Below are 137,918 nucleotides of genomic sequence, written 5' to 3'. Positions count from 1 at the left end.
TGTTGGTTCACCAGAGAAACATCCTTAAAAGCTTCCCTTGTGCCATGCAGAAAAGATGTTGAGAAAATAATTCTCAATGTGGTGGATTCCCCAGATATAACGCACTTGTCCTGGAGGACATTTTATTAGAAAGAAGGGAGCCTTGTTATAACTGGTAAAATAGCATGTGAGAGTAGGTACGTTTCAGGAACATGATCCCATTTTAAATTGTTTCCTTCTTCCTAGCGGCTTCTCTACATTTGTTGATCATTCAGAGATCAATTTCCTAAAACCGTTTCTTCTTTAGGTAAACACACAGATTCATTACTCAAATGACAACAGGGATACTTAAGTTAACTTAAAGTATTTTATTGGAAAAAAAGGAGTTTCTCAGAAGTGATTTTAGGGAATGAAGAAAAAGGTTTTGGCAAGCACTACTGTGTTATATTAAGAAAACTCCATAGGCAAGTTTACTTGGAAACATTTTTAACCTTTCATTCACATATTCTCCCCAGCAGTTTGTACATTAAAAACTTTAAAGTACCATATGCAGTTTTCATACTACACAATAATTCTAAAAAATTACCAATTTTTGAGATACATAGTCAAACAAATCCTTAAATTAACTAGAGAATTGATAATTCATTTCAAAACCCGTAGATTATTATCCTTCCAGATTCATCCACATATTAAATCAAATTCTATTAAAAAGTCAGAACAAATTAGAGTCTCACTGTATAATTTGAGGAAAGCTTCACAGATGAAAAGCCAATAATTTTTTTCCCCTCCATGGTGTATAATTCAATATATGGTAGGCCCACAGTTAAAAAGAAGGCAACTGTGCATGATCTGGGGGCCAATTTATTGTATGAGATTTAATTTTATCAATTTTTAAAAATCACATATTTGTTTATAATAAAATCAGCTCGAAAAATCATTCCTACTGACATCTTAAGCAGCATCCAAGGAAGTACATCCCACCCAAAGAAGCTGCATCTTCCAGCATGAAAGAGGGAAAAAAGTTTCTTTTAAGAAAACCTATGCCATTTTTTTAAATGTAATCTTTAGTTGTAAAAAAACTGTGGCCAATTAATTAGCGGACAGTCTTAAACTAACCGATTCACTGATTGGACCTTTCACTCTTTTACATAACTCTGCATGTATCAAGTAAAAAGGGAGTTTAAAAAAATGAGAAAAATGAGACAATAAGAAAACAATTCATCAAATGTAACTGATAATTAAAAAGTAAATAAATAAGCAACAGGAAGTACTTGCTAAAATAACATTGCTGACAGGATTTCCCCCCCCACACACACACAAATTATTGCAAACGTGGGAGTTTAAATAAGTAGTGTGCTAGGAAACTACTTCCTTGTGATCTCTCTAATTGCCGAAAGTATTTAGAAATGCTACTTCCGTATTCATCAATATTTATACATCACAATGCTAAACACCATGAGTAAAAAGCAGAATATTAAGGCCTTCTGATGGTAATGGTGGCTGAAATAAATATAAAATTCAAATTTGATCTCACCCACAAACTTATTAAAACAGCAATCCTGTTCAAAAAATAAAACCATTCAAGTTCATGATGGTAAAACTACGGTGACTTTTGCTATCCATTTCCAATCTGGTGTCTTCCAGATATTTGTAAAAGTTTCTTTACTAATGCAAGACATGCAGTGATTGATGAACAGGCACTTATAGCTAAAAAAGTTGGCATTTGTATCCAGAGCAAATGTAAACAATCCAAATCCTCAAAATTTGAGGCTCTTTAGTGGAAAGATTGTTAGCAACACACCTACATTTCAAATGTAATTCTCCATAACAACTACCTCAATTTAACTTAGCTTCAGTGAATAATGGAACTCTAGTGGCAGAGTTGTTATCTAAAGCTTGTTCTTTTTACCACCAATAATGGTTTTCCTTCAGAGTATATAAAAAGGATTCCTGCAATTCCTTTTCCAAATACTTGCAAAATCCAGAGCTGTCTCAAAGTAGGTTTAAGTCCATACCTTCAGGAGAATCTTTTTCCTCTAAAACAGGAAAAGCTGGTTGAGAAACCAAAACATGCATATTTTAAGTTTTAGCCTTACAGCAATCATGTACATTATGCTCAAAAAGTAATGATGAAAATCTTAAGTAGAATTAAACAAAACTCCTTAAATGTGCAAATGAAAAGGAATTTGTAGGATTGTGTGGCACTTCAAGAGCAAAAATTTCATTGGGAATTGCAGGGGGACCTTACACAGCATGTATTGGCTACTTATTAAAGCAGCTGCATCTTCTCCCAGGATCAGACAGTGGCCACACGATCCCAAGTATCACCCTCTTCAAAACCAGATCAGACCCCACAAAATTTACTGGCATTCTAATTCATGGATACAGGTGTTAGTAATAGAATCCTAAAAGCTAGCAGCATTTTTCCTACCTCCCTGTCTCCCTCCCTCTTATACCAAAGAAGGTTTAGGCAGAACCAGACTGAGTTTCTTTCTCGTGTTCTCTTCCTGTTCCAGGATTAAATCACGTTTTGCTGCCACTGCATATCTTCTCCGTGGTCATTGCTGTGGTTCTCTACATCCAGGAAAGAAAAAGAGCTTGGTTTGTCAAGAACAAGCTTACAAATTATGGTTTAATCAACAAATCATCATTTAAAAATCAATGGTTCAGTATAATGGAAGACAGGCGGAGATAGGATTTCCCCCCCACCAGAGATCAGATCCTGTTTGAGTGGGGAAAATCCATAGGTTGAATCTCCCCCCACATCTGGGCCTGATGGGCTGCCCAAGCCTTCAGCTCAAGGGCCTTCGCAAGAAACACGAGGAGAAGAGTAAGCACGTCTCCTTCAGCTGTGTGGGCTCCAAATGGTTCCTCTCTATAGAAGTGCTGGTACAGATTTCCCAGCTTATAGCTCAGGTGTGGTTCTCCAAGCACATCTTTCAAAGCCTTCAATGTGTCGAGGCATCCTGTATTTGCAGGCAGGTCAGTGCCTATTTGCCACAGTTCTTTACGCAGCAAGGGAAAGTCGAAGCGGAGACCATTGTGGGCCACTAAGCAAATGGGCTGAGCTTGCCGGTCTAAAAATCCTTTCAGGGTCTCCATCAAAGAACGGTTGATTTCAGGCTTGCAGTTCTGTTCCAGCTTTTGGTTGCTCAGCCCTGTCATACTCTCTGCGCCCAGAGTAAAGGGTTTCCGGGGATCAATGCAGAGGATGAGCTTGTCTATGATGCGAGGGAGCTGTGGTCCTTTTGTCCGCGGAGAGGGCTGTAGGGAAGATTGGTGAACAGCAAAGAGGCACAGCTCCGCCATGCCTGGTTGGTCTCTGGGCAAGCCGGTGGACTCAATGTCAAGGAAGACAAATGTTTGGTAGTCTTGAGGTTCAGTCATGGCTGGCACAAAGGCAAAGTGTGTTAGAATCACTGTTAGCAACAATTATGTGGTTTTATCAAGCATTGCTTCATCCACCAGGAACCTGTCCGGGTTGTATTCCCAAGTGCCATAAAGTGTCCCTGACTACTATCATCATCATCTGAAAAGACACACCCAATTGTTCATATTAATGAATAATGCTCCACAGTCTGACACATCAAAGAGGAAAGCCATTGTTTCAATTGTACAAGTGAGATTTCCCTTTAGGAGAAAAATCATAGTTTAATGTTACTAATGGTCTTCCTATAAGGTAGGAGAAACTCATACCCGTGTTGCATTTTGACAAAACAGTCCATGTCGCCTAGTATGACCTTAATATTCTTTGCTCTAAAACAAGATGCCCAGAATTTTGTTGTTGGTTAGATTCCCACATTGTCTTTCCTCCAGGGCTCACAGTGATGGACACACAGCACTCCCCTATCAATTTCCCCCCACAACAACAATTCTGTGAAGTAGGTTGGACTGAAGGAGTGCCACTGGCCTCAAATCACCCAGAGAGCTTTCATGCCTGAAGTCAGCCTCAAACTGGGTTCAGCTCCATAACCACAAATCTAGGATGTCAATCACTATATCCACATGAATATCTTCTCTGGACTGGAGCTTGAGGTTGTTTTTAAAATTGCATACATAGCCAGATAAATGATCTTCCTCCTCTACATTTCACAAAGCAACTGATTCTTGCCACTTCATGATAAACCTTTCACCATGCTTTGCATGACACAAGTGTTACGAAGTAGCTTATTCTGCAGTTCTGATAAATGTTTTGAGTAATTTTATTTTCAAGTCTCTGCACTTCAATGGGTAGGACCAAGTTGCCTCTATTAAAAAAAATACAGAAGGAAACTGTACCAAATGGCAGTGTTTTCTAAAGCTGAGGTGAGATTTCGAGAGTTCTGTGGGTGTTTCCCCCCCCAAACTTTACATCATAGTTTTTGTACGTTTTCCATAACAGGAAATCCTAACACTGGTTGTGATTAAAGGGGCTTCTGAGGTCATGCAAAAGAGGTAATAATTTGCAGGCCTGGTTGCAAGTTGTCTTCTCCTGTCTTGAAGATACAGGATGTACCTCAGAGTCTAAATATTCCCCTTTACAGGCATTATAGGATGTGCAGATGCAAAGAAAAAGGTTAGGTTGTGATTTTTATATATTGAATAACAAAAATGCTGGGGTTAAACATAAAAAGTAGAGTGGCTAAAGCTCAGGAAACAAGAAATTTATAAAATCACAGTGCAGAGAAATAAATTCTCTTCCTCTCTCATATCACCACAACTTTATAAATCTAATTTAGAACACATAACAATAGAGCTGGAAGTGATGCTGGAAGTCTTCTAGTCCAGGGCTTTTCAACCAGTGGTACGGGTACCACCTGTGGTACATTGGCACCTGGCAGGTGGTACACGACCATCCTAGACAAGTGGTAGCAGGGGAGGGGAATGAGCTGAACAGGAGGGAGCACCGCACAAGCCTGAGCGAGAGATGGCTGGAGCTGCAGGGCTGTCAGGGCTCAGCAGAAGCGCCAGGATCAGCGCCAGGGTCCACCTGGAGCTTGGCGCTGATCCTGGTGCTTCTGCTGAGCCCAGAAGTGCCAGTCAGCTAGAATGTTGCAGCATCTCCAGGGTCTTGTGATTTACATTCAGATGCTTGGCAATTGATTCATATTTATGATGGTCACAGTGTCATGTGAAGTGACCAAAAACTGCTGCAAACACCCAGCAGACGGGAGGGGGGGAGGAATAAAAACCAAACACCCCCTACCCCACCTCTGCTGCCAATCCTCAACAGAAATGCTCATAACAATGAAAACCTCGGACAGGAGGAAGAAAGCAGCCGGGCGGGCAGGCATCTTGCTCGGCTGTGTCTTGGGGGGCACTTTTTTCAGTGCCATTGTAACTTTGAACAGTCACTAAGTGAACTGTTGTAAGTCGAGGACTACCTGTACTTCAACACTTTTTTCCTTCTTTTTGTTTTTGGTCACCAAGTTTTTGACACCTTGCTAGGCGACTGGTGGTACTCGGATGCTGCCATATCCTAAAAGTGGAACAATGGGTGAAAAGGTTGAAAAGCCCTGTTCTAGTCCAACTCCCTGCTCAAGTAGGAGATCCTATATCATTCTGGGCAAATGGCTGTCCAGTCTGATCTTGGAAACCTCCAGTGATGGAGCACCCACAACTTCCAGAGGTGAGCTGTTCCATTGATTAATTGTTCTCACTGCCAGAAGACTGGTCATTTATTTTGACCAATATAAGTTTCACAATCAATAGCTTACAGTCCGCCATTGTCAATTGTCAATGACTCAAAGGGGAATTATGAGCACTCCTTTGAATAGACGGGCAGATGACAAATAAATCTTGTTCAAATCAAGATAAATCTGGATTCTAAATGGTGAGGCAAACAATAAGTGAGAAGTCCTCAGGTTCATATACTCTTACAAATACTATAGCCAGAACAGCAGCTTGCAGGACTGGTCCAGACAAGCGTTTTCAACCCACAAAGGCTATTTCCATTAATGTGTTACTCTCCCAGTCAGGGTGACCACAGCTTCCATTATCCCACAGCCAATAAACTCAATGCTGTGATTGCCTAGGGATAATGGGGTTGTTTTTTTTCTGGGGGGAAAAAGGTACTAGCTGGGGAAGTAATGTGAATTCCTCCAATGTGACATCTGCCAGCAATGCTCTCCTGGGTTCTTAAATAGGCCAAACAGGGTAAACTTTGTGCAAAAGAATTAATGGACCACAAGTTCGACATCAGGACTCAAAACCAGAAGAGTGTTATCTCAGAGCATTTCGGCTTTCCAGGATCCTTCCTAGCCGATTTGATAGCGGCTGGTTTACAAAAGCAGGACTTTCACAGCACCACCACGTGAGAAATTGTTGAACTCACATCAAAAAAATAAAAATAAATGGCCAGGCAACCTCAGGTGGTCTCAACCAATACAATGAGTTTGTAACACGTTAGACGTGTTAACGGGTAAGAGATATTTGCAACCTCTCTCGCATACATCCTGCACCTACCTAACCACCTGTCTCTTCCCCTCCCCACCCCCTCCAATTTAAATCCCACATCACCCTAGCACTCTATGCATCCCATGGAGTGAGCTGCAGTTCGCCAAAGCGGATGCTTTTTAATACAGCGTGCCAGTTGTAAGAGGCGCCACCCCGATTCCTCCTGATTTTCACCCTCACAGACTGACTGACCCGGCTCTCCTCCTTTAATAACTGGGGAAGGGTGCACGATGGCTTGAGACAGCGCTATTTTTTTTTTATTTTTAATCCCATTTATATCCCACCCTTCTCCGAAGACTCAGGGCGGCTTACAATTTAAGCACAAACCAATGTGCTTAGCAATAGCCTTCATTCTATGTATATGCCTGCTTATTAGGGCTTTCGCTCCCCCCCCAAGCGGCATTATTACAAAGTCAGCTTATTGCCCCCAACAATCTGGGTCCTCATTTTACCTACCTCGGAAGGATGAAAGGCTGAGTCAACCTTGAGCCTGGTGGGACTCGAACCTGCACTGATTGCAGGCAGCTGGTGTTACTTAAGGAGGCATTAGCCCACTGCTCCACTGCCTTATTTTAGTCATTCGTTTTTCCAACCCATGGAAAGGGGCCAAATGAAAAAGGGAAGCGTCTTTTTCTTTTCTCCCGAAGAAGAGAAAACGGCTCCCCGCCTCACAAGCTGGAAACGAGCAGGAGAGAAGCGTCACGCATCTCACTCACCTCGCAGCAATTCCCCAGGCGCAGAAGCTCGCTCCCTCGCTCGCTCTCCAGAGAAACAGAAAGTTGCATGCCCGGGCAAGTCCTGAACAAGGGCATCCGGGCCAGTGGGAGGGGCGAAAGAGAAGCGAAAGGCAGTCCTTCCCCGGTGTCTGATGGGAGATGTAGTCTTTTCTGCTCAGTAGTTAATGGAAGGTAGTTCTTACGGTTCGGGCTTCCTTTCGTTCGCCCAAAGCTTCTGGAGGGACGCGGCGTCTCCTTTCTCCTGGCGTCAAATAGCAAGGGCCCATTGTGAGACTAGAATCGGCTCGTGGAGGATGGAACTGATACTGTAGTGTCGAAGCTCCGCTCGCCATATCTGGCTGAATTCGTAGCCGGTGCCGGCAGAGGAAAGCCACGAGAGGAGAAACGTTTAGGGCCGCCTACCGGATCTGGTCCCTTAAAATTCAGGGAATGATCAAACGCGCGACGTCACGTGACGTCGCGCGACGTATCGCGACTCCCCCCCCCCATTGCCGGCAATGGGGAAGGCGCGGTTTCGTCGTGATGCATCCGGCCCGTGGGCCGGCAGTTCGACCCGCCTTTTAAAGGTTTCTTTGTGTCTTTGCTGCCACCGCGTGGCCGTACAGAGTGTTACGCTCAGGTTATACTTCCAACTTCTGGATGACCTGATGCAGATTGATGGCCCTGAGCTGGGCAAGGAGGGTTTTCTTGTATTCCCGAGTCATCTTGTAACTCTATCAGCGTTTACTTTTCTTTAGAAAGTAATATAAACTTTCTCCATGTTGCCTGGACATTCTGGGAGATACCGTCCCAACATACTGAGTTGGGGGAGATTCATTGAACTGATTAGGTGTCACGTGTGATTAAATCAATGTTTGATAGGCAATTTGCTTATTACTAACCCAGTGCAAGCAGAGAGCAGCTGAAATATTTCAGTCACACCCAAAAACAATGAGGAAACCCTCCCACTAATTTAATTATGCCATAAGCTTTATTTTAGCCCAATATTTTACATATTATACATTTAATTTGCTCTACCCCACCCCCACCCCCCAAAATTATCCTCTTTAAGCTTATCCCTTATAAGGCTTGAGAAAATGCATTATAAACTGGACAGGTCAAAACAAAAACTATCATGCAAATCTAAATACATTTATTAAGAAATTAACCTTGCTGAGGTCAATGAAGCTTATTCCAAAGTAGATTGCAAGATTTGATCTTATTTGCTGGTAGACATGTAAAGGAATATGCTATCAAGCAGAGATGTTGTAGCAATTCCAAAAAGGTCCTTCAGAGTTTGACTGAGTATAATTATATGGGTGCCAGATTTACATACTGATGCACCCCAAACGATTGCACAGCTCTCAGGATCTCCAGCACTATTTGGCAATCTTGCATCAGTGGAGGCCAAATTCTTGTGAATCCCTCCTTAGTTCATGATTTCTCATCAAGTAATTAAGAATGTTATCAATCTAAGAAAAGCTTCCCCAAATGTTTGCATGTTATATTAAACTGGGGGAAACTGTAACGTTGAACACTCCCCAATTTGAGCAAGTAAGAGTGAAGACTTAAGTTTAGGTAATGCTTACTTTAACAGAATTAAACAAAATGTAAACTGATTCAAAAATTTCCTCAATGTTTTTGTAAATACTCTTACCGTTAGTTAGAGTATTTAATTGAACCATTGACTAGGTTGGCTTATTTTATTAAAAACAGAATCATTTTGGATGGTGAAATGGGTCACATGTATACATTTTAATAAATAAAAATAAATAAATCAGCTTTCCTAACTACACCTTGCCCCTCCTCAATGGTGGCAATGGCAAGCCACCATTTAGGATCAGAAGAGGAATGGGAATACTCTCCCCATGTCATCTTGCAGGAGAAAAGTGAGTAAAAGAAGTAACCGGGGTATCCATCTTCATTGGAACACTGATGGGATTGTCAAATGGCTTGAAAAATTGGAAACTTGGCAACGACTTAACTGTTTTTCCCCAGCTGAAGTAAGAATGTTAAATATTAACAGAAAATTGCTAGAATATATCTGGTGGTATTTTTTCCACCCAATTAATGATTTCACAAATAATGTTCAAAGAAGAGGAAGAGGCCAAGAGATTAAAAGCAAAAGCAAAAGGCAAACCGGGACAGAGGACGGTCTGAGCAAGTACCTAGTTCTACTTGACATACCAGTTCAGCGCTTTTGGCAGCATCAGTCATTTTACATTCTTTGCAGGGCTCCCGATCTTGAGTTGCAGTTATGAGGAAGTCTAAAAAGTGTAGGCTCAGCCCCACCCACCCACCTTCTTGAAGCAGTGCCACTTCACGCAAATATATTCGGCAGGCAGAGCCATTTGAGCAAGGAGAGGGTCAATTTGCCCCAATTCTGTTCAGATTTGGAACCAATCCTAATTGCAAATCTTGGTACTTTATAACCCTAACACTGTTTTCAAAGTTACTGTCTCTTGGAAAAATCATCCTGAATAAATCCAACATGGTCATGTCCAACCATAGTAATGTCTGGTGTGCTATGTATCAAGTATCCATAGGTAAGTTTAATTACATTTGTCTGTAATTTCATATTTCCAGAAAATGGACACTGAATCATACTGTTAACATTGGTTTGTGTGTGTAAGATTTCTATCGACACCCATCTTGTGGCATATACAGGTAGTCCTCAACTTACAATCGCAATCTGGAGCAAAATTTCCATTGCTAAGCAAGGTTATTGTTGAGTGAGTTGTGCCTGATTTTACAACCCTTTTTTGCCATGGTTAATCAAATCATTGCAGTTGTTAAGTGAATCAAGTGGTTATTAAATGAATCTGGCTTCCCCCATTGACTTTGCTTGTCAGAAGCCAGACAGGAAGATTGCAAATGGCAATTCACATGACATGCATTTACAATGATGGCAGGACACTGCCAGCATTGTAAGTACATGCCAATTGTCAAGTACCTGAATTTTGTTTACTCGCCTGGGGGGGATATTGTGATGGTTGTAAATGCGAGAACCAGATGTAAAACTTTTTTTTTATCAGTGTGGTAACTTTGAACAGTTGCTAAACAAATGGTTGTAAGGTCTATCTGTAACTCTGGGTGGCTAACAATAATAAAAACACAATTAATAAAACACACACAAAAATAAATGCCTCAATCGTTCCTTTAACTCTGTGTTATTTGGCTGCATCCAGTTATTGTCAGGTCAATTGTGTTATTAATTATTGTCGGTCACACAGTCAACCAGATGTTAAGAGTTGATTTGTCCACCTATTGAGTCCTTCCCAAGGACCTGGGATATTCAGATGTTGTTATTTAATAATATCAAATAATATTAACAGGTGTTCCAAGTAAAGTTGTATTTTGCAATTGACTGTTTGTGATTTTGTCAATGCCAATGGTGTACAACTGGTGCTCCAGATATTTTGGAATTGCACCCAAGACACCTATTATTGCCTATTGAAATGGACATCTAATATTAGAACCATCATTAAAAGAATGTTCTTCCTGTGTCAACTCAGAAAGTTCAGACTGTCCCAGGAGCCGTTGATACAGTTCTACAGAGGAATTTTTTTTTTTGTACTTCTATAACTGTCTGGTTTGGTGCAGCAATCAAACAGGATAGGTACTGACTCCAACGGATAATTAGCACTGGAGAAAAAACAATTGCAATGAGCATGCCTTCCACCGAGGACCTGTATACTGCAAGAGCCAGAAAGACAGCTGAGAAATAGCTACATAGCCCTCACATCCTGACCGAACTGTTTCAACTCCTCCCCTCAGGACTCTCCTCCCCTCAGGACGCTACTGCAGGGCCTTGCATGCCAAAACAACTAGACACAAAGTTTTTTCCCCCCATGCCATCTTCTGCTAAACACCTAATTCCCACAGCACTGACTTATGCCTAAGGATATTTACCCATGTAGTAGGGCTTGTATGACTATTCCTTCTCATCTTTCGGATAACCTTCTCCTATTGGTCTCTTATGATTATGACTCTGTTGTTTGTATGCGCACTGAGAGCTTATGCGCCGGAGACAAATTACTTGTGTGTCCAATCACACTTGGCCAATGAAAGAATATTCCATTAAAAATTGGTGCTGTCCTTGCTTTCTTTTGCCACAGACGTTCTACTTCTGTTATTATGGGTTGGTCGCGCAGTCGGCCAGACACCGGTATTTAGCCTGGATTTGGCATTGAGGATCTGGGATAGGCAGACGTTGATATCTGGCGGTGTTAAATTATTATGACCAGATGGATTCGGCCCCGCCTGTAACGTCTGCCTCCTCCTTTCCTGAGCCTGGGAGGCGGCAAAGGCGCGTCGTTCTTTTTGCGCCGTCAGTGCCAAGAAGTGAAAAAGATCTGAAACGCCAAGGCCGCTCACCAGAGCCAGCCAGAAAAGGAAGCCCGCCCTGAACCCGCCTGGCAGCTCCGGAGGAGGAGGAGGAGGAGGAGGGTGGTGTCCGCGGCTCTGAGATCCAGAGCCTGTCGGGTCCTCCCGCCCCGAAGCCTGAATAGCAGGTAGGAAAGAGCCCCCGCTACCCTCCTTGCCACCACCCTGCCCTCTTCCCCGCGGAGGGGTGGGTTGCCTGCCCCTTTCCCTCGCAGCCCGGCCGTCTGGAGAACTTCTGCCCGGCCCCACCCTTTCTTTCGGTTGCAAAGCCAGCGTCGTCTCTCTCCCACCCACCCCCCCTCCTAGTTTCCTGAAGTTTGGACTAGAGAGGGTGGAGATGGGTGGGCTCCGTCTTCCTCCCCCCCCGCCCCCCCGGGCAACTGCACGTATCGTTGCGGGGAGTAGAGAGAAGCGTCTGAGCCGCGTGTTATGCGAAGAGTTTGGGCCGTATAGGGCAGGGGTAGGCAACCTCGGCTCTTTTATGACTCGTGGACTTCAACTCCCAGAATTCCTGAGTCGCTGACTCAGGAATTCTGGGAGTTGAAGTCCATGAGTCATAAAAGAGCCGAGGTTGCCGACCCCTGCCCTATACCAGGGGTAGGCAACCTCGGCTTTTTTATGACTCGTGGACTTCAACTCCCAGAATTCCTGAGCCAGCATAGCTGGCTCAGGAATTCTGGGAATTGAAGTCCACGAGTCCTAAAAGAGCCGAGGTTGCCGACCCCTGGTATAGGGCATGGCATGGATCCGGGCATGGAAGGCATCGCCCACGCCAAGCTTGCCCTGGCAGCGACTGCACAATTCTCGTTTGGTAGAGAGTGGGGGGTCCCCTACGAAGGGTCCAGGGGACTAGGACCCGTTTGGCCCTTTTAGACGCCTCTCCCGTCCCTCCGAGCCTCCCTCGGCAAGGCAGAGCCGAGCCCGGAGCAGCCCAGGCGTTTGAAAGTTTGGCAGCTGTCAGGCTTCGGTTCCTCCACGGCCGCCCGTCTGGCCCTCGGCATTTGCTTGTCCTGAGAGGATGGTGGGTGTTGGAGGGCGGCCAGACTACTGTTTTCCTTGCAAAGGGACTACAGGTGGTGGCTGATGGGATATATAGGTTTTCGGGGTTCCTTAGCTGACCCCGAAGTATGCTTTGGGCGGGGTTACTTTTTCCTCTGCCGCTGCTAAACTTACTCCAGAGCTCAGTTGCCCGCTGGCTGACTTTCCTTCTTTTCCCGCTGGAATCTGCTTCCTCCAATTCAAGGCAATCTAGACTTCGGTTGAATGCGGACATTTATAGTTGGAAAGATAGCATAATCCAGGCTGCAGCTGAAAATTCAGGCATGCAAGCCGCTGATTGGTAAAGCCCTCACTCCCCCCCCCCCAGCCCTCTTTTATAAATAACTCAAGGCATTGAGCATATCTAATGCTCTTTTCCCCCACAACAGCTACCTTGTGAGACAGTTCGGCTGAGAGAAAGTGGCCCAAAGTCATCCAGAGCTAGGTTTCATACTTAAAGTGGGACTAGAACTCATCCTCTCCTGGTTTCTAGACTGGTGTCTTAACCACTAGACTAGACCAAAGTGACTCTCTTGGTCAACTCTCCCTCCTCCCTATTTAATTGTTCCCCAGATTTAAAAAGGACACAGGATTTCTATTGTTGGTTATTACACACTGAAACTCCTAATTAGTACAATCTTTCCCTGTTATCATTTGCTTGCCTAATTTTTTTTAATGTTACTTAATCTTTAATGTTACCTAATGTTACAGCATGCAACTGTAATAATACGTTTCATTGTTTTGGAATAAATATGTACCAAACTCATATGGGGTGGGGTGGGGGGGGAGGAATTCAAGGGAAAGCCAAGGCACACCCAGGCATCTGAGACAAAACAAATTTGCAAACTGTCTGATACTAATTCAGCCCCCAGCTCTGAATGTTCTTCCATTTAAATAAAAACATTTTATCTTCTTTATAGTGGTAGATCCTGAATCTTGAAGACAGAATTTTAGACAAATCTAATTAAAGTACAATCATAACTTGAAGTTTTGCTTTTCATCTTTTTTTTACGTATGTTGGGTTTTAGGAGAATTTGAATTGGATAAAGGTCCAGAATAACATTGTACAACATGTGGATTCTAATCAGACATAATCCTTTGTAATACATACAGTATCTACAGTTGCAAGAAAAAGTATGTGAACCCTTTGGGATTATGTGGTTTTTTGCATGAATTGGCCATAAAATGCGCTCTAAACATCATGTAAGTCACAACAATAGAAAAACACAGTCTCCTTAAAATAATAGTACACAAACATTAGCTGTTGTCATGTTTTAATTGAAGATAAGATGGAAACATTCACAGTGCAGGATGGAAAAAGTATGTGAACCTTTGGATTTAATAACTGGTTGACTCTCCTTTGGCAGCAATAACCTCAACCAAACGTTTCCTGTAGTTGCAGATCAGACCTGCACAATGATCTGGAGTAATTTTGGACCACTCCTCTGCACAAAACTGTTTCAGTGTAGCAATATTCTTGGGATGTCTGGTGTGAATCGCTCTCTTAAGGTCATGCCACAGCATTTCAATCGGGTTGAGGTCGGGGACTCTGACTGGGCCACTCCAGAACGTGTATTCTGTTCTGTTGAAGCCATTGTTTTGTTGAATTACTTGTATGCTTTGGGTCATTGTCCTGTTGCATCACCCATCCTCTGCGGAGCTCCAGTGGCGGACAGATGGTCGTACGTTTTCCTGCAAAATGTCCTGATAAACTCTGGAATACATTTTCCCATCAATGACAACAATCCGTCCAGGCCCTGAGGCAGCAAAGCAGCCCCAAACCATGATGCTCCCTCCGCCATGTTTTACTTTGGGGATGAGGTTTTGATGTTGCTGTGCTGTGCCATTTTTTCTCCACACATAGTGTTGTGTGTTTTTCCCAGACAACTCAATTTTGGTTTCATTTGTCCACAGTATATTTTGCCAGTAATGCTGTGGAACATCCAGGTGTTCTTTTGCAAACTTCAAACATGGACAGATGAAACCAAAATTGAGTTGTCTGGGAAAAACACACAACACTATGTGTGGAGAAAAAATGGCACAGCACAGCAACATCAAAACCTCATCCCCAAAGTAAAACATGGCGGAGGGAGCATCATGGTTTGGGGCTGCTTTGCTGCCTCAGGGCCTGGACGGATTGTTGTCATTGATGGGAAAATATATTCCAGAGTTTATCAGGACATTTTGCAGGAAAACATACGACCATCTGTCCGCCACTGGAGCTCCGCAGAGGATGGGTGATGCAACAGGACAATGACCCAAAGCATACAAGTAATTCAACAAAACAATGGCTTCAACAGAACAGAATACACGTTCTGGAGTGGCCCAGTCAGAGTCCTGACCTCAACCCGATTGAAATGCTGTGGCATGACCTTAAGAGAGCGATTCACACCAGACATCCCAAGAATATTGCTACACTGAAACAGTTTTGTGCAGAGGAGTGGTCCAAAATTACTCCAGATCGTTGTGCAGGTCTGATCTGCAACTACAGGAAACGTTTGGTTGAGGTTATTGCTGCCAAAGGAGAGTCAACCAGTTATTAAATCCAAAGGTTCACATACTTTTTCCATCCTGCACTGTGAATGTTTCCATCTTATCTTCAATTAAAACATGACAACAGCTAATGTTTGTGTACTATTATTTTAAGGAGACTGTGTTTTTCTATTGTTGTGACTTACATGACGTTTAGAGTGCATTTTATGGCCAATTCATGCAAAAAACCACATAATCCCAAAGGGTTCACATACTTTTTCTTGCAACTGTAGAATGCATGGATTCCATTTGGATTCCTGAACTGATTAACTTATAAAGATGGTGAGGGGAATTTGTTTAAATAGCCTGTTTTGTTGCTGAAAAGAAATCTTTCTGTATTCATACTCAGGCAAATAATCTGTTGAAAAACTTAAGGAGTGGCTTATATATTTTTTTCCCCTGACACCCTCCCCCCATTTCTTTTGTCAAAGTTGTAATCTTGCAAAAATGCAAAAAGCTTGTTGCTTTTTAAAGATTTATCAAGGCCTATATTTTTATGTACTAGATTGAAATTATTAGTTGCCTAAGAATTATCCAAAGTTTGCAGGTATTGAATTTGGGCAGCAAAAATAAATTCAGATAAATAAAATAAATCTGTACACATAAGTACAGAAGGAAATGATGCACAAAAATTCAGACTGGCATTAAATAAAACCTGATTAAAATAAGTACACATGATAAAATATTTGTTGCTGACAGTGATCCTAAGGGTGCATTCATAGTAAGTTATGTGTAATGGGATAATATCGTTATCCTGATTCAGAGGGAGTCACCAAATGGATTTCTTTGATTTTATTTTTTCATCAAGAGGAATAGGAAGAACATAATCCTCTTTTCCCACACTCAGCAAATGTGCTTTGGGAAATTATGTGCCCCTCCTAAAGGCTTTAGCAATGCTATGTTAGTAAACTGCCTAGCACTGAATTAGATCCGCCCACCACTGTCTTGCCTGACTTAATCCAACACTGTAAGGCAGGGGTGTCCAAACTTTTTTCAAAGAGGGCCAGATTGGATGAAGTGAACATGCTGGAGGGCCGAACATTTTTCCGAACATTCTTTGAACAATTGCAATTAAATGCAAATGAATTATTTTATGCCAAGTTAATTGCAAATGGCATACTTTTCATTTTATAACATTAAGATCAACTGTCAGCTGAGTTTTCACAATGTATTTTAAATAAATTTTAAAAAAAACTTACCTGCACTAATGTGAAGGGTGAAACTGAGATCTGTACTGCAGCAAATAGGCTCGGTCTGGTACAAAGGCAGTGGTTTTGATACGCAAAATGTCACGGAGATGTGAGTCACTTAGTCTTGTCCTCACACGGTTCTTATTAAAGTTCATAGTAGAGAATGTCTTCTCACACAAATATGTTGAGCCAAACAAGCTCAGCATTTTCTTTGCAAATGTCCGAATCTCCTGAAACCTGCCCTTATCTAGTTGGCGGTAAAAGTTCACAAGAGAGAGCTGTTGCTGACGACTGCGTAACTCACTGTCACAATGCAGATCAATGAGCTCAAGCTGCAGCTGATCTGGAGCATCATCGGGGTCAACAGAGAATGGAGAGGAGAAAAGGCTGATCTCCTTTTCAATAGCTGCAAAATCTTGAAAGCGCCGTTTAAACTCTCCAGCCAGAGATGCGATGTCTGCTGCATACCTGCTCATTTGCACACTGATATTGTCCTGTGAAAAACTGTTCATTATTTCCTGCAATGCTGGGAAATGTATGGTATTGGGCTGTGTTTGTGACAAATGCCTTTGGAAAAGTTGCAGCTTTGTTCCAAAGGCCTTGATGTGTGAATAAAGCTGGTTCACCACTGCATCTTTTCCCTGAAGACTCGTGTTTAGTACATTCAGATGCTTTGTTATGTCAACTAGAAACCCCAAATCAGCCAGCCAAATAGGATCAGATAGTTCTCGCATCGGTTGTCCCTTTGTTTCCAAGAATTCTTTTATTTCCTTTCTGAGAGAGTAGAAACGCTGCAGCGCAGACCCTCGACTGAGCCATCTTACATCGTTGTGATATAAAACATCTTCATATTCAGCCTGGATGTCCAGTAGAAACTGTTTAAACTGGCGGTGGTACAGAGCTTTAGCGCGAATAAAATTAATAGTCTTTACAACCGGTTTCATAACATGATCATATTTGAGATATTTAGCACAGAGAACTTGTTGATGAATGATACAATGGAGTTTAATAGCTTTGCCTCCTTCTTCAATCACCTTGTTACAGATTAGGGTTGATAAGCCACTTCGTTCACCAGCCATAGCAGGTGCCCCATCAGTAATAATCCCAGTAATTTTGTTCCAGGGCAGTTTCATGTCATCTATTGCGGAACTAACAGCAACAAATAAATCTTTTCCTCTAGTTTGGTCCGTAAGGCTCTGGAGGTCAAGTAGCTCTTCAGTCACATTTATTTCATCGTCCACCCCTCTCAAAAAAATCAGCAACTGAGCTGTGTCAGATAGGTCTGTGCTTTCATCACAGGCTATTGAAAAGAAGTCAAAATCCTGTCCTTTGGACGTCAACTGTCTCTTAATATCTGATGAAATATCTTCAATTCTCCGTGCTATAGTGTTACGAGCCAGGCAAATGTTGGCAAACTCTTGCTTCTTCTCGGGACAGATATTTTCAACCATTTTCAAAACGCACTCTTTAATAAAATCACCCTCAGCAAAAGACTTGCAATTTTTAGCAATTAACATTGCCACGTCATAGCTTGCCTTTGTGGCATTTTCATTTGACTCACGGGCTCTTGTGAGAAATCGCTGTTGTGACATTAAAACTGCTTCAAGTTGCTTCAACTTTTCACTGCGGTCACGCCCTGTTAGTTTGTCATATGTGCTATGTTTTGTCTGGTAGTGTCTTTTGATATTAAATTCTTTATAAACGGCCACAGTCTCTTGACATATCAGACAAACACAGCGATTCCGTATTTCAGTGAAAAAAAATTCCACTTTCCACCTTTCCTGGAAACGGCGGCCCTCACTGTCAACTTTCCTTTTCTTATTTATAGTCGCCATTTTCTGTTTGACCTTGGAAGATGGAAACTGTGTTATTTGCTTTGACAAGGTCAGACTCTCTGGTAACAGCTCACACACTTCCACCACTTCACAAATTCTGCCCCGCCGCTGCCTCACCTTCCCCCCTGCCGAGGAGAGAACCAGCGCCGCACGCCCACCCCTTGCCTGGCCTTGAGGCTGCTGAAGAGTAGAGGGTGCCCAGGTAGATGGTCACAACCAATTGTTTCTGGCTGACAAAAGAACCATTGCACAAAGGGGCTCTGAAAGGCAATTTTCTCGGCTGCCACATACCAAGGGCTTCACCTGCATTCCTGGTTAGCACTTGAGAGGGGACCAACCAGAAACATCCGGGAAGAATTCAAGCCGAGCCCTTTCCATGCAGCGGACAAGAAAATTGCCACTTGGAGCCCACCTGGCAACCGAGCGGTGCTCGCAGTGCAGAGAGAATCCGAGGGCGCGGCAGGCCCTTTTTCCCTGGCCACCGGGGCGTCTCCGGGGGCGGGAAGGCCGTTGAGGTCTGCCTGGCGCAAGCTCAGAGACTCCACCCGCCAGGCCCTTCTCCCGCTTGGCCAGGCCAGGCGCGCACCGTCAGCCTCGCTGCACCGGCACAGACGCCGCACCAAGCCCGGGGCGGGGGGAGGAGCGTGGCGGTTCGGCCAGCCAGGAAAAGGTGCGGGAAGCGGAGGCGGCAAGCGAGCGTGAGCTCAGGGCGAGGCGGCTGGTGAGGGAAGAGCGCCGGTGAGGGAAGAGCACCGAGGGAGCGGCCAGCCGGGCAGCGCTGCTGCCGAGCGGAGCTCGCCCGGGGCGCCCGCTCTGCGCCACTCGTCCTCCACGTTTGGGCGGTGCCGTCAGGATGCGGCCCTCTCACCGCCCTCCCTCGTGTGGCAGGCCCTTTCTCCCTGGCCGGCCCTCTCACCGCCCTCCCTCGTGTGGCAGGCCCTTTCTCCCTGGCCGGCCCTCTCACCGCCCTCCCTCGTGTGGCAGGCCCTTTCTCCCTGGCCGGCCCTCTCACCGCCCTCCCTCGTGTGGCAGGCCCTTTCTCCCTGGCCGGCCCTCTCACCGCCCTCCCTCGTGTGGCAGGCCCTTTCTCCCTGGCCCTCTCACCGCCCTCCCTCGTGTGGCAGGCCCTTTCTCCCTGGCCCTCTCACCGCCCTCCCTCGTGTGGCAGGCCCTTTCTCCCTGGCCCTCTCACCGCCCTCCCTCGTGTGGCAGGCCCTTTCTCCCTGGCCGGCCCTCTCACCGCCCTCCCTCGTGTGGCAGGCCCTTTCTCCCTGGCCCTCTCACCGCCCTCCCTCGTGTGGCAGGCCCTTTCTCCCTGGCCGGCCCTCTCACCGCCCTCCCTCGTGTGGCAGGCCCTTTCTCCCTGGCCCTCTCACCGCCCTCCCTCGTGTGGCAGGCCCTTTCTCCCTGGCCCTCTCACCGCCCTCCCTCGTGTGGCAGGCCCTTTCTCCCTGGCCGGCCCTCTCACCGCCCTCCCTCGTGTGGCAGGCCCTTTCTCCCTGGCCCTCTCACCGCCCTCCCTCGTGTGGCAGGCCCTTTCTCCCTGGCCCTCTCACCGCCCTCCCTCGTGTGGCAGGCCCTTTCTCCCTGGCCGGCCCTCTCACCGCCCTCCCTCGTGTGGCAGGCCCTTTCTCCCTGGCCCTCTCACCGCCCTCCCTCGTGTGGCAGGCCCTTTCTCCCCGGCCCTCTCACCGCCCTCCCTCGTGTGGCAGGCCCTTTCTCCCTGGCCGGCCCTCTCACCGCCCTCCCTCGTGTGGCAGGCCCTTTCTCCCTGGCCAGCGGGGCAGACGCTGCGCCAAGCCCGGGGCGGTTCGGCCAGCCAGGAAAAGGTGGTCCGCCCCAGGCACCTCCTTGCTGCATTTCTTTTTTTTTACCAGGGAGGGAGGAGGGCTTACCTGCGTGGCTCTGCCCGGCTGGTCCTTAGAGTGGGAGGCGCAGCGAGATCGTCCCCCCGCTAGAGAGAGACAGAGCCAGAGAAGCCGGACAAGAGGCGGTGTCGGGTTTCTTCACCCCACCTCCCTGCACTCAATCCGGCCCTCGAACAGCCCTCCCTGCTCTATGTAAATGTGGCCCTCCCACGGCCCTCCTGCGCCGCTCGTCTTCCAGGTTTGGGCGGTGACGCCAGGAGGGCCGTGGGAGGGCCACATTTACATAGAGCAGGGAGGGCTGTTCGCGGGCCGGATTGAACCGCCCCGCGGGCCGCAAATGGCCCGCGGGCCGGACTTTGGACATGCCTGCTGTAAGGGGTTGAAAATACTAGCTCTTGTTGAGGCAACATTGCCTTTATTGTTATTGCTCAGCCCCCCTTGTTATAACAGAGCACATTGTCCGTAGTCTTTTCCTATTCCGGGAGATACAGTCACTTCCAAATATTGACTTTATTTATGTTGGGTTTTGCTTCCCCATCTCATTTCTCCCTTTCATATGTAACTAGTTTAGGAACAGCTTGATTACATTTTATCCCCTTCATAAAAAAAAGAAAAAGCACAGGTGCTTCTACTGAAGTCATACACTGCAGAGAACCTGTAGCAATATTGGTATTGAAGCTACTTTTGCTTTCAAGATAAAGTATTTTAGTGGTTGGTGTGACCATGTGTGAGAGATCTTCATTTAGTTTTAAAAGTAGGTGTTTTCCAATTGTACAGTTAATTGTTATTTAGGGATATTGGCTGCAACTTATTTCTCCCCACCTTCATTCTGCATCTTCTAGGTAGCACCATGGATGAGTATAAAGGCATGACCGACAAGGAACTTATTGCACGATTGAAAAAATACAGTATCCCCCACGGACCACTTGTTGGTATGTGTTGTGACAATGTGTTTACCCAGAGCAGAAAAAATAAGTACAGGTAATCTTCAACCTTAACTGAGCTGGCAATTTTGGCTGTAAGTTGTGACGGTTGTAAAGTGGGTTACTGCATGACCCTGCCTGATTACAGATATGTACTGCAAACAGCCATGAATGTCAGGGGCCCCAAATCCTAGCATCTGGGTCATAGCTCCCTTTTGGGGGGTCCTTCATAACATCAAATGATTGCTGAGCAACCTGTTGTAAGCTGAGAACTGCCTGTAAACATGCCTTGGAATTTGGAAAGTAACAAGCTAGGAGAGGAAGCAAAATAAGCAAAAAAGATGAAGTTTTATAACAAAGGTGATTTCTTTTCTCCAAACTTTATGTGCATTCCACACCTTGCCAAAATGTAATTTTTAATGAACTGGAACTAAAATACTGAATATTAGATGTAAGATTACCTTGAATTAATTTTAATTGTTTTAGTATCATTAAATCAGGTTCATTTTCCTCTAATCACTTATTTTACTCTGGATCCTTTCCCTTTTTGGAGCATAGCCAGGCCCTCCCTTCAGCACAGCAATGAAAGGCAAGGATACTTTTTGGCTCATAAAAATTCTGAATCTGGCTTTTGCAGCAGAAGAGACCAGCATATAAGAGAAGATTCTATTTGCCTTTCTCCAGTTTTCAAAACAGGAAGGTTTTTCACTAATTTACTAATTTCACAGTGAATTGTCTGAAGTGATGGAGCAGATGGGGATAAAATTCTGCCTCTCTGCTCTCACGGGTGAGGGAGGAAGATCCATAAATAACAAATGTGAATAATGTTAGTTGAGTCTTCTGGCTCTTTAAGAAGAAAAGTCAGAAGAGTCTTAAAATGGTTAAAGGGAATGCTGCACCTAACCAGGAATTGCTTTCCTGTGAAATATCCAACCCACATTTATCTTGTGGCTTTGGGTGTGTTTTCACCACAGATTTACGTCCTTGTTGAACGATATGTAGAACAGGTTGTGCAATGAGCTGTCCTTTGGGAGTTGGCAAGACTTTGAAGCAAAATCAATAAAAAATATTTGGGAATACCTAGGAAGTATTAGTAGAAGAGTAGAAAAAACATATGCAGGAGGCTGAAGGGTTGTATATCATTCCCTGCTTAGATATAACCCCAACCTGATTTCCATTCCCCAGGATCTACCCGGAAACTTTATGAAAAGAAAATCTACGAATATGAGACAGAGCGGATTCAATATCCTTTGCATGGAGGATCTGTGTCCCACACAGGTAAGAAGAAACTGACCCAAGTGGAGAAAGGTCTCCTTGCCAGGCACTGACCTCTTTTCTTATCCACACAGAGCCAGCCACCAGCCAAAGCTACGTAAAAGAGACCTTTGTGAGTCCACGAAAGAATGAAGACTTCAGCTATGGACGAGAAGGTGAGTGGAGTGAATTGCTAAGATAGGAGTAAAAGACAGACATGGTCTATGAATCAAAAGACGTTAGAAGGATAAGCAATCCAAGAAACAAGCAAACAGGTGAAAATTAGGGCAATGGCATGTGTGTTCTTGGTGCTCTAAGGAATGGACAATCCAAGTTAAAAAGGGAAAGTCTCCTTTGAGTTGAGATCAACATTTGGGTTGACTATGTTGGCATGTCCATGCTGTCTTCATGACAACAGTAGGGAAATAGTTTTCCATTGCTTTGTTTGGAGTGTGTTTTACAACTTTGCAGTCTACAGTTTACAACCCAGGTATGTTGTAATAATACTAAACAGACCCAACCTTTTTTTAGTTTCCCAGCTTAGACAAGGTGACCCAGGTACTGATTTCCTATTAAGGCTGGATCAAATTTAAATACCTTTTAATTCATTCTGCCCTGCAGCTCTTGGCTCCACAAGAACTTACGTCAAAGAATATGACCCAAGAAAGGAATACTATTCTGAGTACAGAGATGAAGGTAGGTGTGAGAGGAGAGTCTTTGACTGAAGAAAGATGGATTATGGGTTATGGACATGGGATGAGGATATTGAAAAGCTGGGAGTTTTTCATTTGGGAAGAAGATATATTTTACTGGATTTTCTTTAAAACTAGAGAAATGTATATATTCTCTCACCCAAAAATGACATAGTTAATATGCTTTATTCATATTTGGAACTCAACCCCCAAGACAGGGATTTCTATATAAACCTTGCTCGGTTGTGCCTAAAATCTTAAATAGGTTGATGGGATTTTATTTTAAAATCAGACTATGTGCAGTCAATGTTGTATTTGTCCCATAAGGTTGATCTTTGCGCTTCTAGGACATTTTGGCATCAAGGTTAACTGTGTCTTTGTTGGCACTGACACTGCCAAAATTAGTACTCTACATCGTAAACAGGTACTACTCATCGTTATGTTTATATTAAGTGTTGCTTTGGTAATTACGATGAAAGTTATTTTTTTTAAAGTCAGAATTTCTGGAATGTTGTATTATTACAGGAAGGACAGATGGTCCTTGATTAATGACCACTTGTTCAATGACTATTCAAACTTAGGATGGTTCTGAACAAATGATGGTTATGACTGGTCTTTGGACTTATGATCACCATTTGTGACCTTCTTTGCTGGCTTCCTACAAACAAAATCAATGGAGAAGCCAGCAGACGATAGCAAATAGTGGCCGTGTGATGTCCTTGTTTAACAACCTGAAGTGATTCCTTTAACAATAGCAATGAGAAGTTCTGGGATTTCTTTGCTAAGCAGCATGGTCATATGATGTTATGCTTTACAACTGCATTGGTTGGTCCCAATTACTATTGTGAAATTCGTATTACCTATAATTGTGTTGTATTGTATGCAACAGAATGCCAAACGGATCCAAAACTATTTGCAGGTACTGTCTGTCCCTTCTGCAACATGTTCTCAGCTTAAATAGCTTAACTTGCTTTTTACTATAAATACTAATACATATGTGCCAGAAACAGGAAGAGCTTTTGCTTCAAGTAATTTTTTTCCTGTGATTTCCTAGATCCCAGTGCCACCAAGTCATATCTGAGTTATAATTACAATTTGCCCCACCATGAAGAGCATTCGTCATATGTATCGGAAGGTAGGAAGAAAAATGAGAGTGAAAAAATGGGCTTTGAAAATCCACAACCCCTATAAGATTGGAACCATAACATTTGGTCAAACTGATAATTGCAGAGAAATCTGGGAACAAAAAAACACCCATCCAGAGAACACCCAGTCAGAGAAATCTGATCTTCAGCCTTTATTATTGTTTTTGTATTCATACATAACAAAAATCATATGCCATGCCATCAGAGTCTTTGATAGACTTGTCTCTCTCTCTTATGTCAGATATGGATGTCAACACTTCTGAGCCCTCCAGACCTTCCATTCGGAGTTACTCATCTTTATTCAGCCATACAACATTTCCAGGGACAGTGAGCGGCCGCCAGCCAGTAAGTTGTTCCTCACATGCTGTCAAGCCCAAAGACAACACTGAGAAGTCTAGTTGTAGGAGATGACCAGGCTGAGCCTGAGGGAGGGGTCATATGTGTCATACATCACGAGTAGATCTAAGTCCAGCCCACCTTGAATGCCTTTCTTATCTCCCACTCATTTTCCTGGACCGCTAGTCGGTCAGATTCTTGTAGAACCTACCTGGATCTCCTGATTTCCCTGGCACTTGAATCCAATCTGTTACTTAAAAGGTAAAGGTAAAGGTTCCCCCGCACATGCGTGATAGTCGTTTCCGACTCTAGGGGCCGGTGCTCATCTCCGTTTCAAAGCCGAAGAGCCAGCGCTTGTCCGAGGACGTCTCCATGGCCATGTGGCCGGCATGACTAGACGCCAAAGGTGCACGGAACACTGTTACCTTCCCACCGTAGTGGTCCCTATTTTTCTACTTGCATTTTTACGTGCTTTCAAACTGCTAGGTTGGCAGAAGCTGGGATGAGTAACAGGCGCTCACTACACCTAATAGAGAGAACATTGCCAAACTAAAACTTCTACTAGATCTAGCTTGAGAGATTTTAGGGACTGGCTACCTTGACCCACTTTCCCCCACTTCCCCTTCCAGCTTGGGTTGCCTAGTCTTTTAATCCTGCTCTGTCTCTGGAAAAGCTCTGTGCTGGCCAACCTCTTCCCCCACTGTTCTCCATTCCATCACACATACCTAGACAGAACAAGAAAACTAACCAGGTGGGGTTACATCCGAAACAATCAAGGAAAGATCTCTCCTTACAACTCTGTATAGCTAGCCTTTGACTTGCAACTACAGTTGGGACCAGAGTGTCTGTTGCTAAGAAGGCAATTTTCAAGTGAGCTGCATCCAATTTTATGAACTTTTTGCCACAGCTGTTAAGCAAAAGAAGAAATGGGGGAGACATGATAGCAGTGTTCCAGTATTTGAGGGCTGCCACAAAGTAGAGGGGATCATGTTATTCTCCAAAGAACCGGAGGGAAGGACAAGAAACAACGATTGGAAACTGATCAAAGAGAGAAGCAATTTGGAATTAAGCAGAAACTTCCTGACAGTGAGGACAATTAACCAGTGGAACAGCTTTCCTCCAGAAATCATGGGCGCTCCATCACTGTAGATTTTTTAAAAAGAGGCTGGACAGTCACTTGTCTGAGATGGTATAGGTCCTCCTGCTTGAGCAGGGAGCTGTACAAGAAGACCTCCAAGGTTCTGTTCTATTCTATTCTGTTCTATTCTATTCTATTCTATTCTATTCTATTCTATTCTATTCTATTCTATTCTATTCTATTCTATTCTATTCTATTCTATTCTATTCTATTCTATTCTACTGCAGTTAAGTGAATCATGTGATCATGAAGCAAATCCAGTTTCCTTATGATTTTGCTTATCATAAGCCTGCTGGGAAGGTCACAAATGATGATCACATGACTGTTGCTAATACATGCTGGTTGCCAAGCAGCCAAATTTTGATCATGTGACAGGGCTGCAATGGTCATAAGTGAGAGGGCCGGTCATAAGCCACTTTTTTCACTACTGTTGTAATTTCAAAGGGTTGGTCAACAATAGTTATAAGTGAAGTGTACACTCACTACTGTCCATACTTCCTTTCAGATTGCCGAGCCATATCCCTACTCTTCCAGTGAGAAGGATAGGCCAGCTGAGAGGTAAGTAGGGTCAGTGCCGAGGCATCAGTAAGAAAGAATATTCCCAAGAACGCCTAGTGGAATGGGTTGTTAGCTTGCTTTGTGACTAGATGCCTTTCTGTGGTTCCTTCAGTAAATGCATGATTTGATGACCTTGAGGGTAGCCAGGTGATGCTAAGTCCAGATAGAGCTACCTGAAAAAGTTGCCTTAAGAAGTCCTGTGCCCACATGCCCCTATGCACCAAAATAATTTGTAGACCTTGAATTGGAAATGCTGCTCAGCCTTATCTATAATAGGGAGTCCTCTCAGGTTGCCAAATATTTCTGGTTCTAAAGAAAGGTTGATGCTAAAACTCCCATCAGCTGAGACGGATTTCCCCAATTTGGTTCCATCTTGATATGCCAGGGCTGCCATTCGCAGAATAGTTGCCGGCTGTCAGTGTTGGAAGTTGCAGTTCCCGCACATTTTGACAGAACCAGAGCAGTGAAGGTTTTTATGCTAAGGTTAGGCAGTGAAGAAATTTTTTTTAGATTTTTCTTAAAGTTTATTATAACGTACAAATAAAAACAAAAACTGAGAAATGTTATTAAAGAGACAGCGCAGAACATTAAAGAGACAGCGCAGAAAGAGGTAAAAAAGGAAAGAATAGTGAATTCTGTGTTTTTTTCAGTATAGTAGAATACAAAAAAATACACGTCCTCAACGTACGACTGCAATTGAGCCCAAAATTTATGTTGTTAAGTGAGACATTTGTTAAGTGAGTTTTGCCCTATTATATGATTGTTCTTGCCTCAGTTCTTAAGTGAATCACTGCAGTTGATAAGTTAATAACCTGGTGGTTAAGTGATTCTAGCTTCCCCATTGACTTGTCAGAAGGTTGCAAAAGGTGATCACATGACCTTGGAACACAGCAAGTCATAAATATGAACCAGTTGCCAAGCATCTGAATTCTGATCACGTGATCATGGGGATGCTACAAAGATCATAACTGTGAAAAAGTCATGTCACTTTTTTCAATGACATTGTAACTTTGAACAGTCAAGCTATTCTCCAAAGCACCTGAAGGCAGGCCAAGAAGCAACAGGTGGAAACTAACTAAAGAGAGAAGCAACCTAGAACTAAGAAATATCCTGACAGAACAATTAATCAGTGGAACAACCTGCTTCCAGAAGTTGTGAATGCTCCAACACTGGAAGTTTCTAAGAACTAGATTGGACAACCATTTGTTTGAAATGGTATAAGGCAGGGGTAGGCAACCTTTTTCAGTGCCGTTGTAACTTTGAACAGTCACTAAGTGAACTGTTGTAAGTTGAGGACTACCTGTAGTGCCACATTGCCACATTGCCACAGTGGGCAAGGCCAGTCACAGGACACCCGTTTCCCAGAAGGCAAAAGGAGTGAAGCTGCTCTCTGACTCTCCCTTTTAATCATCCAGCATGTTCTCTATCCCTGCTGATCTTTCTCTGAAACCGGGCAGCTGCAACTGGGGACGAAGCAATGGACCACGGCTATCTTGTCTTCCTGTTTGCTAAGAATGCCTGTGGGGTGCCCGAGGGATTCTTGTAAATCAAAAAGACAACGTCACTCTTTCTTCACTTACCGTAATATAATTAAAATAATTAAAAGCTATGTGGAGGCAAGTGGGTACCTAGGTGTGTGTAAGTAGGCAAATTGATCCCCTATGGGAATGCAGTGAATTCCTCCCTCTGAGGTGGGAGCAGAAGGGGCTGAATGCCCTGCTGTAACGGTATGTGGAAATGACCTTGGGAGGCAGGAGGAAAAGCTGCAGCCTAGACAATAGTTTGATAAAATTTGAGCCTAAAGGAGGAGGTATGGTGACAATATCTCAGAAGGGACCCTCCTCCTTTTCAGGAGAGAAAAAGTAAGGAATGGGAGTACTTTCAGGCTTGAAAGATCTGTTAATATAACCTTACAATAAATGTAGAGCTGGTACTCCTGGGTGTGCTTCTTGTCTGCACTGCCTCAAAGGCTGACATCAATCTTCTGAGATGCCCCCTCTGCTCCATCAGGCTCAAATTTCATTTAGCAGACCATTATCTAGGCTGCTTCTCTTCCTTCTGCCTCCCAAGGTCATTTACACATACCAGTCATTATACCTGCCTATAACAATTCTTGTAGATGACAGAATCTTCCAGTAGAAGAAAGAAAGCAAGTACTGTCATTTTTAGCAGCAGACCTAAATATGAGCAGGCCTACATTAAGACCATTGGACTTTTAGAGTTGACTGTGTGTTTATATTATGATAGCTATTTCTTCTTCTGCCAGAAAATTATATTACAGTGAAAAAGAAGACCATCATGTGGACTGTACTAAAGAGAGTCTCCAGGAGCTTATTAAAATTTATGTAGGACATTTCTTCATACCTTAAGAACCAAGTTTTAGCATAGATTGTATCAGGGACATTTAACTGGCCACGGGGCCAAGAAGGATTGGACATGCCTTGAGAACTAGCTAAAGAAAATGCTGGCATCTGCCCTTACATTTCTGTTTTGGGTTTATGTTTGCAGAGACAGCAGTTCCTACCAGAGCGTTTTCCAACGGAAATCATCTGGCTTGTCTTCGCTGCAGGTGCAGCCCCGCCGTGCCATACATCCAGAACGCCAGGCCCAGGCAGCAGAGAAGGCTGTGGGGAGCAGTGCAGAAACCAAGCGATACCTTCCACTCTGGCTCCAACTCCTGTTGTTTGGGCTGCTGGCTGCCTTCCTGGCCTTCATCTACTTCTTACAGGGAGGGGCTGATGATAACCCTTTTGTCAAGTACATTCCTCAGTGAAGCCTTGGCTCTTATTACCTAGGCCTGGTCCCCTTCAGATTGGTCGGGGTGTAATTTCCAGAGGTCACAGCCCATTGGCTGGGATGCTGGGATTTGTAGTTCTAACCCAGCCAGAAGGCACCACAATGGCCAGGAATGGCCTACAATTTTGTGGGGAGGGAGTTTTGTGTGTTGGGGTAGAATGTTTTGTTGACAGTAAGTGCCTTCTTGTCAGTTAAAAAAGAAAGTATATTGGGGGCCAGGGATGGAAAGGTTTCTACCAACTTTCCAGAGATAAAGCTGCTCCCCACACCTCTGGCCATCTCCTTCCTGAAACCAGCTAACATGGGGCATTTTTATCTGATTTTATAGCTTGTCTTTATATGGGTGGCTTCTCATGAGGGGGTGGATGGGCATAGAGGGAAGAAATGTAGCTTATCAATTGCTTTGTTTTAAATATACAAATGTATGTACTATCTAAATAAACCTTCCCATTTTTTAAGGTTGTCTTATTTCATTATTTCACCTCAGTCTAGATAATCACCATTTCTATGTAGACATTGCTCACCCTTCCATAACTCCAAATCTTTTTAAGGTCAAATAGCTGAAAGGTTTCCCCATAGCTTTCATCATTTTGATTTGGCTGGCCGTGTAAATAAAGATGACATTAAGCCAGAAGTCTTTTTTTAGTGTTTATGGGATTTTAAAAAAATTCTTTCATAGACCACTAAAAAGAAAGAAATGGAATTCACACACTTGGCCAACCTTTTTCCTTTCTGTTTTCACACTCTGGAGTGGAGACAAAGTTCACATCCTTCTGAGATTCCCTCCCCAAATCTGGAAGAACAGGAGCAAGGAACTGCATTCCCATGTAATGTTAAGCCAGGTTTTTAAACCAAGGTTGTTGAATAAGCTGCTAACCCCAAAATGAACACTTTACAGCTTGATGTTATGTGTAAACCACCTGATGAAGCATTCTTGGTAGCAGGGGCATGGTTGGAAGGCAGTCATGCATTATTGGCAAGGGAATGTGTGCTGCCACCACGTGGCTGTGTGGAGAAATCACAATGTGGGCAGTCAGACCCTCCTACCCTATGATGTATTTCTTTTTCCCTCCCCTTTCTGGGATGGACTTCCTCCTCCTTTGTCCCTAGAGAGTCCATTCTCTTTTAGTCTGAAGACATGGGGTAACTTGCAGACTCAATATACAGTTCCTGGGAATGCTACCATTTTCTAACCTTAGAGATACCTTGGAAATATCTTGGAAATGCTGTACAAAGGTCATTTGAATGCATCCACCTACTGTATTCAACTATACATGCAATAATGGTATTTCTATATGATAAAAGGTGTCTCTACGAGTTCAAAACTATCTGGAGAGATCTGTTAATGTTAATGATATCTGTTTATACAGACCATAGAATTCTTAAGACATTAATTAAAGTACAACAGCCTCGATCCAGAATAGTTAGAAAATGGTAGTATTCCCAGGAACTGCATATTGAGTCTGCAAGTTACCCCATGTCTTCAGACTAAAAGAGAATGGACTTTCTAGGGACAAAGGAGGAGGAAGTCCATCCCAGAAAGGGGAGGGAAAAGGAAATACATCATAGGGTAGGAGGGTCAGACTGCCCACATTGTGATTTCTCCACACAGCCATGTGGTGGCAGCACAGAATGTTTTGATGGGACTGAGGTAACAGTAGAGGCCTTGAAGGAACTCGGAGGATGTGAAGCCGCAGCCTATAGGGCTACAGGAGGGTGCTTGACTGGGACCTGGGAGGGCTTTCTGTTGGGGTGAGGAAGGCGCGAGAAGGGAACAGATATCAAGGAAGGGGATGCATGCTGGGGAGAGGGATCCTGTTGCTGCTGTGTCCTTCGTAATTTCTCCCGGACTCTTACAAACTCTGGTTGGCTCCCACCAGGATCCCCTGTTGCTTCCTGCTGTTGATGCTGCAGACAAGAAAGAATACTTCTGTCAGATATCCTTGAAGGTTCCACTGCCAGGCATTTCCTGTCACTGCCTACAAGAACTGTAGGGAGACCGTCCCAGTGACTTGACCCCCTTACCTGTTCCCGTCTCTGCTGCCAGCGCAAAAGCTCCTGCTCAAGGGGGGATGGTTTCAAGCCACTTTCTGTCCCATCCCGGCAGCGATTCCGATGCTCTAGAACCTGGAGCAGCTCTGGCTTTGATCGAAGGCTCAGGCCTCTGAGAAGGGAGATTGACACAATACAGGGATTTCACTCATCCTAACCTGCACAGATAAATGGTTGTGACAAGCATCCACCCTCACTGAGCCCATCAACAAGATAATACATGAAGCCAGGACAGCCCATATAAAAACAGACAACAGTTGTTTCCCTTTAACAATAAACATTCTCATTCTGGCTTAGTTTGCCTAATAATGTAACAATTTAGACCAGGAACAGAGAAGAAAAGTGCTATAGCAACCAGAACAAAGAGAAGAAAATTTTGTGTGTGTGTATGTATTGTGTGTGTACTGTATGAACTGTATGCAATTATACACAAGTTTCAATAAAGGATTCCCATATTTCAGCATAATTATCCCAAGTATTGTCTAAGTTGGTGAACAACTCTTTCATAATTCTCAACATATCGGATGTAAAGAATGATTGGGCATAAGGCCATATTTTAAAAAAATACATAGTTATCTCTCACAAAACAATGGTTCACAAAGTTCTCTGGGGGAAAATCTGAAAACCATCGTCCATCTAAGCTGAAGCTGAGCATGCTAAGAAAACAAGAAATATTCCTAGATGTATCAACAAACATTGAAGATATTTGCTTTTGGTTTTATATCAACTCGTGGTTCCAGCCCTTTAAAAAAAACGCAAACTGGATATGTAAATGTTAATTTTATAACAACATTAAATGGATCTGGTACTGAAACAGGTGAAATAACAAACTTTCCCTTCCTACTGTGTATATTCCATTGTTCTTTAAGAGGAGAAACAATAATTATTGTCTAGCTTCCTGAGTCATAAAAGCTTTTTAAACCTGCTATGGATTGTAAGGAAATTTGCTACGAGTTTTGGCATTCTTACAAATTAGGACTGCAAGTACTACATGTACTTTTAATATCTGAGTAAAGACCAAGATTTATTTCTGAATAAACAGAGCAGAGGTCTGAAGTGCCTAAAGGTATTCAAGAACAGGTTGTCTTACATGGGATTCTTTTCCTTCAATCACAGGCCCTCAGAGCTCAGCCTTGTTGCCACTAAGATAGTAAACCTATCAGCATCTTCAGGTATCTAAGCCATTAATTTGCAACATGATGACTCCCTTGAATTGTCCTGTTGATTCCTTAGTGGCATTATGTTGCTTTCATCCAGGATGGTGTCTCAACTACCCTAATCTTGCCTACAGTGGAGTCTCCAAGTTTGATGTTAACTTCAGGATTTTCAGAATTGATAGCTTACTGCTCCATCTACTGTATTGCTCACCACCACTGGTCTACCTCCATTGCCAGCTTCCTTTTGGGTTTGTAAGAGTGTCTGCCTGATACTCTAGTTCAGGGGTCCCCAACCCCCGGTTCGTGGACCAGTACCGATCCGTGGCATGCCAGCAACCGATCCACACAAACAAGCAAATCCCCATCTGTGGGATGCAGGCAGCCCACAAAAACACACACATTCTGGTCCATGGAAAAACCTTTCTCCATGGAATGGTCCCTGGTGTCCAAAAGGTTGGGGGCCTCTGCTCTAGATGATACCACCACCAAGTAGATGAATTAACTTGTAAATAAAAGGACACCCCAAAGGGGCTTTTCCAAAGGCAACTGGATTTTTTCTTCACAAACTGAAGAAGATTCTTGGATGAGAAGCGAAATGTTTTCAGAGAAAAAAAACCAAGAAAGTCCCGTTGCCTTTGGAAAAGCATCCTTGGGACAGCTATGACCTGGTTGGTTCAAAATCTGCATAGAAAACTAAAAGAACAAAAAATATGACACCTCCCCATCATTTTTTCCTTGTAGCATTAACAACCAAGCAAAATTGATGAAAGTCTGTGGTTGCAGAGGGTTCCTGCTGCCTCTGCTAAACAAGTCCGCTGATGGTCATCAAAGGAAAAGAAAAAGATAGCAGAAGAATAGGGGAGGACTGTTATTTATACAAAATGAGGTATATGAGGGTGGGAAGAAAAAATGACCTACCACCATGGCTTTACATTTTAGCTCTTGTTTATCTACTGCTGGTTCAGTGACTGAATAGGGGTGAAGCACAATAACAGAGAATTAATGTGTTATTCTGGCTTAAAAGGGGGGTGGGGGCTATATGAGAATTTGGCTGTGATTCTCTCCCTCCTTTATAGAGTACACCTTAACATAGATACATACAAAGTACTAACACTAAAATTAATAACAATATCCCTCTAAAATCTACTCATAAGCTAAATGGAACTTTTTAGTCCCATATTTATTCTGAATATAATCTATCCATCATGAATTTGGTTAATTTTATATTATGGATAATCTTTAGTTAGAATATGATTATTATAACTAGAACCCTGTATTTAGCTCTGGGAAGTGTGGGGGGGAAGGGGGTGGTTTGGGGGGGGTGGGATTTGGGGATGTATTGTAAAATCTTGTTTTTGTAAAACTCTTTAATAAAAAAACAAAAAAACAAAAAACCGTCCTTTCTGTTTTAGACCTCAAGAAATAGGCCAGCAAATGAGGCTTGAAAAACCTACTGGTGATCAAAGCCCAGTCTGGCTGGGGGCCAGCAAAGGAAAGAAAGGTGACTCCCGCTGTGTCTCATGGGCTGGGAATGTGAGTCAAGTTACAATTCATGTAATCCTATGCATGTCCACTCAGAAGTAAGTCCAGACTCTAAGTCCAGACTCACTCACTCTCTCTCTCTCTCTCTCTCTCTCTCTCTCTCTCTCTCTCTCTCTCTCTCTCTCTCTGTGTGTGTGTGTGTGTGTGTGTGTGTTTGTGTGTGTGTGTTTGTGTGTGTGTGTGTCTTACTCCCAGGGGGGAGACTGTAGGGTTGGCATTGGGAGGATTTTGCTGGTAGAAAGGACATTATTTGGCCTATATGGCCAGCCTGGGTATGAACTGAACTGTTTGGAGAGGGTGAAACTGCATTCATAGATAGAAACAGGCAGATACTATACAACTGAAGGGCCTGCTAGATATATTATTAATGCTATATTAACACAACTGTGTATGCAGATAGATATAGATAGATGATGATGATAGATAGATAGATAGATAGATAGATAGATAGATAGATAGATAGATAGATAGATAGATAGATAGATAGATAGATACACACACACACATACATGATACACAAATGTGGATAAGGAATGACTCCTGTTCATTGCTGCTTTTCTCACACAATCTCATTATTTCTATCAAACTGAAAACACAAGGTAAAATATGTTCACCTGAAACAAAGGATTAATTTGAATACATTTAGGCATCTGTGGTATGTCAGTGACTGTGGCAATCTTATTGCAGAACCTTTTGATGTAATGGTTAAGGTGTTGGATTAGAAACCAGGATATTGAGTTCTGGCCCTCCGTTATGCACAGGTGTTTTGGTTGGATGATTTGGAGCCAGCCAACCCTACTTATTCTACAATTACCTAAGGAAAATGGTTTTTTTGTTACACCTCCAATAAAATATTTGCTCTGCTACCTTATACCAGGTTTTTTAAGACTCTCCCTTGCAGAAAGTACATTATTGTTTTTATTTTAATAGGCTTTGTGGATGCCCTGATATTTTGGTGATGTCATAGGAGAGAGCATTTCATTTTCAAATAATAACTGTATGGTTGCTTGGGGTGGTCATATCAGCTTTCACAACAGCACGCTAGGTCTTTTACTTTGAAAAGTACTTCCCCATGAGATACATATTTGGTACATATTCTCCCCTGCTAAGGAGGAAAAAGAATAATGTGCATCTCTTCCTCAAAATGCAGACTATTGATTCCTAAACAGTTGAAATATTTAGGATTTATATATAAAATGTAGCATTTTAAAGAGTAGCAACTTTGCTTTGGCAAAAGGTGGCAGAATGGATAATGTGAATGATCATGAAAGTATATGGCTATAAAACCGTACATATTTTTTGGGCCTTCAGCGCAGGAGCTTCTTTGATATTTTTGTTTTGACCAACTAACGTGGCTTCCCATCAATACACGGTTAAGAAGTATACAGCAATTTGGCCTATGGATACCTCTACTTGTGGCTTGCAGAGTAACAGCTATATTTTGGAGACTTGAAACAACAGATGAGAATGGCAGGGAAAGTGAGGCAATGGTGATGATGGGGGGGGGGAGCAGTGTCTGTGTCACCTGCACAATGTCATATGAAGTAAAAAGTAAACAGAATTGGAGGAGCAAGAAACAAATGGAATTTTCTCAGCAACAAAATGACAAATCATAAAATAGATTTCTTCCAGCAAGGGTATCAAGCTTTCTCCCAACAATAAACAATAATTTATTTCAGAGAGAAAGTACCCAGACAATCTGCAAAAGTCTTAGGGGATACATCAACAATGGTCCACAGAAGCCAGAGCTTCCGGAGAGAAATGGTTCTGTCCAGCTTTTGGAAAGCTTATGTAGCAATAGCAGCCTGGAGCTGCAAGCCATACTTGCGATGGGTGAACAGCAACTCCCGGTGCAGGTGCTGCTGGTTTCCAGCGGTTTTGCTGGGGTTTCTGACCCGCAAAGTGGTGACAGGCTGGGCCTCAGCACCCCTGGATGTGGTTTCTGAGCGAGCAGCTAGAAGGAAGGGAGAAGCAGAATTGAGTTCACTGGGATGTAGAAGCGAGAGACTACTTCTAGACGCCCCTCCCCAAACACACACCTTAACAAGCACTCACCATAATTAATGGATTCCATGGTGTGGGATGGGGGATGAAAGCCAGGACCTGAGATTTGGCCCAAAGCCAGAGCTGGTCGGAAGTCCTAATGATGGGGAGGAAATGGGGGACAGGGCTCTTGGTGGGAGATGGCAGGTCAACCTTTCCCCATTTGGATGGCTTCATTCTCACTTTTTTTTTCCTATGCACCATCATGCTTCTTTTTAAAATTAGGACCATACCTGGGTCACCGGTTTAGTTTTAGTTCCTTAAATACTTGTATGTCTTCTGATTAACTATAAAAATTGCATTTAAAGCATGTGTATTTCTCAAATCTTAGTGTCAGTATCCCTTGATGCATGGTGCTCTTACATTATATTTTCCATTTTAATTTAATGCTTATCTTTTTGATTTCTATTTCAGAAGTATGTTAGTATATTTATTTAAGCTCTCAGTGAAATTAGGTTCCCTGCTACTGAAGAGTGGAAAAAATATAGTGGCTTAAATACCCAGGAGACATCAACATTATTTAAAAGCTGAGGTATTTATTCATTTCAGTTTCACTTCTGCTAAATGGATTTTTGTAGCGTTAATAATTTTATTTAGATAGGGGTGACGCGGTAAGGAAATAAATGAACACAATCCCACTTAAAATGTTTTCTTAAACTTCCCACAAGACATACTTGAATACTCTTTAAAAAAACATTATGAACTTTTTAGCCACTAAACTTTACTTATATCATTCCATCCTCTTAGTTACTTCCTTGCAACAGCATCCACCTCATCAATCCACAGCCAGTTGCTCTCACCAGACCCTTCCAGACGTGTCCAGTTGCCGGCCGTGTCCTGCTGCCATGTCACACTGCCCGTCTGTTCCACCCGGGATCCAGGCAAATGGATGTTTGGAAGCTCCCTAGCTCCCATCTCCCCCATGAAGAGATTGGGTGGCCCAGATGCTGCCATCCCAACCGGGTGAAACAATTACATGATCTCCAATTGTCTCTCCTGCTGCGTCTTTCTGGTCTGCCACCCCCAGCATGTGCTGGGGGAAGCAGAAAGCCAGCAAGAGTGAAACAAGATCCCACTCTAGGCAACCGAGCAGAAACAGAGCCAGGACTCCTAAAGATGCTCAGTCCAGAAACCTACCTCAGGCCTCATGCTGTAAGGGCAAGCTCACAGCTAAGACTCTTATTATGGCAAGTAGCTAGTTATTGTTGGACACAAATTGACCACTGGGGATCAGTGGGTGGTGTCCACCAATTGTGGAAAGGTCTTTTTCCAAGAGGGGAACTAGCATCTTTTAATTTGATTTAAAATGACCAAATGACTTAATGATAACGTCTTCCTTCCTTTCTACTATTTTCAGTTCATTTCAGAGCTACTGCGCTAAGCACAATGCACAGCTTCATATTGTGAACTCCGTCTTTGATCACCTTTGATTCTGTACTTCACAACAGGTAGTGAAGCTTGCAGTACTGAGTTCTATTCAAGTTTAAGATGGTAGGTTCAGTTTTACTTGGTCCAAGCAGTACAATTTTCCTTATTTTGTTGTAAAAAAATAAAAATCCACAGGAAGCAATGGAAAAAATTACCGGTAATAAGCTATTGACTTTCTGTAATTTGTGGTATATAATGTACCAGGATGGGAGAAAACAGGTGGCTCTGTTGTGAGTTGGATCAGACAAAGAGATATATATGTTTTTGCTAGAAGCATGGGTGCAAGATGCTTTTATTCAAAATCATTGAGACTTTAAAACATAAACCCATTTAAGACTGCAGACATGTGACTGCATAGCAAATAACAAGCACCCTTCTATCATTGCGAATTGGATGAAGGGTCAAATCTACCTACTTGAAAAGCTACTGGTTGACTTACAATGCCTTTACTATCTAGTGGTCACAGGTTTGTACAGAGACGGCTCTGGCAAATGATGTGGCATGCAATGATTTCCTAATCATCTTGCACTGCCTACGAGCAGTCTTGCCATGAAACAAATTACTAACTTCTAGAGATAGATAATCATAAATTACAAACAAAATGCAAAGTGAAGATATCCTAATTCTGAATGAGATTTTAATCTTTTTTTTAAAAAAACACCTTTCTCCCCAGTATATGGCTATTACTTGTAAATTATACATATAGTCAGTAGGTGGCATTACATTCCTAAATGTCTCCATTATAGAGCTGTAGACACTCTGAAAATGTACGTGTGTAAAGAAAGCATTGCATGATTTTAATATGGTATCTAACACCAGAAAAATTGTGAAAGAATGTTTAAAGGTACTTCAAATGAATGTTGGGAATGCAAATATAAAGAAGGAACTTTTTATCACTTTTGGTGGATATGTGACAAAGCAAAGAAATACTGGAGTTGGATTCACACCTTAATACAGAAGATTCTTACTGTATTTTCCGGCGTATAAGACAACTTTTTAACCCATGAAAATCTTCTCAAAAGTTTGGGGGGTCGTCTTATACGCCGGGTAGTCTTATACGCCGGAAAAAAAAACAAATTAGTTGAGCGTCCCCGTTCTTGCAAAGCCAGGCCGCCCCGCGCAACCGAGCTATCTCCGGCGCGGCTCTGGGACACGGCTGGGCGGGAGCATCGGGCGGCTCTCCCCACGCGAAGGCGGCGCTGCCCGTCGGCTCTTGGCCCGAGGGGAGGGCCTCACGCCCGCCGGACTCACCTGTCACCAGCACCGCTCTCCCCCCCGTGGGGATGCGCTTCCGCCAGGCGGTGCTGGCCAAGACGAGCCAGCAGGCAGCCGCCGTGAGCGCGGCGCTGAGGGGCAGCGGCAGGACGGCCCAGCGCCTGCAGGACGGCCAGCAGCCCTACGCGCAGCAGCAGCCGCCAGCTCAGCAACAGGTCCGAGCACAGGAGCCGCACCGCCAGGCTGCCCAGGAAAAGCAGCCAAACCGAGAGGCTGCACAGCTCCATGAGGGGCAGGGCGGGAAGCCGGCTAAGAAGAGGGACCAGGAGCCCGGGCTGAGCGTGCCTCGGCCGACGGTGAGAGGGAAGCGGCACATGAAAAAGAGGCTGTGGGTGGAGCCGCCCCGCCCTGCGCCGAATGGGAGAAGTTCAAGGCCTGGGGGGGAAGCAGGAGGGGCGCCGGCCGTGGCGGGGTGGCGGCTGCCCTCTGGTGCTGCCTGCCGCCCAGGAAACGCTGCGCCTCGGGGGCCGGCAGAAGCGCAGGAGCAGCGGGAGGGCCGGTGGGGCCAGTCGGGCCTTCGCCTCCTCTGCGAAGGACAGGGAGGGCAGGGCATGTAAGTATTTTCCGGCGTAAAAGACAAAAAACCTTGAAAAACTTCTTAAAAGTAGGGGGTTGTCTTATACGCCGGAAAATACGGTAGATGAATATAAAGATAAAACCAGAGATTTTTCTTTCAGGCTTAATGGATAAAGAACTTGAAAAAGAACTGGAATTTTGATCTTATGTTGACAGCAGTAAGAATACTTTATGCACAGAAATGTAAGGATGTTTTCATTCCCACAATGGACGAGTGGCTGCAAAAGTTGATGGAAGTTAGCAGAGGTGGTGAAATTGACTGCTTTGACCAAAGGAAAGAATACAATTAATTTTGTTTCTACTTGGAAACAGCTTTTGGACTTTGTGCTTTTGGTAGAAAAAATGAATCTTTGACTTTAGGTTTTGCTGATTAGATAGGTTTGTTGTTATAGAAATGGCTAGTATATATTATGTAAAAGTAAAAAGTTGAGGTTGTATGTTGACCTTATTCTACTGTGCCAAAAGAAGTCGGAAGTCAATGGTTTTCTTTTTGTTTTCCCTTTTCCCTGACACTTTTTCCTCTTCCCCTCTTCCCCCCTTATTTTCCCCTTGTTTTAATTTTGCTTTGTATTTTTGTATATTTTGATAAACTAATAAAAATATAAAATTTGCAAAAAGAATAGAAAAATACCATGATGGCGAACAAAACTCATAACTTGTTTAGCTCCTGCTCTCATTCCTCGACTTCAGAACACAAATCAGCCATGGATTTCACATTGCTCTTTTATTAACATTAAAATATTCCAGTCATCAGCTAAAAATACCATCCCCTCAATAGCACCTCCTGTCCTTCCCAGGGCCTACAGGACAGGAACCCCCACCCTTCACCCCATTTTCCCACCCTGTTCTCCTCTCCATTACAAGCACAAAAAGACCTCACAGTTGAGGGAATGTAAACTTCAAACGCTACGAAATATATGTGGCTCTACAAGGGACGAGAACTTTGTGTACCAATCAACAAAACCAAGGTCTTCCACCTAGCATACGCTGAGCATATTTGTCTAGGAGAAGCACTCACCCTAAGGGAGAACCAACAAACAGATTTTGGGCCAGTCCAAAGCCCCTTCTCTCTGTGAACGTGGACATTCCAACTCTCTAGCTGGCAACAAGGGCAGACAATGCTTCACGCGTGGGCCTCTTCTTTTATAGCGCTCGCTGGGAGGCCGCTGATGTTTCAGCAAAGAACAATTTAGCCAGACTTGCTAAATCTCAGTGTTAGCCTCAAAAATACGTCTTAAATCCATAAGCAAAAATGAATGCCGAAAAGCATTCACTAAGGCTTAACAGGCCCCTTGCTTTGTAAATCTGACATGTTACCACAGACCACAGTTTTGATTCTAATATGAAGGACCATATAAGATTTAAGCCATCCCATCACTGCCCTAAAGTAGGAGTGCGACCATCTGCAAACTTCTCCCCAGTTGGTCCCTAGCGGATATGTGCCATCTCTTCCAAGAAGGGAGTCTTCATGCAGCCTGTGCAGAGCTGATCCATCCAAAGGGGAGCCTCATGCTGCAAGGGGGTACGTCGTGGGTAAAAGGTGTAGTTGAGGTCATAATTGAGCAAACAGCTGAGGGAGGCCATGTAGACATCCGAAAAACGGCACAGGCGGCGAGAGAAGTATGTGGGGTTGTGGCACGTGCGAAAGATACTGCCAAACTGCGGGTTGAAGAGGTTCTTGGTGAGTGCCCTGTAACAGCAGGCAGGGGGAGAAAGAAAAGAAAGAGGGATCAGAGAATCAGGATTGCTGGATTTCGTTCTCCAAAGATGACTCAGTTGGCAAGGTGGAATATCTGAATAAAATACTACACAGATTAAATCAAACAATTTTCTAAGAATTCTAGGCTTTAATTTAATACAAATATTTAAGATGCATGATTTTACATTGCATTACCTTTATACCTTGAAGCCATAACTGTAAATTAGGTGTTCTCAGGGTTTCTAGGGTGGACATAGCGAATCACAGCATATCCAGTATCAGAAGGTTGGGTTCTGCCACGTTTTCTACGTATTGAGCAACCAACTTTCCTATTTTATTCTGAGCAAATGTGCATGTGTACAAAATTGAAACTGCAGCTGGCATCATTTTTACTTTCTAACAATCTTGCAGTGTAGCCGGTGATTGTTTTCCAAATAAAGATTGCACTTTATCTTGCAATGTGTAGCTTCTTAAAAGAAAATATTAGAGGGCACTAAGGATTATACAGGGACGCGGTGGCTCAGTGGGTTAGGTCGCTGAGCTTGTCGATCAGAAGGTCGGCAGTTTGGCAGGTCGAATCCCGAGTGCCGCGTAGCAGAGTGAGCGCCTGTTACTCGTCCCAGCTTCTGCCAACCTAGCAGTTCGAAAGCACGTAAAAATGCAAGTAGAAGAATAGGGACCACTACGGTGGGAAGGTAACAGCGTTCCGTGCGCCTTTGGCGTCTAGTCATGCCGGCCACATGACCACGGAGACGTCCTCGGACAAGCGCTGGCTCTTCGGCTTTGAAACGGAGATGAGCACCGGCCCCTAGAGTCGGAAACGACTAGCACGCATGTGCGGGGGAACCTTTACCTTTACCTTTACCTAAGGATTATACATTGCCTGCCCTTAGCTCCAAATTGTCTTTTCATTTCTAGAATTGATCTAACATTATTTTATGGTTATAAAGATTACTAAGGTCTGGATATTATGCCTGAATATTCAAAAGACAAAGTTGCTGCTGAATAGGATTGGGGTATGGAGTGACAAAGCATATAAAACATATTAGTCTTCTCCATAGCCAAGTAAGATTAGAATCCAAGAAATGTTTTACCTTACATACTGCACACAGATCATTTCCATTTATCTTCGTCAATTTTGCACTGCTATATTTATATAGTGTATCAGAGAATTCCGTTTCATAGTATTGTATCATTAAACTTACGTATTTTGTGATTAGGAATTTTCTGTATTATAGTTTCTAAGCACAGAGTTCCTTTGCTTTATTATCAGACAATCTGAGCTAACCAACAACCTGAGTTTTAACCAACTCAGTGGTTAAAACAATCCGTAGCCCTACTATAATCTAAAAGAGTTTATGTCATGCCTAGAGCATAAAGACCAAAGGAGAGGGCAATTCTACAGACACAAACCCCACCCTTATTAAATGGGATATGATTCACAACAGCAAGGCCTGTGCTTATAATTCTTTCATGGAATTTTCAGTGTCTATACGTGTCAAGGTGCACCTGTGCAAAAGGAAGCTATTGCTCACACCACACAGCAGCAGAATAATTATTCTCAGCATAAGGCAGGAGCAGAGCTGTTAAAACTGCCAGTCATGCCTGGGGTTTTCTTTAAGTGTATTTAAATTAGCTGTGACATTTCAACTAGCTCCAAGCATCAAAGGACAGTAAGAACAGAACGTAGTTTCTAAACAAATAGCAATTCCCCAGGTTTCCAAACAGCACAAAGGCAATTCACAAATGATGTTATCAATACCATTTAAGAAGCTATACTAATGTAAACCAGGCAGGGAAGATTTCCCAAAACTGAAGGAAGGTCATTGTTTCCGCTGAGTCTTTGTACAGAAGCCTGAACACTATTTTCAAAAAAGGCTCTGTTGCCTACTTTGTCACTTTCTACATCAAAGGTGCTTTTCTTTGACTATTTAATGCATGCTTTACAAGAAAGCTTCTGAATATTTAAGATTTGAGACGAACTTTATGTTTCTCTCCCTGTTCTCCAACCCCATCAACTCATGTTTCTCTTCTGGAGCTCAAGCAGGATTCCACGACTAGCCATTTACAGCTTGGTTTTGTGGTAGAATTTGGCAAGAGGTAAGTCATAAGAAAGGGACGTGGTGGCTCAGTGGGTTAGGATGCTGAGCTTGTTGATCAGAAGGTTGGCAGTTTGGCGGGTCGAATCCCGAGTGCCGCGTAACAGAGTGAGCGCCTGTTACTCGTCCCAGCTTCTGCCAACCTAGCAGTTCGAAAGCACGTAAAAATGCAAGTAGAAAAATAGGGACCACTACCGTGGGAAGGTAACAGCGTTCTGTGCGCCTTTGGCGTCTAGTCATGCCAGCCACATGACGACGGAGACGTCCTCGGACAAGCGCTGGCTCTTCGGCTTTGAAACGGAGATGAGCACCGGCCCCTAGAGTTGGAAACGACTAGCACGCATGTGCGGGGGAATCTTTACCTTAAGTCATAAGAGCCACTTTGGTGCAGTGGTTAAGGCATCAGGCAAGAAACCGGGAGTCTGCACTCTAGTCCTGCCTTAGACATAAAAACCAGCTGGATGGCCTTGGACTAATCATTTTCTCTCAGCCCTAGGAAGACCCCAAAGGCAAACTATTTCTGAAAAATCTTGCCAAGAAAACTGCAGAGACGTGTCTAGGCAGTCTCATTATAATCAGACATGATTGAGAAGGGGGGGGGAGAATCATTAGAACCAAGAAGACAATGTAATTGTGGCCAATAGCTAACTGCAGTTTTTGCAATGGAGAAGGAGAAATCAGCTGCTCCAGATTAACTGGAGATTTATTTGCTCTATTTTTCAAGATATTGCAACTGGTGATTTGGCTTCTAAGGGAGCAATGAGAGAGTCTATTTACATGGCTTTGCCCATCTAGAAAGGGTGAATGAGACTGATAAATAAGTCAGTCAAGTAAAGACAAAACAGAATTCCATGAGGAAATTACAAATGTGCAATAAAGGACATGTTTGGACCTGTGTAACCAGCCTGAAACCAATTTATTAAAACTTTAAATGAAACTTGAAAAGAGGCGTTATCTAATTCACAATTCTGTTTTCCACATTGCTAATCAAATGTGTTTTAGAAAATAAGGTATACCAGAGAGAAGAGCAAAAAAAACTTGCTGCTGACTGGTCTATAACCAAAATAAAGTTTTATTCTTGCTGTTGGAATGGATGCTTAGTTGTGGACGATGAGAGCTATAGCTTAAGCAGAATTGGACAATGTACAAAGGCCAATGCTATAATATAAATCTTTGTTATACTTTACAAAGTAACACTATGTAGAGATAAGTCTACATCCAAGATTATTATTATTATTATTATTATTATTATTATTATTATTATTATTATTATTATTATTATTATTATTATTATTATCCAAGAGAAATTTAAATATAGATTTGATGCTGGGGAGAGAAAGTGGAAAAGATAAAATAAATTCTAAGCTTTGTTCCAACAGCGTAAAGAGAATCAGGGGTTGGATCCTGACTAAACTGAAGTAAAGATAAATAACTTTTTAAAAAACTAGATCAGTTAATTGAGTGGGGGTAAAATTATACCAACTGTAACAAAGCTGAAGTGGGAAATCATGAATCCAGGAGAGGTGAAGAAACCAAAAAGCAGAAATAAACTGTTAAACTAAAAAGGAGCCAGAATTAAACAAAAAGATTAAAACCACCCAAAAAAAAGGCAAAACCACCAATTAAGGTCCCAATTAACTCTGCAGGATTTGGAGGCCTGAGTGCTCATACTTTAATGCTGAAAAGAGCAACAGAGTATTGCATACAATTTCACGTTGTAAGAAAAAGCTTAAAACCTCTGTGTTCAATAGGATGGAGGCAGTTCCTATTTGTTAATGGGCAAGCAGGAAAGTAGCTAATTTGTAAGTCTGAACCAGCATACCGAAGCCCCTGAAAAAGGAGGGAGAAGGAATAAAATACCTGAGTTCCTGGCGCTCCTTCATCCAGTCCTGCAGCACCTGCTGGGATTCGGGATCTTGAAACATCTTTTCAGGAACAAGAACCAAAATGTTAAGACAGCCCTGTAATTACTGTCCCATCATCTCTCAACACACACTAAACTAGCTTCCCCTAGAATCAATTTTACTTTCCCCTGAAGCTCATTAGTCCCTCAGGTCCCATTGATTCTAAGCTAACTGGCCTGAGAGCAACTGACTGTGACGCTGTTTTAAGTATTCCCTGCCCTACGTTACTCAGGGAGCATTTTTCTTCCACACTGGTTCCATCAAGAATTTGGGATCTTCCCCCTTCTGTTCCTAGCAGCCAAGCAGCATCTTGATTTTTAACCTACCTGCATTCGCTCCAGCAATCCAGTTAAGGCTTGTAGCCAAGTGAGTGCTTGGGAGTATTGCTCTGTGTTGACCATTTTTGTCTCCGTTTCTAGCTCAGGAACTATGGCCCCTGTCCGCCAGCCATGCCGCAGCATCAGGTCCTGGGGCAAAGAGACATAATGGAAAAGATTTATAGGATCATGAGAGACATTACACGCCAAACTCAGCCCACTCTTGTCCTAGAGCTCGGAAGAAAAGCTAAAAGACCCAACTTCCACCCAATCCTCTCTTCATGACCCAGAGGATTATGCCCAAAGCTCTCACCGCCAGGTCACTGTAGAGATGGTCGCCAAAATAAAGCACCTTGGATCCACGCCAGCCTGTGAGCCGGAGGAAGTCAAAAAGGTTGCCCTAATATTGTAGTTAGAAATATTGCATTAGAATGATTAGAATTCCATGGATACAGGACCAGCATTTCTAGACAATATTTTATATAACAGTGGAAAAAGGGAGTTCCCCTTCATATCCTGCAGGTACAGAAAAACTAGCCCCACACTGTCTCCGGGACTCAAGAGACTCTGAGCAAATTACCATATAACACTCAATCCCCTTTTTGCCTTTTTTCTCACTTAGTTGTCCCACTTTGGCCAAGTCTCCACCCTCAAACTTAAATTATTAGAGCCAACCAAGAGTTGGCAGCTGTTCTTATTTCTGTCACCAGAAATAAGATGGTAGGTAGGCTGGGTGTGTGGAAAGAGGAACATCAGTAGTAGTTGCAGGAGGTCCAAGACTTCAGGAAGGTGGCACCTTTTTTGGAAGTAGGCCACAACAGATGCCCAGTACTGCCATTCCTGAAACATGTCCTCATGCTCCTTCTCTCATCTCTATACCCACAGGGCAAATCTCAAAGGAGGAAGTAGAGGAGCATATATATATTCAAAGCTGAGTCTGTTTGGGCTAACTGGCTGTTATGCCCTCTCAAGATAGCAACTAGAGAGGAGATTTCTCCTTCATCTCATTAGATCTCTGACTTACTATCCCTCCAAAGTTCTCCAAGAAGCTCAAAGGGGTTGAAAGGGTTGGAGGTGGATAATTAGGGCAACTAAATTTCATTTTTGATGTGTGCCGTTGTGCCCACAGTAAAAAAAAATGACAAGGAAGCTTATTTTATCATCTTATCTTACCTTATCTAGTAATTTAGTAGGTGACATCACCAAATACCAACAGCAGTCTTAATTTTTTTTATGCTGATGGAGTTAACCACGCTCAAGGATCAAGATATTAAAATCATATCACATATAAGTATTATGTTGATTCTTCAAAAACACAGACCGCCTAATGTCAACATTCCTTACCTGTTTATACACTTGTCCTTTTTCCAGCTTATTTATTTTGTCCCATTGCAGATCTCCATTGCTATCCAGACGCCGGAAAGGCCTGGAAGGAAAAATGAATATCATTTGGAGAGGCTGCCGGGAAGGACATTTGCTTTCCGTTATACAAGGGGAGGACAGCACAGTAGTCCTAACATCTGACCCCCAAATCCACAGAACTATTTTTTTCAAATGCATAGGCACGTATTCTCTAATGCTGGCTGAGGAATTCTAGTGGTTGAAGTCCAGTTGCCAAGGTTGAGAAACACTACTCTATAGGAAACATTAACACTGCTCTATGTTACACTTATGTAACACATTTTCTGCAAATTTCTGCTGGGTATCAAAAGATCCTAAAGGCTAAAGTTAGGAATCTTGATTTTATAATGTATTTGTTCAGCAGCCTCTCCCATTCAAGTGCCCTCCAGGAATGTTGGACACTCGTTACATAATGTTTTGACATATCTAGAGGATTTAAGACATGGTATAGCATTTAAAGTATGTCTTGCACAGAGAATTTTAAAAAACACCTATAAATTTACATCAGCAAGATATAAGGAAAGAAAGGAAATCAGGATATGCAGAGTTCTAGTATAATTCATTGCAGCCTCTCTTATACAGTCAGCAATGGTTAGTTCAAATTTTCTACTCCTACTTTTTATCATTGCACAGAAAGTGAAGCTGATGATGATTTAGGGTAGAGAGAGACAAAAAAAAAATCTAAAAATGAAAGAAAAATAAAGGAAGTGCTAGAATAGAGAACTTAAAATATATGCAGGAGAAAAGTCCTCTCCAACAACCAGCAAATGAAATGCTGCAACCAAAGAATTCTGCCAATAGTCAGAGGCAGGATATTTTGCTCTCATAGTCTTAAAGGAACAGCTCCCTCATTTTTAGCCTGAGTAGTCTTCTTTTCACTGTGCTTTCAGGTCTGAGTTTTATCTACTCAGGGCAGTCCCCGCAAAGCCACATATTATCAGCACACAACATTTGCTGATTTGACTACTCTCCACAGAAATTGAGCAACAATGGCAGCACTGAGAAACACACTACCTTTTTTTTGCAATGTTGCAGTTACAGACCATGCCTTTAAAAAAAAAACAACTGGGGAAGTTCTGAAAACTGCAGAGAGCATGATAGTGATACAGTGATATTACTGGCAGAGGCAGGATTGAAATATCAAAACCCTCTCTGCCTTTTTAAAATGCATTAGGGGAGAACTAAATTCCTAGCATGTTTTTTTTTTTAAAAAAATCCTTGTTTATAGCTGCATTTCTGCAGCCAATCTTCGGGGGTTTGAAACACCACAAAACAAGGGGTCAAGGAAGCTAAATATAGCCCCCCACAAATTGCTGACTTGGGTATAATTCATCAGAATGTACGTGCAGCAGTATGCAAATTCCAGTAAACAGAAAGGTATCATATGCCCTCAGGACACGCATTAGCTCATCCCCACACAGAAACCAACACATGCAACGCTCACTTGACACAATCATTGAAGAAATGAGGCTTGTCTGCCTGGACTATGACCACATCAAAGAAGTCTCGCCAATCCTTGCCCACCATGTATCGCATCCCTTTATCACTAGGGGAAACAGGGAGAAAAAGGAAGAGAATTAGGAGAAGGTGGTGATGCTAAAAGTACAGAGCAACTGTGAAACAAGAATCTCTCCAACAATCATATTGGCTGGGGGATTTTGGGAGTTTTAAGTCCATACAGCTTAAACTTCTCAAGGTTCAGAAAAATGCTGATTTAAACTCACTAGAAAAAGAGCTGGCAAAAAAAGCCCTGAGCATATCATCAGTGGTACCTCAAAATGTTGCCCATCTAGATTAAATTTATAAATTAATTAAATAATTAAATTAAAACAGATGCAGAGCAAATGCATTTACACTTGTGGAAAGAGTTGAAGGAAACCTCAGGAGACCCGGCAATACGAGACTGCAGCTATTTTTATTGTTATTTATTATTATTGCTTGTTATTTATTATTATTGCTTGGTCCCTGTGCCATTATGATAATACCTCCTTCCATCTGAAAATAAATCACCAACCACTGTTCAGTGGGCTTTCGCAGCCAAGGATGAGGCAGGGAAAGGCCTCAATTTCAGAAGAATGAATAAAATGCTTGTGGGTTGAACCCACTGTTTTCCCACATAACTGAGGGTGACAGTTATCTGGGGGTTTTATTCTCCCATGCCACATTGCCAATGAGGACCTGTGAGCAGCTAAGAGAAAGAAAAATGAGGAATAGGTTATTTTAAAGAGAATCTGAAGGCATATGTTCAGGATAATGGTTAATTAATGAATCAACCTTATATATTTTCTCCTATGTTGTTGTAGGGATAAAAAGGAACGCCATGTACGCATTCTTGAGCTCTTGAATAAAAGGCAGAATTGATTTTTATTTATCAAATCTGGGTACTGCCCAATCTCACTCTCCGTATTATATACTCTGTATACACTCTTGCTGCGTATTCTGGAGTATACAGCAAAAGGCATAAAAACGTAAAAATAGAAAACATGGATAAAAAGAGCCAGGTAAATGGATATAACAACTTTAAAGCTAATAATTAAATAAGAAAAAGAAAAAGAAACTCATATCCAGACAAAAAAAGTTGGAGTGCAATCCAACTCATCAGCTGAACTAAAGCTAAATGGCTGGGGGGGGGGAAATGTTAAATCTCTGGTAATTTAAGAAAAACAAAAATAATCCCAAATAGCCCAGAAGTATCTTAGAGACCAAGGGACGTGGTGGCTCAGTGGGTTAGGACACTGAGCTTGTTGATCAGAAGGTCGGCAGTTTGGTGGATCAAATCCCGAGTGCCGCGTAGCAGAGTGAGCGCCTGTTACTCGTCCCAGCTTCTGCCCACCTAGCAGTTCAAAAGCATGTAAAAATGCAAGTAGAAAAATAGGGACCACTATGGTGGGAAGGTAACAGCATTCCGTGCACCTTTGGCGTCTAGTCATGCCGGCCACATGACCACGGAGATGTCCTCGGACAAGCGCTGGCTCTTCGGCTTTGAAACGGAGATGAGCGCCAGCCCCTAGAGTCGGAAACGACTAGCACGCATGTGCGGGGGAACCTTTACCTTTACCTTATCTTAGAGACCAAGGCATGCTCAAACTCACACAAAGCTGAAGGGGCTGTTGGTGATGAGGAAGAGTTTCTTGCCATTTTTGGCCAAACGGTGTAGCACAGCGTAGGTCTCATCCCCGTGCAGGATGTATTGTTCTGGAAGAAGGAAGATGGACAGACGCCTTTAAGAATTAGAAGTAATCCTCGACTTATGACCATTGCTCAGCAACCATTTCAAATTACGACAGCATTACAAAAAATGGACTTTTGACCCAGGCTTAATGTTACAGTCATTGCAGCACCCCCACTGTCACGTAATCAAAATTTGGATGTTTGGCAGTTCATGTGCTCTTATAACCACAAGGGTCCTGCTGTTTCCTCCCCCCCCCTCCCCCAGCTGCCTATCTCCCTCCATCTATACGCTTTGGGCCACTTTGCACAGTGGCACTTGGCAGAAGCAGCACCATAGCTGGTGCTCAAGTAGAGGCCTAGTCCCTTCAGCAGTCTCAGCCAGCTGCCATCACTCCTAGGCCTCTACTTCAGCCCCAGCCACTGATGCCACTGAGAAATGCAGACTCAAGGCCACACACTGTGGTCAGCCATGCCAGCAGCATTGTGCAAGTTCCCATTGCCCCTTTGCCCTCCAGCACAGGGGTGGAGCTGGGTCTGAAGTAGAGATCTAAGGGCAGGGGTAGCCGGGTGAGACAGCTGAAGGCTCTGGGCCTCTACTTCAGCACCAGCTCCTGTGCTGCTACTGCTGAGTGTCATTGTGCAGAGCGACAAAAAGCACATAGGTCCGGGGAGAGGGGGAGGGGGAGGTAGGCAGATGGCAGAGTAGCAGCGCCCCTGCAGTCATAAGTGCTGCTGGGCTGGGTGGGCAGTTGAGGCTTCCTGGGGTGCAGCAACTTTATGCCATGCTGCCCAGCCGAGCAGGCACAGCTAAGGTTTCCAGGAGTGGCTGCAGCTTTGTACTGCACGGTAGCACCTCCCCAACTCACACATGGCCTGCACCTAGTTTTCCAGGGCCTCCCCCACCCCCTGAGGCACCCCTGCACTCCTTACCTAGAATTCCCTCTGCTAAACAACTCATGGTTCTCACTTAACAATGGCAGCTGAAAGCGCCAGGATTGCAGTCGCTGATGCAGTCAAATGACAGCTTGCTTTACAATCTCATTTGCTTAGGAACCAAAATTCTGGTCCCAATTGTGATTGTAAGTGAAGGAATACCTGTATGCCATAATGGCAGGCCTGTGAACTCATCACCAGCAGGCTTTTCCTTTGCTTTTCCTATATCACAGTCTTTCTCACCCTTGGCAACTTGAAGCTGTGCAAACTTCAACTCTCAGAATTTCCCAGCCAGCATGGCTGTGGAATTCTGGGAGTTGAAATCCATGTAGTTTAAAATTTCCAAGGCTTAGAAATACTGCTATAGCAGGTAGATACTCACCCAGATCCTGCATAATCCACTTGTACATAAAGCCTTTAATGTGAACATCCCGGATGGCATCCTGTGGAAATGATGGAAGAAGAAAAGAAATGAATTCCAGGAATAAATGTTAACATTGTAGGCCCTGACATTCCTGCCTCTGGGCTGCATTTCCAATGCAACATGTGTAGGGAGACCACATCAGTATTATGCTTTATGCCTCTCCTCTTTTTATTTCTTTGTTATGCTCTAAAGAATAAACCAGAAAACAATACTCAAGGTTTGTGATATGATTTCCTCTTTTAAAAAAAACTTTAAATAGCAGTAATGATTATGTGTTTGTGTGTATGTGGTTTAGATAACCAGTAGATAATTGTGATCTGAGGTTAATGACAGTAACTCTTCCCCATAACTCTGCTTTGTGGATAATGATCACATATATCCTTTTTTTATTCTTTGTTCTCAGTATTTCTATACACGTTCCATTAGCAAAACAACAACAACAACCAGTAACTGGGTAATTGATAAGCAACAATTAAAACCACAAAATAAAACATGAAAATAGATATAACCTTTGCAGACATGTCAAACACAAGGCCCGGGGGCCGGATCCGGCCCGCGAAGTGGTTTCATGCGGCCCGCGAAGCCATCCTGGAAACAGTGAGGGAACGGCCCCCACTGCCTTGGCCCCGGCCCAGAGACCCTCCTTCTGCCAGAGACCCTCAGATCTGTCCCACTCCTGCCCAGGCCCCCATAGGCACCCTCCATGCGAACCATGTAGAGCTGGCCACACCCACCCATTAGGCCATACACACTCTAGCCACGCCCACCCGGTAGGCCACGCCCACCCTGGCCATACCCACCCGGCCCCCTGAGGGCAACCGCAATGCTGATGCGGCCCTCAATGAAATTGAGTTTGACACCCTAAAGCAATTTAAACAACAGAGACATAACAAGACAAACGCAGAGACAAATACAATCTTACAAAGGGACTGAAAGCAAGAGGTTTGGAAAAGAAACCTTCATCTGTCCTTGTGGAACAAAACATTAAGCAACTTGTATTTGTATGTTTTGCACACATGCAAACAGCAGCCTGAGGGAAGGCTGAGAAAGTTCATTTGATCTGAAAAAAACAAACACCCAAGGCTGTTTCTAATCATTTAAAAATGTGTAGGGAAAAAAAGGCATTATAGAGCAGACATGTCAAACACAAGGCCTGGGGGCCGGATCCGGCCCGCAGAGTGGTTTCATGTGGCCCGCGAAGCCATCCTGGAAACAGTGAGGGAACGGCCCCCACTGCCTTGGCCCTGGCCCAGAGACCCTCCTTCTGCCAGAGACCCTCAGATCTGTCCCTCTCCTGCCCAGGCCCCCATAGGCACCCTTGATGCGAACGCTGTAGAGCTGGCCACGCCCCCCCAGTAGGCCATACGCACTGTAGCCACGCCCACCCAGCCCCCTGAGGGCAACCGCAATGCTGATGCGGCCCTCAGTGAAATTGAGTTTGACACCCCTGTTATAGAGTCTAGCCAAATCTGTTTTCTCACATTAGCCTTGCAATGATTAAAAAGTCAGATTTTAATCTTGAAGTTGGAACAAAATTCCTTTATTTGTTGCAAAAAAGGAAAAGGCTGCATCTCTAGAAATGTTTGAAACACAGAAGAACTTATCTGGTTCGGTTGGCTCTCCCTCATTATTGTTTATTTCTTCCTCAATTCCTTTCAAAGTAGATGACATCAACTTTCAGGCTTGTTTGGGGTCGGAGGAGAATAAGCCACAGTGGGGCTACCGACAGACATATACGCGTACCGTAGAACAGGACATCTGCTCCTATTGACCCTGTTCTCTCTCTTTCCTTAAACTGTTCAGCAATGCATGTACCGTAACCTGATCTTGTCTCCCCCCCCTCTCTTTCTCTCTCTCTCTCACACACACACACACACAAAGAGGAGCACAGATTAAATGATAACCTCTCAATGTTAAGTAAACTTCAGAAGTGCTATTCACATTTCTCTGCAGGTGGGACAGAGCTGAAGACAAGGGCGGGAGCAGAAAAGAACAGATGGACATTTATGAGAATGCCAGTTCTGACCTCTTGCCAAAAATCAGGGGGCTGGGCAGGCTCCAGAGAGGCAGAGAGACAGAACAGATGTTTTTTTTCCCCGGTCTCTAACTTAAAAAAAACAAACATGCTGAAAACATAAGCTGAGGGGGCCCTCAGTACGTGCGCCTTCGAACAGTTGGGTTTAGAGATAAGCCTTCCGGGCAGCTTTGCAGGCAGCACGTCCCACTCCTTCTCCAGCTTGGGACAGCCTGTTCCTCTCCGGTGAGGTACGTCACAACCTCCTATAATGAAGGCTCTATTTAAAAACAGAATCGGGAACCAACAGAGCTAATGCAGGTCTTTAGAACTCCAGGCCCTAAAATCTTGTCATCTTGTGTAGGACAAAACCACACAGGACACTATGTCCTGCAAAACCTCCCAAAAGTAATTGCCAGAATCCCCCCCCCCCCACTCAGAACTGGGAAGAAAACACACAGCTGCCAGCCAACAGCACTTCCTCCTCCTCCTCACTTTCAACACAGAAGTTCTCCTAGAGACAAACGAGAGTGAAAAGGGAGAAGCTTGCCAAAGGGGAATGAAGTACATACCGTAACATCTTTGTAGAGATGGATGGGGTCATAATCAATATCATTGCTGATGAAAAAATCATTGGCTACAGCCAGGAGTGTCATTTCTGGCAGAGAGAAGATGTCCATGAATTGCTTAACAGCAGGGCCCTGGAAGGAAAAGAAAATGAAGGCGAGGGATACAAATTAGTAGACTATTAGGCCCTTTCTTTTCAAAATAAGAAGACAAGACCAGAATGTCTTCTGATCTTCATCCATTTAGTGTTAGCTCTGAAGGATCTCTGTAGAAATTAAAGATTACTCAGTTCTAACCTCTGGCTTTTTAGCAAAAACACATACACCATTAACCTTCAAAAAGCAGAATTAAGAAAGTCAACATTTAGATTGATCCAAAACAATCTGGAATTTGGACAAAGATAGATTAGGTGGAGAGAGAAAGAGAGAGATTAGATATAGGCTATTAGAAGGAAAGTGAGTAGCAACTTCCAGGGAAGAAAAGAGAACTGAAAGCAGACAGCTACATTAAAGCAGAGCTGATAATCATGGTGGAATGAAGAATTGCCCTAGGCAATTCCTCCCCCCCCCCAAAAAAAATTTTGAGGACTTGAGATTGCCTACAAATGCTCCGCTGGGACGCGGTGGCTCAGTGGGTTAGGACGCTGAGCTTGTCGATCAGAAGATCGGCAGTTTGGTGGGTTGAATCCCGAGTGCCGCATAACAGAGTGAGTGCCTGTTACTTGTCCCAGCTTCTGCCAACCTAGCAGTTCGAAAGCACGTAAAAATGCAAGTAGAAAAATAGGGACCACTACAGTGGGAAGGTAACAGTGTTCTGTGTGACTTTGGTGTCTAGTCATGCCGGCCACATGACCACGGAGACGTCCTCGGACAAGCGCTGGCTCTTCGGCTTTGAAACGGAGATGAGCACCGGCCCCTAGAGTCGGAAACGACTAGCACGCATGTGCGGGGGAACCTTTACCTTTACAAATGCTCCAGACAATTGCTCTTTGCAAGGAGACCACAAAATAGTGGTCTATGGTGAGTTCAGAGCCTTGGGGGATAAGGAAAAACTATCTACACTCAAACCACAGTCGGCACCTTTTGAAAGGACACTAGATTTGCATACTTGCTTTTCTAATCACTTTTGGTAAATGCCTTTTGCCTATTAGGAATCATTAGATCAACAGGTTTTACAGAAGTGAATTTCCTTCAATCCTTAGCAAAATTAAAGTTTAACCTTTAAGGACTTAAAATTATTTTGGAATGAACAGCAAAAAAGTGATTAAAACTTTGATTTTAGAAAGTTAGAAAAGAACTAAGGGTCCAAATAATTTGAAATAAGATTTTGGAATGAATCATAAAGAATCCTTCCCTTGGGAAAATGCTTGTTTTGAATTTAAAACAATAATAAGACTTTAAAACTGGACACTAGAGGGAATAAAAAAGAATTAAAGATTACACTTAAATTTGACTTACTGATACAGATTGGAGCAAAATACCTTAACAGTGGACATACAGGAGAATATTTTTGAACAATGGAACCTGAAGGTAATTTTAAGTATGTTTGCTTCTATTGATAAGATTGTGTTTGAAAGATTTTATGGAAGAGGAGCAAGTTTTATTAGACAGGATGAGACAAATCTGAAGTAGATTTAAAACAGTCTACAAGAATGATATGGAATAAACGCTATACTGGATATATAAATAAGATGTGTTGTATTTTAAGTTATTAAAATTGTTTATACTTGTGACAAAGAAGAAAGCCATTTCTTTATATATTTCTTTTCTTTTTCTTAACTATATTCTTTCTTCCTTTTCTATTTTCCTTTACTGACTTTTTTTTACTTTGTAGCAGTTTTTAACTTTTTAATTATACTTTTTAATAAAAATATTATAAAAACGAAAGAATATTGACACTAAAATTGCAACAATACTACCAACATTCAGAGAAGAGTAAGTGTGCTGTTGAGATTTGTTGGGATGAGAACTGGTGGTGGGAAAAAAGAAAAGAAGGGGTAATGCACATCCGCTTTGACCCACTTGTTTCATCTTACATTCAATATCTGGAGCAATCAAAAGATTCTAGGTTTGGCTCTACCTAACTATAACAAGAACATGATATAAAGTTTGCTCTAGTAGTTCAAAAGAATATATTTTTCCCATTTCATGTACACCACTAATATCCAGATTAAATAAAATCAGCCCAGCTGTCATCCAATCACACAGCTTGTCTGGGAATGGAAACTCAGCATGGGAGTAACACCTTTAGACAGCTCTGGGAATTCTACCTTTCCATAGAAGCCACTGGCTTGGTGCAAGGGAATATGATGGGTACCATCATACATCTCCAGAACTTCATCATCTGGAACAGGTTTCAAGCCCCTGCACAAAATTTTAAAAAAGAGAACAGAGGTGCTTAGAATTACAACCACAAAGTATTTTTAGCAGTTAGATCAGTGTTTCTCAAACTTGGCATCTTGAAAATGTGTGGACTTTAACTCCCAGAATTCCTGAGCCAGAATTCTGGGAATTGGAAATCCACACATCTTCAAGCTGCCAAGATTGAAAGATACTGAGTTAGATCATAACAATATCTTACTAAGGTATTCTTGTAACAGCACTACAGTAGGCATCAGACTTTTTGCAACTCAGGATAATTCTTGGGTCACACAAAATGAAGTCTCAGCTATAGAAGGACAAGAACTTTCACAGGCATAATAAAATACATTCCAATGTAGACATATAACAGTTAAGTTCAATTCTGACCCAACATGTTGTCATTAAGCCAACCAGTTTGAAAATTAGAAGCCAGAACATTATATGAATACTTCATGCAGAACAAGAAATTCTTCTTTCCCTTGCCTTGTTTGACAATGGTTGGGATCACGTATTTATTACTGCTAAACACTATAAGTGTAAGCCAGGCAAGGAAGAAACACAACATTTCCCAAGGCCAGTTATAAATTTGCAAACCATGAATTGCCAGAAGCTAGGGTAGTGTCTGAACTTGACCAACCCAACCATTTGGAAACCAACATGATGAATACTTACCGATACACAGTACCCAATTGAATGTAGTGAAATGCATCTATCTTCATGAGCAAGCCCTATAGGGGATAGGGAAAAATGAAGTTAGGACCCACATAGAAGCTTTAGGATCCCTAACCCTTGCAAATAAATTTCATACAAGTTTTCAGGCAACTAGCCCACATTCAACAATATTGTCCCTTGGATTCTATACTGTCAGCTACAAAGAAACAAAAAAGGAACATTGCTTTTTTGTCCTAAGCTTACAAGGGACCTTCAACAGATGACTTATATGCCATAGTTATTCAGAAAAGTAGCTACTGGATAATAAAGGCAGTAGCATTTACATGACTTAGGCTGCAATCCTGCAGGATTTGGGTTGGATATTTTGAATATTCTTACATTTGTGCAAAGAGCCCCCAAAGTACTATAGAATTCTAGAACAGGGGTCTCCAACCCCTAGTCCGTGGACCGGTACCAGACTGCAGCATGCCAGCAACTGGTCTGCACAAACAACTAAAGCCCCATCTGCGAGATACAGTCAGCACACAAAACCACACCCCCTCCGGTCTGTGAAAAAACCTCTCCCTACGTAATCGGTCCCTGGTGCCCCAAAGGTTGGGGACCTCTGTTCTAGAATGTAAGATCCCCTGACCTTCTCATTCCAGGAAATAAATCTGCACCAGACTTGGAGCTTCATGGATTTATTCTTTCCCATTGGTTCTCATGGTGACTCCCCACTCCTCCCCCTCTGATAGTCTGCCATTTTGGATCCTCTAATTAAAGGTTTCTGGGGAGTTCATAGAAAAAGCAAACAACCACACACAAACCTCCGACCTTACAGACAAATTTGCTAAACTCCCAGAAACACAAATGACAAACACTCTCTCACCTTTGCAATGTCATAATGTAAGCCCCGTACAGCAAAGTTAGGCCAGTATTCATACTTCAGGATGCCCTTTGGATACTGATGTGATAAAACAAAGAGAAGTATGTCACCATGTGCAATCTTCTAAGGAATTTAAGTTAACTATTTTTTCTTGAACAATCAACAGAGCAAACTGCTTGGAACCATTGGATACAGTTTTATGAGGTACATAATCACGGGCTTTCCAAACCAAACCATAAACAGAGCAATAGGGAATTTGAGAATGTGCATAAAAGAATCAAGCAAGGCAACAAAGAGGCAGCCATTTTGGATCTCTTTTCTCACTGTAAAGGACATGGAAGAAGTACTGTACATTTAAGGAGGAAAAGCACCTTTGAGCATAGCCCAAAATCCCAGCTGATTCAGCTTTCCTTTATCTGAACCTTCTTTTTGACATAAGTATCAGAACATTAGAACACAAATAACCAGTTTACATGTGGACTTGTAAGCAAACAAATATTGCTCTCTCCTATCATGTCTACCTGGGCCCTAATGCATTCAAGCTACCCTCCTTCAAACACTTTCTAACTTTATTTACTAGCGTAAGGAGAATGATAATGACTATTTGCAGTATAAGCTCAATTTGAGAGCTGTTATTCAGTATAATTCTTGGTTCTACTCATAGTAAGAATTTGGTCATTTTCTTAGTATTGAAGATAATTACACATATTTGAGTTCTACTGGGCAAACCTTATTATTTTATTTTTGTTTCTACAAGAAAGTAATTTTTTGAGCAATTATTATGTTAAACTGGCTGCTAGTTGTCTTCTTTGGAAAATGTGGTTTTAAAAACACTATTACTCTTAATCAGCTATAATCTCAGAAATAATAAACTTTTGAGATTTTACAAAAGGAATATAATTTGCCTATAATGGCTAAATGCCAACAAATACAACTACAGGTAGTCCTTGGTTAATAGCCACTTGTTCAGTGACCACTCAAAATTACGACAGCACTGAATGAGTAATGGTTACATCTGGTCCTTAAAGTTCCAGCATTCCCAGCGTCTATGCGGTCATGTGATCACAATCTGGCATTTAGGAAATGGCTTGTACTTATGGATGCTCTTCCCACCCACTCAGCCTCCCCAAATCCCTCTGCACTTGTGTTGCATCTCCCCAAGCACCCCTGCACTCTCCCCAAATTGGCAGCAGCCACCCCAAGACCCGCTGGGCTCATGCCAAACTTTCACACCATGTGCCACCTCCATGTTCCCTCTCCTATCCAGCTACAACCACTTGCTTCCCAGCTAACCCGGTTGCAAGCCATCTGGAACTTGCAAACTTCCTGCCGGCTTCCACACTGGCAGGAATTTCCAAGGAGGCGCTCACTTAATGAACTACAATTTTCACTTAACCATGGCAATGGGCACTGTAGGGATGACCTGTATAATGCTTGCTGTCTTTATTGTTTGGCCTCCAAAACCCTGAATATTCTAGAAGCACTGAGCATACTGAAGAAGGATTTTAATGAGTTTAACATTTATTGCTATTGTCATTCATAGAAAGAAATTTGGAAACTATGCAAGAACGAAGAATTAGAAGTATCCTATACTACCCAATTAGAGTGCCACTTTGAGGCATCAGGCTGGACAACACGAGGCTGTGACTTCTAGTCCTGCCTTATGTACAAGCCTTGATCTTGGACCAGTACCTCTCTCTCAGTCTTAGGAAGAAATCAGGGGAAAGGCATTTCTGAAATCTTGCCAAGAAAACTGCAGGGAATAATCTAGGCAGTTGCCAGGAGTCGAAGCCCACCCACCTACACACACACAAAAGCCCAATTAATGATTTTAAGTTTTATGGAATGTCAGATATGTCTTATGTGATTTAAAAGCTCAGCTGGTTGTCTTCCTTTTATGCTGGAAATTTAATAAAGTGCTCATATTGTGGTTGAATGAAAACTGGACTGTCAGCCTTTCAATTAGTTAATTAAAAATGGATTCTTCCATGTTTACAGTAATTTATTTGTGTGGCATTATGTAATAGCTTTTTTTTTACTTACATTTTTCTTTTTGTTAGCATCATTTTATTCTAGTTAGTTTAGTTTTTCTTTTGCTCTTTAACTTATTTTATTATTATGTAGGTTTTATTATAAAATATGCCACTTATTATTATAATTGCTGTATAGTTAAAAACTTTTTTTAAAAGTTGTTTCCCATTTGTCCAGTTTCTAAGCCAAGGACACCAGAATCCTAACTGCTTTAATATTTTGTCAACAAGAAGAAAAAATCCCTGGTCAGGGGGTACCTTATACTGCTCCACTAGGATGTCCCTAGCAGTGTTGTAGATGCGGGAATGGAGTGCGGGGGAGTACAAAGCTAGGGTGTAGTCATAATCAAAGCCGTAGACCCCGATGGTACTCAGTGAAATCTCATTGTTGGCATAGATGGTTGAAGGATTCAGAAGGTTGCAGACACCAGGTGGGAGCAAATCTAAATCAAGAAAGAGAAGCATGGAGGACAAGCTATCATAACATATGGTTGCTACAAGCCAGTTTGGTTAAGGCTTTGTAGGAAATAAGGAAGATGATCTTGACTAAGTTATACAAGCTCCATTGCCAAAGTGAAAAGGGTAAAACATATCTGAAATCCACAACAGCCAGATAACATTTGGAAGTGATTCAGGCTCCTCCCTAATACATTGAACTGTAAGATGGAGTAAGCAACATAATAAAATCAGACTGGCATGATTATGCTATTATAGCCAATCTCAATTAAAAAGGGGTTTTAGTCTTCCTGTGGAGTTGATTTTCTGGTCCTAGCAAGGCTAACATCAATCTGGCAATCTGGCAACAGAGCTTGCATAGCTCCATCAAGGTTCTCTTCCTTGTTCTCCTCAGATGCTGAATCAGAAAATAGGAGATTGTGAGTTCTAGTCCTCTGTTAGCTGGCAGAGTGACCTTAAACCAGTTGTGCTCTCTCATCCCAACCCTCTTCAGAAGATTGTTATTGTGGGAAACTCTAATTATACAGAAAAAATGTGGGCTACAAATCAGTCCATCAAACAAAACTTTCAGATGGATAATCATCTCCTATCAAGTACTCTCTCTTACAATGTACCAAAAGAGTTCAAAGAGGGAAGGAGGGGGCAGAAAATGAGATGGGTTAAAGGGAATACATGGTACTTTACTTCTCTGTGAAGCAGGAAACTAAGAAAAAGGAATTCAGAGATTCTGAGAGGACTGGTAAAGGGGGCATCTCATTTCTATTACCAAAAAGGGAGACATCAAAGCAATGAGAGAGATCATTTTTTAAATCCACTTTCAACTCAGTCTCAGTCTTGTCAAGTAGGACTTGTTCCTCTTCCATAATATCTTTTAGATGTAATCTATCTATAGAGGCAGACACTTTTTAAATTAACTTCTGGACCCACTGTTTAAACCTATGCTTCAATATATCCAATGTTAAGGTATTTTGCTCCACTCTGTGTTTGTAAGTCAAATGTAAGTATTCTTCTTTAATTACAATCTTTAGTTCCTTCTGTTTCCTTCTAGTACAGGGGTAGGCAACCTTGGCTCTTTTATGATTCATGGACTTCAACTCCCAGAATTCCTCAATCAGCTATGCTGACTCAGGAATTCTGGGAGTTGAAGTCCATGAGTCAGTCATAAAAGAGCTGAGGTTGCCTACCCCTGCTCTAGTGTCTAATTTTTAAAGTATTATCTTATGTTGTTTTTTTTAATTCAAAGCAAAAGCATTTTCCTATGGAAACAATTCTTTATAATTAATTCCAAAATTCCACTTCAAATTTATTTGGATCCTCAATCCATTTCTAACATTCTAAAATCTTTGTCATTGCCCCTTTGCCTTTTATTCCAAAATATGTTTTAAATCCTTAACCTTGTACTAAAATGTATTTCGCTAAGGACTAAATGAAACTCGCCTGGTTCTATAAAACCTGTTGACCCAATGATTCCTAATAGCTGTTAACAATGATTTCCTAATGTAATTAGAAAAGACGTATGTGAACTTAGTGTTCTTTCAAAGGTGCCAGCTGTGGATTGAGGAAGATGGCTACTTCGTCATCTCCTAGAGTTCTAAAGCTGCCAGTTTCTTCTGTTTTGTTACCGAGGAGTAACTGCCTGGAGCACTTGTGGGTGCTCTCAAGTCCTCTCCTTGTCTGGAGAGGAATTGTAAAGAACCAGTCTACTCATTGGCTCTCCCACTGTGACAGTCAGCTTCGCTTTTTGCAGGGCCGTCTTCAGTCTATTTCTTCCTTGGAAGTCATAATTTCTGAAATCCCATCCAAGCATTTGTGCCTCACTCTTCTTCAAAGAAGGTCAGGGAGCTACAGAAAACTGGTTGAATACAGACATTACATTTGCCCAAAGGCATCTGATGAACTTTGTAGCCAAGGCCCAATTTACTTATTTTGTTTTTTTATCTCCTGCCCAAATCAATGCTCAGAATGGGTTACAATATATTAGAAATCATTTTAAAAGCCCACCATAATAATAAAGAAGCCATCCGTACCTGGTGCTTTATCCACCTTCAATTCCTTAATTGCTGTTAAAATTTCTTCTTCTGTAATCAATTGGTTAATCCCCTCTTTTTGTACTTGCGTAAGAACCGGGATGCTAGCATTCTCCAGATATATATCAATGTCTTTTTCATTAATTTTCTCTTTAGCATATAATTTCGAATAGAAATCCACAAAAGCATCCTTAATAAGGTTCTGTTGAAACACAACCCTTCCTTTATACTCAATCTTATCTATATTAGAAGCCCTTTGTTTTTTCCTCAATCTATACAGGGAGTGCAGAATTATTAGGCAAATGAGTATTTTGACCACATCATCCTCTTTATGCATGTTGTCTTACTCCAAGCTGTATAGGCTCGAAAGCCTACTACCAATTAAGCATATTAGGTGATGTGCATCTCTGTAATGAGAAGGGGTGTGGTCTAATGACATCAACACCCTGTATCAGGTGTGCATAATTATTAGGCAACTTCCTTTCCTTTGGCAAAATGGGTCAAAAGAAGGACTTGACAGGCTCAGAAAAGTCAAAAATAGTGAGATATCTTGCAGAGGGATGCAGCACTCTTAAAATTGCAAAGCTTCTGAAGCGTGATCATCGAACAATCAAGCGTTTCATTCAAAATAGTCAACAGGGTCGCAAGAAGCGTGTGGAGAAACCAAGGCGCAAAATAACTGCCCATGAACTGAGAAAAGTCAAGCGTGCAGCTGCCAAGATGCCACTTGCCACCAGTTTGGCCATATTTCAGAGCTGCAACATCACTGGAGTGCCCAAAAGCACAAGGTGTGCAATACTCAGAGACATGGCCAAGGTAAGAAAGGCTGAAAGACGACCACCACTGAACAAGACACACAAGCTGAAACGTCAAGACTGGGCCAAGAAATATCTCAAGACTGATTTTTCTAAGGTTTTATGGACTGATGAAATGAGAGTGAGTCTTGATGGGCCAGATGGATGGGCCCGTGGCTGGATTGGTAAAGGGCAGAGAACTCCAGTCCGACTCAGACGCCAGCAAGGTGGAGGTGGAGTACTGGTTTGGGCTGGTATCATCAAAGATGAGCTTGTGGGGCCTTTTCGGGTTGAGGATGGAGTCAAGCTCAACTCCCAGTCCTACTGCCAGTTTCTGGAAGACACCTTCTTCAAGCAGTGGTACAGGAAGTAGTCTGCATCCTTCAAGAAAAACATGATTTTCATGCAGGACAATGCTCCATCACACGCGTCCAAGTACTCCACAGCGTGGCTGGCAAGAAAGGGTATAAAAGAAGGAAATCTAATGACATGGCCTCCTTGTTCACCTGATCTGAACCCCATTGAGAACCTGTGGTCCATCATCAAATGTGAGATTTACAAGGAGGGAAAACAGTACACCTCTCTGAACAGTGTCTGGGAGGCTGTGGTTGCTGCTGCACGCAATGTTGATGGTGAACAGATCAAAACACTGACAGAATCCATGGATGGCAGGCTTTTGAGTGTCCTTGCAAAGAAAGGTGGCTATATTGGTCACTGATTTGTTTTTGTTATGTTTTTGAATGTCAGAAATGTATATTTGTGAATGTTGAGATGTTATATTGGTTTCACTGGTAAAAATAAATAATTGAAATGGGTATATATTTGGTTTTTGTTAAGTTGCCTAATAATTATGCACAGTAATAGTCACCTGCACACACAGATATCCCCCTAAAATAGCTATAACTAAAAACAAACTAAAAACTACTTCCAAAAATATTCAGCTTTGATATTAATGAGTTTTTTGGGTTCATTGAGAACATGGTTGTTGTTCAATAATACAATTAATCCTCAAAAATACAACTTGCCTAATAATTCTGCACTCCCTGTAAGCTAACCATCTGCCTGGTTTATTAGCGTTGCAAAAAGTATTATGCCTAGCAAACCGCAGATTGGTTGCCACTTGATCAGCCATTAATTTATCAAATTGTCCTCTTAACAGTTTAATAGCCTCCTTAGTCTTCACATCCTCTGAGTTCAAAATCAAAGCCTTTTCTTTTTCCTTTATTTCATTCTCCAGTTCTTTCCTTCTAGTTTCCACGACACGTCTATGTTTATTATTCATATATATCAACACCCCTCTCATATAGGCCTTGCTAGCATCCCAAACCATATCCATAGAGGTACCCTTATTCATATTAATTTCAAAAAAATCCTTCATCCGCTGTTTGCATTCTTCCACATTTCTCTGATTTCTAAACAAATTCTCATTTACGCGCCACGAGCGCCTGTCTCTTTTCTCCTTATCAATCTCTAACCAAACTGGACTGTGATAAGAGATAGTTCTTGCACAAATCTTCACCTTTTTAGTCCTCAAAAAAAATCATTAGTCAACAAAATAAAATCAATCCTCGAAAAAGATTGATGTCTATCAGAATAAAAAGTATAATCCTTCTCCTGCAAATGTCTCTCACGCCAAATATCTCGCAATTCCAGGTCATCCTTCATTTCAAAAAAAGATTTAGGCAATCTAGCGTGACTTGGAATGCGCTTGAAAACTCCAGCCTTGTCCAACTGTACATCCAAAACACCATTCCAGTCCCCCATAAAAATAAAAGATTTATAATCCAACTGGGTAAGCTTTGTGTGAAGTAAACTAAAAAAGTCAGCTTGTTGTTGATTAGGTGCATATAGTCCAACTAAAAGCGTCTTTTTACCTTCTAACAGCAGCTCAATCATAACATATCTTCCATGCTTATCTGCTTCAATTAAGTCTGCTGTTAAGGCACTTTTAACATAAACAACCACTCCATTTTTCTTGTTCATTGCAGAAGCAACAAATTGCGTACCCAACCTCAAATTTGATAAATACTTTTGATCCAAAACTCTAATATGCGTTTCTTGCAAACATATAACATCTATCTTAAATTGTTTTAAATATTGAAAAACCTTCTTCCTCTTCTGTGGTGAATTTAGTCCATTAACGTTCCAGGTTAAGAATTTAGTTGCCATGCATATCCTCCCAAAGCTCTTGGAGCACTGCTTTGATAGGACTATCTTCTTTAGGCCGTGCTCCTCCCACTGCTTGGCTATAAGTACGTTGTGGAAGTTCCGAAGACTTTTGCTGATCTTGTTCTTTTATTTTCTTTGCTCGTTTTAAAGCAGCACGCGTTACCCTTTGCTCTCTAGGATCATCCAAAGAAGTTATAGCTTGATCTCCTCCAGCACCATTTTCCTCTGTTTCATCCTCTTGATGTTCTCCTTCTCCAGGTCCCTTTGCAGCTTCCAGAAGTGTTAATGGGGTTGCTTTTAAAACATTATTGTAGAAATCACGCGCTTGCTTCACAGTAATCAGCCGATACCTTTTACCTTCATACATCACCATCAGCCCATCTGGAATCTCCCATCTGAACCTTATATCTCGTTGCTTGAGCTCTTGCACAAGAAATGTAAAGTCCTTCCTTCTCCTTAAAATCTTTGGAGGGATTTCTTTTAAAACCAAGACTTCTTGATCAGCAATCACAACTTTAGCATCATAGGCAGCTTGTATAACTTCATCTCTAATTTCTCTTTTTGCAAAGTAAACCACCACATCTCTAGGCAACTTTCTCTGTCTGGCAATCCATGAATTCACATGGAACACTTTATCCATAGCTGCTCTTATTTCAGATGCTGGCTGGTTCAATACCACTTCGAGAGCCTCAGAAACCAGCTGCTTTAAATCTTCCTTAATATTCTCTTTTAAACCTCTGATTCTAACAGCAAACTGCATCTGGTAATATTGGGCAAGGCTTAACTCCCTTTCCATTTTGTCTCTTAAATCTTCATTCTCCCGTACTTTTGCTTCTAATATTGCATTCTTTTGAGTCAAATCATCCACTTTTTCATCCAAATCTTCCACACATTCCGCCACTTCATGCACTGAAGACAAAATGTCTACCTTCATCACGCTGAACTTCTGTTCCATCCTCTCTTCCATTCTCTCCTCCAGTTTCTCCAATTTCTCCTCCATCTGTGCAAATTTATCACCGATTGATTGATTAATTGATTCCAAAAGTACCTGGGCATGTTTATCCAGAGCATCTCGTAAGTCCTTCGGTGTCAATACATCAGGAGGGTGCAACGCCTGTAATGATGATTGTTGCACCGGAGAAGATCCACCACTCCGAAGAGTTTTAGGGGGAGGTTTAGCCGCCATCTTTAACTTTCAATTGTGACGCACTTTCACTTAAAGTTTAAAAAGTCCATCAAGCTCGAGAGTATAATAAAATAATCCTCTTCACCTTTTCCTCTTGTACCGCTCTGCCTGCTCCTTTAATCCATAGTCCTTTCTTCAGGCAGGGGTGGTCGCAGACGCCTGGCTCTGCTCCAAGAAGTCCGGAGCAGAGACGCTGGCCAGCTGGGAGCAACCCAGGCTTCGGGGGAGTTCAAGCTCAGGCGGCCCCGGAAAACTCGACCCCTACCTGGGGCCTCACCCCCTCCTCTTCTCCCGAGGAGGGGGCTTCAAATTCGCCCGAACAGCTGATCGACGCTGTTTCGGGCGAAAAAACACTCAGCTGAGCCGCGGGCAGCCCGGGAAGGCTGTCTCCGGCGCCGCGCAGCCACCGGAAGTTGAATTAATGCTAGGCTTAAGGGGTTGAAGGCTTGATGAAATGAAACTGTTCTAAATCCTATGAGGGAAGAATCATGGGATTTAATCTATAATCTTAAATTCTGATTTTAATGTTATTTTTAGTGAAATTGTACACTTCTCAGACCCACCTTCTGAGGGAGATAGGCAGTTAAGAAATAGAAAATATAAATATAAAATAAATGAGGCGTTACAAATCATGCTTTAAAGTTATTGCTGTTTATCAACATCCCATTCCAAACATTTGTAAAGTATACTAAAATCCAATGTATAGGGCAGCAATTCAGCAGTGTCCCAACCCAAAGCTATCTTGCATCACTACCAAGTAGGAGAATGGGAATGCCAACAACATTACACGGTACACTATGTCGTGCTAAACAGAAGTCTATCCCAAACACTTCAGGAATATTCTAATTCAGAGAGTCACCCATCTTCCTTCTAGATATTTTGGTGTGTGTGTGTGTGTGTGTGTGTGTGTGTGTGTGTGTGTATATATATATATATATATATATATATATATATATATATATATATATATATATATATATATATATATGGATCTTTGGTTATTCGGGTTTTTCCCCGCGTAGAACTAAAGGTGTAGGGGCGACGTTTCTCCCAGAAGAAGGAAGCAGAAGCCTCCAGCCTGATGATGACGGATGGGATTCCGTTGAAACGTCGCCCCTACACCTTTAGTTCTACGCGGGGAAAAACCCGAATAACCAAAGATCCACATACGAACACCCGCGAAAACCTCATATATATATATATATATATATATATATATATATATATATATATATATATATATATATATATATATATATATATATATATATATATATATATATATGGATCCTTGGTTTTTCGGGTTTTTCCCCGCGTAGAATTAAAGGTGTAGGCGCAACGTTTCGACGGAATCCCATCCGTCATCATCAGGCTTCTGCTTCCTTCTTCTGGGAGAAGCATGTGGCTGTTTGTTCCTCTTTTTTAAACTGCCAGAGGGGGTGTGTTCTGTGGAGGTGTGCTCTGATTGGGTAGGGGACCAAGTGTGTTCTGATTGGGTGGGAGTGTGTTTTGAATGGTGGGTGTGTTCTGATTGGGTGGGGGTGTGTTCTGAGTGGATGGGCTGGTCTCAGCTGCCAGCTCCAGACCTGAGCTGGTGAGTTGTGCTGCTTTTGTTCGGCTTCGTGTTTGTGGTGGTGCCATGTTTTTATAGTGGGTGTCAGTTTGTTTATTGTGTGGTTTGGAGGGGTTTAAAGTGGCTGATGTTGCAGCTGTTGCAGCTGTAGTTAGGTTTCTGTTTTGTGGTTGTGTGTCTTTATCGTTGTGGGTTCGGATTTGCTTTTTGAATGGTTGTGTGGTGGTGATGTCATGTGATGTTATCATGAGTTTGGGTCTGGTATCATTCTTGGTGGTTGAGCTTCGTCTGTCAATCAAGGCGGGTTTCCAAATGGCTGGTAGACGAGAGGTATCATCTCGTTTATTCATGCTGTGGGGGCGTTTTTCTATCTCAATGGCTTCTCTGATTATTCTGTTGTTAAAATGTTCAATTTTGGCGATAGTTTTGGTTTTTTTAAAATCAATTTCATGTCCCGTGGCTTCAAAGTGTTGGACCAGGGATGAAGTTTGTTCTCCTTTTCTGAGAAGGATCCACATACAGGCACCCGCGAAAACCTCAGAAAACATATATATATATATATATATATATATATATATATATATATATATATATATATATATATATATATATATATGGTTTTCGCGGGTGTTCGTATATATATATATCCCATAATCCTGAAGCAGTAGGCGTGAGCTTAAATGGACTCCAGAAGATGGTAGAGGACAGGAAGGCCTGGAGGAACATTGTCCATAGGGTCGCGATGGGTCGGACACGACTTCGCAACTAACAACAACAACAACAATTCCATATTCCCTGGCCACTGACCATGCTGCCTTGAGTTTATGGAGCTTTAGTCCAAAATAGCACCAAGGAGTCAGATTTCCTATACTTTCTTTACCCTTCCAGTTTTTCGCAGCCTGCATTTTGTTTTTAATTAATATGCTTAATTCTTGTAAGACTGGTTGCTTGTCTTTGGCCCACTTAATGGGTATACGTAATGTGTTTTTCTTATATAAAATGGCAGAGTTCATGGTTCCCCCAAGGGCAGGAATGTCAACTTCAGACAGTTTTAAAAACACTCTGGCCAGCACATAGGCATATGTTATATTTTAACAAACATTTATCTAGAAATTTTGAACCTGCCCATTTATACAATCGTGGCCCTGCCTTTGTGGCCTCAGCCGTCAATTTTAAAAAAATATGCCCTTGCCTGGCTTAAAGTTACCTATCTGTCCCCAAGCACATTTATATCACTTTTCTGACTACGGTATATAGTCATCAGCAGTTATTCTATGACCGTGGTGGTGAACCTATGGCACGCTTGCCACAGGTGGCACACAGAGTCCTCTCTGTGGGCACACACGCCATCACCCCAGTCCTAGGCCTTCAGCAGGGTTTTATAAAACCTTTTTGCTTTAGGTCTCCACCGTCATGTGCAAAAAAAAAAAGGTTCAATCAATTTCAACTTCTCGCAGGACAAAAAAAGATCTCGCAAGGTGGAATTAATTGAACTTTTTAGTCCCACCCAGTCTGCCATTACCACGGCAACCACACCCACCCAATGGGCCACACCCACCCAATGGGCCATGCCCACCCGGCACCTGACGATACATAAGTGGGTTTTGGGTTGCAGTTTGGGCACTCGGTCATTAAAAGGTTCACCATCACTGTTCTATGAGTTCTCTATTGCAAAGAATGTTTATGAAGAAAAGATGCAAAGAGATGTTAATTTTTTTTATAAAATCATGACCAGAAACAAAATTGGATGTTCCTAATTAGCCATCCTACTAAATAGGCTAGCATTTAATATACACCGATACACCTAATAATTTCTCATTCTAATAATTTATTATGAAATTTATCTGTTTGGTACGTTTGATAGCTAGAAATGATCGCTGCTGTAGGTTTTTATCATAATCCTTGAATCTGTTTTTCATATGCAGCTACGTTTTCTGAAACATACAAAATTATATGGCCTCCATATAATTGCAGCAGGTCTTCTCATCACTAAGTAAAACTACCAGATTCCATGCATATGCAGAAATATCACGATAGCACTTTAATAGATCTGAGTTATCTGTAAATCAGTAATATGAAAGTGTGACCTACTAAAATAGTATCAATGCACTCCCCCTTGTAAATAATAATTATTAATAAATTAATAACTATCAATGTTCCACTGAATTTTCAACAAGAAAAAGAGTTAATTGGAAGCAAGATTTTTCTGTTTCTTTTGGAATTAAGGAACAAGTTAAAAATAAACATGCAGATACATGAATATGTGGCCTAACAGGTTTAGAATTGGAATTATCTTTTGTTGGGAGAAGTCTACTACTAACTTGCAATGGCAATAGCCAAAATGCAATATTTGTTGCTTTATTTATTTAAAAATTCACACATAGGCTCATTTCTCCTGGGGTATTGGATATCAGGGCAGGGATAGATTGAGGAAAAAAACAGGTACTTGCTCAATTTTCTTCTCTACTAGCTTTCAGGCATAGTATATTAAAGATTTCTTTACATAATACTGGATTTTGTCTCCTTATTTCTTCTAAACTTTTATTTTTCCTTCCTGCAACATTCTCCTCCCCTCACTTCAGAAGTTGCTTGAAAGTTTTTGCTTCTTCCTACAAGCTAGTCATTGCTACTAGAATCAGAATCCAATTTTAGTCTAATTTATCAAGGCAATTGTTATACTTTTCAAGGATGAGCTACGTGACACCAGACTCCTAACACAGCACAGATTTTGATGCTTCAGTTGTCTTGTGATTGTGCAACTGGAAATCTGAACTGGTTGGCTTTTCATATGCAAGCAGACACATTAGCAACAGAAGCTGCCATTTGTCAATTGGTGAGTCAGCTAATATATATATATATATATATATATATATATATATATATATATATATATATATATATATATATATATATATATATATATATAAATAAACACAAACCAAACAACCCCTAGGATGAGTAAGGTCTTTTTCCTGACAAATAAACAGAAGAAATTGTTGGGTCAGGCAGTGACAACGCAATACTGTACAGACCGTTGATGGCACAGCTTATTGGGAAAGAGCTGGCAATATGTAGGAAGGAAGCAGAAATTGTATACACATGCAATGCGGAGGGCAGCAGGAGGAGGAGGAGGAGGAGAAAAGGAGATTGGGAGAGACGTGGCACGCTTGTTAGCAGCCAGAAAGAAAGAAGTCAGCAAATAAGGAAGAGACTTGGATAATTGTGGATTTCCAAAATAAATATTTTGATCCTAGCTAACACAAAGACGAAACCAGCCAACTTTCTTTCACTGCATATTAATTTGAAAAAAAAAAACAAATCGCTGCTGCTACATGAACACCCAGCATTAATATGAATCCCTCATGGCATGGCTATATCAGAAAAGAACTGAGAAGTGTCAAGCCTTGTAGATAACTCTTACACCTTAGAAACATTAAGATACAGAATCATAAATAACATGTGGCACCAGCTTTGCGTTGGCTGGGTATGATAGCAGCTATCATGTAACAACTTTGGAGTGCACAAATGCATTATTTTTCCTTTTGTTAGTTGCATTAACTATCCAGCACCCTCACAAAGCATAGGCTGACCTACAGCAAGTATAATCTCAGGATCACACATTTCCCAAACACCTTTTTAGTGGCCCTTACTCTCATCCTAAGTCCTTTGGTGCCACTGCGATTTGGCAGTGGCCCCAACTATATTAATGGTGTTTCTCACCAGTCAGGTGGGAAACTCAGAAAAAAGTAGTGCATGCTTTAGCATAGGCTTACTACTTTGTTTATCCCAAAAAGTAGAAAACTACATTTCTGTAAAACAGGTAAGAATGGAACAGATTGCCCTATGCATAATGCAGCCCTACCAGCTGAAATGTTGCACCACTGTAAGGCTTAAGTGTCATCCCCAACACTCCTTGAAAGCTGACCATCTGTATTGTGGATAGAGTGGACTCTTAAACCATTTGGAGCAATTTTCCTTAACCTGGATAGATGTGCTTGGACCATAACTCCAATGATCCCCAACCAACAACTGAAGCACCACTCTACTCTTTACACAAATTTGAATCTCCTTTGCTCTGGAGGAGATTAGATCTACTAACTACACAGAGGGAGAATTCCAAACTGCTGGCCCCACGGGCCCGATGCGTCATGCCAACACTGCGCCCACCCCATTGCCAGCAATGGAAAAAAGTTGTGATACGTCATGACACGTCACGTGATGTTGTGAGTTTGACACCCCTGTTTTAGATCATGGCTGGCTGGAGTATTCTGGGAATTAAGGTCCACAAGTCTTAAAGTTGCCAAGGTTGGATGCTTTGGATAATAGACAACAGATGATAAAGAGATGAAATAACACAGACATGCTTTCAAAACCCAGGTCTAGCAACTCTAACCTTAGAAGAGACTTTTCTCTGACAAAAGTGGGATTTTCTTTTCCAGGCTCATGTTTAAAGAATGTTCAGATAGAGCAGCTTTTAAAACCAAAGATAACATGCTTTCATATACTCTCCCAAATTATTGTGGTTTTGCTTGCAGACTTTAATCTGTTGAAAGAGTGCTAACTTCAGTGGAAAAGTCCACCAAAGCTGCAGTTACTGGGCTTTCTCTACTGCTCACCCATCCTTCAGTTTGCAGAACAATTACATGCACTTTGAAACTCTTACAATGGATGGTATTGGAGTGAGAAAATACTACTTTAAACCTAAACAAATATATTTCTGGTGGGCTTTAGATGAGATCAAGGGAACCTGGAGGCAGCAAGAAAAAATGTTGTTGGCCTTGGTTAGATGCAGTAGGAAAAGCTGTTGCAGCCAGAACAGACACTTCAAGCACCTTAGAAATGAAATGATTCATTCCTTAATATCAAGAGTCTTGTAACACTCTATCAGCTGGAGATATTAGACGCATGAAATGTTATATACAGTCAGCAGAAAAAGCAACGTAAATAAGATTGTGGGAACATATCACAGTAAATTGACCTTCAACACCCCATAGGATTCTCTGTTGTTATTCTCTTCTTCCCACTAAGTCTTCCCAGACACAAAGCAGTACTGTATAAACTTGCTACAAATCACTCCCTCCCACCCCCAGCACGTCCTGCAAACTAGGAGGAGGGAGGGAGAGAGGGGATATTAACCCAGCCCGAATGCCTGGTGGGGGGAAAAAAGCAGACCCCGGAGCAAACCTCGAATTCCAAAAATAGATGGAGGAGGAGGAGGAGGAGAGGAACGACGCGAAAGCCATCAGACTCATTGCAAGGGTGCAAAGGAGAGACCGAAGTTCTCATTAAAAAGGGGCGACCAATTATAGTCGGCGTTCACTTCTCGAACGCAGATTTCAAGGGGAGCGAGGGAAGAAAGCTCTCGATGAAGACCCCTTTCACCCCCTCAAAAAAAAAAAAAAAAGGTCTGTCAGATCGAGAGGGTGGCGACAAAAATCAGGAACGGGGCCAGCAAGGTTCAAAAACAGGGGTCTTCAAACTTGGCCCTTTTATGACTTGTGGACTTCAGCTCCCAGAATTCCTCAGCCAGCAAAGCTGGCTGAGGAATTCTGGGAGCTGAAGTCCACAAGTCATAAAAGGGCCAAGTTTGAAGACTCCTGTTCAAAAACATTTTCGACGTGCAAGCTCGGGCGTGCGCAAAAAGCCCGGCATCCCACTTGGCCCTCAGAGGAGGACGAGAAGCGGCGGAACGCGCGGGTCACGGAGGTCCTCCGGGTGGCGTTTAGGAAGGGGGAAATCTCGAAGTTAACGGCCCTAAACGGGAGCCTGTTCAGAAGGGGGAACAAAAAAACAGAAGGCCGGGAGACCGAAGAGGACAATGAAGCGGTCCCGCCGCGGGGGAGACGGAAAGAGAGTCGAAGGAAAAGCGCCTTTCGGTGGGAGGACCTGCCCGGTTGCCCAAAGCAACTCCCGCAGGGGCTCTTCCCTCGCCCACAAAAGCGGGAAAGGTCTCGCTTCCTATTCGGCGACCCACCTTGCACCAGCCGCTTCATCTCGCCGTAGCGCGCCCAGAGAAAGCTCTTGTTATCCGGCCCCGGAGCTGGAGCGCTCGAAAAAGCTCGGGCGGCCGGCTCTTCCTCTGCCGGGACCCGCCGGCCGTGCGGCTTTCTGCTGCCGTAGGGTGGGCTAGGTTGGGAGGCTTGCGCCGCTGCGGCGGGTCCCTCGGCCCCGAAGCGAGTGCAGTAGGAAGCCGAGGGGGCCGCCAGGCGCACGAACCACCCGGCACGCCAGGCGGCCCCAGCCATGTTGCAAAAGAGCGTCTGGGAAGCCGCCTTCTGCCGGAGAAGAAAAAGGCAGCCGAGGTTAGGTAGGGGGAGGTGGCTCCGCCCCCGAGAGGGAAGGGCCTAGCTCCGGCCCCCCGGCCCGCTCGGGCGCCGGTGGCCGCCGATGGGCTGCCCTCACCTCGCTGCTCTGTCTATTGCAGGGGTAGGCAACCTCGGCTCTTTTATGACTCATGGACTTCAAGTCCCAGAATTCCTGAGCCAGCTTGGCTGGCTCAGGAATTCTGGGACTTGAAGTCCATGAGTCATAAAAGAGCCGAGGTTGCCTACCCCTGGACTCTATTGTAACCTCCTCGGCTTTTCCCTGCTTTCTTGGAAGTCAGCCTTCCCTCGCTCTTTTCCCCCAGCTGGGCTGTTTGAAAACGATTACCAGAGATTCAGTGGAGGCATCTTCTCCTGGAAAAAGAGAAGATTGTGTGGGATCAACGATCTAAGCCGCGCAGGGGTCTTCAAACTCGGCCCTTTTATGCTTTGTGGACTTCAACTCCCAGAATTCCTCAGCCAGCATGCCTGGCTGAGGAATTCTGGGAGTTGAAAGTCCACAAGTCATTAAAAGGGCCGAGTTTGAAGACCCCCTGATTCTAAGGCGTGGGATCTTAAAACATAATAAAGAAAAACGGCGGAAAGGTGAGGATGGTGGTTGTAGCTACCGTGGGGCTTCCCCTTCGTTTGGTTGTTCCCGTTTGGTTAGGATTACAAAACTGGAGGGTTCGTTGGGAGGGCACTTACTTACTGAATAGTAAGTTAAGTACCCAGCCATATTTTAGCCCAGGAATCCGGCCAGCCTGTGTGACCAGTTCATGGCTCACCAATAACATTGGACTAAGTAAAGAATGGTTAATATAATGCAACCAAGGAGATCCTTCCTGCGACTTTTGTTCATTTTTCCTCTTGCATACTGCTGAACTGTCTCCACTGGTGCCATAAAAGTAGCTGGAAAAATGACCCAACAGTTCCTTTAGGTCCCATTGTCAAGGCTCATCTTTTTCTTTCAAAATTAGAGGCTGAGATAATTTTTTAAGTTGTTCTTCTGTATTATGAAAGCTAAGACATGGTCTGTTGAGTAAATTACAATGGTTGGCTTCACACAGCACAAGCTACAAACCAGATTGTGGCTAGCCTAGTTCGTGTAATTTATCAGAACTTTGTGCCTTCAGTATAAAATTGTATTTTATTTATCTAAAAGATTATGCTCCCCTGGCAAAAGATCGAGAAAACAGTGAAATCTAATTGTGCCCTTCATATGGACAGGAGTAGCACATTCTAACCTTTTCTATGACCTCATCTAAAGCCCTTTATCACTACTGCTCTTTGAAATCTTGGAGAAAAGATCTATGAAATTCTAAATTCTAAAGTTTCCTCATCGTGTCACTTCAATGTAGGTATCTGGGAGAAAGACATGAGGTGCCACATCAGTAGAAGAACTGAAAAGTTGACAGAGTCAGCCAGACCTAAGCTGGACATCAATATTTTTTAATCTTATCCTTTCCTCGAACTGTACTCCATCGGATCAGTATGCAGCTTTTGTAAAGAGTTAGCATCATCATTTTACCTCCTGTGATTTTCTAAACCAGACATGTCAAACACAAGGCCCGGGTGCCAGATCTGGCCCGCAAAGTAGTTTCATGCGGCCCGCGAAGCCATCCTGGAAACAGTGAGGGAACGGCCCCCACTGCCTTGGCCCTGGCCCAGAGACTTTCCTTCTACCAGAGACCCTCAGATCTGTCCCATTCCTGCCCAGGCCTCCATAGGCACCCTTGATGCGAACGATGTAGAGCTGGCCATGCCCACCCAGTAGGCCATATGCAGTCTAGCCACGCCCACCCAGTAGGCCACGCCCACCCTGGCCATACCCACCCGGCCCCCGGAGGGCAACTGCAATGCTGATGCGGCCCTCAATGAAATTGAGTTTGACACCCCTGTTCTAAACCGTCTTTTTCAGAATCAGCGTCAGACGGGAGTATTTCAGTTCCATCTCTGCTAAGGCACATGAAAAAGCAGTACTTTTTACTCCCCATCCTTTTATTCCTATTAAGTGATGCTAGTGGAATTTCCCATTTTCAGTTATCAGTAGTTAATGCATATATTTTGCACCTTGACTTTGGAAGGGACACCACCTCAGCCAGCAAAGTACCTTCACTCAGTTCTATCTATTCTACATGCTCTTTTATGCGATGTAAACATTAAAGGTAGGAAGTGCTACTTTTGTATCTTTGTGCACTCCAATGCACCTTTTTTGGAAGCATCACACAGCTCCATTATACAGTCCTTCATTTGTGTCATATTGCTCCACATGTGTCTACTTATTTTCTCTGGCTTACTTTTGCCAATGGAAAGGATATGGCATTGCCACTCTTAATGACAGGGACTAGCTTCTTGCTATTGGCAAGCATTGGCAAGAACATATATACTTACTTATTAAGCTACAGTATTATTAGTTTCCCTTTATGGAGGAAGGGTATAGATCCACACGGTTGTCTACATACCTCCCTTGTTTGCGTGTGGATAGCTCAGGAAAAGCTACTATAGTTTAGTTGGAAGTGGATGTACACATACATGGTTCATAAATTTTTAATACAAATGGTCCCAGATTCTTATCAATGCTATTTTCAAGGGAAAAATGATCAAGTCCAAGGCAGAGTTCAGTCTGACAATTTGTCCCATTGTCCCATTAAGTGAAGTAAAGGATTATCTTTTACCTCCCCTAACTTTGTGTTTAGGTCTTACTGAAACTATCTAGGACCTCATGGATAGTGTTAAACTTTCCACAGCTGGTACAGCTAGTTATGATGACTAAGCCAGAGGTTTTTGAACTTTGTGATATCATGACTCCCCAGAATAAAAATACATATCATCCCCTATGAATGAGGAAGAAGAGAAACATATCAACAACTAACGCAGGTAAAGTTTTGGGGGTTTTGCACTGGCCAATCCTTTATACAAACTATTAGTTCTTCATATGCAAAGCCGGAGTCCTGTCAGAACACGATCTGGTGTTTTTTTTGAGCAAGCCAATTGTATTTGTCTGTCCTGCCTAGTGCCATCTTATTTTCTTCCCCGGGTGCATCCTTTCCTTCCCCTACCAGCAGATCAGCAGCTGAGCACCCCGGACTACCTTGATTCATAGCACTCCCCCTTTGGGCATCAACATAGAATACAGTCAAAAATACCCTTGCTCAGCTCCTTTCTATATCTACTGTCATGATCACCCTCTAAATGTAATTTCTTTAGCTGTTTTTATGTCTTTTTAGCTTTGTGTGCAGCCCAGAGTCTAGTGGAGTTGGGCAGTCACTAAATTTAACTAAGTAACACTTGTGGCCTTTAGTACTGGGTATGGTAGGCTCAAGATCTTAGATCTGCAGGACCCGCCCCACTATGGCAACAAAGCAATCAGCCTGATAATGAATGGATAAACCAGCTTACCTAGCCAGAGAAGGAGTATAGGCTCCAGTTTTTCCTGCGCATGGTGAAAAAACTTGGCAACCCACTCCCAGATTTGCTCAAAAATTCCCAGGATATCACGAAGCAGTTCGAAAAATTCTGCACTAAGCAGTATTTGACACAAGTAGCCTTGGTTTTCTGTCTCTCTGAATCAAGCATAACTTTCCCCTGCCTGCTGACAATGTCTTTTGAATGATATAGAGGACAGTGAAAGGTCTTCTTTACAGTAACCGAAACATAGATAACAATGCAAATTAATATTTACATCTTAAGTTTTAAAAATACATATTTTTATTATTGCATTTTGAGGGATGAGGGCATACTATTCTACAGGGACTTTCTTTCTATTGAGAAACCCCAAAGAACCTTTATATATTAACATTCGTGTGTGTTTTTTTTTAATTCAAAGGCGTGATAATTTTTTTTTATTAACCCCTTCTTTTTATCAAATTCCCACAGATGTCATTCAATTAAGAGGGGAAGGAGATTTTCACACAATATAACTTAACAATAAAACCAATGTTTGTTATCGAGTGTGTAGTCAAGAAGGGATCTTTAAATAAGTATATTGTACTACCCAATTTTCACCAGAGGGGGGAACCGACCAACCATACGGTCTTCAGAATACTGTTGTCTGGCAATATTATAAACAAAACCCGAAATATCTTTCTCTGCCTTTCTTTCTCCCAGTGCCTGGCACAATATCCTTGAAATAGCTTTCAAAACCACTTGCATCCCATGCCAAAGGAGGAAGGGGTAATTATATGCATCTACTTCCTAGCACAGAGAAAGCTGCCCAAGAAACTGGAGATTGCCCATTCTATATTACTTTCTCAACTGAACAATATTAAGAAATTTTCTGACATCCAAGGTATTGCAAAAAAGAAATGACTATTTCTGGTTCATTATGATCCGAAAAAACTACGAGAAAATATTTCAGCAAATATAGACACCCCCCCCATTCATTTCAGTAAGACCCTTCCCCTTTAAGTATATTATGTCAGTAAAAAATGGGAGGGAGAGAAAACTTATTATGAAACTATCATAGATGGGCAGGTGTTTTTGGAACAATGCAAATGTATCAAGAATAGAATTAACAAATGATGAAAAGACACAAAAATACGATTCTGCAAAAGGCTTCAGACTATCTTGGGATAGAATTACAGGACAATTGTACAGGATAACCTTTTTTGGCATGTTAAGCAATATGTCTATTTCGAACTACAAAGTGTTTTTAATATTTCTTATGTTTTGCAAAGTTTTAAACTACAGTTTTATTTCCTGGATTGTAGTTAAAGAGAGATTATAAACCAGGGAAATCATTCATTTAAGAGAAACCAGGCGTTTGCCTAGCTCCAAGCTGCAAAATTGCTTCCCGGTATATCTTTTATCTGACAATACATCTCATTGCTACATATGCATTGATCCATCAGTTGTGCACCTGTTTCAAACTACCTGTAAAACCTGTGGCAAACAGATAAGCAGAATAAATGGTGAGTCAATGAGGGGGAAAAATGGAAATATGGAGTAGTGAAAAAGGCAATACCTGCATAATTTCTTTCAGTCAATTAACACTGTGTGTAGCCTTATTCAAGGTTAACATAACCGTTATTGGAAGAGAGCTTTAAAAAGATATTACAGGTAGTTTACAAAACAGTTCCAGAGAAATATTTAGAGAGAAAGTATATCTTTGGGAATTCTTAAGGCAGGGAGGAGGAGGAGGAGGCACAATAATAATAATAAAGAAGCATGTTCTGGCTAGAGGCTCTCTCCTTATCCAGCTTCCTTCTTGAGTGGCTGCAAATTGCAGGTACCGAGTGTTTTTGGTTACTCAAGAGAATTGGAGTCCTGTAGTCACAGAGCATCCCGAATAACCAAGAAATCCTGTACCGAATCCCGTTAATCTCATCTCTGAAAGGAGGAGGAGGAAAGAAATTGGGGAGAAGAAAAAACGATCAGGAAGATCCATACAATCTCATCAATTTTCTACAACATTATGCTGATTATGGCATGGATTTAATTACCATATTGTTTGACATTAACACTTGGAACAGAAAGTATTAATTGGCCAACATTATTACCCCATATTAAGGAGGTTAGATGTGGAGGTTTGCTTAAGGCCATGTGACCAATTCTTAAAACATGTAGTTACAGATAGCAATTTTTGGCTTTAAAAAACGTTTTTATCTGTAACATTCCAGTCCTCTAACCTGTGACAGCAATACAAATTTGGCTCTTGTGTATATTTTCATGAATTCTATGACATAAGAAATGCTCAGCTAATCAACATCCCAGTGATAACAGAAAAAATGTGCTGATAGTGAATTATATTGTGAAATTACAGGTATCACCTAAAATCTTAATTAGACTGCATGTTCATCCTCCAAGAGGCCCACTGATAAATCAAGTGCCTGGGAACTTCATTCAGTAATGAATGAGACTTGTTCTGAACGTATGATAGCAGCATTTGCTCCTGATTTAGCAGTTTTACTGACGTTTGCTTATGGTTACAGTGGCCAAGGACAATCCTATTATTTCAGAATGCTGTCCTACTTGTGGGTTGTTTTGAATTTTATAAAAAATATTGTATAGTTTAAAATTTTTAATTTGCAGAGTTTTATTATTTTAATTAACCTTCTGGGTTTTTTTTAAAAATCTGCAAGCCGCCTGGAGTTGCCTTATTGGGGTGATAGCTGGCATATAAATTTAATACATACTAAACAATATTTTTTTAATTAATTATAAGAAACCTTCCTGTGGGAAAATGTGATTAGAGGGGGAGGGGGGGAGGAAAGAGGAATTTTGAAGGTAAGACTCTAGACGGAAGCAGAAAGAACATTAGAATTATTGAATAAGAGACACATTAATATAGAATGGAACAAAATACAACTGGGAAAGACTTCAAATATGATGTGGCAACAACTCATACAGACGTTTCTCTCAAGATTGTCTGCTACTTTAAAAATGGAACTTAAAGAGGCCATAGGAGAGGAATAAATCTCACTGGACGAAACTGAGACTGAAGCTGATTCAAATGTGGATGTAAAAATAACAGGCTACCAGAATGACATGGAACAAGATGTTACACTGGATTTACAAATGAAGCCAACAAATATCTTATTAATTGAAAGGGATATATAAATAACAAACTGAAAGGGTGACTTGATGACTGTTTATTTTGGATTTACAAATGAGACCTTTTAAAAGTTTTGAAGATTTTGAGAAGAGACAAAGAGAAAATGAAAAGAAATCAAAGGCTGGGATATTATTTAAAGCAGGGGTGTTGAACTCAATTTCATTGAGGGCCGCATCAGCATTGCGGTTGCCCTCAGGGGGCTGGGTGGGTATGGCCTGGGTGGGTGTGGCCTACTGGGTGGGCGTGGCTAGAGTGTGTATGGCCTACTGGGTGGGCGTGGCCAGCTCTACATCGTTCGCATCAAGGGTGCCTATGGAGGCCTGGGCAGGAGTGGGACAGATCTGGGGGTCTCTGGCAGAAGGAGGGTCTCTGGGCCAGGGCCAAGGCAGTTGGGGCCGTTCCCTCACTGTTTCCAGGATGGCTTCGCGGGCCACATGAAACCACTTCGCGGGCCGGATCTGGCCACCGGGCCTTGTGTTTGACACGTCTGATTTAAAGGATTCAAAAATCAAGATTGTTAAAGGAAAGAGTATAAAGTTGGGTTATTTGATCAAAGTTGAAACATGTATCCTGTTGTTTCTGATAATTCTTAACGGACTTTTGCTGACCAGGATCAATTTATGAGGCTTTAATAATTTGTTTATTGATAAGAGATAAGAACTCCTTTGCTATAGTAACAGAATGTTACTGAAATTGTACCTGTCTAGAAGGTAATTTTTCTTTACAATTTTTTCCTTTACTATGTATCTTTTTTCTTTTCCTTTTTTTGCAATTATTTTTTCTTTTTTTATATTTTTCTGTGTGCATTAGTTTTTAATCTTTGCATTTGTAACTAAAAATAATTTTGCTGCCTTTAAAAAAAAATAAACATGACTACTTGACTGCCCCAGATCCTTATAAATCCTCACTGTGTGCCTTTTATTTCTTGAAATCATCATCTTTGGCTTGTGAGAAGTATTTTGCTAAAAAATAAGTAGCAATTCAGAAATGCTCCAGCATGCAGACAAGAGTTTGTGAGTGGCTTCATCTATAATCAAAATTTGCAACTGCTCGTCCCAGGGTCATAATTTTTATTATTTGCCCATAGCTCCTATTTCTTCAAAATAACGAGACCACTACAGTCCATTGATGTTTATGCATTTAAATAAAGAACAGAAACTGTGCTTGAAAGCAGATTTGCAAATTGGGATTTGGTACGAACACAATGCAGGCTCAGTTCAACTCTACCCAAACATTGCCTACAACTGGTGCCAAAGAAAGGAGTTCCACATACTATGTTCAAGAACAAAAAGTAGAGATGAGTATGTAGCTCTGTGGAACACTCTCCATTACAGCTAGGTGAACAGTGTGTTACATCTATAGCAAATTTAAGAACTGGGCGATTTTTATTCCTCCATCATCTCTCAGTGGTTCCTTTTATTCTTACCGCACTAACCTTGGCTGCTCTGAGTACCCTCCTATTGCCCCGCAACTCTTCCACTGGGTTTTCAAGAGCCTCCAGTCGATGTGTGAGTGCCAGCTTCTGCTGGATTGCCATGCGCAACAAGGAGTTTAGAGTCTTCTTTTCATCCTCTGCAGCTTCCAGTTGCCTTTGCATCTCATCTAGCTGGCTCACATACTGATCACACCTGGGGGCAAAAAATGGAGGCAACAGGTTCAGGCATATGTCGAAAAACAATTCCACAAACTGCTTTGCAAGGCTAATATCCAATGGCCCTTTAAGTGCCAGAAACAGTATGGAATCTCACTTGAAACACATCTCAGATTGTCTTATATCAGGGGAGAAAAGATGTAGAATAAAGGAATATTTAGAAATTTTATGTTTGAGTTTCAAGACACCAGAGAGATAGAACAATTTTCAGGATAAGGCTGCTAGAAAGTTGGCCACTCCTCGTAACAGATTATGTAGAATAAAAGGTTTTACAATGTTTTCATGTCTGATGACTGCTCTACTTTTGTTTCTTTCCGCTACAGCATTTTGCTTTTGGTAGTCTTGTACACTATACCAAGCATAGCCAGAAAAAACTTGGGTAAAACACACTAGAGCAGAAAAGGAATGCACATTGATATTAAATATGTGGCAAAAATAAATAAATATTCCGCTGAAGCCAATTGGGCAAGTCCCCATTAATTTGAAACCTTTGGCAGAATGTCCCACTCAAATATACTTGTCACTACTTCCATCCCTCTTAAAAATAGTTCTTAATACAGAAGATGGGTGGTTAAAATGCTACTCTCACTGTAGTATTAAAGTATTTGGAAAAAAATAAAAAGTTGAAATGAAGAAAAATGAAATTTCCAAAATATTCCTGAAATTAACTTTATATATAATTCATCACTGGTTTTGGACACTCACTGCTACATTTCTGTTTCTAAACTTTTTCCTTAATCCTCTGTTGTATTCAGTATCAAAAGGCTCTTTTCATAGCAGTTTAACATCAAAATTCAGTGGCAAATTTTGCTGAGTTTTCATAGTCAATGAAGAATGAAATCCACCAAAGCCAACTGGCTGTTCCATGTAGCTCCCAGTCACCCTATCCTTGCACTAAGATAGATAAAATAACCTTGTCATTTTTTACTGTGAACACACTGACCCACATTAAAAATGAAATTCTGTTGCCTGCTCTCAAAAGTATACATCTACCGATACATAAACACACACCTACACCCATACTATCTATCTATCTATCTATCTATCTATCTATCTATCTATCTATCTATCTATCTATCTATCTATCTATCTATCTCTATCTATATCTATCTATCTATCTATCTATCTATCTATATATCTATCTATCTCTATCTATCTATCTATCTATCTATCTATCTATCTATCTATCTATCTATCTATCCACACACACACACTATATTACGGAACAGTGGTAGTGATGGAAGAACTAACCCAATCCTATTTGACTCTTTACTCCAAAACAGGCACATTTCCTGCCTCACTAAGCAGTCACTGCTTCTAACCTGCTAGCAAACATGGCACGTAGGGAAGAGAAAGTAGCAGCATCCTCCTTCAAGGCCTTGAGCTCATGACGCAACTTGATCATGGTCTCCGACACCAGCACCTTTTCACCTTCGTACTGTCCTTTGAGATTTGACAGGGCTGCCTCTGCTGTCTGCAAAGAAAGGTCGCAGACATTCACAATACACAAATATCCTTCATTTGCCTCCTTTATAGAAAATCCAGAAGCTGAATGCTTCCCCAAATCTTCTAGATCACCCTGAAAATGTCACTCCAACCATGGGTGTATCATTGCTGAAGTTTTCCTGGGAAGCTCAGTCTGTTAATAACTCGAGGGGCAACTGCGCGGCTACATTAACAGACTGGACCACATCTGCACAAAACCTTTTCCCAGAAAACAACTGATTGCCCATTTCTATAGTTATACACTTGGAAACATTCATTCTGGCTTTTGTTGACTTTAAAGTTGGGCAGGAAAAGACGTGTCTGTACTGCAGACACAACCTACTATATTTGAAAGCAGGATGACATCAGTAAAATGTAACAGAAGGGCTCAGCAAGCACAGGAGGTTAAGAGGAGATATTGGGAGATGCAGCAGAGCTTCCAGACAAAAAAGGAGGGATACAATTATCATGACTACCATCCAAATTATATTGGCACAACTGATAGGAGCTAAGGAATGCATTTTCTTAAGATCTGGACAGACTGACATGCTTCAGTACAAATTATGGCATCAATATTTGAAGGCCCAGAACCACAACTCGCACCCAATGTGCTATAGCTATGGACATAGCTTTATTGTGACTACTTTCCTGAAGAAACCCACTTAACTCCTTTCATTTTGGTTTTCTGATGACTTCCATTTGACTTCCATTTTTTAGCCTTTCAGAGGAGTTACATTGTTCTTTTGTTTAAATTTGTTTCATAGAATATCAGGGAAGGTCTGTATCAAACCCTTTTTAAATTCATAATATAATGAGATAAGGATGTAGTTTTTCTGTTTTTATTTATTAAATTTCTAAATCATCACAATACAAAAACAAACATGAAACAATGAACAATATTAAACTGGAGCAACACAACACACAAGAATTCACAAGATGACAACATATCCATGGCTTGACACATTAGATGTTCACACCTTGAACCTCGTGTTTGTTTCTAACCAGATGGCATGGAATCTGGAGAGTTGATTCCCATCTACCCTACTGCTATGGTCTGATCATGCCCTGATCTAGATCTCCATGTAGCAGGGGGCTTATTAGATGACTTATCACAGTTGCCCAATGGATCCAATTGCTTCCAGAGGATTTTCCCAGCTCCCTGGAAGGCAGTTTGGTGTGTTTCTGGGAACAAGAGGCAAGCTAGAAGTGATGCCTGGAGCACTGGCAAATAAAGATGAAAAGTAAATCTGACTGAGCATGGGTACAAGCTCATGTTTGGGCCTACACTGGAGGCTAAGCTTTCTCACTGTTCTCATATTCCAATTGTAGCCTACCATCTGCCTGCCTTGCTTAAGGTTATACATCTCCTTTTAGAGAAATCAATATGTTCTCCTGCTTGGCCACTGTGACCAATTTATATAGTGTTTTGTTGAAAAAACAACACTTGTATTCACCAAACCCTTGATTCCTCATGAGCAATCTTCATTGGTGAACAATAATCTGACTTGCTGAATCTGGGATAATTTTTGGCCTGCAAAATCTGAAAAATGGACAGGGAACTATCTAGATAGTACATTGCCACTTGTAGCTTGGATCCTCACAGATCCTGGTTTTTGATAGGAATAGGCAGAAGTGCGACTACCTAGGCCCAGGAGACTGTCAATTTCTTGTTACAGGAAAGGGAGATGCCCAGTCTTGAAAATTGCTGTAGTGCACCCTTTTCTGAAAAGGCCAGTCTTGGATCGAATGGTCTTAGATAACTTTTGGGCAACCCTCAAAAGGGGAAGGTTGCTTAGATAGTGGTAGTGGACCAGTTATTTAGCACCCAAGAAACATCCGATTATCTGGAACCTTTTCAGTTACCATTCAAGCCCAGGTATAGGATTGAAACCATATTGGTTGCTCTGCTGGATTCCTTGTATTGGGACCGGATGACGGGAGCACATCTCTCAGCCCTTCTGGACCTCTCAGCAGTTTTCAATAGGTCCCCAACCTTTTGGGCACCAGGAATCAGTTCTGTGGAGAAAGGTTTTTCCAAGGGCTGGAGAGTGCATAGTTTTGTGTGCTGACTACATCCCATGGATGGCGCTTTGCTTGTTTGTGCAGACTGGTTGCTGGCATGCCGTGGCCCGCTACCGGTCCACAGACTGGGGGTTGGGGACCCCTTTCATAGACTATGGAACTTACTAAACTACTTGCAGAGGTTCTAGGAGCTATTTTTTATAATGGTTTTGCTCTTTCCAGAATAGGTGAATTACAGGTAGTCCTTGATTTATGACTACAATTGAGCCCAGAACTTTCTCTGCTAAACAATGCAGTTAAGTGAATCGTGGCCAATTTTATCATCTTTTTTTACTACAGTTGCTAAGCAGATGCACACAGCCATTAAGAAAATTTGGCTTCCCCCATTGAATTTGCTTGTTGGAAGCTCTTGGGAAGATTGCAAATGGGGATCACATGATTCTGGGACCTGGAACTGTTAATAATATGTATAGGTTGCCAAGCACACAAATTTTGACCATGGTGATGGTGCAATGGTCGTTAAGTGTGAGAACCAATTGTCACTTTTTTCAATGCAGTCTTATCTTTGAGTGGTCATTAGTCAGATGGTCATAAACTGCGGACTACCTGTATGTTTAGTGATGAGGGATGAAGGAATGACCTAGAGCAAGGGTCAACAAACTACGGCTCATAAGCCAAATCCAATCTGCTGCCTGTTTTTATATGGCCTGCAAGCTAAGAACAGATGGATGGATAGCAGATCACCAGGCCTGAACCTTAGCTGAGCTCCCAGTGCGAGATGTGGGTCCCAGCCAATGTGATTCAACAGCCTCCTTGGTAGATCAAGGCTGTCCAATGGGTAGCAGTCTTTCGTCTGCAGAACTGCCAGCTGTACTTACAGAGGTGGAAAAGGAGTGGGATTTTGCCCTGTACAGAAAAAGTCGCTGATCCCTGGCTTACAGCCTAAATTTGTCATATAAAGCTGGATATCTTCAGTGCCATACCTGTCTGTCAGATGACTTCCCCCAGTGGTTTCATATAGATGTTAAAGAGCATGGGAGTGGATGCTCTCAAACATGACTCTCAGGACCACTTTCCATTCTGTTAGCCCACGGCAGATCTGTACTCCAAGTAGGACTTCCTGCACTTACCTGCTTGTTGGCCTTAAGCACTGTGCGCAGTGTAGCAACCTGTTCACGCTTTGTGCTCAACATGGACTTCAGTTTCAGCACCTCTTCTACCAGAACTTCTTTATCACGTTCCAGTTCAGCTCTGTGCCCCATTGGGTGCTGCTGATGGGCAAAGGACAGTGCCACCTGCAGATGCCCCAGCTGTTCTCTCAAGATCTCTGTCAGATTAGTGACATACAGAGGCTCCAAACCACATGGGGAGCCAGGGCTACTGGCTGGTGATCTGTCTGCACTGCTAGTTGTCTCTATTTCTGTGAACATATGTTTTCTGGAGGACTGCCTCCTGCGCACACTTTGGACACCACGGCCCTCCCTGTAATAGTCCAATACCACACGGTGTGGGGTTATGTTGTGGCAGGCGCAGATGTGATGGTAGAGAGCTGCCATCTCTTCAGAAAAAATAAGGATCTCCTCCTGAGTCTCAGCCAGCCGTGCCTGACACTCTCTGGCAATCCGTCGAGCAATTCTCAACTCAGCTTCTAGATGGGCAGCTGCCTCTCTCTCTTGCCGGATTACCAGTTGGGCCCTTTCCAGCTCCTCACAGTAGCATTCCCTATTATTGGGTGACAGGCTATCCCCACTGTTATTAGCACTAGGCTTAGCCTCTGGGGCTGGAAGCTGATCTACTTGACGGCTGTTGCACAACTGCTGTTGGGCCAAGATCTCCTTAGTCCTGGTCAGCTGTTTCTTGAGATCTTGCAGATCTGAAGCTAGTGAAGCTTTTTCTTTCTCTGCCTATGGGAAAAAAAGACAAGATAGGACAGAATTTCCTATGGTAAGATGTTAATTGGGTTTACATATTACACTAGGTATTAAAGATAATTACACTATGTACTAAAGATAATTTATTCACTAAGAAACACTGGCTAAATTCATCAAAGCAAACCATGAACCATGGTTTAACAAAGTAACGTAATTGGTTTCATGCAACACATTAAGGTAGTATAAAACAAACCACATCTTGCTTTAATGCAATATATGACTGCGGAGAATTAGGGAGAGGCAATCTATCCATATTCTGAATCCCAGATTAGCTTAAGTTTGCTCAGAAAGATTTTTTTGTTTGGAATATCACTGCACCCTTTCAAAAGCTAAGCCCCAATACTTAAAATAAGATTAATCTCAATTCCCACAGCAGGTTGTAACAGGGACAGGGAAAGACTCTGAACTTCAGGTTTACTTTGTTGGATTTTTTTTTTACAAATGTGATAAATAAATTAGAACACATAGACTACCAAACACTGCCTTGATTTCACTAAAACCAAGGCTGTTTTCTTCAATCTTTATCTATTATCTATCTTTAGGCTGTGGCCCATCTTGAGATGGAAAGGAGAGGCTCTCCCATCTCCTTAACAGTCCTGCCAAATTTCCATCTGGGTTTCTCCGAGCCAGTGTTTAACTCAGATAGAAAAGCGCTGAGCTTTAGACCTTGATATGCCACCAAGGATTAGCTTTCATAGTGAGCTGGAAATGAGCTCCCTGACACAGTGTTCTTTGCTAAACTAGGTATACTATTAAATGGGGAGAAAGTGGGGAGAAACATACTCAACAGAGGAGGAAGTGGAAAACCAGCTTTCAAGAACCTGTTTCACAAGCAGAAACTTTGGAACAGGGTAGTTAAGCAGCCCAATCAGGCAAACATGAACTAAACAAAGTAGGGAGCTGCAATGAGTTCTACAGTTGACAGGGATGCTCCTCAACCTGAAAAATGGCATCACATAGTCCAAGAAAAGGTAACTATCATCTGAAGAGCTCACAACCAGAATCACTTCTTGCACTGAGTGCCAATTCGTAGTACCAAAGAGTAATTTTCACCTTTAAATCCCTGATTAAAACATTTTAAATGTCTCCAGCCTTGTATTGGCTCTTCTGACCTACAATCTCCCCACAGGAGTTCAGTGACATGTTAAGCTTTGATGAGTTAGAATTAAATCACAGGACTTATTGTTTTAGTCTCATTGCAACCCATTAATTGCACATTAGCTTCTGCATTCTTTGCTAGCACAGGTAGTCCTCAACTTACACCACAGTTGGAAGCACGATTGCTGTTGTAAGTCAGTGCAGTCATAAAATGTCACATGACTGTGCCGACTTACAATGGCAATCCAGGCACTTCCAATTGTGGATCATTAAGTGAGTACCCGCCCCAATCCAAGGCATTCCAGGCTAGGTCCTCCCCCACCCAGCCTCAGTAAAGGTAAGGGACTGCCTCTAATTCCTTCCACCTGCCTATCTCCCCCACCCCCATCTCTGCTCTTTGGCTGGCAGGCATCCTGCCTTGTGGGGTTGCTTGCCACGCTCCATGAAACTCCCGTTGCCCTAGTCTGTCCCAGCTCACTCCAGCTACCATTCATCCATTTCCCGAGATAGCACAGCCTTTGGAATGCTGCCCTGTCCTTCCAGAGACAGCAGAGTGTTTTGAAGGCTCAGGGAGCCACATGTAGAGAAGGGTTCACTGGAGAAGCTGGGTCTAAAAAAAAAGAGAGAGAACAAAGGCAGCAAATGGTTTTGCTTCGGCAGCTCGGTGCAAAAGCAAAAGGCCAGTTCAGGGAACTGGGAGAGAAGGCAGCTGAGCAAACAAATGCTTGCTGGTGCTTCGTGGGTGCCGACGCTTTATGGACACCGTGGCTTGGTGATGCACTCCTGAGGCCGTCTGAGGAGCCATGTATGGGAAGCGTTCACAACAGAGAAGCAGGAGCACCGAGGGTAGCGTGGCAACTGTAGATTCAAAATGGAGATAGCAAAGGCAGCAAGGTGCTCCTGCTTCAGCGGCCGGTCACAAAAGGCGAAAAGATTGTTGTGGGGAACTGGGAGAGAAGGCAGCTCTAGGTGAATGAATGCCTGCTTGTGTGGGCTGCAGCAGCCGAGGCTTCACAAGACACGGCAAGCAGCCACAATGCTGTGGGGTTCTGCAGTTGCTTGCCACCCTTTCAAGGCAGGGTGCAAGGTAGCCAGAAGGGCATAGATGGGAGATGTAGTCATAAGTGCAGATGGGCTGCCAAGCATCTAAATTTTGACCACGTGACTGTACGGGGTGCTGCAGTGGCCATAATATCAGGCACAAGTAGTAAGTTCATGTATTCCGCACTATCATAACTTTGAAAAAAGTGGTCGTAAGTTGAGGATTACCTATAATTCTAAGTGATACTATCAGGTACTGGAGTTAATCTTCAGGGCTGCAGCCAGGGAGATCAAAAAACCAAAAAGTTCATTTGCAGAGGCAATAGTCCTGCAGGAAAAATGTGTTTCCCAACATCTCAACCCTTCATTAAAGGACACATAATCAGATAGCAGTTATGTATGTTCCCAGAAACTCCATGCCTATACAAGAGCGTTTTATTTTATTGGGATGGGCTTTGTGATATCAGGGTGTTTTGAGAATCATATCAAAATGAAAAATTCTGCCATTCTGCCAGGTCTCAGAACAGTTTGGCTAGAATTTTCTCCATATTATCCCAGTTCATTCTACACATACACTGACCATTCACCTTTGTTTTTCTATTCATTTGAAGTGGTATATCCGAATGAACACTGCTGGTCATCAGTAACTCCTTGGCAACTGAAACAAATCTGCTCAATTCTCTGTTCAATAAGAACGCAATCAGTGTTGCAAACCATTACTCTTGTCAAACCCAAATTCCTGTTCCCCAGCCCTAACCAAAAGCTCTGATTTCCTTACCTGTTGGAGCTGCTGCTGTAGCTTGTGAATCTCTGCCAAGTTAAGTTCACTGAAGAGGTCTGCAACAAGACCAGGTGCAGGCTGGAAGCTGTGAGGTGTGGATGTCAGCCCCTCTACGTTGCTACCACTGGCAAAACCACTGTCTTGCTCCTCACACACTGTGGTGTGGCTGTGGCTGAGCTCCTCCAGGTTGGCCTGCAAGCTGTTCAGAGAATCATGACGGCCCCCAACATAGATGGCTAGCTCCCGCCGCAGTTCCTGCTTCTGCTCACGCTCAGCCTGGACAGTCTCAAGGGCCTCCTGAAGCTGCTGTTCGGCCAAATCCCGAAGACGGCCCAGTTCTTGTAGCTGGGAACCAGCCAACATGAGCTCTTCCTCATGGCACCTTAAGGCACGCTTGACACTCTCAAATTCCACCTTAGGATGAAACAGGAACTTAGTACTGGCAATGCAAATGTATTCCACTCCACACTTTGAAGTCTATATCTCTTTTCATTCAACTGTAGCTCAAAATTATATCAATTAGATTAGGTCACACTTGATAGTAAGATGGGTGGCATATAAATTTAATAAATAAATATAGGCATCATGTATGCCTTTTTTTCCTGTGCCAATAACACTGTTCTTAAAATCTACTACTAAGGCCTTTTTCCATTTAAAAATGTCAAACATCCGATTGCAGCATATGTAATTTGCTTCCTCAAGGAATTCACTGCCTGACTATTAGCAGAACAAAGTATTTCAACTCAGTGACCTTATAATAGTCAAAGTTTAACTTGGTATGTGGATGAGGAAGATAAGGTTACACTAACAAATCTTTAATAAATATGCATTAGTGGATCTATTTGGGTCTTGAAAATATTTATACTATGATCTACAAAAGGAAAAAAAGTCTATTTTTTAAAAACAATCATAATTGTTTTAAATTATCTTCAATTGTCTAGAAGGTTGATAAACTTTGTAGGGATTTCTGTTTTGTTGGAAAACTCCACATAGAGAAAGATTAGTGACACAAGTGAATAAGAGACGGAAGCAGGTCAACATTAACTGAAGAAAAGATCAGAAAACAAGAATGAACTAGTCTGCTCAAGCTGTTTTCAATGAGGGGGACGTTAAGAATTTCAAAATACTTTCTGAAAATTTTAATTTTTTTAATGCTCTGAACAATTTTAACCCCTTTTCATATACCGGTACATAGAAATTTTCAGGCGTTTTGACCCTTTACACTTAAGAAGCATTCTCCAGAATTTCTGTTCAGAGTCTGCCTTTCATATCCAACTACACCAGCAGCTCCGAAGCCAATATGGGGAGCAGTTCCCAAAATTCCCCGGCCAGCAAGGACATTACTGAGAATTGTGGAAGCTGAAGTATATATACCTGGAACTTGCCAGTTAGAACATATTGTGTTAGACAAAAAGAAATTTATCACATTTGTATAGCTGTCCATCTCACATGAAAGTGACTCTGGGCTATGTATGGTGCTTAATTAAAAAACAAACACATAAAAATAATCAGTTAAAAATAACTAAAGGAAACAAACAAAACAGGAAATTATATTAGCCACAGTAGGGGAGCCATTGCAAAATCTCTCTGATCCCCCTCGGGCCCCAGGCCTGATAACATAGCCAGGATTTTGGAGACTTGCAGAATGTTGAGAGGGATGGACCTAACCTCACTTCTCCTAGAAGGAGAAGATTCCACCAGGCAGGTGTTGCAATAGAGAGAATAAATCTTCCCAAACCACTAATACTCTTAAAGAAAAGGGAAGATTATCCCCCACCCCATTCACCAATATACAATTATCCACTAAGTGTATAGGGATTACAACTCCTAAAATTTCTAAGCCCCATGGCATTTAGATATTGTAGTTCCCACACACCTAGAGAGCAGAGGCTGGAGAAGGTTGATTTACACCTTCTCCGTGTCTTGTACACTGTTTAAGTAAATAACTAGCCGAGGCACTTCTGACTTATGGAGGCCCAGGCAACAACAGGTAAATTATGCAGTGAGGATGAAAGCTAGGAGAGCAAGAAGTGACAAGTTCTTGAGTTCAATAGGCCCTTGCTTCTGCACAAGGAGCCACTATTTATTTCTACTCAGCTCTTTCCCTGTATTAATTTTCCAAATCCCATCCTGTATGCAAACAGACGCTTTCCACTCTCTCTCTCCAATTAGATGCTAGCTCAGGACAAGGATCATATTGTTAATGAAATTGCATAACTAGCACACAGTTGTAGACAACTGAAGTAGTGTCCTTAGACTACAGGAGTTAAGCACTGAATAACCTGTTTCATATTAAATCAACAGTAGATCAAGTCCTAAATAGATATCATGGCGGGCACGTGCATACATACAGATGAGGCTAATGCCAGGTGCCCACATTGTGGATACCCTTATACCTGATTTCCCCGGAGGATGGAGACCTGTTTCTGCAAGGAGATATTTTCTTCTTCAAGCTCTCCACAATCCTGCAACTGGTGAAGCTCCCGTGACTTAGCTTGTTTCATCTCCTCACGCAATTGATTTTTTTCAGACTCCAGAGTCTGGAACTCCTGGAAAGGAATTATGAGAAGGGTATGTAAAGCTATTTATTTCCTAAAACAAAAACAGAACTAAGCTTAGAAGCAATTTAGGCTGCCCATTATGTTTTAACAAACTATTAAGTTCTGAAGGTTACCCTTGGAATTTGCGATCCAGCATTCTAAAGTGGACCTAATTATACATAGTCCACCACTGGGAAGCCTTGTTCTTTAGATGAGAAGCATGCAAAAGAAAGGGGTAAAAGCAGCAAATACAGTAGCACACTTGATTGGTCTCTGAAAAGGGGCAAAAAAATGTAATTTCCTAAGGAAGGGAATGCAACAGAAAGCGTATATGTTAATATGATAGGAAAAGTCAACACCCCACCCTTCACAGAATAGTTATTGCTGCATTAACTCTCAAGAAAGAATATAGTAGTCACATGAATATTAATTTCTTTACAGAAAGTCAAATGCTTATCGCCAACTTGTGGCTACACAGATCTTTTGAATGTTTCAGAAATATGGCAATGGATACAGAACTCCAGTTCCAAGACTGAAAAAGAGCCAGAAATAAGTCTGCTGCATTGCACTTCTGAGACACCAGAAGTACCTCCAGAATCAGTTTAGTTTAGTTTAGTTTTATTAAATTTTTATACCGCCCTTCTCCCGAAGGACTCAGGGCGGTGAACAGGGCATATAATAAAAATACAAAAATACAAAAGTTAAAACAGAATTAAATTAATGCCCAAAATAAAACAATAAAATATACAAATATTTAAAACCCTAAATTAACTCCCCATCAGGCCAGGCCAGCTTGTTCGAATAAGTGGGTCTTTAACCAGCGCCGGAAGGAGCGGAGATCCGGTGCCATCCGGAGCTCAACCGGCAGTTGATTCCACAGAGCCGGGGCGCCCACAGAGAAGGCCCTCCCCCTGGGGGCCACCAGCCGGCATTCTCTGACCGGAGGCACCCTGAGGAGGCCCTCTCTGTGGGAACGCACAGGGCAGAGGGGGGTTGACGCCGGCAGCAGGTGGTCCCCGAGGTATTCCGGACCCATGCCATGTAAGGACTTAAAAATCATCACCCACCAGTACTCTGAGTCAAGCAGATGGAAACCACAGTACAATTTTATGGATAAAATATATTTCAGACACTTGGGATGTCAGACTAAAGTAACATGGCCTCCTCCCAGAGGTGTTTTCGGTAAGAAGATTGTTACTACATTTTTTTCTGTTCTTCAAAGGATCTCTCAAGTGAAAGTTTAAATGCTTGGATTATTTCCCACACACTGTTTCCCAGCTTTAAGTCTGAAAAGGAGTGGGGAGAGATGGTTTCATGACTTTTCCCTAAATAAGCAGGACATTACACTAGTATGTTTATAAATCCTGGAAACCCAAGTGTAGCAATTAAGGTCCGGTTTAAACATGAAAAGTAAACTCTCCAAGTCTTATGGCAGCAGAAATTCTAAAGCAAGTGAACAGTAGCTGGTCAAATTTCAAGACAAATAAAAACTGAACCAGCCGTGCAGCAACAAAATCCTCTCAGCTATAATACTTTCAAACTTGTGTTACAATCTCTTTCTTCCTGGCTAAGAGTACCAGAACATAGTCATTTGCTTAATATGAATATAATTACTTTATATACTTTACTTTATTCTGAGGCTTCTAAGCATCTCTCTCCTAAATCAAGAGTTGCCCAAATTACCTTCCTTAAGTCTCGCAGAGCTACGCTGAGCCGCTCATTTTCCACCCCTGTATTGTCAAGCTGGGATTTCAGGAATTTCACATCACTTTGAAGCTCCTCAATGGTTTGAGTCAGATGGGCCTCTTTGGAAGCTGATTCCCTGAGTAGAGACTCTTCCCGGTTCTCCCCATCAACGGCTGCTCGTTTATGACTGCTATGAGATTCTGCCAAAGCCTAAGGCAAAGAAGATGGAAGACATTCTAAGAAACAGCATCCTCACTGCCCAAGCTAGGTCATCCTAAAGGGTCAAAGGCAGAGCGGGGAAACTGTTCACGTACCTCCTTCATGTGGGCCAGTTCTACACGTAGGACCTCTAGTTGACCTTCTAGATCTCCACAGCGCTGCTTGAGCTCCTCATTCTCCTCCAGCACAGCCAGCCCATATTGGGCTGCCTGGACATTCTCTTGGATTGCCTCCTGCAGCTCAGCTGCTAGTCGATCCACCTCGGCTTGCAGCTTTGTAGGATCCTGGGCCATGAGTGTTTCTGGCATGCTACACCTAATGATAAATAAAAATGTGGTAGGAAATTGGGAATAATGAATACGTTAGATAGAATTAAGGATAGGGCTATCCACTGGTCAGCACAACCATTTCCCTTTAATTTCAAGAATAGGATTCCTATACAGCCAAAACCACTGTGTGTTTATAGTTCTAATTTAGTGATCCTTAGAGTTAAGTGACCAGCTTTCCATGTAAGACTAATTCACTTATTATATAGCCCAAGGTGGGCAACTTGCAGTCCAATGATGATAACCATTATTGTCAGGATTTGTGAACACCAAGAGTGCAGTAGTTGGGGGGGAAATCCAAAGTCCAAAAATAGTCCTATTTAGTCTTTCAGCCATTCTTATCCAATGAATGATGCAGGCCTCCCATTTCGAAGTACTTAAACATTTCAATAAATCTTAAGTGGATCTCTGGCTACCAATCTCAATACAGTCCTACAAAACATGAATATGTATCTGAATAAACTAAATTTTGTCTAACAAAGGGTAGAAGGCCTAACATACTACATACTGAGGGGTACATGACATGGACTTTGTAATTTGTTAACTAACTTAGTTACTTTATATTTTACTTCATATTTTGTAGTTTGAGTTTTTTTTCTTTCTTTTAAAATAATCTACAGGCACATTATAGACTGGAATGCAGGAATAGCTTTTAACATTCCTAAACTGAAAAGATAAAACAGGCTGGAGACTATCTACAGATAAGAAAAAGTTTCTTAGTACAAATTGAGGTTTGGTTTATCTCTTTTGTGAACTCCAATCTTTTTCCTTATAATTTACGTCCCTTCTGATGTCAGACCTTATTTTAATGAACGAATGTGATATTATGGGATGCAAATATGTAACATGTTTGACTACATGTAACTGACTTCCTATGCAAAGGGGAGGTTACTTTTATCCTGTCCAATCAACTTTCCTCTTCCATTTTCTTTCTTGTGTTAACTATAAAAAGGAACGTAACATGGGGTTCAAAGTTCTCTCCTTTTTCATACAGAAATCCCACTTTATCAGGGTACCCTAATAAATTGCTTTTAAATAATCTTCGGTCTCGGTTGCTTATTGGAAAGGTAAACTGAGGCAGAACCTAGGGCCAGATTTGGCTATCAATATTGAGCACATCAAGATAAAGGAATGGCAGATCAGACCAGCATGAGTTAGACATTTTTAAATTATGCAAGCTGGTCCTTGCTTTATTTATTTATTTATTTATTTTATTCAATTTATATACTGCCCTTTTCCCGAAGGACTCAGGGCGGTTTTCAGTGCAAATTAAAAAAAATACAATATACAGATTAAAATACAATTAAATTAATAGTCCCAACACTTTAAAATTGAATTTAAAACCTTAAAAACCCCTCAGTCCAGGCCGGCCAGCTCAAATAGCCAGGTTTTTAGGTCTCGGCGAAACGAACGAAGGTTGGGGCGATCCGGAGTTCCACCGGCAGCTGATTCCATAGGGCAGGTGCGCCCACCGAGAATGATCTCCCCCTGGGAATCACCCGCCGGCACTCCTTGACTGGCGGGACCCTGAGGAGGCCTTCCCTGTGGTAGCGCACAGGACGATGGGAAGTTGACGCTGGCAGCAGGTGCTCCCTAAGATAATCCGGACCCATGCCATTTAGGGCTTTATAGGTCATCACCAGCACCTTGAATCTCACCCGGAAGGAAACTGGAAGCCAATGCAGCTCGCGGAGAAGAGGCGTTACATGGGAGTATCGGGAGACCCCCATCACAACTCGCGCGGCCGCATTCTGCACCAGCTGAAGCCTCTGAGTGGTCCTCAAGGGCAGCCCCACGTAGAGAGCATTGCAGTAGTCTATCCGGGAGGTCACAAGCGCATGAGTGACTGTACGTAGGGCATCTCGGTCCAGATAGGGCCGCAACTGGTGCACCAGGCAAACCTGGGCAAAAGCCCCCCTGGCTACGGCTCCTATATGATCTTCCAAACTGAGCCGTGAGTCCAGGAGGACGCCCAAGTTGCGAGCCCTATCTACGGGGGGTAACACCTCACCCCCCATAGTTAATGATGTAATAGACTGATTAAACCGAGATGCCGGTATGCACAGCCACTCAGTCTTGGAGGGATTAAGTCGAAGCCTGCTTCTCCCCATCCAGACCCGGACCGCCTCCAGGCAACGGGACATCACGTCGAGGGAATCACTGGGTTGGTTCGGGGTGGAAAGAAAAAGCTGGGTATCATCAGCATACTGATGATACCCCACCCCAAAACCACGAATGAGATCACCCAGCGGCTTCATATAGATGTTGAACAAGAGGGGAGAGAGGACCGACCCCTGAGGAACTCCACAAACAAGAGGCCTCGGGGTGGACCTCTGCCCTCCTGCCAACACTGACTGCGAATGACCCAGGAGGGAGGAGGAGAACCACTGTAAAACAGTGCCACCCACTTCCAAACCCCTGAGGCACCGCAGTAAGATACCATGGTCGATGGTATCAAAAGCCACTGAGAGGTCTAATAGGACTAGGACAGAGGAACAACCCCTGTCCCAAGCCCGCCAGAGATCATTCACCAGCGCGACCAATGTCGTCTCCGTGCTGTACCCGGGCCTAAAGCCCGATTGGTACGGGTCCAAATAATCAGCTTCCTCCAGGAACAGAGGGAGCTGATGCGCCACCACGCTCTCTACAACCTTTGCAAGAAAGTGAAGGTTGGAGACCGGACGATAGTTGTCCAGGACAGGCTTCTTGCGGAGGGGCCTCAAGCCTCAAGCTTTGGGGATCTGGATGTAGCGCAGCAGGATTCAATGGATGAGACTGGCCCCATCTTTGATGTCCTTCCAGCTTCCAAAAGTCCCTTAAAACCTGGCTATGTCAATAGGCTTGGGGGGTCTTACAAGAATGCAGATTTAATGAGGTGGCTATATTATGTGTAACAACTACAGTAATGCTCTCTCTACTCTTCTGCTTTTTATAATAAAGTTTTATTTGTAGTGTGTTTTTGAAATTACTGTCTTTAATGTATTTATTGTATGCCACCAAGAGGACGTTTCTATGAGATGGGTGGCATATATGATAAATAAAATATTTTTAAAATAATGCAGCAATAGCTGGTAGGCCAAGTTGTGCTTGTGGCTACACCTACATTTGAGATAAACACAATGTGCACTTTAACTTATCTAAGTACTACCTGTTCCTCCATGACTTTCAAATGTTAAGAATTAATGGCAAAAAAGGAGCCAGATTAAAGGACAGACAATTAAGATTGCTCTTAAACAATATGCAATGCAAGTTAACATGTATCCTACATTACTTCTGGAAAAATAAGATATTGCATTCTCATTGAAAATGTTTCCCTGGGCACTCCTACTCCATGGAACATCTGAAAGACACTGCAGCTACACAACACTAACTGTAGTGTAATGCATGTCATTTGAACTTTCAGGGATGTTAAGGGCCAATTAAAGTTTTATAAAACTGTATCTTAGAAATCTAATTTGTGGAACACATTGTGATCCAATTAGTGTAGCTTCAAGTTTTATGAAGCAATGAGAAGGAAAGAATCATGAAATAAAGAAGCAATTAAAGACATGGCACCAGCATCTACAGTCTGTCGCTATGTATGGAAAATGGAAAATGCAAACTTTTGACTTTATGTTTTTGAACAGAATGAATAAATACCACTGTCAGCAAATCAACTCATCTGAAAATGTAGATTTTTTTTGGTAGGTAATTTTAAGACAGTATGTTGTCTCAGCTGACTACTCACAAATTCTTAACTGCCTAAAGTCAAATACTCCATGAATGTTATTTTGGATTACAGATTTTTTCCCCTTATATTAAGAAAGAAAACTTTTTCTACTAGCCCTGCAGCAGTCAGCACAAACCTAGCAGCACACAAAGCTTCTCCTTCTCTTCCTCAGCAAAGTTAAAACTGCAGGCACAAAAGCAGAAATAGATAAAAATGCAGTTATTTCTTTAACGTGCTTGTGAGATTTAAAATCTATAAAAGTCATTGCTTTAATGGATATATTTCACATTAAGACTACATAGCCAAGTTCAAATGTTTTCTAGGTAACTTTGTTTGGATCACACACACTCAAGCTAACTTCCCTCACAAGGCTGCCGCAAGGGTTAAAAGAGAAAACATATTTCCTGAAAGAGAAAAAAAATGTCTTTTTCACTGATTTACTTTTTCTAATCTGCACAAGTTTGTTTACTGCTTTCATATTGCTTTTTTGTTTCATTTTCAGGGTTGGAGCACCCACAACTTTTGCAGACAAGTTGTTCCACTGATTAATTGTTCTGTCAAGAAATTTCTCCTTAGTTCTAGGTTGGTTCTCTCCTTGATTAGTTTCCATCCATTGCTTCTTGTCCTGCTTTTGGGTGCTTTGGAGAATAGGTTGACTCCTATTGTGGCAGGCCCTGAGATACTGGAACACTATCATGTCACCCTGAGGCCTTCTTTTAATTAAATTAGACATGCGCAATTCCTGCAACCATCCTTCACGTTTTAGCCTCCAGTTCCCAAATCATCTTTGTTGCTCTTCTCTGCACTCTTTCTAGACTCTCAACATGTTTTTTATATCATGGCAATCAAAACTGGAGGCACTATTTCAAGTGTGGTCTTACCAAGGTATTATAAAGCATTTCTACTTCACATGATCTTGATTCTGTCCCTCTGTTAATGCAGCCAAGGATTGTATTGGCTTTTTTGGCAGCTGCTGCACACTGCTGGCTCATATTTTATTTGTGTGATTGTCCATTAGGACTCCAAGATTCCTCTTGCAGTTATTGCTATTGAGCCAAGTTTCACCCAATCTGTACCAGTACATTTGGCTTTTCTTGCCTAAATGTAAAAACGTTATTTTTTTCACCACTGAATTTCATTTTGTTCGATAGGGTTTATTTTATTATATTTATTAATTTATTTATTTTATTATATTTATATACCGCCCTTTCCCGAAGGACTCAGGGCGGTTTACAGGGTGGTTAAAACAAAAAATACAAAAGTTAAAAACAGATTAAAAAAAATTATATCCGTCCCTGAACAAATAAAACCCCAGTTAAAATTAAAATTAAAATTCTCAGCCTGGGCCAGAGAGCTCGAAGAGCCAGGTCTTCAGGTCCCGGCGGAACGAATGGAGGTCGGGGACGGTCCTAAGCTCCACTGGCAGCTGGTTCCAAAGGGCAGGCGCACCCACTAAGAAGGCCCTATCCCTGGGTGTTGTCCGCCGGTCTCTTACCGGCGGTACCCTGAGAAGACCCTCCCTGTGGGAGCGCACTGGACGAAGGGAGCTTGATGCCGGCAGCAGGTGTTCCCTCAGATAACCCGGACCCAAGCCATTTAGGGCTTTATAGGTCATCACCAGCACCTTGAATCTCACCCGGAGGGCAACCGGGAGCCAATGCAGCTCATGGAATAGAGGTGTTACATGGGAGTATCGGGAAACCCCCATCACAACTCGCACGGCCGCATTCTGCACCAGCTGAAGCCTCCGAATGGTCCTCAAGGGCAGCCCCATGTAGAGAGCGTTGCAGTAGTCTAAACGGGAGGTCACGAGCGCATGAGTGACTGTGCGTAGGGCATCTCGGTCCAGATAGGGTCGCAACTGGCGCACCAGGCGAACCTGGGCAAAAGCCCTCCTGGTCACAGCTCCTACATGGTCTTCAAAATTGAGTCGTGAATCCAGGAGGACGCCCAAGTTGCGAGCCCTATCAACGGGGGGGTAACACCTCACCCCCCATCGTTAGAGGTGGAATAGTCTGGTTAGCCCGAGATGCCGATATGCACAGCCACTCAGTCTTGGCAGGATTGAGACAAAGCCTGTTTCTCCCCATCCAGACCTGGACCGCCTCCAGGCAACGGGACAATCACGGCGAGGGCATCGCTGGGTTGGTTCGGGGTGGAAAGAAAAAGTTGGGTATCATCAGCGTACTGTGTATCATCAGTGTTCAAGTGTCACGATCTGTTTGGATCTTGAGCCTATCTTTTGAAGTATTGGCTAGTCTTGCCAGCTTGATGTTGTCTGCAAATTTGATGGGTTCCCCTTCTATCCCCTCGTGTAAAAATCACTGGTGAAGATATTGGGCCTAAGACAGAGCTTTGGGATACCCCACTGCATACTTCCCTCCATGCAGATGCAGTCCATTAAGAACATGTTGAGTGCAGTTGGTCAGCCAGTTACAAATCCATCTGGTGGTGATGCTGTCTATCCCACATTTTTTCTATCTTTATCACATACTATATTGTGGTTTACTTCAAATGCCTTACTAAGTTCAATTAAATTATATCTACAGTATTTCTTTGAGTATTTCCCTGATTTCTCTGTTTCATGTTTATTCTACTGCTTACTTCAGGCTCTTTGATGTCTAAACATCTAACAATTATTGACTTAATGAGAATTAAAAATGTTACACACATAGTAAGTACATTTTACAGGACCTACACAAAAACTGAAAGGGATGCGGTGGCTCAGTGGGTTAGGACGCTGAGCTTGTCGATCAGAAGGTCGGCAGTTTGGCGGGTCGAATCCCGAGTGCCGCGTAGCAGAGTGAGCGCCTGTTACTCGTCCCAGCTTCTACCAACCTAGCAGTTCGGAAAGCACGTAAAAATGCAAGTAGAAAAATAGGGACCACTATGGTGGGAAGGTAACAGCGTTCCGTGCGCCTTTGGCGTCTAGTCATGCCGGCCACATGACCACAGAGACGTCCTCGGACAAGCGCTGGCTCTTCGGCTTTGAAACGGAGATGAGCACCAGCCCCTAGAGTCGGGAACGACTAGCACGCATGTGCGGGGGAACCTTTACCTTTACACAAAAACTTGCTCAACCCACAGCATACATAAATTAGGCATAAATTGGACCTAACCTTAAAATTGAAGAGTTGCTTGTGTATCCTAAACACACAAAATATATAGTTGTTCTCCAGATTTAATAATTATTATGGGAATCCAACCTTGATGAAAGTCAAACTAAGGTTTTCCCTCCAAAAAATGTATTACGGGAAATAACAATTTAGACACATACACTGACTTGGAGGGGGAAAGATAGTAGCAGCAACTAAGCCAGACATGTCAAACACAAGGCCCGGGGGCCGGATCCGGCCCACGAAGTGGTTTCATGTGGCCCCCGAAGCCATCCTGGAAACAGTGAGGGAACGGCCCCCACTGCCTTGGCCCTGGCCCAGAGACCCTCCTTCTGCCAGAGACCCCCAGATCTGTCCCACTCCTGCCCAGGCCCCCATAGGCACCCTTGATGCGAACGATGTAGAGCTGGCCACGCCCACCCAGTAGGCCATACGCACTCTAGCCACGCCCACCCAGTAGGCCACGCCCACCCAGGCCATACCCACCCGGCCCCTTGAGGGCAACCGCAATGCTGATGCGGCCCTCAATGAAATTGAGTTTGACACTCCTGAACTAAGCTATATTGCTCCAAAAAACTGCATAAATAAAACATAAGAATTAGCCTAAGTTGAATAAATGAACTGCAGGCACACTACCAGATGGAAAAACAATCAGTCTGTTAGTTTGCTTTTCTCTCCAGAAATGCAACTCTTAAAAGAACATACCTAGGACAAAAGGATAAATATATATAGGACATCAAACAATTTGAAAAAGCGAGTAAAAAACTTTGCGTCTCCATCCTCCCAACCAATTAGCTCCAAGAAACTAAATATCCAGGAATAGGTACTAAAGCAAGAGGTAAGTGTCCCAAGAGATGAAGGCTCTGGAACAGAGAACTCGTCTGCTTGCATCTAACATGGTATGATCATGCCCAACATCTTTCCTGCTGCCATGCTTTTCTCTCACAGAAAGATCCAGGCATTGTGGCTGGAACTACTGCACTCAGCAGCTGTCCACAGCCCACTACCCAGATGTCAAAGTATCTCCCTCACAAACTCAATTCTTGTCCTGACTGGAGAATGTCTACTACCAGCCAGTGATATACATAAAGTGTAAGGACAATAAAAGCTGAGGTATAATCAATAATTTTGCTTACTGTGCCCTGCACATCTAAAATCTGGACACCAGTAAGCACCAAGTCAAATCAAATGCAACAGAGGCACAACACAGTTGTGTAAAAATTCGTTATGACAAGGTCAGAAGTAAACAGTATGAATCCAAACTATTCCAGTACCACAACAAGCAGCAGGTATAAACTGTTTCTCCAGTCCCCCAAAAGAAAATGGTCAAGTTGGTTGAACTGCAGAAAAAAAGGTGCAAGAATCTGAACCTTAATTTCACTATACAGGTCATCCTTGACCTACAACTATTCATTTAGTGACTGTTCAAAGTTACAGTGGCACTGAAAACAATGAGTTACAACCAGTCCTCACACTTACGACAGTTGCAGCACCCCCACCCCATAGTTATAGTATCCCCATGATCATACTCAAAATTCAGGCACTTGGCAACATGTATGACATGTATTCACGAGCTCAGAGTTATGTGACTGCCATTTGCAACCTTCTCAGCTGGCTTCCAACAAACAAAGTCAATAGGGGAAGCTGGATTTGCTTGCTAACTTCACAATTCTTTTAACTGCAGTAATTCACCTAACTATGGCAAAAATGCATAAAATTGGGCATGATTGACATAAGAGCCACCTTGCATAGCAAAGGAAATTCTGGTCCCAATTGTAGTCATAAGTTGAAATTACCTGTAAACACAGCTTGCCTGCGATAGATAGCAACTGCCGATATTCCTTGGGAACAACTTCATCAGTTTTTCTTAACAACAAAACCTACTTACCTAATCCTGCTTCTAGTTTCAGCATCTCCTGACAGAAAGAAGCCTAAGAAATTGTCACTGGGAACAAGTAGCTTATTAAAAATTTTCTGCCATTTCAGAAATGGGTGAGATCCTTATTAAGGGAGGGGAAAGTCAAAATCTACAATTCATGGCCTCCTGAAGAGCAACAACTGTGTTACCAAACTGTTAGCTAAAGACTAGCCATAGGGAAATAAGTTACAGTATTGCTTCATTCAGAATGTCTAAAAAAGATTTCTGCATTCAGAGGCAAATCTTTCACTTCCTTTCCCGGTCAGTCCACCGGAAAAAGAACAAAAATGTATTGTATCTGCAGACTAAGTGCAGCACAGTGTTAAGTAGGCAAAGGCCCATCATTTAGAGGTGTTTGAACTAGAGGGTGTAGCAATTTAAATGTCAGGAAATGGTCCCAGATGCGAAAATACTCCCAATTCACAGCATTTCCTCCCACGATGATTCCTAGCTAGCATGATGTCAACCTAAACTTTTCCCAAAAGCTAATTATGGTCTGTCTCTCTCTCTCTCTCTCTCTCTCTCCCTCCCTCCCTCTCTCTCTCTGTGTGCTTGGGGATGAAAATAATCTGAGCTAACATAGCCATGACCTACGTTTGCTATGTAGAGAAACCCACTGTAGTCAAGAACTGAACATATGAAGCAAACAGACCAAAACTGTAGTAGAAGAACTGAACAAGGCAGTAACTGGCAAACTCGGTATTATAGTGTTTCAAGCCTGCCCAGGAGACATCCCGTACCTTCTGCTTGAACCCTCCATATACCCATTTCACCAAGAACATGTGATAAGCCATAATCGTTAAGATAATGAAGCCTTAGTAAGTTTGAACAATCAACAATAGTTGCACCATTATGATACTGAAGAATGCTGCCTCACATTCCCTACAACGTAACTGAGAGAAGCATTCACACCGTAGAGGACGCTGGAGTTGCAGATTCTTTGCAACAACCAAGGGGGTTGGACTAGATAACTCCCGCTGGAGTTGCAGATTCTTTGCAATAACCAAGGGGGTCGGACTAGATAACTCCCCAAACCCCTTTTTTTTCCACTGTGATATACTGGGCTTTCACATAGCAGAATTTTGCTCGCCGATTTTTTTTTTTTAAAGGTGCACGCCCTTCTCTCCCAAACTGTCACCCGGCGCACCATAACTTCAGAAGACTTCATTCAAGCCAAGGTGCTTTTCAAGTTGCAGAGAAGTTTTATTTCGTTTTGCTTTTACAAGACGGCAGACGACGCGCGCCTGATTCAGTTCCCCCCAGCCCAGCCTAACGCCCTCCAGATACACGCTGGCAATTATGAGTAACATAAAACTGTTGCTGCGGAAAGGCGATTCCTATCAACCCGAAGGGACTCCGTCTTTCCCGCTCCCGCCGGGCCGCCCTACCCAGAGGGCAGCCCCGCCAAAACTTCGCTCACCTGGCTTTTCAGAAAAGGGGCGTGGTTCGCCTTCGCCAATAGCAACAGCCCATTGAGCGGGAAGGGAATTTCCGGAAAAGTATCTGGGCTGAATTCTGTTTTTTCAGCACAAGCGCGCTCGGGAGTGTCTTGAAGCCCCAGCTTCCTTCTTCTCCAAAGTCTATAGGTCAAACGCCTTCGCGCCTTTGGCGTCCGGCGACTAGTCCCTCCAGTCACCGCCGCCAATGAAATATGTGCTTCGCTTTCATCCGACCCCGCCCATCCTCTTTATAAGCCCCGCTCCTTTTCCCCCCCCCTCCCCGAACGTTTGAAATTCCTCGCGCGCCTAAGCGAGAAACTCTGCTGTCCGTTATACGACGTATAGAGCGAGAAGCGAGAAACCTGATTGGTCTCCGACACTCATGGGCAGCTCTAACTGGACAGGATTTATTTATTTTTTTAACAGAATCGCCGTTTTCTCATCCCGATAGGTTAAGAAAGCATGACAGAGCCCGAAATCCCGCCCCTCCTGCTTTCTGTTTGGCTGAACTTCCCTAAAGTAAGTAAGTCCCACCTTTCAGCTGTCGGTTGGAAAAGCTGTTATCCCACCTCTCTCCCTGCCTCGTGTTTGTTTTTTTTTTCTAACGGTTCGCGGACTAAGGCAAGAATATCGAATGACTGGCAGTTTTGTTATCCAATGAGACACCACCTTTAAACAGATTAACTTCTGCAACAGGTTTTAGGGAAAGCAAATTTGTGCTGCTTTCTGTCCTGCAAAATTTGGGCGAGGTGAGGGAATGGTAAACGACTCTAATTAGGGAGAGGAGCAGCCTCATTGAAGTAAACGGGTTATAGCGTGTCAAGGCTTTTTTAATGTTTTCCAGATGCCGAAGATAGGTTTACTTTGTGTAAACTCGTCTAGGATCAAGGCGCACATCTGGAGTTTTAACTGAAGCTTCCAGTTTTTGATCTTGTGACTTTTTGTGTAATTAACGAAATGTTCTTTTCGATACAAATTCCTCTTAAGTAGAGCTTTAAAATACTACAAAAAAACATGTACAGTACAAAGGATTAATGACTATTATGCGCTCCTAGCTTTTGAAAAGGTGCTTTCTGTAAAACGCATTGGCAAAGTTGATCTTTCCCTTGCTCTCCACATTAAACATACCTTTACTTAATTAGTTTTCACAAATTGGAAAATTCAGGAGAAAGGAAATAATTCCCCACTCACAAATATAAAGAATGAAGAATGCATAACAGCAAGTGTATGTTTTGAGAATTGTGTAGTCACAACAGAAAAATTGTTAACTCTGCTAGCCTAATTGCTTGGCTTTGCACAGTGTAAGCCAGTGAATGAATTAGCACAACATACAGAACCTCAAACTACTCAACATTTTATCCTAACAGATTTGCATCAAGCCAGAAGTACCGTATTAAATATATAGTAGTGTGCATCATGTAGTATGTCACCAGTAGTTTAACATCTTTAAGAGCATAACCTTTAATAGTCACAGCGTCAATACTACATAGAGCAGGGGTTCCCAACCAGGGGTGCAAGACAATATTCCAGGGAGTGTGAAAACTTGGGTTTTCAAAATTATAGTGTATATGCTAATTCATTGCTGTTATTTCGAACTTTCGTAAGGAGAGCAAGAATATATCAGAAGCATTCTAGGGGTGCTGGGTATAGAAAAGGTTGGGAGCCACTGACAAGGTATACAAAAGAAAAAAGGGTCTAGAAAGCCACATTTATGATATGTACATTTATTATCCATAATATAATTGGACATGGCTCCACTTGCATAATTTGTAGTTGTGTTTTTATCATGCAAAATTGGTTAATGATTTCTGCCTTTTGAGGTACACAGATTGTATGACAAATTGTACAATCACAAGTTAGCTTTGTAGTCCCAAGCTACGTGGTTAGCTTTTGGTTCAGTTCGTAATGCAAACCCAGAAAATTGAGTCAAGTAAATATCACGAGCTACAGTAGTGTGCTTTGTATATTCTCCACTATTTTTATTCAGTGCACTGTGCTCTAGCTGCTAGTCCATTAATAACAGTAATCAGAAGTTCAGAATATGGCTTCTAACTAGTTAAAGAGTTTGCATAATTTGTTTGCTGTTCCCATTTGAGGAAGTCAAATGGAAACAGTGTATACATTTGTTCATGATAAATCAGGTTTTAGAAAGCTGGACTGAAATATGAGGTTCCTATTAGGGAGAAAGGAAAAATCAAAATATTGTAATAATTTTGCACGTAAAATCTTACTCGTTCTTAAAGATTATTACACACTATTCCACACATTTTCTTAAGTATTTCCAATATGAATACACAAATCTTCCACAATAAAGTGAGTTTATTGATTTGCTTGATGGCAGTAAAAGCACATGTAAGACAGAAACATCTTGGTCACAATTAAGTCTGCTTATTTGTTAAGTTTATATCTCCTTTCCTTCAGAAACTAATAGCAGCATATAAGCAGCTTCCTGTTTCCATTTTCCCCACAACAACCTGTGAGGTAGGATGGGTTGAGAGAGTATGAATGGACCCAAATCATGTGAGCTGCTGTAGAGGAAGCTGGACTTAAGCCTGCATCTCCTTGGAACCACTCCATACTTAATAATTATACCAGACATTTTAAGACAGTACCATTAGTAATATATACTTGAAGAATTCAGATGACCATGTTCCCAAAAGAGGTACTTGCATTTTTGTTAAATAAAAACTAATTATGCGTTAACTTTTTCAGGCAGGAAATAGCCCATGGAAAATTTACCCAACTCAGTTTTGGAATGTCGGGCTGAAGAGGAGAAAGTCAAGTAGGATAGGAATCAAAAACAAGAGAAGGTAACCATAAACTCCCATGAGCATTATTGGTCCATGTGGAATATTCAGATCCAGTTAATGTGCAATTACAGATAAAAAAGAAGAAATGATATACTGATGGGATGAGAACTGTGTTATAAAAGTTTTAAGCTTATTTGCACTCAGAATCTGGTCCAAAACCCATGAAATTAAGATTAACTGCAATTGTCAAAAAATTAAAAGTTAAAACATTGCAGGTTTTGGAATCATAAGGGGTTACTTTTGGTTGACTACCTAGAGAACCAAGCAGCTGTCACCCTGCTCTTCAGAATCCATTTTCAAAATTTCATAACCTTTCTTTACTTCATCCCTGTCAAATCAATTGGCAAAGGTGCTCTTCACAGCTGTTATTATGTGTTTTGCACTGATCCCAAAGAGATCTAAGAGCTCAGCAGGTTTTCCACTCCGAGGCACACCTGACACAGCTAGACTCTGGACTAAAATACCAGGTTCTCCAGAGACAGCTGCAGCCACAGCTTCACCAATACCACCTAAAGAGAAAAGGAAAAAGGGATGGACATAAATGGAGATTTTCACTCAGAGCATGTTTGGTACAATCTGCTCCCTTTAACAGCTTCATATGAAAGTTTGAGTTACAAAGTACATGTATTTTGTATGCAACTCAAAGTTACAAAGTTACATATACGCTTCCTTTTATGAATTAAACTCATCAAGAAATAGGTTTACATATTTTAGCAGCAAACATCTACCTTTTGACTTTCTCATTCAGAAAGAGAAACAGGGACTGCAAGAAACATTAAAACTTAAGGAATTTATAAAGATGTGCTTATTTTCTAGTTTGACACTGCAGGTTCAAAGGAAAGCATCTATTTTTCTTTCCACTGTATAGTAGAAGCTCTTTTACCCATTCATTGCCTTGCATTCTGACTATGAACAGATAGAAGCACAGAAATAGCTTCTTTTATAGAGCAGTTGAAATTGTGCTTGCAGCAGGCCTTGTCTTACTTTAGGTTTGACCATTCTCAAGTTAGTAGTCCTCAAGGCTGGGATGAGCTGTAATTCTACTTGTGCCTCTCTCGAGTTCTCCCGTGTCAAATTGTCCCATGGCAAGTTGTCCCATTCCGACTATTGTCTCACTTTTGACAGTTCACTAATCGACCATTTGGTGGGCAGAAAGAATGTGTGGACAGACTTGAGTTCTTGTGTTTAGTGACACTTCAGGCATATGCCAAATGGTGGATAAGCAGGCTGATGAATGGTTGTCTGTAGCCCCCTAATGTTTATGATATGACAGAAATATACTGCTAAAGCTGAAAAGTGTGGTACCATGTTTATAAGAGCCTGTTGACCAGATGCAAAGAAACGCATTGCACCGGGGACCTCAACGAGAAAAGGGATTTACAGCCTGACCCACCAACTGGCATCAAATAGCCCACAAATATAAAAAGACTTAACAGAAACTGGCCATCTGGCAATCAATCACCATACTAGGTTGTACTCCCAATGTATAATTTTTTTCTCTACAAGGCACAGCAGTAGGTGTTTCTAAACTATTGAACAGGATATGAAAAAGTGGTAGTATAAACATATAGCCTTGGTGGAGCAGTGGGCTAATGCCTCCTTAAGTAACACCAGCTTCCTGCAATTAGCGCAGGTTCGCATCCCACCAGGCTCAAGGTTGACTCAGCCTTCCATCCTTCCGAGGTAGGTAAAATGAGGACCCAGATTGTTGGGGGCAATTAAGCTGACTTTGTAATAATGCCGCTTAGGGGGTGTGTGAAAGCCCTAACAAGCAGGCATATACATAGAATGAAGGCTACTGCTAAGCTTGTAAGTCGCCCTGAGTCTTCGGAGAAGTGCGGGATATAAATGGAATTAAAATTAAAAAAAATAAAAAAAAAATAATTTTGGCAATTGCAGAGGCAAAACTAGTTTGTAAAAAAAAGTTACTAAAATAGGGGATCTGGAGTACTGCATCTTTAGCCATATTCAATTTCTCCTAAGAATGTCTTAAAAATGTATTTTGTTAACTACTTAACTTCTTTGTAATGATCCTCAACTGTAATGATATGTCCCCCGGTGGCTCTGGCGTTGGAAATGATGGTATCAGCATCCAAAGGTTTGATTGTAAATGGATCAATTACCCGGATATAGATCCCTAGAAAAAGAAAACAAAATACTAATGAGAAGAATGAAACAAATAATTCTATTAAAATTGCTGGTCAAGTCAACATATAATTGGATTTATAATCTCCAAAGCTCCAGTGTCCAATACCTTGTTTGGCTAGTTCATCAGCAGCTGAAAGGGCTTCATGAAGTGTGACACCTGCTCCAATAACCGTTACTCTGTCAGCATCACTTACACGGACTACCTATAAAAAGTAATCATAAAAAGTAAACTACAATCGTACAAAATAAGGGAAAGGGGAGTATTTTAGATCTGGGAATTAATGTATTCCAAGCAAGTATGAAGAAAATACCAGAATAGGCAGAACTCCACCGTTGACATGTACCCTTCCTCTAATGTGCTTGCTTGCAAACCCCATTACCAAGAATTCTCCATGCACATCATCAAAGGTTACCTAAAGAGGCCTAGTGGTTCACAACTGATCCAGTTAAGTGGGTGGTTGTCTATTTCTACTGCAGAGATACGGCAACATTGAAACCCCTAAAAAGGAGCATTATCCAATCCAAGAGGAAACTGTTTTCTCATGATTAAATTCTACATAATTATGAGAAAGTGCACTACATATGGAGAACAACTTGCTCTTAATGGTAAGACTACATCTATCACCCAATCCATGTTCAACTACAACTTTCCTATACAGTGCACCAAATGAATGACACTTCCAAGTCACCAAGATGATAAAATAATTACGTATGATAACAATTGAAAATATTGAAAAATAAATTCTTGTTCCACCCAAGACAACTAAACCGCCTTCCTTTAAACAGTTGCTGTCTGGATGCAGTCTCTTTCATATTGTTTTGTTTGAGCTAAAACTTAATCCAAATTCCAGGGACTTATTTCTACAGCTAGGAAAAACAGGAACTCAACTCACTTCTTATTTGTCAAAAGTGTATATTGATGCTAGGATAAGTAAAAACTTATTGTCAGAATAGAATCATCTTCTGCCACCTAATGGTAGACTACAGTACTTGATGCAACAACTTGTATATTCCCTTTTGATTGGCCAGGCAGGCAAGGATGGTCAATGGGGAAAAAGTCGTGATACGTTGTGCGACATCACGTGACGTCGCGAGTTTGACATGCCCAGTCTATGTTAAAGGTTTAGCTTTAGAAATAGGATCGCTCTTCTGTATATAAACTCCTTTGATTATTTCATAGCATTTCTAAATAATTTAAGACTGTGTTCCTTATTTTATCTGAAATCAAGCTATTTGCTTGGAAAAAAATATTTGGATGCCATAATTCTTTCCCAGCACATTTCAGTTCATGATATACAACTCCATTCAAATATTTCACTACCATTATAGGCCAAATTACCTAATACAGTATTCTTCCTTTGGATCTTTGAAAGCTGAACTAGAACCAGAAATCATGTGTTTCAAATCCTTTACCTTGGCATGGCCAACCTCAAACTTTTCTTCCTGAGAATACAGGATAGGAGTTTCTGGACGACTGGTACGAATGAAGCATATTCCCTAAGGAGCAATATGGAAGAAGAATATGAATACTCAGAAGAAGAAACAGAGATCTTACCAAAAATCAAACACCATAGAACACAGAATGGTTTTAAATAATTGTATTGTTATCTAAAAAGCACAGCAATATAGAACATGCTAGATTTATGCAAAGCATCTTAACCACTTTTTAGGGTAATGCTATCACAGGACATATAATTCAAGTAAAGAATTAAAGATACCACACTGGAAGTTTTAAACCTAGTTTTAAACACTGGAAAAACCAAAGAGATCATTTTCAATTTCAGAAAAGGCAGGCACAGCCACACTTCTCTGTGCATTAATGATTCACCTGTGGAGATGGTTACCAGCATCAAATTCCTGGGTGTGCACTTAACAAGTAGGCTGGCTTGGTCGCTCAACAGCGAGACACTGGTGAAGCGGGCATAGCAGCGCCTGCACTTTCTGTGTCACATGAGAAAAGCACCTCTTCCTTCCCCTTTCCTGACCACTTTCTACAGAGGGACAATCGAGAGCACCCTATCATACAGCATCACAGTCTGGTTTACAAGTATCCTTGCTTCAGACAGGAAGGCGGTGCAGAGAGTGGTGAGGATGACTGAAAAGATCATTGGCAGTTCCCTCCCTTCCATCGAGGACATAGCACATAAGCATTGCTTGAGCAGGGTCCACAAGATTGTCCGGGACACTACACATCCTCTTCACGACCTGTTTTCCTTGTTACCTTCTGGGAGGAGGCTCCGTGGTATCTGAAGCAGAACATCCAGATTCATTCAGTTTTGTTCCGTACAGTATTAACCTTGTGAACTCTAAAGCTTCCTCCTTCTGTTATGTATTCAAGGTGGACAATGATTAATATTTATATGTTACTTATATGTAAGGGTGTAGGTCTATATATATGTTGTATATAGGATGTTTAAATGTGTATTATGTATGTGTACACTTTGAGAGCAAGGAACTAAATTTCATTTTTAATGTGTGCCATTGTGTCCACAGTAAAAATGACAATAAAGATTATCTATCTATCTATCTATCTATCTATCTATCTATCTATCTATCCCATTTCAGAATTATACAGAATACCCTGAGGAACTATTCACAAAATATATATGTTAATTATCTCAAATAAAAAATAAAATTGACAAAAACATTAGGTTGTCAATCAGTAAGAAACTACACTGATTTTGAAAAGTTGCTACAACCTTAACCAGCTTGTGAAATTCTGGCCATTTAAGATTCTGTGAAATATGTATCTAGAATGTATGTAGTTAATGCAAATTAGGGTTTTACAACTTTTGTTTTTGGATACATGGATATATTTGTTGAATGTTTTAATATGTTTCTGTTATTGCCTTGATGTATTATTATGAATTTAACTTTTGTAAAAAGCTTAGATTTGTTTTCAAATGGTGTAAAAGAGCTTGAAATAAATTAAATAGCCTGCAAGAAAATGAGGGCCAGGGTTAAAGAAAATGCTATGAGCAAGAAGCTTTGTTGCAAATTGTGGCTTCTTGCTCTAGCACACCGCAATGTACTTCCCTAATTTAATGACAATACCTCACTCTTGACTGGCTAAGACCAACACCTAAGTTAATATTTTTTACCCACATACCTTAGTGTTTGCTGCCAAACAAACAGCATACTCAGTGGAGACTGCATCACTTGGGTAAAACACAGTACAACCTGGAATAGTTCTGAACATGGCTAGATCTTCCAAAGCCATCTGAGAGGGCCCATCCTCTCCTGGGATGAAGAAGCAGTTGAATAAATTGCTTGCTATGTCACAGAAAAGAATGCATTCAAAAACTATACCATGCATTTGAGAGTATGAATACCCCAACTATGCCTCCCAATATTAGGCCTCTGAGATTTAGCATATAATTGCTTAATTCAGTCTTTTATTAAAATTACAGAAGGCCAATCACATTATTTACAAATCAAAATCTCTCTTTTAGGTAAAGCTAGCTGAGTTCAGGCATTTGGTATTTTGAGCAGATGAACAGCAAAGAGAATAAAGCAGAAATCCCAAAACACTCTGTAAGCACTCCAATCAGAAGCACAACTTCTGATTTCCCTATATCTTAGACTATTGACATAAAACCTTAACTATTATCATTAAATTGAATTATTAATAATAACCAGTCTTTACTTCTGGTGTACAGCTAGCATAAACATGAAAGTAGACTTTTCCTAGAATTAGCATGTTGTATTTGGACTACTAAAGCCAACATTCCTTTAGAACACAGCATTCTGCCCAAGCAGCTGATTCCCAAATATGTGTGTTTAAGATCACTGAATGGAAGAAAAACCAAATGAATTGAGAAAAAGTCAAGATTTGTTGCTATATCATACTCTTGATTTTCAGTTAATAACAGTGTTATATCTCTATCAACTGCGGGCTATGTAAATAAACAGGAAAGTGCCAGCATGATCATCATAGTGAAGAAGACTATAAAGATTTATGTTCAAATTTCCATTTAGTCAAGAAGCTGACTAGATGACTTTGGGTCAAGTTATTTTCTTTCAGCCTATCTTATAGTATAGGATTGCTGTAATGATAAACAGGAAAGAGAACAATTGGTGATGGTCCTCACCCTGCTGGAGAAATAAGACATTTTAAGTCTAATTATAATAATTAAATTAGAGAACTTTAGATATCAGGCAGCACATACCTATAGAAACCCCACTGTGTGACCCACAGAGCTTAATGTTTGATTGTGAGATAGCAGCCATCCGGATGTGGTCAAATGCTCGAGTGAAAAAGGCAGCAAAGGTGCTGGCAAATGCAATGGTGCGGTTCCTAGCAGCACAGCCCAGAGCAACACTCACCTACAGCACATACACAAACACAAACATGTCATTGGAACAGGTTATGCCACATGATTCACCAATCCATTTCATATTTTCAGACTCACCATGTTCTGCTCAGCAATGTAACACTCTATATAGCGTTCTGGATGGGCCTGTTTGAAAAGCTCAGCAAAAGTGGAGTTTTTTGTGTCACCATCCAAAACAACCACATGCTTGTCAGTCTTTCCCAGTTTTACCAGGGCTAAACCATAGGCTTTGCGGGTAGCCACCTGACAAAAAAAGAAAATCCCATCACAATCCATTGCAGGTCACTTAATTTACCACCAAGTAAAAAGGATGATCTAAGCACGTTTGATAAATGTTATGTTTCTACAAACGTCTTCACTCTTCTTATCATATGCCTAGACACAAGTTGGGAAAAACTCTATTTTATCTAGGAAAAACTTCCAAGAAGTCACTGTATGAAAAGCAGTGAAGGATTGACATTAGAATACAGGCATTTTATATTAAATTCCTGTACTAGGAGAGGGGTGAAAGGGAGAAAAAACATTATATTAAAATTTATACAGTATCTAAATTGTATAAATTAAGTCTCAGGGTTGCATGTAGTCCTCAAAAACTTTGGGTATGCCTCCAGGATCCCATACACTGACCCTCTTAATCTTTACATAAAAGCAGGAAATCATTGCAAATATGGAAAATAATAATCAAAGTACTTTTATTTAATTAAAGCCCATTTTTGTCCAGATCTCATCTATTTTATTCCAACTCTATTTTTGTGTGTGTGCCCCTGGTTAAGTGTAGTCCCTATTCCAAAAATGAATGCAAATCCTGATATAAGATATGCTATCATTTTTCAACCTAATATACTAATTTGCCTTTTATTCTCATGCATAAAGCTTACTTAATTCACATACTATTCTGGGTCCTTTGCAGGGTTTGTCTATGGAATAAGGGGTACTATCAAACTGGATTTGACGACAAAAAGAAAGGTACCTCAAAGGTTAGGAAAGTATTCCATCTAGCAGAAAGAAAAAAGTCCATTTCAGCTCAAAGACCAAATTAATACTGAAGATGCATGTTATGAAAACGTCAGCTATATGTGAGCAATAAATAAGGTGAATAGAACATTCTTATGGATTTTACTCCTTTAGCCTTTTCTTATGAGTACAGGGAGAAGAAGAAAGTTGGTAAGTTTTCCACTTAAAAAAATTAAATCTGGAATTTGTGAGTGCTTTGCATCAGATCCATGTCATGCAGACCTTTTGATAAAGATGCATGGCACAAAAAGGACAGAAGAACAATAGAGTATTTGCAAATACTAAAAGAAAAATCTGCCCAGCCCATGCAGTACCTTTTCTCCTATATTATAGGTAGGTAAAGAAGGCATTCTGATATCCACAATACTGATTGGTGGCACATCTTGAGCAGGTGGCTGGATAGTGCAAACATCACTAGTCTGGATTTGACTCTGAATAGTAGAGATAACAGATTCCACTTTGTCTTTTGGAATGGGCTTTCCATGCCAATTGTCAGTATTCTCCACACCTAAAACAGAGAATATTAGTTAGTGACGTTCAAGGACTCTTATTACCTTTTCCCATCCCCATGATTCAGAGACTACTTTCACCTGGGATTCCTCGTCCTTTGAAAGTCTTGGCCACAATCATGGTGGGCTTCCCCTTTTGTTGACTTGCTTGCCATAAAGCCTGGCATAATTCCTCCACATCATGACCATCGACAACACAGGTATTCCATCTAGCAGAAGAGGAAAAGGTTGGGGCAAAAAGCAGCAAACGTTCTCCTAGAATTAGGATAAAAACAGCCAGCAATGCTTACCCAAAGGCTTCACAGCGCTTATGATAAACATCTGTATCATGGCCCAGTGGTGCTGCTTCACTTTGTCCCAGCCGGTTCACATCAATAATGGCCACTAGATTATCCAGTTGATAGTGAGACCCAAATTGTAGGGCTTCCCATACTGATCCCTCAGAGGATTCACCATCACCCAGTAGGCAGTAAACTCGGTAACTAGAAGACAGCAAGACACAAGAGTCCCAACAAGTGTGTGTGTGTGTGTGTATGTGATAAGTTTCTTTCACTATGCATTCTTTGCCATTCTCTGACCCAGTGGACTTTACAATAGAGCAAGCGAACAACAACAAAAAAAGAGGCCAGAAACATCTTGTGAAAGAAGCAACAGGCTTCATTGTGTAGACCAGGGGTGTCAAACTGCTGGCCCATGGGCCGGATGCGTCATAGTGAAACTGCACCCAACCCATTGCTGGCAATGGGGAAAAAAAGTCGTGATACATCACGACATGTCACATGACATTGCGAGTTTGACACCCCTGGTGTAGACCTGTGCCAGATTTCTCACCTGGTTTTATCGAAGTATTTTCCTGTATAGGCCATTCCACAGGCAGCTCCCAGACCCTGCCCCAAGGAACCAGTGGCCACATCCACAAAAGGAAGTCTCTGTTAAGCAAAAAAGAAAAGAGTTCTACAAACAGAATAAATACCGACACAATTATTTCATTGAAAACAGTCTTTATGAGATCTGTTCTGGACAGAGATCAAATTTGGATCTTTTCCAATCTAAATATATAAATACACACCTCATTTTAGTGCCTTTGTATTTCAACAGCATATATTCCAGTTTGGAATTTTATCATAAAATCCCAGTTTTACCATATGTTTAATATTAATTTGCACAGTAGAACAAGGCCAATTTTATGCGTTAAGTTTTTGCATCAGTGATCCACAACAGCACATGTGGAAACCATTACTTCTGTCACGGCTTTCAAATTTCAGATGTCTCCATGAAAGAAGCAACAGTACTATTGTTACATCCTAAAAAGCTGATCTTGTAGAACTAATTTTAAAAAACTATTTACACTAAGATTTATATATGTATGTATTTATGTATAAATTTTGACTTGATAGGTCGTTATTTTTTTTTCAAAGCTCCCCAAATTTCCCAGCATTATTCTCAGAAGAGTACTTACAGGAGTTGGGTGACCTTCCAGGTCAGAGTCTATTTTCCTCAAATTTAACAGCTCAGGCTCCTTGATAAAACCAGCTTCTGCCCATGCAGCATAGAGTATAGGCGCAGCATGACCCTGCAAGGAGCAAACAAAGTAGCCATCGCAAACGTTAAATAGTAATCGCTCTACTTTTTAAGAAGATTACTCTGGGATGTGGTGCTGCAGAAAGAACTGAGTCGAACTCTCAGCCAGGAAGAAATAAGCTATGGCCTTACTTGAGCATTACAATCCAAGTCCCATCCTCCAAAGACCACCTCCCCCATATTCCTCCTCTCACCTTAGAGAGCACAAAGCGGTCGTTGCTGGGGTGGCCTGGTTCATTTGGCCTGTAGCGCATGGTATGAAAGAACAACACAGACATGATCTCTGCTGCACTGCAACATGATGTTGGGTGTCTGCAAGGTCACAAGGAAGAGAGACCAAAATTCAGCAGGAGCTACCCACAGAGAGATACAAAATTGCGATTAGAGTTGAAAAGTACAATTCAGAGCATAAATTCAGTTAAAAGACACCCCCCTCCTCGTGACTTCTTGTGCTCACCAGAAGCAATAAAAACTATACTGATAGGCCTCACAACATCACCGATAGACTGAGGAAGACTAGTTAAATGAGACTACAGTAGCACACGAACTTCAAGTAAAGCTATCAGCCGACCTAGAAAGGAGCGATTCAAATTAATGGATTTCTGAAAACTAATTAGGAACATTTCTTGCCTTCACCATCTCAATTGACAGAAACCTCTAGTTAGCCCTGCTGAGATTGGAACCCAATATTATACCTTCATCGCCTTCTCCCCGTAAGCGAACCTAGAGAGGAGGGTAATATACTGTACCAGGAAACGTCCCCATGATCACATTTAGAAACAAAATTTAAGAAAATACAATCCCCGGCGCAGGAAAATGGTGGGAATATCAGAAAAGCGAGTGAAGTGCATCCCTTCTCTTCGATTACCCGGAGTTCGAAGCGCAAGTTGCCCGAATAGAGTGAATCCGAAGGCGACAAGCAATATCTCGTAGGCTTTGCAGAGTTTTCTCCTTCGGCTTAAGGTAGCTGCTGGCCATGATGAAGCTCCTACTATCCAGATGCGCTAAGCACGCTTTGCTCTTTTTCCCCCCCCTCCGGCTGGCCGCCGCTCCGCCTGCGAGAGGAAGTGAGCTCAGAGGCTGGGGAAATTGGCGAGGAGTGGGGTTTGCGTCGGTCACCCCACGCGTAAAGCGATTGCTACATTGCCAGGCCTGTGGGCGTGCTACAACATTAGTTACAATTGGGCAGTTTCTCTTCACATGATACTCGCCAGTTTCTGCCCTCCGCTTTTCTGGAGCCGGCCGGTGCTCTGCCCTCTGGAATCCAGCACTGATGTTTGTGCGAGCCGTGGCGTTGTGGGGCTCTGAACCCTCGCGGAGGGAGGGGGGCGAATGAACGAGGAGTGAATTGGGTGTTGTACAGGCTGAGTATCTTGTTCTGACGACGCTACAACGTTAGAATGTGACTGAAGAAAACAGTTTTTCAGGGTGCTTTCAGGGTCCATACTTTTTACTATTTGTGCTCGGAAATGGAAGAAATGTTTTCCTTCTATGTAAAAACTTCACAACGGGACATCGGAGGAGTGCTGCTTTGACAGGCTGTTTTCTGATGAGCACCTTTTTCAAAAGATGCAGGAGAAAATCGTTTCCCCATCTGTGACACTGCAGGAAAGCGGTCTCTTTCCCCTCTCAGTACTGACTCTGTACATTAAAATCCTACCTACAACTTGGGGAATCATTCTTGCTGAGCTCAAAGACCGAAATGCAATATTCACCCAATCAAACTGCAAACTTCACAGCCTGTCCAGAAACATCAGGCAGCCTGGAATGTGGTGAACATCCTCTCTGGAAGTAGTCTATGTGTAGCTTTGCAGGTTTGGCATTGCAAGAGAGGAAATATGTCACTGGCAGCTAGCCCAGAATGTCTGTTTGCCAAGAGACTTGACAGACAGTTGCAAGGGTTGACAGCATGCTTGGACAAAGTGCTTGGCCTCAAGTTTGTTTGTATGCCATCCTAGTTTTTAGATATGAGAAGAAGAAAGAATATGTCACTCTGTCTTGTGCCATAAATTCAGCATTCCCTTTCAAGTTAAAATATAGGAGAAGTATAATTATAATAATTATATAATTATAAGTATAATTTGCTAAACACATGCCCCTTTATTTGTTCCTTTGACTACTAAAGTGGACTCTGTCTTGAGACAAATTGAGTAAGGTACTCACTGGCTGTGATTGTGCCCTACACTAAATTGCAAACTAGTTAGCCACATCATAGCTTGCTGCAGATCCAGCACATATGGTTAGATTATAGCTCTCTGTGACATCAAGCCGTTATTATTAGTAATATTTTGTGCCATTACAGACATTTAAGAACATAGAAGGGTCTGAAAGTCCTGGGCAAGCCACAGCTGAAAGAGCAAAAACCATGGAAGAGCCTTCCCCACCTCCCAAGCCATACCACTATGCTCTTTTACAGGTTGTATTAATTTTAGTGGATATTCAATACTGTCTTTCTCCATAAGGCATCAAAATCTCCTGAACTGTCTTTGCTTCTGCCAGTAGGAGCTAGATTTGTGTAATGATCCTCTCAGTCTTCTAAAATGTTTCTGCCTTCATATCAAGGGACCAAGCACTTCATGGATTCTTTTTTTATTTTCATGGCTGTTGAAAAGCAATAAAGATTAAAAGGTGGAGCAATCACAGAGATAATCTCATGTGAAAACAGTGATTGTATGTCCTTTATTATAAACATTCATTATATGTCCTTTATTGTTATATGTCCTTTATTTCAAAGAATTGTTCTTTAGATTTATTTAATATAATTATTTATGTGGTTTTACTGTTGATTTTTCCTTTGTAAAACAATTATATACATTTTTAATACTTATAGACTTCTGCCCTTTTTAGATTGTCCTTTTTTCCTCAAAAAATCATTGTAAGTATAACCTCCTACTCTGTTCAAGATTTGGAATGCATGATGCAGGTACAGCACTTGCAAGACAGATTAATTCAGCCCCTGATTAATTTACTATAAAATTAACAATAACAATAGGTAGATAAAATGCCAAATGAAGTCTAAACATCTAGCTGACTGCAACGAACCATAATATTAGTCTAATATTATGGCAGAATAAAAGAGAACTGGAGAAAATCAGAAAATGCAAAGACTTGCAAATAGAAATAGAGCGACTGTGGCAAAAGAAAGCAAAGGTATTACTACTACTAATAAGCTCCTTGGGTGCAATCTGAAAAAACTGGAACATCACTTAAACACCATTGGCATTAATAAAATCTACATCAGTCAATTGCAAAAGTCAGCTTTACTTGGAACAACTTACATACAGTCTAAACATGTCTGATTGTGTGACAAACTGTACTATTAACAACGGGTGGATGGAGAAAGACTCCACATGTGCCTATTAACCTATGCTTAGATATGCTTAGATAAAAACTCCTTTAGGAGTAGTAGATTATATTGAATACTCACCTTATACAACTCCTAAATCATAACAAAATTACTTTCACAGAAGACATTGAGTTAGATAACTAAGATTATAAATTGGAAGCATGTTTAATAGTAAAGCTCATTGATTATTCTGCAAAGAGCCATGTAGTTGTCTTATCAACAATATGGAAATAATTTGGGATTGCTTTCTTCCATGATATTTCTTTAGGTCCCAGTCTATCCTATTACCCAAAGTTTCCTGGTGATATTCCATCCAAGTACTAAAAGGGTTGATTGTGCTTCCTGTTTCTCAAGATCATCTGAGATTGGCTGGTATTGCCACCTGCATTCTAGTTATTGAAAAATGGCTACATGTGATGGCATGTGCAGCTGGAGAAGTGGCAGAAAATCTCAGCAATCTACTGTAATAACAACTTCTCAGAATGGAGGCAACACATTTTGGAGACAGAAGCCCAAAATAAGAGATTGTACAGTCCTGATTGCGGGAGGAGTGGTGATGGAGGGAGGAAAAGGTTCAAAGTAGCCATATCCTAGAATCTCCTAGGTTTTATATATTAGGTTAGAAGGTTATTTGTTTGTTTATTTGTTTATTTAATTTGGATGCTACATATGTCACTGTTGAACTACTCTGGGCAGCTTATAACATCATAAAAACAAGAATATAAAAATTAAAAAGTTAACAACATGAAACATTAAGAAACATTGGGTAAACTGGGAATCAGTATGCAAATGGGGTGGAATGGGATCCACTAACCACCTTCAGCATGGAATGCCCCCACTGAGGCCCCAAGCCAATTGGCAGAGGCTGGTTTTGACGTCAGGCACAAATAACTAGGAATATTTGTTGAGTTCAAAACTAAAGAAGAGTTTATTATTGCTACCTATACACAAGGATCTAATCAACTAATGGTTAAAGCTAAATTGGTGCTAGATAAGATCAACAGAATTCATGGCAGGCTGCACTTGGCTCTCTGGGCCAACAAAATAACTCTAACCTGATGACATGTTTAATTCTGCCTTCCAGCTCAGCTTCCTCTTTTCCTACATTGAGGCCCTTTCAGAAGACCATTGCATTAGTCTGGCAAGATTATGTCTATTAGGTGTAAGCAAATAAAGAATTGGATTTGATTGGATTTCACTATGGGCTTACTCTTGACACTACCTGGGGAGAAAACATTATTTTTAGTTCCATCTTTGATTCCAGACTGGGCAACAGTTTTGTCAGATAACTTTAAGTACAATCTCTTCCTTAAACTTATATTTAGTTTTTTGATCTTTCTAGATTGAGTGACAGCATCTGCCTGCCATCTTTGTTTGAACGCTGGTCATATAACTTAGTTGGTCACTTTTGCAAATACAATTCAAGTGCTGGTTCTTTTCACTCCCACCAACATATAGGTTTCCACATAAATGATTGATTGAGCTTATATGTTGCTCCAATAATAGTCAACTCTTGAGCAGCTTCCATACATTCCACATCCAAGAATAAATATGTCAGAACAATCAACCAAAGCCAAGTAGTCCTTGGTTAACAACAGTAGAAGGGAGCAGAATTTCCATTGCAACATGGTGGTAAAGTGTGATGTCATGTAAGCGTGCTGCTTAATGATGGTAGCTTTGGACTTCCAGGTTGCTGTTATTAAGCAAATCCTGCTACATCATTAAGTGCAACATCATGTGGTCACCATTTGCTACTTCCTGCCAGCTTCCCCATTGATTTTGTTTGTCCAGCTCCCCAGTGACTGTGAGATGCTGCAATGTTATGATTGTGAGCCAGGTCAGCTCACAATTGTGTGACTGCAGGGATGCTGCAAAGGCCAGAATTTTGAGGACCAGATGTAAGTACAAATTGTTCAGCATCTTTGTAAGTTCAAAGTGTTGCTCAATGAGTGGTCACTAAGCAGGACAAACTATACAATTATATGTCAGTTGCACCATTAAATAAATACTGCACAGTGGTAGTAAAAATGTGTAGCCTAGTTTTGGGTTTATACCAGCTTTGTACTACAAGAGGGAACTTCCTTAAAACAGATCCACTCCAAGGCCTTAGGACAGTCAGATTTTAACTGCCTTCCAAAAACAGCAGCATCGGACTATACAAGACTGTACAGATGAAGTAAATGAGGGACAGAGGGCAGCATTTGACAAGGACCACTTTGTGGAACCTGCTGATGGGATTCCCTGTGAGATGAAACCTGAAAGAACTAATTCCTCCTGATATCATTTTGTGAGGAAATATAATTGGGAGTATGCACTCCCAAAAATACTTAGCTCTTAAATCATGTAGAGCTTTTAAAATGAGAGCCAGCATCTTGAATTGCACTTGGAAGCCACTTGGTAACCATTACATCTCAGAGAGGAAGTATGATATGAGTAAACTGAGATACACATCTGATTACTTCAGGCTGCTACATTCTTTAAGGATAGCATAATGGGGTACACATTGCAGTTACTTGCAGATTATAATATGTGTCTCATCCACTTAGAAGGAGGTCTGTTGTAAGAGTAGTTGGGGTAGTTATTTCAGGCAGAGGTTTGGGGGCAATAGCAAGTGTAATTAAATGGAAGATATTCTTTGTATTTAGTTAATTTAAAAAAAACCTTTAAAAAGGAAGATGAAGAAATTCATAAAGGTTACCTTTTAAATCAATTTTCAGTAGGCTAGAGGAAGTTAAACTTTATTTATTTCTTTGCTAATCAAATTTGTATAGCTGTCTATCTCACCAAAAGCAACTTTGGCCGACCTACAACAATCAAATAAAACAACACATATAAAAACATTAGGTCACTAATTAATGTTACTTTTGTGCACTTGTCTGTTTCCATACAGCATTCATGGTAGACTATAATTTAACCAAAGGAGAACCTTCTCAGCAGTCAGAAGCTTCAACAAGTCAAGCTCCCAATTCAGTGAGTGACCAATAAAACATTTTTATCTAGCACATGGCTCTTTTGTAGACACTCTGAACCACAAACTATAACACTCTAGATCACAATTTGATTGTAGCATAAGATGTTGAGCAAACCCATCCTATGTATAGTATATCAGATGAACTCAAAACTTGGATTACTTCGGTAAACTATAGGTAAATAAATATTTCTAAGTTTGAACACAGTCTATCACTATGTAATGAGATTCTAAGCAGTAATGGCCCGTGATTGTAATGGCAGCTGAATGATATGTGATGTCACTGCAGTGTTCTAATGATAGGGAATTTTCTGTGCAAGGGTACTTTTCCAAAACAGAGCAGAAGATAGGGCAAAATATAAGAAACACTTGTATTTTTGCACCTTACTAGCCACAGTCAAATAGGACCAAAGTGGAATGTCATCCCTATTATACTCACATCTTGTCATCTCACCTCAAATCCAAGAAGGCATTTCAAAAGGTTTTTGACCACTTCCTTGCCTCCCAAGAACAGCAGTGCCTACAATCCCTCCATGCCTTTTCTCTTTTTTAAGGGATGCTTTAAGACACAGGGTAGTTGAGATAAATGGGAAGTTCACCAGAAAAATGAAGAGGCAGCCAGCTGCTGAACATCTCTCTGACACTACCACCTTGGTTTCCCCAATAAAGAAATGAGAGAATTTAAATTAAACGTGTGTGTGTGTACGCGTGCTTGTACATACTGAGATATACTGAGGAATCAGTACCTAAATCTACTAGTGAAGCAAGACAGGCAGTCAAGTTGGAAGAAAATGAACAAGGTTTAAAATATAATTCTATTAGGAATTTTGCTTAATTTAGAAATTTGAACTAAGGGGACAGCAAGAACTAGCACTGAATATCTGGAGTTATAAAATTGCCATAGGTTTGCCTGGAAAGAGAGTTATTGGACAGTTGTCCATTATTCAGCATCCCTGTTCTTCTCACAATCTCCAAACGATAGCACTCCATCTTGCTTTACAAAAAGAGAAACTGACTGTCTTAGATGAAAGCAGAGCAGAGCATATGGGAGTAAATACAAAATAGACAGTATAAGGCTTAACATTCTGGGATCACTCAGAATCAAGTACATTGTTAGCTTCCTAATGGGAGCTCCATGTAAAATATGACAATTCTGAGGTAATCTAAATTGCTATACTTTTCTTTAATACTCTTGACTTCCTGCTCCATCCTTGTGGCAGGTGGACTCCAGTCGGACTCGCAGGTCCTCTGCTGGTTCTGGATCTTCCCAGTCAAGTTACCGAAGTCCGAAAGATGCTCTACGCCATCGCATATTGCACTTGTCTGAACTGCTGCGGGTGGAGAAGGTCAATCGTGATGAGAACCTCTCCACTTATGTGGAACTGGTAAGCAAGGCTGATCGGGAAAAGGCACCCTCCATCCGTCAAGCATTTGAACGTATCAACCAACGCTCCTCGGCTAATATTGCTCATCTCGAACAGCGTCTGCAGGATTGCATAGCCCAACTGAAGAGATTAGAACAGAAGATTTTATCACCTGCAGATAGCAGTTCCTCTCCCCCATCGCAAACCCTCAAGGTCAATGTGACCCATCAGGGGCCATATAACATATTCAAGTTCCGCCCTACAGAGGCTCCTCTAATAGAAGAATACTCCATCCAAGAAAGTGCAGAAAATGAGTCTATCGCAGAGGCAGGCTCAAAGCAGTATCTTGAAGAGGAGGCAAAAAAGAAGCTTCAGGAGCTGAGGAACCAGATCACGGAGCTAAAGGAATATCACAGAATCCTGGAGAGTCAGAGGAACATGTTAGATGAAGCTTGGAAAGCTGATAAAAAGCAAATTATGGAACTCCTACAGGAGGAAAAGAAAAGGTGCGCATCCACATTCTTGAGAACAATGGTTCCCAGTATTCCATCTCCTTGACGTTGCAGGCTTGATGTCTCTGGTGTCCTGTTTCCTCCTGACACTCATTCTCTTAGAACATCACAGCTTTGTCTTCAGTGACAAATCCACTATTTCTTTCCTGGATATGAAGCTCTTTGCCTCATATGCAACACTCACACAAAAAAAGCAAGCATCCCCCCCTTCTTGTGTTACTAATGTAGCATCACAATACAGACCATAATTTGCCTATTTCTTCTGATGTTCTCCATACTTTACTAATATTATTCAGAAACTTCCTGCTTTCCTTGTAATATGAAAAGTGCATAGCCACAATCTCCTTAGCCAGGAGGAATGTTGCAATTTCCTTTTATTAGAAAAAGATCCATCTTGTATGCAGAAGCATACAGAAAACGAAAACACTTTTAGAACAATGAATCCCACTTGGGATACCTTCACTGCAGTCACTCCACATTTATTGATGCCTTTTCAGAGCAAAGCAGAAACACACTAGTACTGGGTTAGTTTCTTTGCGGATATTTTCCAACCCATAATCCTCAAATCAGATTAGGTTACATTAGAAAATAACTAGACTAGATTATTTAAAAGATTCCTTTCTAAAAAAAGTAATTTCAGTGAATGAACAGATAATTCTTCATACATTTTTCTTAAAAAATAATAATAAAATAGTATACCTACAGCATGAAATAAGAGGCTAGATAGAGGCTGACTGATGGCTGAGTTACCATTCCATTTGCTAGTAAATATCTGTTATTTCTGTTATGTAGCCAAAAGGAAGTCAATCATTGCAAATGAAGAAATTTAAGTTCATATTTATTATGTCTATTTTCACCTTCAGATAATTTCATTTAGATAAAAGAATATCTGGTAGAGAACTGTTCAGAAGCATATTTAGCATAATAATTCAGCCTACCCAATGGTACATCTACTTGTCACATCTTTGGCAACAATAGTCCCTCTCTAGGTCCAATCCTCACTGGGCTCCCAACAGTATTTCCCCCCCCACCACCACCAGTATTCGACTCAGTGCTTTGATGTGTCACAGAATGTTTAATTTCTTTTGTTTTCACATTCCGAAACCCAGATGGCACTGGCTACTTGTAATCCTCTCTCCTCCCTTTTCCAATCCAGGATGAGCATAGTCACTCATCTCTTGTACTGGAAGTGTCAGATCAGGAAGCAGAGCCAGCTCATCATAATCCATTTACAGCAATGCCTAAAGTGATGATTGTAACAAGATCAGCCAGTTGGCTGGGAGGTGTTTTTTGGGGGGATGGGGGGGGTGGGAGCAGAGAGAAAAAGGACTTAGAATACAGGATCAGATTATAGAACCTCACTTAATGCCACCCTTCTTCAGGCACTATAACCTGGAAATACAAGTGAATGATGCGATACAGCTAAATCTCAATGAAATCACCAACCTCAAACATGATCTGGCTTGCACTGAGGAGAAGATGGTGTATCAATCTTATGAGAGGTCACGGGATGTCTGGGTAAGAGATTGCTTAACTAAATGCATGGGTGTTATGCCCAGTATTGTTCTGGGAGCAAAGAACAGGACACTGGAACAGGTTGCAGGTGGCTAGCTTGACAGAGTGCATAGAAATAGAACAAAATAAGAATTTGTAATATCCCATCTTACTCAATAGGCTATGACAATTGTCTTTAGAGAGAGCAGTGTCTTTTTGCAATAAGAAATGAAGGTTGCAAAGACTGTCAATGTACGGTGCCAAAAAATTCAGAGGATGCAAGATTATAGAACAATGTTATGAGTCGTACAAGCACTGGCACTGTTGTTTTGTCTGTTGATAGGGTCAGCATGACCCTGCTTTTGCACATACTGCAACACCAGCACGCTAGCATTAGTAACACACATTAGTGGGGTCTACAACAAAATATTGCATTGTGCCTTCCCCTTTTGTACCAGTCAGCATTCCATGACCAATGAGCATAGTATTACTTGGGTTGTTTCGGAGTCCCCTCAACATTTTTCCTCTAAAAGTATTTCCTCTCTGTGCATTTGTAAACCCTGGCAGAACATGTTGGTATCTGTCTTTCTTGTCTAGATAATGTCACTTGGGTTACCCAGGAGCCAGAAAACTGATCTTCCTCTTTGCAGATATTAATAGAGCCATTAAAGAATTAGACCACGTGAACCTGCAAATGGCAGGTGAAAAATAGCATTGTGGAAATCCACCTGGGATTAACTAAATCAGTGTCTGGAAACTGGCTGGTCTTGTCCTGACCTGTCTTTTCCTTGTCTTTGTGGTAGGAGGTGCTCGATTCCTACCAGACCCGGCTTGCCAAACTGGAGCTGCAGCAGCAAGCCCAACAACAGGAGGCAATGGAGATGCCCCAGGCGAGTATGTATAAGCTTTATGGACAGCTCATGAACCTTCTGTTGACCATTGCTGCCATTATCCTGGTGTTTTTTTCAACAATTGCAGCTTTTATAGTGCCTCTTCTGCATACTCGTATGCGGGCCATATCCACTTTCCTTGTGATCACCATCATAACTCTTGCATGGAATTACTTCTCTGACACTATTGAGTCAGAATGGAAAACATGGCTTCCTTCATCTGAATAGTCAGACAACATTGGCTTCAATACTTCTGTACCTATGCTGCAGCTTCTCAACAACATAACTATTTATTTGTTTACTAAAGTAAAAAAAGTAGTCTGTCTTTCTATTCTTTCTTTTGTCCTTGACTGTTTCTATAGCTATGAAGAACTGAATTAAAAAAAAAACTGCTTGAAAAACAATTCCACGTGACAATCCACCTCTGAATTCTAGCATCCCAGATGAGTTGAAAAACATTGCAGGAAGCTTGAGGATTGGTGTTCACGTTTGGTGTGAAGGTTCAATGTTTGGAGAGGAAGAGAGGAACATGTGCGTGCACATATGTTGTGCATATGAAAGCATGATTGCACATGAAAGAAAATAAATGGAATTTATTTTAAATCCTTTAAATCCTTGTACTCTTGTTTAAGCTATTCAGCCCACAATTTTTTGGTACCTGAGACAGGAAATCCTATTGCGTTCTAACTAACGACAGAAACTACGGTATATCCTTCAGTGCTCTTCTCATTTAGCTGATACATCAGTTAAGGTTTGCACAGGAAAATTTCTCAAAATGTTCTGTCTCATTGCTCAGTTTGGTTTCTTCTATACTTTTCTGCTGTCATATTTTTCAGTTTGAGCCAGCAGTTTCGCTCTGCTTGATTTCCATAGATACTCATTATCAAAAATTAAAATTACATTGTTTGGATATTTGTCTTTTTCCACTAATCCACAGTCATTATACTGGCACCTAAAGCAAATTCCCACCTGCCTGGATACATTTCAAGCAATATACACTGTGGGCAAAATGTGGTGTTTTGCAACATCATATGTAAGATACAAACTCAGCTTTTATACAGAATATAACCATTTTTGTACATGAGTTTATTCAGTCTCACTGCTGTAGAGTTTTTAAAAATAATTTTACCCATTGCATTTCTAGCTAAATATCCCATGGAACATGGGTGATTTTAATATCAAATACTGTGTACAGAGTGGGTCCTGTCGAGCCATGCTGAGGAGATATACAGAGTTCTGGGATGGCCAAAGTGCTACAGCAAAGTCTCATTTATGATTTCTGCCAGAATTGTTTCCTCCTGGGCAGAGCTAGAAATCAGTATCTCCAAACCTGCTGAGACACAGAAATTGCAGGGAACAACTTCATTCTCCAGCCTCCGTTCAATGGACACCTTGCACCCAGCCAAACATTTTGTAAGAGGGGCAGAGCAAAAGATAATCAAAATAGAACTGCTATGGCTGATGTCTAATTTATCACCTTTTGTGGATACTTCAAACTATCTAGCCATTTATAGGAAGTGGCATCTTGAAGATGAGTGGATTCTCTATAAAAAATATGGGATAGACCTGCTTCACAAAAGTCATAGACTTTCCACAGGAGCCCCCATTGTTCTGCCTCTTTTGCAGTCCAAAGGATAAGTGAAAGATTAATTAAAGATACAGCGATAAGGGCTGAGCATCAAAATAACCCCTGAAGCCCAGGAAAGTTTCAGACTGATGGAATATTTGAACATAGAGATATGAACTTTTCATTGCCACCCCTAAACATTTCTGAAAGGAAAGTGGAAACACCTCCCTTTCCCTAGGAGAAATAGAAACACCCAACCTGGGTCACAGTCTTAAGTCCAAGCAACGGGTTTGTGCAATAGCAGCCCAATATGTTAGATATTCATAGGCGATCCATATGCTGCAGAAAGAAGGAGAAATTCTCACTAGGGCTCTCCTGGGAGGCAGAAGTGTCTTGATCTCTATCAAGAAAGAGCTTTTATGCTGGTGATACAGAAGAGTTAGAGGCCGATGAGACTTCAGTGCGGGAAGTAGAGGAAAGTTCAGAACCATCATCAACTTTCTTGCCAAAGAGCTGCATTATGCAATTACGGAACTGCCAGGAGATAGAGAAATGTCAATAGCGTTTAGAAGTTCTACTCTTTTTCACCACATACAACATAATCCCCAAATGACATAATCCACATCCCCAGTTGCTTTCTGTTCATTAGTCTTAATCGGCCCGTCTTTTCAATTCCAATAATTTCTAGCTATTCCATTGGAGCCAGAGCAAATTACCTGTCTGTTCATGAAGACATAGATAATTGGGTTGTAAATGGTGGCGCTTTTTGCAAAGAAGGCAGGCAGGGAAGCTGTCAAGGGGTGAAAGGCATAGCCTGGATTGGCAACAGCAAAACAGGCAAAAAATGTATATGGTCCCCAGCAGACAATATAGGCAATGATCATGACCACTACCATCCTTGACACTTCCTTCTCTGCCTTCTGTGTTGATTCTGACTCTTTCTGCTGGGCTGCAACCTATGAGAGGAAAGAAAGAAGTAAGATTAATAAGGTACATCTCCAATCCCTAGGCTATGATTTGGAACAAGAGAGAGAAAAGAGTTTACCATAGAAATCAGATCCAGATTAAATTTGCATGTGGATATCCTTTTATAGGTAAAGTAATACAAGTGGGAGTATGGAGAAGATGAACTAAGGAAAATTGGGAGTCATTCTTGGCAAAGGCCTTATTAGGAAACAGATTAGCCAGAGGACTTTTATAGAAGTGGAGATCACATTAGGGGAACTAGCTAGGTATACATTGATAGTGAGGAGATCTTGTTTTGCAATGTGATTAAGGATTTTCAAGTACAGTGACAGAATTGGGGTTCCATTAACAAAAGGTTAATTCTCTATATAGCTCTCAATTAGAGACTCTATAGCAGTGATACTTTAATTTGGAATACTTTAATTTGTGATTTATAAGGAAGAGAGTTTCAGTCACAAGGGGCTCAAAGGTGGGTGCTAGAGGAAAAGAAAGGATACAGGATTTCTGAGATATAATACAATGTGTGTATTTACCGCACGGATAGCCAGCCACACTTGTAAGTAGCAGAAGATGATGACGCTCAGGGGAGTTATACAACAGGTAGTCATCAGGACAATCATGTAAGATTGGACACCTAGCTCTTTACTGCCACTGAATACATCTGGACCACATGATGTTTTCAGGCCATGGGGCCAGTATCTGGTTGGGAGGAGAAGAAAGTCCTTTTTAATTTAAGATTTGAATAATCTTTTGAGCCCTTCTTAGTGTGTTTTACATTTGTTCACATAAACAAATCAGAAGAAAATCTGATGCCACACCACATTCTGACCAAGGTAGATTTGACATACACATGACAAAGCATTTGCATTCAGAATTGCTTTAGGCTTCAGCATCCAAATGTCCTTGTATAGATGTCCTGCTCATTCTTCACCTCATAAAAATAAATGCCAAATGCAAGATTTACCTAATCACTTGTAGATTAAAAAAGATCAATGACCCGCATAACCCATTTCTCACTTAAAGGAAGAAAGCCAAATAATTGACTGTTCTCTGTCAACATTCCTGATGAAAGCTACCCACTCTTTGGTAAACATACACATATGGCTATTTTTTAGTTATGTGGGAAAGGAGCTGAAAATTATGAGAGTTTAGTCCAACACATCTGTGGACACCACCCTGCTCCTTAGTTTCCAGTGGTGCTGCTCTGTACCATTTCCTCCTTATGCTTACCTACTCCAGCCAAATATTGGTGGTGCTGTCCAGGAGGCAGCCCATATCCAGGAGAACAAAATGCCACCAAGAGCCATTTTGGCATCAAACTTGATATTTCCAAAAGGTTTGCAAACAACAAACCAGCGCTCCCAGGAAATAATGGCCAAAGACCAGAGAGCTGTAATGCCTGAGAAGGAAGAGCAGAAGAGGACAATAATAAGGACATAGCTTTAGTAGGTATGTGTGAGTGTGAATTATATGTAATCTATCATTATATTACAGGCATTCAGTTTCTCACCTGCCAAAACAGGAATATAAAATAGCATCAAGGGTCAAAAAGCTGAAATGGTTACATTGAAATCTTTACTAAATGTTCTGCCAGATGTGTCCTGGAATGCATGGGATTAATAGAAGGGAAGCAAATCAGGGACATGGAGGGAAAAGAAGCAGCATGATGGATGATCTGTAAGGACAACAGGATTATAGGATGTGCTTATATTAGGGGGAAGAGGATAAAAGTATGACCTGGAGAGAAGGGATTGGGGTAAAAAGGGATTAATCAGAAAACATGATGAATAAGTGCTTCTTACCACAAACCGAGACAGTATAACCCTCTATAACACACAGAGGATGGCCAAGGACAAAATAGCCAAAAAACTGGTTGATGACACTGATGGTGCTAGCAATAATTGTTTCCCCCAAATCAGCAAAAGCCAAGTTCACCAGAATCCAGTTGAGCGGATGCCGTAATTTCTTGAATTTGGCTGTGGCCACCAATACCAAGCCATTGGTAAAGACTGAGGCAATGACAACAAAGACCATCCAGAGTGAAGTTAAGTTGTAGACCCATCGTGGTGCAATATGGTAGTTTGGACCTTCAAAAGGGCCTGCCAGAAGATGGACAAAGTTAAATATTAGGAGGATCTCAGCAAGCATAATAGTGTCTTGGACAAATCAAACAGGGATGTACTCTGCCAAATTAAGAAGAAGTCTCTATTCTTGCAAATAACTCAAGAATTTATCCATAGGAAAGTATATACTTCTCTACGACTTATATTATACTAAGACCATCACCATCATTCCCATCCTTCTACTGGAACCACTTTGGAGCTCTTCCTTATCCAAAATCATTCCAGTGGGAACTGGCAAATTCCATTTCTGGGACTCCTCTTCCAAAGGCATTTAATTGCCAAGGTTGAAGACAGGTGCTTACTTTCCCTGTTCTTGTCAAAGTTTATCCTGTGAACCAACCTTAGTCTGCCCTCCTACCCCAGTTCTGAGGCCCCTGCCAAACTCACCACGGGTATTGTTGCTGTTGGTGTAAGAAAATGAAGATTCCCTAGTAGTATCTTCGTCATCGTTGCGCCGCCGAGCAGCAAATACTGCCACATTCCAGGCCTCTGTCATGGCCTTGGTTACTGTCTTCCCCCTTGTTTGTGTTTCTTGCCCTCTCCCTTTCTCCCACGTTCTCTTTCTTCCTCAATTCTCTCTTTCTTGTTGCTCTTTCTCTCAGTCCCTGATCAGCCTCTCCCATCCAATAGTCTATGCTAAGGTTCAAAGTCTTACCCATTTATATATCTACCCCCCCCACACAGAAGATTAAGCTTTCATCTTGGAGAATAAGATCCCCCAAAGCCCTTAAACGTTTTATCCCTTAATTGGGCTACAATGCTACAATTTGGCCCTCTCCCCTCCTTCTTTCCTTCTTCCCCTCCTCCCCGCTTGGTTGGTTGCACATTAACAGCTTGCACATGTCCTACATCACCAATGGTATCTTTGCCGGACACTTCAGGTGAGAGATGAGCATGGTAGAGGGATTAGAGAGTCAAAAGAACTCTACTAAGCTGATTCAGAATGGAATTTCCTTCCAATTTCCGAATGTTCCATTTTTCTACCTTATTCCAACTTTACCATAACACAAATGGTGTTCCCCCCCCCCCACTAAAGTCATTACCCTGGCAACTACTCCAAGAAATGAACTTCAATTTTTTTTTACATAAATCTACAAATATAGATTGGTGTGTGTGTGTGTCCTTAATACTCTCTGAGCTTGGTTGTTTTCTTGCAGACATTTCATTACCCAAAGTGCTCATGATGTTACCTAGTTTGGTTAATGAAACATCTGCAAGAAAACAACCAAACTCACCAAGGACACCTCATTTCAAGCCTGAGCTACAAATATTCTCCTTTATTGGAAACATAGATAGACATAACTTGCAAAGTATAGTGGCATTATCCCTAGGCCAGGGGTCGGCAACCTCGGCTCTTTTATGACTCGTGGACTTCAACTCCCAGAATTCCTGAGCCAGCTGGCTCAGGAATTCTGGGAGTTGAAGTCCACGAGTCATAAAAGAACCGAGGTTGCCGACCCCTGCCCTAGGCTATACAAATGATGTCCAAATACTCGCCACATTAAGCACAAAGTAACCTTTTTCATTTCCAATACTAGATATTAATTATATCGTAGGCGAACAACTATTGAGGGCTCTTCGGGATCTTTATCAGCAAGAAATACTAAACACATACTCAAGAGACTGCTTCCACTAACATACAATCAACTTAAAGATCTGGCAAATAATTTTTGAAAATCTAACCTCAAAGAGTTGCACTATGTGCATTGCCCTTACAGAGAGTTAATTGAAATTATGAGGTAAATAAAAATAATGTACATGATGAACATTGGCATGTCTCCCTTTAATACAAAATCCCTGCTGATACCTGTGATTTTTAAATATTAGCTTTTCAAATTATTATTTTGAGATGGAAGTTCTTCAGAGCAAAATGTATGTTTCAATACTATCATCTTTCATTCTACTGAAGATCTTTGTATTCTCTTAAATCCAAGGACAATTGGGACTGACAACAGTGGACAATTGGAGGTCAATAGTTTGCTTTGAACTTTTCCAGTTTCCCACAAAGTAAAAAGTAGGAAGGGATAGATGATCTAATAAGATGGAAAGATGATGTTGGGAAATATTTATGAAGGCAGGATGGTGGAAAGAAGGGAGAGAAGAATCAAGGGGACATTTCTCTCTCTCTCTCTCTCTCTCTCTCTCTCTCTCTCTCTCTCTCTCTCTCTCTCTCTCTCTCTCTCTCTCTCTCTCCCCTCCGTGTGTGTGTGTGTGTGTGTGTGTGTGAGAGAGAGAGAGAGAGAGAATGAGAATTAACTGAATCTTGTACATAAGAGAAATGTGAATTTGGAAGAATATATTTATATTTTAGACTCTGACCCCAGCTGTGTTTAAAATTCAGGTTCTTGAGGATGCTGCCTTTTCATCTTTATCACATTACCCTATGTTCAGCAGATAACAAGATAAATCCCATCAAAGAATTTTTTTTGTAAAAAAATTCACCTGCGTGGGCATCATGGTATTTTCTCAAAATTGTATTGTGCTGACTAGCTTCAAAAGAAATTCCTTTTGTTTTGAAATTTTGTGTAACATTTTCATACCTTCTTGCGTATGCCTGCATCTTGGCATCTTTCCATATTGGTATCCTCTGAAGTGAACCAAGTCTAAACTAATTTCTCTATCTTCTCAGTGATTCTACAATACCATATATATGATGACACTTTATCTATCTTGAAACCATCATATTACAAGTAATCCAAGAAAAACAAACATTTTAAGCCAGTGGAATTTTGAGAGCATGTTATGTGGCAGACCTATATGGAAGCAGATGACTTGCCTACACATAGAATAATGGCCATGGTGGGTATTATCAGCAAATAAAATATCCGTTTAACAAAGTTGCTTCATTCTATCCTCTCTAGCTCTCTAATTTGCTGTCCACAATCAGAGTTTGTCTATTTCAGGATTGAGGACATTCTTCAACCCTTCTAAAAAAGTATTTCTCTTTGATTTACCAAAAAAATTAGCCTGATCTGAATTCCCATGATTTTTCTTAAAAAACAAAAACACATTTCTGGATTCTTTGAAAAACTTCAATTCCTTAACCTTTAAATAGTCAAGACCTTCTTGAGACATTTTTCTGCCTGATACCAACCGGCAGAATAGTGCCATCATCCCTTAATCCCTAGTCAAGATACATTAAGTCCAAGGCTGTCAAGTTATTTTTGTTGCTAGGCAGAAAATTCTGTAAATACCTCTCTCCTAAAACAACAACAACATAATACATTAAGTAGTACATCCTGACTATAACACATTCTGAGTATATTCCTGGCACTCATAGTTGAGGGGATGTAGGGAAGAATATACTGGTTTGCAAGATAGTTTCTAAACTGGAGATCCTAGCTTGCACAGAACATTATGATCATACTTTGGATAAAATGGCTCCTTACTTGTGACTTAGGGTTTAAATATGCCAAAACTGATTGGTATTGTCCTTACTGTTAACTGGGAATGCTATGTGCAGCATAGACATAGTTAAGGTTAGTAACCTAGCCCACACCTTCTTCTTGTTGTTGTTAGCTGCGAAGTCGTGTCTGACCCATCGCGACCCTATGGACAACATTCCTCCGGGCCTTCCTGTCTTCTACCATCTTCTGGAGTCCATTTAAGCTCATGCCTACTGTTTCAGTGACTCCATCCAGCCACCTCATTCTCTGTCATCCCCTTCTTCTATTGCCCTCAACCTTTCCCAGCATTAGGCTCTTCTCCAGTGAGTCCTTCCTTCTCATTAGGTGGCCAAAGTATTTGAGTTTTAGCTTCAGGATCTGGCAGTCAGGGTTGATCTCCTCTAGGACTGACCGGTCTGATCGCCTTGCAGTCCAAGGGACTCGCAGGAGTCTTCTCCAGCACCACAGTTCAAAGGCCTCAATTCTTTGGCGCTCAGCCTTTTTTATGGTCCAACTTTCACTGCCATACATTGCAACTGGGAAGACCATAGCCTTGACTATACACACTTTTGTTGACAGGGTGATATCTCTGCTTTTTAGTATGCTGTCTAGATTTGCCATGGCTTTCCTCCCAAGGAGCAAGCGTCTTTTAATTTCTTGGCTACAGTCCCCATCTGCAGTGATCTTGGAGCCCAGGAAAATAAAATCTGTCACTACCTCCATTTCTTCCCTATCTATTTGCCAGGAATTGAGAGGGCCAGATGCCATGATCTTGGTTTTCTTAATGTTAAGTTTCAACCCAACTTTTGCACTCTCCTTCTTCACTCGCAACAAGAGGCTCTTTAGTTCTTCTTCACTTTCTGCCATTAGAGTGGTATCATCTGCATATCTTAGGTTGTTGATATTTCTTCCGGCAATCTTAATTCCAACTTTTGATTCATCAAGCCCTGCCTTTCTCATGAAGTGCTCTGCATATAAGTTAAATAGGCAGGGTGACAGTATACAGCCTTGCCGGACTCCTTTCCCAAATTTGAACGAATCAGTGGTTCCATGTCCAGTTCTCACTGTTGCTTCTTGGCCCACATATAGGTTTCTCAAGAGACAAATAAGATGGTCTGGTACGCCCATCTCTTTAAGAATTTGCCACAGTTTCTTGTGATCCACACAATCAAATGCTTTAGCATAGTCAATGAAGCAGAAGTAGATGTTTTTCTGGAACTCTCTAGCTTTCTCCATTATCCAGTGTATGTTGGCAATTTGATCTCTAGTTCCTCTGCCTCTTCGAAATCCTGCCTGTACTTCTGGTAGTTGTTGATCCACATACTGCTGGAGTCTAGCTTGTAGGATTTTAAGCATAACTTTACTAGCATGAGAAATGAGTGCAATGGTGCGATAGTTTGAACATTCTTTGGCACTGCCTTTCTTTGGAATTGGAATGTAAACTGATCTTTTCCAATCCTGTGGCCACTGTTGAGTTTTCCAAATTTGCTGGCAAATTGAGTGTAGCACTTTTATTGCATCGTCTTTTAAG

At 41.8% G+C, this 137,918-nt stretch overlaps 8 protein-coding genes across 12 annotated transcripts; 2 read left to right on the top strand and 6 right to left on the bottom strand.

Moving 5' to 3' along the window:
* Positions 1 to 338: 338 nt before the first annotated feature.
* Positions 339 to 7,549, bottom strand: TREX2 (three prime repair exonuclease 2). 2 transcript variants are annotated; one of them, XM_083351821.1, is made up of 2 exons: positions 7,131 to 7,549; positions 339 to 3,368 (listed from the first exon to the last, which is right to left on the bottom strand). In XM_083351821.1, exon 2 carries the CDS (start codon positions 3,364 to 3,366, stop codon positions 2,695 to 2,697), a length of 672 nt encoding a protein of 223 aa, XP_083207947.1. In that variant the 5' UTR covers positions 3,367 to 3,368; positions 7,131 to 7,549; the 3' UTR covers positions 339 to 2,694. The 2 variants fall into 2 exon arrangements, with proteins under 2 accessions (XP_083207947.1, XP_083207946.1); XM_083351820.1 differs by having other exon boundaries at positions 339 to 3,508; positions 7,131 to 7,164.
* A 3,912-nt stretch (positions 7,550 to 11,461) lies between these two features.
* EMD (emerin) lies at positions 11,462 to 29,279 on the top strand. Of its 2 annotated transcripts, none has more exons than XM_083353072.1 (9): positions 11,462 to 11,644; positions 20,822 to 20,911; positions 22,088 to 22,180; positions 22,252 to 22,332; positions 22,778 to 22,852; positions 23,903 to 23,983; positions 24,235 to 24,338; positions 25,973 to 26,025; positions 28,595 to 29,279. In XM_083353072.1, exons 2-9 carry the CDS (start codon positions 20,830 to 20,832, stop codon positions 28,818 to 28,820), a joined length of 795 nt encoding a protein of 264 aa, XP_083209198.1. In that variant the 5' UTR covers positions 11,462 to 11,644; positions 20,822 to 20,829; the 3' UTR covers positions 28,821 to 29,279. The 2 variants fall into 2 exon arrangements, with proteins under 2 accessions (XP_083209198.1, XP_083209197.1); XM_083353071.1 differs by having other exon boundaries at positions 11,472 to 11,644; positions 28,534 to 29,279.
* A 177-nt stretch (positions 29,280 to 29,456) lies between these two features.
* On the bottom strand, positions 29,457 to 37,080 carry LOC310634590 (uncharacterized protein). Of its 3 annotated transcripts, XM_083353075.1 has the most exons (4): positions 36,416 to 37,080; positions 35,397 to 35,526; positions 30,847 to 30,985; positions 29,457 to 30,729 (listed from the first exon to the last, which is right to left on the bottom strand). In XM_083353075.1, the coding sequence occupies exons 1-4, from the start codon at positions 36,567 to 36,569 to the stop codon at positions 30,520 to 30,522; spliced, it is 633 nt and encodes a 210-aa protein (XP_083209201.1). In that variant the 5' UTR covers positions 36,570 to 37,080; the 3' UTR covers positions 29,457 to 30,519. The 3 variants fall into 3 exon arrangements, with proteins under 3 accessions (XP_083209201.1, XP_083209200.1, XP_083209202.1); XM_083353074.1 differs by having other exon boundaries at positions 29,457 to 30,985; XM_083353076.1 differs by having other exon boundaries at positions 29,457 to 30,985; positions 35,628 to 36,529.
* A 2,523-nt stretch (positions 37,081 to 39,603) lies between these two features.
* On the bottom strand, positions 39,604 to 73,831 carry LOC310636194 (5'-nucleotidase domain-containing protein 2-like). The gene is made up of 14 exons (XM_083355790.1): positions 73,530 to 73,831; positions 59,609 to 59,793; positions 57,324 to 57,398; positions 56,456 to 56,511; positions 55,693 to 55,786; positions 53,429 to 53,557; positions 50,801 to 50,861; positions 49,407 to 49,509; positions 47,759 to 47,860; positions 46,258 to 46,339; positions 45,227 to 45,313; positions 44,923 to 45,063; positions 44,553 to 44,617; positions 39,604 to 40,584 (listed from the first exon to the last, which is right to left on the bottom strand). The coding sequence occupies exons 1-14, from the start codon at positions 73,798 to 73,800 to the stop codon at positions 40,323 to 40,325; spliced, it is 1,713 nt and encodes a 570-aa protein (XP_083211916.1). The 5' UTR covers positions 73,801 to 73,831; the 3' UTR covers positions 39,604 to 40,322.
* Positions 73,832 to 81,542: 7,711 nt separating this feature from the next.
* LOC310636204 (protein bicaudal D homolog 2-like) lies at positions 81,543 to 105,545 on the bottom strand. Its single transcript, XM_083355812.1, has 8 exons — positions 105,357 to 105,545; positions 94,963 to 95,182; positions 94,646 to 94,858; positions 92,819 to 92,971; positions 90,420 to 90,836; positions 86,702 to 87,475; positions 83,387 to 83,538; positions 81,543 to 82,041 (listed from the first exon to the last, which is right to left on the bottom strand). Exons 2-8 carry the CDS (start codon positions 95,173 to 95,175, stop codon positions 81,810 to 81,812), a joined length of 2,154 nt encoding a protein of 717 aa, XP_083211938.1. The 5' UTR covers positions 95,176 to 95,182; positions 105,357 to 105,545; the 3' UTR covers positions 81,543 to 81,809.
* Positions 105,546 to 107,083: 1,538 nt separating this feature from the next.
* On the bottom strand, positions 107,084 to 118,786 carry TKTL1 (transketolase like 1). The gene is made up of 14 exons (XM_083351590.1): positions 118,640 to 118,786; positions 117,966 to 118,083; positions 117,650 to 117,763; positions 117,022 to 117,119; positions 116,481 to 116,672; positions 116,272 to 116,399; positions 115,996 to 116,189; positions 114,746 to 114,910; positions 114,503 to 114,659; positions 113,443 to 113,573; positions 111,747 to 111,830; positions 110,440 to 110,536; positions 110,205 to 110,322; positions 107,084 to 108,696 (listed from the first exon to the last, which is right to left on the bottom strand). The coding sequence occupies exons 1-14, from the start codon at positions 118,747 to 118,749 to the stop codon at positions 108,522 to 108,524; spliced, it is 1,881 nt and encodes a 626-aa protein (XP_083207716.1). The 5' UTR covers positions 118,750 to 118,786; the 3' UTR covers positions 107,084 to 108,521.
* Positions 118,787 to 124,012: 5,226 nt separating this feature from the next.
* TEX28 (testis expressed 28) lies at positions 124,013 to 128,573 on the top strand (the record flags this gene model as incomplete). Its single annotated transcript, XM_083353459.1, has 4 exons — positions 124,013 to 124,087; positions 125,306 to 125,955; positions 127,344 to 127,479; positions 128,259 to 128,573. 4 exons carry the CDS (start codon positions 124,013 to 124,015, stop codon positions 128,571 to 128,573), a joined length of 1,176 nt encoding a protein of 391 aa, XP_083209585.1.
* A 1,756-nt stretch (positions 128,574 to 130,329) lies between these two features.
* On the bottom strand, positions 130,330 to 133,497 carry OPN1MW3 (opsin 1, medium wave sensitive 3; the record flags this gene model as incomplete). The annotated part of the gene is made up of 6 exons (XM_083351661.1): positions 130,330 to 130,446; positions 130,629 to 130,868; positions 131,412 to 131,577; positions 132,109 to 132,277; positions 132,681 to 132,977; positions 133,389 to 133,497. The coding sequence occupies 6 exons, from the start codon at positions 133,495 to 133,497 to the stop codon at positions 130,330 to 130,332; spliced, it is 1,098 nt and encodes a 365-aa protein (XP_083207787.1).
* Between the last annotated feature and the right edge of the window lie 4,421 nt (positions 133,498 to 137,918).

The sequence above is a fragment of the Vipera ursinii genome (assembly GCF_947247035.1).
Source record: "Vipera ursinii genome assembly, chromosome: 2".
Taxonomy (NCBI): Eukaryota; Metazoa; Chordata; class Lepidosauria; order Squamata; family Viperidae; genus Vipera; species Vipera ursinii.
The sequence above is the reverse complement of the archived record's forward strand: the minus strand, read 5'-3'. Positions and strand labels throughout refer to the sequence as shown.

What these genes read in the sequence shown, in the direction of transcription:
- TREX2 (XM_083351821.1), bottom strand. Translation starts at nt 3,366, where the DNA reads ATGACTGAACCTCAAGACTACCAAACATTTGTCTTCCTTGACATTGAG.
- EMD (XM_083353071.1), top strand. Translation starts at nt 20,830, where the DNA reads ATGGATGAGTATAAAGGCATGACCGACAAGGAACTTATTGCACGATTG. An exon ending in TTCGTCATATGTATCGGAAG is followed by an intron (nt 23,984 to 24,234) that starts GTAGGAAGAAAA and finishes CTCTTATGTCAG; the next exon opens with ATATGGATGTCAACACTTCT. An exon ending in AAGGATAGGCCAGCTGAGAG is followed by an intron (nt 26,026 to 28,533) that starts GTAAGTAGGGTC and finishes TTATGTTTGCAG; the next exon opens with AGACAGCAGTTCCTACCAGA.
- LOC310634590 (XM_083353074.1), bottom strand. Translation starts at nt 36,569, where the DNA reads ATGGCAGCATCTGGGCCACCCAATCTCTTCATGGGGGAGATGGGAGCT. An exon ending in GACACGTCTGGAAGGGTCTG is followed by an intron (nt 35,527 to 36,415) that starts GTGAGAGCAACT and finishes CCTTCCTTCTAG; the next exon opens with CTGCTCGCTCAGAAACCACA. An exon ending in TTGCTGTTCACCCATCGCAA is followed by an intron (nt 30,986 to 35,396) that starts GTATGGCTTGCA and finishes CTCCCTTCTCAG; the next exon opens with AGGCCTGAGCCTTCGATCAA.
- LOC310636194 (XM_083355790.1), bottom strand. Translation starts at nt 73,800, where the DNA reads ATGGCTGGGGCCGCCTGGCGTGCCGGGTGGTTCGTGCGCCTGGCGGCC. An exon ending in ATCTCTACAAAGATGTTACG is followed by an intron (nt 50,862 to 53,428) that starts GTATGTACTTCA and finishes TCATTTCCACAG; the next exon opens with GATGCCATCCGGGATGTTCA. An exon ending in ATCTCTACAGTGACCTGGCG is followed by an intron (nt 45,064 to 45,226) that starts GTGAGAGCTTTG and finishes TCTTTGCCCCAG; the next exon opens with GACCTGATGCTGCGGCATGG.
- LOC310636204 (XM_083355812.1), bottom strand. Translation starts at nt 95,175, where the DNA reads ATGCCAGAAACACTCATGGCCCAGGATCCTACAAAGCTGCAAGCCGAG. An exon ending in AACTGGCCCACATGAAGGAG is followed by an intron (nt 94,859 to 94,962) that starts GTACGTGAACAG and finishes TCTTTGCCTTAG; the next exon opens with GCTTTGGCAGAATCTCATAG. An exon ending in CTCTGCGAGACTTAAGGAAG is followed by an intron (nt 92,972 to 94,645) that starts GTAATTTGGGCA and finishes ATTCCTTTCCAG; the next exon opens with GAGTTCCAGACTCTGGAGTC.
- TKTL1 (XM_083351590.1), bottom strand. Translation starts at nt 118,749, where the DNA reads ATGGCCAGCAGCTACCTTAAGCCGAAGGAGAAAACTCTGCAAAGCCTA. An exon ending in AAATACTTCGATAAAACCAG is followed by an intron (nt 116,673 to 117,021) that starts GTGAGAAATCTG and finishes GCTGTCTTCTAG; the next exon opens with TTACCGAGTTTACTGCCTAC. An exon ending in ACATTGCTGAGCAGAACATG is followed by an intron (nt 114,660 to 114,745) that starts GTGAGTCTGAAA and finishes TATGTGCTGTAG; the next exon opens with GTGAGTGTTGCTCTGGGCTG.